Here is a 104,726-nt window from a genome sequence, read left to right as displayed (position 1 = left end):
ATACCTCTGACTGCTGCAGGCCAGTCCCTGCCCTTTCTGTCCCCGGGCTGGGTAATCCTTCTGTGTAAATGAGGGTCAAGCATAGGATTTTTGGGCTATTTGCCTTGTTCCTTGTGCTGCCTGGGAGGAGCTCCTGGAAAGAGGGCAAGAGCTGCTCTCTCTTCGCTGGAGGGAGCGCAGAGGGTCTCTGGACACCATTTCTGCTGTAAGGAGAGGAGGGCCTGTCATCCACAGCCCCTGGTGCTGTGACTAACCCGGGTGACAGCCCTGCTCTCGGGCTTGCTCCAGCACTCTCCTCCTCTTGGAGTACAGGCAGTGACCATGTCGGCACGCTGGTTGTCCAGCATTAGCTTGGGCATTCGGAGGAATTCTGCCCAGGGAGGTGGTGGAGTCACCGTCCCTCGAGGTGTTTAAGGAAGGGCTCCACGTGGCGCTCGGTGCCACGGTCTGTTCGGCACGGTGGTGTCCGGTCGCAGGTTGGACTCGATGATCTTAGAGGTGTTTTCCAACCCAATGGATTCTGTAATTCCGAGATGACGGCAGCACGGAGCCCCGGCCAGGCGGCACCGGCGTTGCCATGGCAGCTGCGGCGGCGGCGCGCGGGGCGGGCCGGGCCTGCGCTCTCCCGCAAGGCGGGCGGCTCAGGGGCGGGGCGAGCGTGACGCGCGGAGCGGGCCCCTCAGCGACTGGGCGGGGCGGGCGTGACGCGCGGAGCGGACAGCGCAGCGATTGGGCGCCGCTGGCGCGCGCGCGGCGTGCTTGGCGGGAGGCGGCGGCGGCGGCGGCAGCTAGAGAGGCAGCACAAGATGGCGGTGGAGCCGCCGCGGGAGGCCGTGTGGCCCGAGGGCGCGGGGGCCGAGGCGGGCTTCGTGCGCGCCGTGCTCTCGCTGCCCGAGAAGCCCGACACCACCGTGCGCTTCTTCGAGCGCGGCGACTACTACACGGTGCACGGCGCGGACGCGCGGCTGGCCGCCCGCGATCTCTTCCGCACCCGCGCCGTCATCCGCCAGCTGGCGGGGGCACCGGGTGGGTGGCGGCGTGCGCGGGGGGGACCGGGACAGCGGCCCGGCTGTGGCGGGCCCCGGGTGGCCGGGGGGGAGCGAAGGAAGAAGATGGTGGTGGTGGTGGCAGCTGCCTCACATGGGTTGGCAGTGCAGGGCCCTGGAAGCCCCCGGGATGCCCTGGCAGCCCCCGGTGCCCCAAGGCCGAGGCCTGCGGGTGTCACAGGGGTCGGCCTCAGGATGGCATTCCGTGGGTGGCTTGGGCTCAGGCTGGCGCCGGTCAGGGCGAGCGGGCGGGCCGTGCTGCGGGTCCCTCCCGGGGCGGATGGATGCGGGAAGGGAGATGCTCAGAGGTGTCCGTGTTCCGGTGTCCGCTCTGGTTCAGTGAGGCCGGGAATCACTGAATGAAGTTCTTTACTTTCAGATGTTTCTGTGTGTTTTCTAAGATTTTCTTTTCGATCCCCCCCACGTGCTGCTTTTCTTTTACCTCTTGGTATAAGGCAGTGGAGCTTGTAGATGGAGGATGTAAGAGCTTCTTCAAGATAAATTATCTTGTGGGAAGGTACAAACCTTAGTATTAGCGTTAATCACGAGGAACGCAGTTTTGCTGAATTACTGGTTCAGATAAATCTCTTGAAATAAATATTTTTTTGTTTGAGCAACAGCATTAAAAAGAGCATGACATTCTTACAGGCTTTTTCCTTTCTATTTGGACTGATGAGCTTATTTGTAAAAAAAAAAATAAAAAATTTAAAAACCCCAGCTCTCCCTGAAGCTTGATGTGTCTTCCAGACTAGAAACATGCATCAGTATTATTGTTGTATTCAATTTAGAAGTTATTTTGTAGGTCTAATCACGTGACTACTAGCTCCAATTTTAAATCCTCTAAAGCCTTACTTACCATATACAACTAAAAGCATGAAACTTCAAAGTACACATGAACTTCAGCTGCTCCCCACCCCCTGCTAGTGTATTACCTTTTCTCAACTGAAATAATAAGAAAAGTTGTGTTTTGATGGACAGTTCTGTACTGGGGAAGAGAGCATAATTATGTAGAATTAAGATTTTTACGTGCTTCAAAAAATCTTACTAGATGTTTGAGGAAAAAATCCTATTTAAAATAAAGCCATGCATTCTTATGGGTATGGAACATCTTATGGCTGTTTAACATCTTTCGTGTAAAAGGAGGAAGAGCCTCACATGTGATTAGGGCATCCTGCTAAGAGAGTGATATGATACTCGCTGTTGCTTGTGCTTGCTTGGTGTCTCATCTAACTCCAATGTGTCTTACACCAGTCTGAGTTAGTTCCACTTCCCAACCTGACAGAAAGCTTAGTGTACTCACCTGAAATCCCAATTTGCTCAGTAGTGCAATTGCCTTATTCTGTGAGTAGGCTGCTGTTGGAGTTGGGGAGGTAGGAGGGGTGTTCCTCCTCTGGGCAGCTACATGGAATTAAATTTATTCAGCTGCGTCATCTGCTTGCACATACAGGAGCAGAAGCAAGGAATTTGTCAATTAGGCACTTTCTCAGTAAGGTTTTAATGTAAACTGTTATTTTATTTTAATGATAGGCTGTTTTTACTGGATAAATTATGATAAAAGGGAAATGTCTTGGCACACATGTTGTGTGAGTGTGAATAGGTTCACACTCTTTCCTGTCAACAGAAGCTGCTTATCCAGGAAAGAAAAAATGTTGTCCAGAAGGAGAACCTGTAGCAGAATTCTAATGCTCGTTAGATCAAAATGTGTGAAATATTAATTAGTAAACTAAGTCAAGAATATTGTGAGAGGGGAAGGGTGAGAGGAACATATCCCTTTGTATATATTACCATACTGATTAAGTGAAATTAGGAATTGGACATTGTTTTTATTTGGTGGGGGAGTATGCTTTCTTCATTAACATTAACCAGTTGAATGTTGTGGGTTTGTGTTTCGTGGATTCTACGTGTTTCCTTCTTAGATATTAACACAGTGTCTTCTGAAGGCTTGGGGATTTTGATTGCAGAAAATAAGAAAATAAGCTTTATGAACAAATTCAGGTATCTGATAATTTTCTTTATTTTTTTTTTCCTTTCATAGGAACTCAGAAGCTTGAGAGTGTTGTGCTTAGTAAAATGAACTTTGAATCTTTTGTGAGGGACCTCCTTCTGGTTCGTCATTACAGAGTTGAAGTTTACAAGAACAAAGCAGGGAGCAAATCTGTTAAAGAAAATGACTGGTATTTAGCTTACAAGGTAAAATTTTCAACCTTTCTTTATAGTTGTGAGATGAAAGAAAATAATCCTATAATTTTTTCCTGCTTAGAGATTTGGGATTTTAAGGGATTGATGATGAAAAATCACACCTGATTGTTATATGTTGGTTATATAGCTGTTATACATATCACTGTATTTTCTACTGCTCTAAGGCTGAAAGAGCTTGCTCTGTGTCTTTGCCATAGGTAGGGAAGTAAAGGAAACCTGAAGTGCATTCCTCAATGTAGGTGATGTGTAAAATTCAAATGGCTAAAAAAATAGAATAGCTGTCTGTTTTATATGAATGGACTGTTCAATACTTAAGTTTTTATCAGTTGTTTTTTAAAGAAAGAATGTGTGTGTACACTCCTTTTAAAAAGTATTTTTCTTTTTCTAAATAGGGTTCTCCAGGAAATCTTTCCCAGTTTGAGGAAGTTCTCTTTGCCAACAATGATATGTCCACAGCCATCGGGGTTGTGGGGGTTAAGCTGTCTGCTGCTGATGGACAGAGAGTAGTAGGAGTGGGCTGTGTCGACACTACCCTGAGAAAATTGAGTGTTTGTGAGTTCCCAGATAATGATCAGTTCTCCAACCTTGAAGCTCTACTGGTTCAACTGGGCCCGAAGGAGTGTGTGCTGCCAGGAGGAGAGACTGCAGGAGAGATGGGAAAACTGAGACAAGTAAGGAAACCACTGTGGCTGACAGACAAAGCCTCTGAAAAGCTCAGTTCTGTTTTTTCAGCCAAGCTCTGATTTGTGGAAAAACAAAGGACCAATATCTTAATTCGAAGAAGTTTTGATTTATGCATATAAAATGTATTATTTATTGATTTATTTGCCCTTTAATCAACAAAAGTTCTGAAATCTTGTCTGTCATTCCTTTCTCTGCAGCCTAGAAGTAAAGAAATACCACTTCAGGGTTTGCTTCTATGTGGTCAACATCTGCCCCTTTAATACTGAAATTAATTGATAACTGTGTATGTTTGTGAACAACAGGTCATTCAGAGAGGAGGAATCCTGATTACAGACAGGAAGAAGGCAGATTTCACAACAAAAGATATTGTTCAGGATCTCAATCGCTTGTTGAAATCCAAAAAAGAAGAGCAGCTGAATAGTGCAGCACTGCCAGAGATGGAAAAGCAGGTGAGCAATGTTCAGTGTGCCTCTCTTTCTAAAAAGTGGACTGGTGTGTGCACCTGATGTGAGCTGATCCTCCTGTACATTCTTGCTGAAATGTTCAGCAGTTCTGCTCAGCTTGGGTCTGTGTCATAGCTGGGTCCTGGAAGAAATGGAGGAAACCGTTCACTTACCTCTTTAAAGCAGAAGCTCTGGTAAGCAAATAGATTGCAGAAGAGGTGCCTTCTGTTCATAATCTATCTAGCCTAAGGACTGAAATACAATACTCTTGTTATTTTGCATGACAGGAAAATTGGTATTTGAAAACAGAGTAATGTTTATGATAATATTTTTGTGTTGTCTTACGGCTTAAGTATATGATTTAGTGCCTGCATGTTTATTCTTAACTGCAAACAACAGGCAATTTGTTGAGATGAACAAGTTTTAAAATGCCCTTCACTGTTGATGCTCACTGCAGGTGTAAGGTTCAGAATTATCCTCCCTTAATGTGTCATTTCATAACAGATCAGAGTTGTTTGAAGTGTGTGGCAGCTGAACAAGTCAGTCATGCTACTGCCTCTCTTTTGTGCTGGCACTCAGCAATGCCGTGCAGTGAGTCAGATCAGATGCTTGTTCTGGCTGAAAACTAACCCTGAAACCATGTCCTCAGATGATCTAGCATATCTCATTTATCTGCAGTATAACTTGTTTGTGTTCCTGAGCTGGAAACATCATGATAACAGCTTCGGAAAGTTGGCAAGGTGTGCAACTTGACATGTTATTTATCAGATTATGCAGATGTCTCGTGTGTTGTTCTTGCACCTGCCTAGAAAGATGCTGCAGTGCCATAGAATGTCCCTATGGAAATGAAGTCTTGTCAAACAGGATCAGTCCTTCATAGCCCTGCCAGAATTGACGTGGCTCAAAGTCTTCCCCAGCTGTAATTTCTAAGAGCATTTATCAAATCCTCTTGGATTCAGGAATGTTTCTAAATAGAATGTGATGTGTTTTTTTAAAAAAAAACTTCAGGTTGCTGTTTCGTCTTTGTCGGCCGTTATCAAGTTTTTGGAGTTGCTGTCAGACGAGTCTAATTTTGGACAATTTGAACTGAATACTTTTGATCTTAGTCAATATATGGTTCTAGACAATGCAGCTGTTCAAGCCCTCAACCTTTTTCAGGTAAGAACCACATACTTGAGTTAGAAATTGGTTTATGATGTACTTAATTATTTAGCTGCTTGATAATGAGCCTGACTGTCCAGTTGCAATTCCCTAGATCCTGATTAATGGCAACTTCTGCATTTTAGCTTTGTTCTCAGCTACTCCCCTGCTATGTGGGTTTTAAACATTTAGATACTCTAACTGCCTTTTTAATTTTTGTTTCTTGTTAGTTTATTTTAAATGAGGAAGGGGAGAGAAGATCATCAAAGAGGTAGGAAGTGGCCACAGTAGTGTTGTTATTGGGAAAAGAGTACAAACCTGAGTTAGATGGTGTTAGTGGAACATGTAACACATGGCAGGAGCAATGCCAGTGGTGTCAGCAAGGGAGGGCTGGCAGTGAACAGGGCCATACTTGAGAACATTATGAAAGCACCATGTCATGCTAGCTGTCATGTTTTGATGCCGTTTTTACCCTTTTTACACACATTTTCTACAAATCCAGACAGGTTGATAGACTCCTTCATACGTCCCACCAAGTGTGTTTTTCTGCTTGCTTAATGATTTTTGATTGGTCCTAATATGCTATAAATAATTGCATTTCAGATTTATAGGAAGAAATCACAGATTATCGCCCCTGTTTACTCTGGAGGAATTTCTGCAGGAAAACAGAGCATATATTCAGCATCTGAGCTGGTTAGCCCTGAAGAAAGATGTTTTGAATTTTTAAATTTTTTTTTTTAAATTTCCTGCCACTGAGCATCTCTCTAGGGAATGAAGCAAAAATTACATTTCTTCTCAAGCTTTAATGGAGGGTGTTCTAGGAAGTTCTGTTTTATTTACATTCCTTTACAGGTCCTTGCAGGTGTTACGTGTTTTGTGATAGGAAATACACTGCTTTATCTTCAGGGGCTGTTGTGAGCTTGGAACAAAGGTTTTCTATGTAGCAGGAAACTGCCTGCGTGGTAGGATGTGTGTGTGGAGGTTTTTTGGACAGCAGTAAAGCAAAGTGAAACTATTTTGTAATTTGAGTTGCTCTGTGAGGTGTGTAGGTAAAGTTCTTACAGTGCAACAGATGCAGTTGGTTATATGGAATGTACTGTGCCTTAAACATTGGCTGTGCTGAAGTAGTGATACTTTCTTACATGAAGAAGTTTTAGGGTGTCATACTGTTCTGAGCACTGAAAATAGGCCCGTACCCTTTAGATATTAGATATTCCAGGGGCTGAATGTGGCAGTATTCCTTCTCACAGCATTCATTTCCTGTTGTTGTGATTCTAGTTCTACTTACAGGAGCATCCAGACCTGCTTCTGGTTGAATGCTTGCCTGCTGTTTTAATTGCAGCTTTTCTTGTGCAGAGAGGGTTGAAATTTTAATTTCAAAGTCAAGAGTTGAAACAAACTTGTTTGTTCAGTATTAGCTAAAGTTATTGCTTCACAGCTGTTTGTGTGAAAACTAAACCAAACCGCAATAAAAATGCCCAAAAAGCTGTCTGGAGTCCAGCCTATATTAAACCTGAATTATAGGTAATAAACTATAATTTGAACAGAGCTAAGTTTAGAGGTGTTTATAGCACGGCAGAGACGATCTGGGGAAGCTTGAGAGAATTCAAGTAACTCTTCTACCCCATTGCCTGATTCTGTTGTGTCATTCCCCTCCAGCAGCCCCCAGAGTTCTCAAACTAAACCCCTTGAGCTCAAGTCCTGTTTCTTGCTGCTTTTCTTTGTGGACAGGACCCCTATTTATTGACCTTAAGAAGAGCAAACTAGCAAATTGTGTAGATGTATTTCCACTTCTGCTACTCCAAGTGCAAACTGCCCCATGATTAGGTGCACTTTTAACTTTGCTGTTCAGTCAGAATTGGTTCCAAAATAGACAGACCTATTCTTTGCTTGCCATGTTCCAGGACAAGAGTGTAAGTACTTTAATGCTGCACTGTTTCATTTACCATGTTTGGTGGGTGCCAAGTTTAGTGGAAAAAATGTATATTCTTTTCCTAAATATCTGTGTGTCATTCAGTGGGTTCCAGTAAACTTCACTAACTAATTTTTTTTCTCCTTTTGATCCTATATATGTTTATTTTTTTTTATTCTTTACAGAGTTCTGTGGAAAATGCAAATACTGCACAGTCTCTAGCTGGTTTACTGAATAAATGCAGAACCCCTCAAGGACAAAGACTAGTTAATCAGTGGATCAAACAACCACTTATGGACAAGACCAGAATTGAAGAAAGGTAACAATATGATGTGTTTAATAGACATAAATACATCAGTAACTATTTTTTATCAGGCTCATTCTTTTTAAGCACAGGATGCTACAACTGAGAAACAGTACTTGTTGGAGTCTTTTGTGTGCTACCCTGTAATGCATTACAGTTAGAGCAGAATATATTTTTCCTTGAGGTGCAAATTGACAGGTTACTGCTAAATGCTTTTTACAATTATTCATTGTAAAGAGGAGGTACAATATGTTTAGATGATTTGAATGATGCCGTGCTACAGGCTTAGGCAGTGCAGCAGCCACTTACTGACTGTTGTTCATATGCAGGTGCTCAGTCTGTTTAATAATATTTTGATATCACTTCAAGTTTACCAGTTAAAAAAAAAGAACACCAAAGAATTAAGCAGTAATGACATCTTACTGTTTCTAGAAGAAAGCTACTTTGGGTTACAGTAGGTCACTCTAATCATGCCTAGATATTGTGGGGGCTTTTTCTTTATTGCTCTTTGATCCTGCCCTCCATCACTGTGTGGCTGCCCTGCCAGTAGATAACAGTATCAGTTGATAAGAAGCCTTACAGACTCTGGTAAGTCTCTGCTGGGAATGCACAGATAATTCTCTGTCCTTCAGAAAGGAAAACTGCAAAGGCCGTGTTCCTCCTGTGTTTGGTTGTCTTGAGTATGTTCACCGTGCAAATATAAGTTACGCGTTTTTTAAACCACTCCTAAATATAGCTGTAGTCTTATGATGTAAAACAAAATTCCTTGCAACTCTAGCAGTCAGCAAGTTAATGCATTATAAAATGTGTGTTAAAGTGTATCTTGACAAAGCAGAAGAGGCTGGAAAATTGAATTTAACTTTGATAGATTCTCTAAGGCTCATATTTCAGATAAGGTATTGCAGGTATGTCTGTCTATGCTGTTGGGGATAGATCCCTACTACCAAAAAAAGCAATCTTGGCTTGGACATGCTGATATTTAAATAAAGTTATGCAAAGAGCACTTGTTTTGGTTTAAGTCCAGCTGGCAGCTGAGCACAGAGCTGCCTGTTCACCTCCCTGGTAGAATGGGGAGGAGAAACAAAATCCAAAACAGAGCACTGTACCAACTACTGAGAAAAAATAAACTCTACCCCAGCCAAAAACCAGGATGATAGTTTTCTCTCCAGATTTCTAGAGACTGAATTATTCTGCTTCTCTTCAACAAGTTTTTCTACTTTTCCTAATCATTTGCAGAATAGTGTGTAGTAACTTGATCACTTAGAAATGTTGTTAATGTGACACTGAAATACTTGTTCCCAGGTTTATTGAATGCTGTATCTTACTCTTGCATGTCTTACAAAAGCTTTCATTGCTAGCTCTTGACTGAGTACCTGAGATCATTTGTGTCTTATCAGTTTTGGATCCTAAGATTTGAGCCAAATCCAATTTTGTGATTGTGTTGTTTTTAAAATTTTGAAAGTTAGAACTCCGATCTTGTAATTTTCTTATGTCAAAGTAAACATTAGAAATTTTACCTTTTGTGTGACACGTTTGCTTATTACTGCACATCAGAAATCTTCCAAGTTTAGAAGAGACAGTGTTTTCTTTATAAAACTGGGATTGAGTTGTAGGCAGAAAATTTAACTTGATCTGTTTTGTAGTTACCATCACCTCTGTGTCTTGGGTTGTGATTCTGTGTGGCTAATGTTGGCGGCATGTAGGAAAAGGTATATTTAAAGGAGGTGGGGAGTAATTAAATGGAGTTAAGCTCTTAATGAAGCTTGTAAAGGTCAGTATATCCAAGTGTTATGAATTTGAAAGAAGTCCACTGATAACCTCCTGTATCTTGCCCAGCTGCAGAGTCCTTGGGGCTGTAATTTGTTAAAAGTACTTTGCTTTAACCTCTACTAATGGGCACTGAAATACCATAGAGACACCTTTTCACTTTATTCTGCTGTATTGTCTAAATGCATCTTACTTTCAAGTACTTGGATGAATTCAATTCTCTGAGATAAAAGCAATGTAATTTACTTGTAAGCTTCGTCCTGACAAACTTCATGTTTTTCAAAGGATGTAGGACTGTTCTTTTTTTAATCCCAAGGAACAAGTATGGTAAGAGAAGCTGTTAGTGGGGCTGGTGAGATGTACTGACAGATTCAAATGTCTTTTGAAAGATAGGCATTGCCAAGTTATTTTCTGTTTATAAAGTTTAAAAAGTTATAAAGTTGTTTTTTAATATTGTATCTGTTTTAGGATCTGAAAACCACAGTTTAGAACATAGGGTGGCTTGAGAAGGAAATGCCTGGACTGTTTTTCCTTTATGACTCCTTTGTTGTTGAGGGGAGCTACTGATTGTTTCTTAGCTTGAAGTGTGCCATGTTGAAGGACCCCATTTAACACTAACTAGTGCAAAACTCCTCAAACCAAGCAGAACTGCCCAAGCTGGACTGATGTCCAGTGGCTGTTTTGAAGGAAGCCTCTTGCTTTGCTTATACAGGAGGTATTTGACTTAACTGTTGTCCCAGTAGCATAAAATTGGTGTCTGAAAGTTTTACCTTTTTTTTCACAAGTTAGACATTTGTAGTCCTCTGCTAAGACCTGCAGGTGGTGCAAGTCATCTTTTGGAGATAAAGGAATCTTCTATTAGTCTTTACTACTACTACTACTACTACTACTAATCTACTACTTCTTTCAGTAGTTTGTAATCTGCTGTGTGTTGCTAACCTGTATGTATGGATAAGTGGAACACAGAGTTGCATCTGCAGTCCGTATTAACTATTGATACAGTAACAGCACAAATTAAAGTACATGGTACACATGTTTTAGATGAAATGATGTTTACTGTCAGGAGCAGCTCCTGATGAGAACTGAGAAAGCAGAGGCTCCTGACAGCTGCCTGTCTTGTAAGACTTGGGGTTCTGCCAGTATCCAGCTGGTTTTCCTTGATTAAAAAAATAATTATCAGTCATAACTATGCACAATACAGTCCTACTTCTCCTATGTGGTATGTTCAGAAGGCAAGTATATGAGGTTCTTGCTCCTTGTCTCATAGTCAGCATATTTAAAATGAAAATGTAGTCACAGAGCCACCATGTGCAAATACAAATATTAATTGCATAACCAAATTGACTGCAATACAGCAGGCAGCTTCAGTATGTCATGTTTATTCTTCAGGTGCTGGAAAGTCTGAGAAATGTGGCACAGTGTAAAATAGTGTTTGTTCTGTTACGTCCTGAGAAGAGAGTTCATGCTGAATATATTTAATTTTTTTTTCTGTATTTGGGATCAACTATCTGACATTTATACACACCATAAATAAAAGATTCCAGCTCACCTTTTTAGTCTTTTATGTATACTGTGGTTGAACCTCTTATGTGCCTGTGTCCCATGGTGGAAGAGATGCAGGGGTCTCAGAGGAGTTAAAAGCTGTACTCAAACATAATTTGCTCTGATCCAAGCCTGTTTTGAGCTTTCCTCCTGTGTTTCTAAATATCATGCTGCATGGAGGCCACACTGTAGAAACAGATCCTGTCTCCGGCAGAGTCAGGGAGTAATAGATTTGGGAAGCTTGAGGTGAATAAATTGCTAGAAGGATAAAACTTCCAAGCTTGTAGGATGTTTTCATACATTGTGATTATTAAAGTAGCAGTTTGTTTAAAAAATGAAGACTCAGCCCTAACTTGTTGCCTTGAGACAAGAAGAAACATAATCGAAGGCCTTGGCTCTCTTGGAGGACCTTGGGTGAGGCATGAGGATAGCTGAACTCTGGAATGTGTGCTCAGAGAGTTGGAGGGATCTCTGGTTTTGACTGAAGTTAGCCTTGTTTTGAGCAAGGGCTGTAACCAGAGGCCTGCAGTTCCAATGTCAGTTGTTCTGCAGTAAGTTTTCACTACTTTTGTGTTCTTTTCTGACCTGCAGCTGTCCCTGCAAAGCGTTGCAGATAGGCTTTGTTGCTTTTGTCATTCTGGTTAGCAGCTCTGCAAAGACCTTCGGTGCTTTTCTGAGTACAGGTCAGGACCTCTCCACAGCCACAGTCTGATTCCAGGCAGCTGAATTAGTGGTGTGTGGTGGCCTGTGTCCTCATTAAGGGAGGGGAAGATGTGATCAGCTTGGAGATTTGTCTAAATGACCTCTTTAAAATGCATTTTAGGCACTGGAAGTGCTCCTAATGCCTGTAGGGAAGCTTCTGAAACAGAGATAGAATCTGAACAGATTTGAAGACAGAAATGTGATTTCTTATTGTCATGGAGATCATGATGCAAAAAATATTTTCCATGAAAGAAGTTGTCATTCCAGTGACATGAAAATGGTGTTGGCTTCCAGTAAGCCTCTAGAAATGTTAGAATAATGTCACCTTTGTCATTCTAACAGTTACCATCACTAAGTTCCCTAAAGAAATGTTTGGAGCTTGAAGCTCTCAAAGCTTCTTCTTTAACCATCTTCTCTTATGTTTACTGTTTTCAAACTACTAATTTACCTCTGTTTTCATTTGGGTTTGTAAAACTGAGGTTGACATTGAGTGCTGTCTAGAGACATTAAACAAGAGCTCTACTAGTCAAGCATACATCACACAGGCCGTGTCTCTAGGAAAGAATTGCCATCAGAATCCCAAGCACTCAAAATGTATTCAAAGGCTTAGATTATTGTCTTGCAGAAAAAAGAGAGTCCTTTCCATGACACCTTTAGGTGTGAGAAAGACATTGTTGATGTTTGTACTCTGCATGTTACCCAGATCGTTTGTCTTCTGGGTCAGGGATCAGCAATCAGTGTTGCAGATCTGTAAATCATAGGTGATTGATTTACAGATTTACAGAATCTGTAAATCATAGGCGGCATTGAGTGGTGCAGCCCTGGAACAGGTAGTCATAGTATCTCCTAGTTGATACTTCCAGCTCACCCACTTCTTCCTGACAACTCCTCACTTGGTACAAAATAAATAGAAGGATTAAACTTTTAGTCATTTCTTTTGTGTCTGAATTTTGAGGCTCAGTAGAAATGAAAATTAAACTAAAATTTGATTCAAATGTCAGATTGATTTTCAGACTTGTAAGACACAATGAAACTGCTATTTACTTAGGGAAATGTGAATCTGTAGCTGCCATACTGTTCTTCAGCTCTCATCCTGCCAAAATGAGGTGGATGGCACTTACTGCTGTAGTTAAATTTTGCTTAGAATCTGTGTTTAAGTATTCAGGACTGTATGGAAACTTACTGTGCAGAGGTGCAAAGCTCTCAGGTTTGTAACAATGGTCATGGTAATCTCTGTTTTGATCCCTGGATACAGAAATACAGTGTATTCTCTGTGAAAGAACAGCGACCACATTATTGTTTCTGCTTAGTTTTAATTTATGTCCAAAAACTTTAGAAAGGTGGCATGTTAGGACACTGCAATGGAAGCTCTTGGCAAGAAAATTTTGTCTTGACTTGTAATTTAATTTAATTTATCATGTATGAGGATTGTAGGAGTCTTTAATGTTTTGTTGACATACAGTTTTGAGTTTCTTCTGTATAGAATGAATGCAAATGAAGAAATATTTGTTTTTCAATGGCTAAGAAATAGAACTTGTTCAGTATGCTCTTAGTTTGCACAAGATTAAAGAAATGTGCAGGTTAGCAATTTAAAAGGGTATTAATGTTGATGGAGTAGTGTAATAAGTGTAGCCTCTTAATTTTAATAATGTATGGAAAGTTGTAAGGAATAAGGCACAAAAAAGTAATAATGAAAATACCTTTCCTCAGATGACTCTAGTCTTTGAAGACCATGCAGTAATACAGTTTTATCACTGGATCCCAAAATGCCATATTTAATTAAAAAGCAAGACTGGCAGAAAACCTCCATGGTTTAAGGCATTAAGCTGGGAAACAGCCTCTGCTGCTTTCTATCTTGGGTTTCTCTGGAAGGTTTTGGGTGGAGCAGTTTCACTATGTGGGGTTAATGAAGGTGCCCACAACTGTGTAGTATTTGGTGAGTTCTTGCTCCATCCTCTTCATTGTTCTTTGTTACCATATAAAAAGTGAAGGTTTATTAGGAACTCTTAAAAGAATCCCTAAAAGAATTCTTAAGAGATGGGTAGTTGTTGTTTTGTCTTGAAGCCTAAATACTATGTTATTTTTGTCTTTATTCAAATTAGGATCTCTTTGCCTTCATGTTCTTGGCGCTTGCTCACACTGTTCTGTATGTAGGGTTTCTTTGGTTTTCAGGATTTATTGTGAAAGTTTTTAATTTGTTTTTGACTCTTGTGCACCATGTAGCAGCCTGTGGCCCTGAGTTGTTTCATGGATGGCTCGCACTGTCTGTAACCACTTTAAATCAAAAGGTTCAGTCATGCTGCCCTGACTGTGGACTGCCACCTGCTCCCTTGTGGTTGGCACTGCTGTTCCTGTAGATGCCTCGTTCATCTTTTGATGGGGAGTGTATCATGGTTAGACAATCAAGGGTGTCATGTTGGATAGCAAATAATCCAGAAAAACTCAGCAGTTGCCAAAAGGGGCACTCCATACCTCCTACTTCCTTTTTTTTTTTTCTTTCTTATATCTAACAGTCAGTTTGATTTGGCTTGTTCACCTGATGAAAACTAGTCCATGAAAAAGTGAGCAAAGTTGTCATCAAATATTAATCCTTTTGCTCCTCTGTAGCTGGTCCATGGGCTGCTATTACCACAAATACCCTAAGTGCAGGTCAACAAATACCAGAAGCCAGGATTTGTTCAGATGTAATAATCTGATTTGAGTTTGCTTTCTTTTGGTACTTTGACTGTTTTAGAGATGATGCCAGTTGATTTATGTTATGAATTAGATTGCCAGACTTGCTACAGGAGGATAGAATGGATATCTGCCTATCCTTGGATTGGAATAGTCGATCTGTGAAATGGAGCTGTGCACTACCATTGCTCAATAAACCTGCTGCTTTCCTGACAGATTTGCTGTGAAGATGCTATTTGAGTATTTTTAGCTCCTACAGAAAACAGACGATGAAAATTTTATGAAAAAGGCTATATGCATGGAAATAAACATTGGGAAGACAAAAAAATATGTCTCTGATAAAGATTTTGGGAAGTACGTCTTGATTTATGAGCTATCCTCATATGACTTTTGTCTGTGCAGTTCCTTGAGGGTAAGAGATTGCTTAGTCCAGCAAGATTACAATGGGGTTTGAGATGGGAAAGGATTTGCTGTGTCAAATATTCAAAATTTAGCTTTGCTGGTAGATACTCTGTTTTTTTTTTCTTCTATAAACATGCACGTTTAAGAGTTATTTATCATTCTGTGAAGTAGTGTGTTACTATAAGGTGAGACTTTCCCCTTTTATGCCAGTTCCTCTACTGTGGAGCTGTTTAATTCATTAAGGGTAATAATTTTGTTACTCCTTAACTGTGAAAGAGGAGGACAGGGGAATCAAATCTGAACAGTGCTGTTACATAAAAGTCTGAGTGGCAGTTCTTGGTAATAATTAAAAAGTACTTTGTTCTTACTTGGGAAATACAGCTTTTGGGAAAAGGAAGTAATGGTTTATTTTCCTTATCTGTCACTTGGATAGTGACTGTTACTGTATGTAATACACCCAGGCTGAGGAATCGGAAATAAAAGACACCTGGTTCTGGTTTGAACTGTGACTGGGGTGATTGTGTAGGTGTAGTTTGGATGAACAGGTGTATGAAAGTTTCTTTAGAATCTAGACAGGAGCAATACACCTTGTTTTAAATGTTCTGATGTTTTCAGGATCTGAGTTTTGTAGACTGGTATGCCATGAGAATGTGGAGTAGTCCCCGCTGTGAGGTGAGCCCTCACCAGGAGGTGGTGAGAGGGAGGTGTCTCTGTGTCCCTGCTGCAGGGCACAGGTGGCCTTGGGTCTTCCCTGGAGAGAAACAGTGGGAGCCCTGGCAAGCTCTGCTCCCCTCCTTCCTGCAGAAATGCTCCTGCAGACCCCCTCTGTACCCTGTGGGACACAGCTCACATCCTGCAGCTCTTCGGAAGGAGGGTGTTCCATGAGGAGTGCTGCCAGCCTTGCCTTGGAAATGAAGGAAACATGATTCCTTTTCTTCTCTTTTCATTGTAGGGAGTTTGTGTGCCTGCCTCACAGTCCTGCACTTCCTCTAGTGTTAGTTCTGGCTAGAGGAGGCCAAGCAGAGCTCTGCTGGTGTGGAGCTGTTTTATTTGCATGTTCTGCAGCATGATGCCAGGCACTCCCTTCCCTCAGGAGCTAAAAACACTGCTGTTGCAGCAGTGTGCTTCAGCAGCAAAGTCTAAATTGCATCAAGCGGTACTTTGTTGACAAGAATTAAGACCAAATATTTTATTTTTCTGCTGTTTTCTTCTTTACTTTGCTTGATCTGCTGAGGTTGGAAAGTTCATAAGCCCTTGTGCAAAAATAGTATCTTGGGAGGAAAAAAACCCCAATGGAATTTTGACTACTTTTCCTGGTAATCCTGTTTCATTTTTTATTCTGATCTTAGCTTACCTCATAGTCAATACAGACAGCTTTCAAATCTTTGCTTGATTTTTATGAAAAATAGTTACTTTGTGCCTGGTACTCCTGATAGAATCCTAGGGCTTTAATTTGCACTCTGACCTTTGACATAATATTCCAATAATGTATTCATAAATTCATGTAAGGGGGTAAAGAATCCATTGCTTTCCTGATCCATATTAATATTACGTTACATAAATATAACTGATATAGAGGAGTGTGTTTGTTTGGAAGACTGCATTTATTTGAATTACAAAATATATCTTTTAATGGACTGTCATGAAGTTAGAAATATCCATTATTGTTATCATGGTAAGATGGTTTAGGGACTAATTAAGAAAGCTAGAAAAGGCATCAGACTGATATTTGAATGTGGCTTTCTCTTATATTGCTTAATATTACAGGTTTAACAGCAGGCAGCCTGATCTGTCCAGCTGCTTTAGTAGCACATTCTGTACCCAGAGCTCTGTAAATTGTGTGCAGTTTGATTTCTGTGGCTCTCCTAGGGTCTAAAGCTGCTCTTCAAACCTTGGACTCCGTATTACAAGGGATTATACTTCAACAGGGCTGTGAAAAATAGGATATTCATGGTCTCTTCAAGTTACATTTAAGATTAAAATAGAATAGCAGCATGTTCCAAAGAGCTGCACTGTTATAATGGAGTGAAAGCCAGTTGTTAGTGCTAAATACATTCTGAGGGGTTCAGATATGTGCCTGCAGATCCCTTGGATTAGTTCATTTAAAACTGGAGGGAGAGAGTGTGGCAGGTAGAAGAGCAGTGGGTAGCAGCCCTATCTCACACTTGCGGTGGCAGTGCTGCTTTCTGCCAGCTTGGCAGCGTTGGTGGCACTGAGGGCATAATTTCCTAACCAGTTTAGGCCAACATCAGGACATCTGGGCTTGCCCACAGCTGTCAGGGCCACCCCAGGGTTAGGCAGCTCAGGGGAGCCAGTGGTGAAGAGCAAACACAGCCACAGCAAATGAAGATGTGTGCTTAAGGAGGGGGCTGCAACTGGGAGCATCACCCTCAGTGTCAGGCTGAGGTACCCACAGCTGCCTTTCCCAGGCTGCCAGGTTTTCTTCTTTCACTCTTGGTGGCTTGTCTGTGTAAAGAGCAGGACAGCTTTTCAACTGTACCACTGAGCCAGGGCATGTTTGGTCTCTCTTGACTTTTTTGTTTTGGCAGAGGGAAAGTTCTGAAACTCTGTTTGAGCCTAGAACTGTGAATGATTACAAAATCTTTTAAGAAGCTAGGGAGATCATCAGAGTCCAAGGAATGCTGTACTCTTACTGGCGTGACAGCATTGTCTTTGTAAGAACACAGACATTGCAGGTGAACTGTGAAATGCATCTCCCTGGGGTTTTGTTCCTGGTTTGCTGTTTCTGTTGATCTACTGTATTGTACAAGATCTTCTCATTTGTTAAAAGCCTGTAATTTCACATCTCTCACATAAAACAGTAATGCACTTCAAATTCTGAATTGAGGAAGAATATACACTGTTGTACTTTCTCACTGTTGTCTTCAAAGTTTTCTTTTATAAGTAGCTGTATTTTAGTTTAGCTTTTTGGGGGTGTTTAGGTGGTGGCAGTGGTTTCCAGGGAGGGAAGCTGTGAAGTAATTTGATAATACAGAAGCATTCATAGCATTCTAACTGAGGAAACAAAACCAACTTTGTGCTCACATGGCAAGAGGAAACAATGACAAGGCTGCAATGTTTGGGCAGGGGCAGGTGGGAAAGAGATCTTGAGCCATTTAGTGTGGAGGGAAATCCCTATGGAGGTGCAGGCTGCTCTTGTTTTGACAGACAGTAGGAAGAAGTCTTGACTACCTGGGCACAAGCCTCTCACCTGAGTGTCTTGGAATTGCCTAAGTTGTCTGCTTCTGGATTATGGGCTCTTGTGTGTCCATACCAATTTGGGTGAGCTGGAGAAGAGCTTGCTCAGGTGAACAGCTTGTGATAGTCAGACACAAGATTTTGGACCCTGAATGCTATTTATTGTATAGCCAAATTTCATTAAAATTTCATTAAATTTCATTAAAACAGCAGTAATATTTTGACCCCTTGTTTGGGATATTCTGTCTCATATGTAAGAAGTGCTGGAGAGGTATGTGTGCAGTTCATCCAGAAAGCAACATTCTGGTCAAATCAAAAAACCTGGATTCAAATCTAGTGTCTTCAGAGTACTGGGAGAGCCAGTGCCTGTGAGAAGCCCCTTCCAAGGCTATTCCTGTGGCTTGGGTAACGTTGCCATCAGCTGGAGACTTGCTGCCAGAAACCAGAGGAACTTCTGTGCAAAGGCTCCAGCATGAGCTGAGTGGGGATTGAGATCAGTGATCCTGAGCCTATGATGTATGACTAAAATAAAATGGCTTTTGATGGTATTAGTCTCTCTAAAGCTGCTGGTTCTTTATTCCTAAGGGTTTGTGTTACATTTATTTCTAATTGTTTGCAAAGACCGCCCCAGTTTCATAAAAAAGTCTTGTGCATAACTGAGCACTTCCAAAAGCATGTGTGGGTTGCCTAGCTATTTTGCATTGTTACTTCTTTGTTCTTGTCTGAGAAATTTTGGATGTTATTTTTATTAATGTATGCAACAGCTCTGATTGTCTGAGGCAAAATGACCTGGGCTGGTCAGTGTGATTTTTATGCTGCTGTGTGCTGAATTACTGAAGTAATTCTCAGTATTAGGATTCAGATTTCTGGTCTAGGTTCCCATGTGCCAATATGTGTCTGTCTGCCTTAATACTTCAAAGGCTGTAAAGCATACAGAACTTCTTTGGCATGAAAAGAGCTTTGTAAATTTAAGGTCTCTACTGCTTACCTGAGGCAGTGAACTGGATTATGGCTGATTTTTGGGAGAGAGATGATTGTCTAGGGAACGACTTGATCACCAGGAGAAGTTCATAAAGGGAACTTAGGTCAGTGCCTTGCTTATTACTGGTGGGGAAAAAAAACCAAAACCTCAGTATTTATCAACTACAGAAACTTGCTGTAGTCTGGGCTTCCTCCAGGGTGCTAAAATACTGTGTGCCTTGTATGAAAAAGAAAACCCAATTAGAACAGCTAAGGTGGTGGGTATCATTTTACATGTCTAGGTTAACTAGATCCAGGGAGGATTTGCTTTGGCTACTTTGGATTAAGAAGAGATCTGAGTTTGAAAGAAACCCGAGGGAAACAAAATAATGGTACATGAGTTGTTTTTCCACTTTCCTTTGTATAAAGAAAACATGAAATTAAACTGATACAGCTGTGCATATTCTGAAACTTGTGGTGAGATGAAAGTCTCAGTGTATTTTAAAGCAGTCCTTAATATGCTGCTTTTATAAGTGGTATTTATTGATTAAAATTCTGCATAATCCAAGTAGAACACTGGGACTGGAAAGTTGGTCTTAATCTGCAGGCAAATAAATCCTTTAGCAGGTAGAGAATACAAATGTGTGCTCTTCAGAAGACTCAGCTGTTAGATAGTCAGGGGAGTTACAGATTTTAAAGTCTTAAAGTAAGTCAGCTTCTCCTGTAACAGAGTGCATTCTTGATTTATTTCAGTGTTAACACTTTTTTCTTTGTGTTATGTGGAATTTTTAGTTAGTACAGTTTTTTTCTGAAAACACCTATGAGTAATTTGGATTTAAAGTCACTACCCTAAAGTAATAACTAAATATATATTACTCATTAAGTATGTACTAGTGATTACATATGGATCCCAGTTTCATGAAATGATAAAAGAACCCCTCAGAGTCCTTTTTCTGAGAACAGGTGCTTGAGGGAAGTGTTTTCTTTCCTGCATGCACAGAGAGGTGCAGAGCTGTCCAGGGTTTTGTGGGATGTTGGTGGAGGAGGGATTAAAATTTTAGGTGCTTTATAACTAATCTTATTGCACACTGGCTTTTTAGAAAGTTGTTTTGGTTTTGGGGTGGGTTTTTTTTGTGGTTTTTTTGGTTTATGTTTTTGTTTTGTGGGTTTTTGTTTGTTTATTTTTTTCTTTTGTTGTTGTTTTTGTGCTGGCTGATCCTGTGTAGGCATTATAAAAACTCCATTTCTTCTAACTGTGGTATTTGATTTCAGTCTGTTAATTTAGTTATTATTTCTGCACACTGAATTATTTTCTTTCTTCATAAAATCTATATACAAATCTGGCATGGGTAATGTTTTCCTGTTCACTTAAACTTTGATTATTTGTGTAAAGACCTAGAAGTATAATTAAACCCTCCTGACAACATCTGTGTTGAGGCACCTTAAAATGGTGATGAAAAATGCTGCATAGGTGTAGCAAGGGAAGAAGCAATCTTTTCTGATGTCAAATATGATATAAAACATCAGTGGAATGGAAACAGTGTGTTGAGGCTTGGGAAAGTGACATATATTAGATTGAAAACAGATTTTTGTTGTCTTTTTCTGTGTGTGTGCGTGGTACGTTGCCCTTTTGTCAGTAGTTCAAGAGATGTCTCATATTAACAGTAAAACTGGTCAAAAGATGGAATGTTTTGAGTTGGATTCTAGAATATCCAACAGAAACTTGGAGGTGAGTGGGTTTTTTCTTCTCTCTGTCTCCCAAGGCACACTGAGGCTAGTGATGCTTGTTAGTGCACAGAATTCAAAGCTGGTAAACAGCCGTGGTTATGCATAGCAGGAATAAAAGGTGGTTAATGTTTACAAATTCAAGAAAAGTGCTTGTGTTGATTTTCTGTTGCATTAGCTGCAGTCTTGTTTGCTGCTTTTGCGGTTTTATTTGCAAATTTAAATAACTGTCTTGAAACAGAGATTTCCTTTATGTTCTAGTGTGGTTTCACTACTTACTGTTTCTGTTATCCTGACTGTGCTGCCTCAGATCTGTGGTGGAAAGTTTTGCCCTGTTTTCCTTTCCTTTTGGCTGCGTGGCAGAAATGAGTTTTCTAGTGTTGTCAGCTGTTGTTCGGTTACACTTTCTTGGATTTTAAAAAATTGTTTATTTTTGTATTTTCTTTTTTTCTTATATTAAAAATAGCTTGTCATTTGATTTCATTATTGCTTGTGAGCATTATTCATGGCTTACGGTTGCATTACCTTTCTGTTCAGCAACCTTGTATGTATTCTTACCAACAGGAAATCGTTATGCAAAATGTGGCATGAACACAAACCTGTCAGATGTATTTTTGTGGCTGGCAAATGTAGGGGGGACGATAGAACAGTACCAGGGAGGTCATGAAATGTTAGTCTAATTATCATGGTTTTGGCAGAGGAAAATTGTTCATGCTGATTTGAGAACTCTTTGAACTTGTCATTGTGGACAAAAGAGGAGGGGAAAAAAATAAATTAGAGCTTTCAAAACGCCTTTGACAGGTCTTATCCAAGAGGCTGTTGAGCAAGCTGAGGGAGTCGTGGGATGAAAGTGAAGGGTTTGTGCAAAAGGCACAAGCAGGAAAAAAGTAAATCTAGATGCTGGTAAAGATAAGCTGAAGACTATAGAAGCAGTGCTTGAGATGTTCTTGAATGACTTAGAGCAGCTGTGCAAAATTTATTAAGTTTTCAGTAGTGATTCTGTGCTTATATCCATATGCTGGGATTACTGCTTTTCTGAGGACCTCTTGGAAGAGAATTTAAGTTCTCTGACTTTAAAAATAAGCCATGAGAGGGCAAGATAGGATCTGATGTTGATGGTGAGCTTGAGTTTTGCACATTCTTGTGTGTGTAAAATTGGTCATCAAAATAAGAAAAAAAGTCGTTTTTATACTTGAAATTTCAAAGTTGAAATCATGGAGTAGTCAGTAGTTTAAGGATGTTGGATAAACCCAGAAAACTCTTGTTTCTTGCTGCAGACAGGGATAGGATTTTTCTGGATTAAAATTAACTTTGGTAATGGATAAACATTCCAAACGTATCTTGCTTTCTTCCTGGTGATTTTTTTAAGTGAAGGAAGGTTGTTTTAAACAGGAAATTCCTGCAATTTTCCTCGTAATAAAACTTGAAGGTATTTGCAACTATTTCCTTCTTATGGGTTGATGGTGTAGTGGTATTTTGATAATGGAGAAATAATAAATAAGTTTACAAATCTTGCATAATGCCTGGGAAGTGAGAGGACTTAACATCAGGGTAGTATAACCTCTTGTGTGTTTGCCATGACTACAACTGCTAAAGGCCAAGGAAGGTAACAGTAGGAATACATGGGTATGCTAAATGGAGAAACTTACGGAAAATCCTGTTTAGTTTTTGCCAAAGGAATTGTTTCCAGATTACAGGACTAAAAATGACTGAGCTGCTTGGTTCCTGTGAGGAGGTTCATGTTGGCAAGTTGGTTCCTTCTCTAATCCCTTAGGGGGGAAGGAGGACATCTGGTTAGTGGACTTGTATTGAGGCTGTTAAGCAGTTGTTTCAGGTGTCTTTAGTTCGGTTCAGTTCTCATTGCTTTTTTTCCCTTAATATTTAAACAATATCTGGTCTTGAAAAGCTGTATTTGGTCACAGGTTGCCACTGGCGCTTCTGAGAGAAGTTTGTGATGCGAGTCCTAAGTGAGGTCTGCTCGGTAACTTGAAGGGATTTGTAACAAACATGGCAATGTATCTGCTGTGACAAGATCATGTAATTCTTGTTATTCCTCCGAACAATTTGACAGAAGTCTGAAAGCTAGAAATCGTGCTCAGAAACAGCAACAAGGATCAGAATGGAAAATTGCTTGGCCTTTGTGATGTTTCTCATACAAGTCTTGTTCTGTGTTCTTGCAGTAGATATCTTCAGTATATCCCTGTCTGCTTCTGACAAACTCTGTGTACATGCTGAAATTTCAGTGTTTCTTTTGGAAGTAAAGCAGCCTTATGTGTCAGTAATGTCAGTCTCTAAATTTATGTATTAAAGCTGTAGTTAACTGGATAAACATAGAGGTAGGATCCTTCTCTCATCTTTTTTCATTGCTTTTTGTTATAATACAGAAGATTCATTGGAGCGTGGGGGTAGAATACTTTTTGAAACAGAAAGACATTCCTTTGGAATTTTTTTTGTATACAGAAATGTGCCACTACCTGTCCAGGGCTCTCTACCTCTTGTGTTCTTTAGCCAAAGCCTTTGTTTCTGGGCTGTCTTTGCTAATTACTTTGAGACAGTGGACTGTGTTAACCCCTGTGTACTGTTGCCAGTGTCTGGCACTCTGCAGAGCACTGCAGTGTGTAATGTGGAGATTACTGCTGTCAGAATGACAAAAAATTGTCATTTCCAATGCAGTTTGCAAATGCAGATGTTACTGTAATTGAAACAAATGCATTTTTCTGCCAGTAAGCAAACCAGCAGGAATAATGTGGTGGTGAAAGCTGTCCTTTCTTTGCTTGCATGTCTCTAGATAAAATTAACTTCTCTGCTCAAGCAAAGATATTGATAGATATTATTAACCAGAAATCTGTACAGTATGTAATATGTTGAGGTCTCTGAAGGAGGCAGAGCTCTTCCTTGGTATTCTGAAAGTGTGATCAAAGAACACTGACCTCCCCGGTGTTCCAAAATTAACAATATCCAACTTCTTTTTTTAACTGCAAATGGAAAATGTGTAGAGATGGCGATATTAACTGATGCAAAAATCCCAAAGAAATATATGAAAATTTGCTTGCATTCTAGTGGAGAAATACAGTTTAATGCTCCATCACTTCTTACTGAGGTGCATTTCACTATTAAAAAATCCCCATACCTAAAATTAAAAAAAAAAACAAAAAAACCAGAAAAAAATCCCAGCAAAATACCAAACAAAAATGTCAGAGAGCAACAGCAAGGGAAGGCAAGCTGAGAGTCTGTGACAAGGCTGGCAGACAGTACCCTCTTTGATAAGAACACAGTCCCACAATGCCTGCAATGAGACAAGCAGTAGTTTGGAGAAAGTTGGCATGGATTTACAGAGGGAAAATTATGGCTGGCTAACCCAATACCTTTCTGCAATAAATAACTAGATGGCTGGATAAGGAAAGAGCAGGAAATGTTGCTTATTGTGACTTGTTACATCTCACAAATTGGGGACTGGATCAGTACAGTGTGGTGGACTGAAAACTCAGGCAGTTGCCAGGCTCAGGGGCATGAAGTGCCCATGGAGGTCAGTCACTGGGGCTGTGTTCCAGGCGTTGACACTGGGATCATCCTTGGGAATACCCAGAATGTGCCTGGACGCCATCCTGGGCAGTTGGCTTTAGCTGTGACCCTGCTTTGAGCAGAGGTTGGAGCAGTCAGTGCACAGAGGTGCCTGCCAATAGTGGGGTTTTTATTCCTACTTAATACCTCTTCTTCCATAGACTACTGGAAGACTTTTTTGATAGAGAATCTCAAAGTCAATTCTCAGTCAGCTTTGCCAACAGGATAGATGTTGGTATTTGCATTTGGAGCAATTGCACTCCAGTGCTGTTCATTAGAAACCCTGACTGTTCAAAGTGACAGAGGCTTGACATAGGTGAAATCTCCTTGCTTTCACAACTCATGTGTTGTCCTGTTTTCTTTTGGGTTTTTTCCACCAGGGAAGCTGTCCAGTGGATACAGCCATAGAGAAAGTACAGATAGAAACTATCAGATAACTGGCGACATAAAAGAATTACAGATCATGCTAATTATGGCTGATTTTCTTACGTAGATTGAATTTGGTTGAAGCTTTCGTGATGGATCCAGAACTGCGTCAGTGCCTTCAAGAAGATCTGTTACGTCGCTTTCCAGACCTCAACCGGCTGGCAAAGAAATTTCAGAGACAAGCAGCAAACTTACAAGACTGTTACCGAATGTACCAGGCTATCAATCAACTGCCTAATGTTGTAGAAGCACTAGAAAAACATGAAGGTAATGCTACCCCCATCTATTCTCAATGTTTTGTAGCATACTGATGATGCAAAGAAATAGAGTGTAGATTTCCAAAGATTACTTTTTTCCCCTGTGTGCTTTTGTTGCCGGAATAAAGCTTAAACACATTTGAATCTTAAACGAGCTGAAATTCTGAAATGCCAATCAGGTACATAAAAATATTCATAGACAAATCTTTGCAGGAGAATGCGTTCCAATTAGTGTATAGCTGGGGTGCTTAAACTGTTGGGTGATGGTGTGGGAATCTTTGACACGGACTTGTCTCTAGGAATTCCTGACCAACTGTGTGAGTATTGTCATCTTACAAACAAGATACCATTCATACAGTAGTGTTGTCATCCACTTTGGGTTGTAATTAAACACAAAATCCCCCCAGTTTAAGTATTAGTGGTATAACTTAAGTGGTTTTTTAAAAAAATCATAATGCTCCTGTATTTGATGCAAGTAACATGGCAGGATTTCTTCCAGTTCTCATTAGTGGGAAGCACAATGCTGTGACTATCAAGTCTAGAAAGTACAAAAGCTGCTATTTTTTTTCCCTTTTCTGTGTGTTACCACAAAAATGCAGAATAAGATCAGCATAACAAGGGGGTGATTCAATTTAGTAATAGCAGTTCTAACCTACCAGAGAGCTCATTTTTGTAGAAGCCCATTAATTTGTTAGAAATTCCCTTTGTGTAAAGCAAGCACCAAAACCTTAAAAACAAATGTTGTTTGAAATGGTATGGTTGCAAAAATATCTTTCCTCTATTTGAGTAGAACATAAAGCTACCCAGTGTCTTATACTTTTCTGTATTATAGTTTTACAACTTCAAATAATGAAACTTCTACAATATTAATCTTAAAATAAATCAATTTTTGCTTACTGGCTGTGTTATTTCCAAGAGCACTTAAGATCTGAAACTCTGAAGGAACTGACAGATGTAACTTTTTCATTTGTTTTTGTTCTTAAAGAGCCGTGCCACTTTTTTAGCTGCCTCAGTCATGTCCATTTGGCTTTTCCAAACAGACTCTTCTTGTTTTAGCCTTGACATGGAGCTCTTGGATTCCCATCCTATACTGAGGTGTTAGTTCAGAATGCTGGCTTCCTGTCTTTACTTATTTTTATATTAGTTGCCATTTGGATCAACAGAGTTCCTCTGTCATAACGTTGGGGTGGGAAAGCAATTCCATTTTTAGAGTTTTGAGGAGCAAGCTGTGTAAGGCAAACTGCTAAGCTCACCATATGGAAAAGTTAATAGACTGCAAAAGGTTCTTCTTGTTCTGCACATGAATCAGTTGGACTTAGTAGGGCAATCACCAGCAGTATATTAAAGATAGTTTAAAATAGATGTCGTGTTATTTTTATTTTTCTTTGTACTTGTACCACCTGTTCCAAGTATATGAATGGCCTGGTAATTTTCAATGTACATGAGTAATTCAGACTGGATGTGGTGATTCTTCTGTTTCTGACTGTACAGAATGTTTTAACTCATCAAGGGATGGAAAATCAGAAAGATTTTTGACAATTCTGAGTATGTGCCAGTTTTAGAACTCCCTTGCCTATGGATGGCTATGGGGATTTAGAGCAACTCTGGACATACAGAACAACCACAAAGTTATCAGCTGTGACTGCCTTTCCCTCAGCATGAAGCATTGTTTTGCTGAAATACTTTTTTTTATGGATGGTGAAACCTGTGAAGGGGGGTGATGAGTGAAGATGACTTTTTTCTGGTTTAGCCATAAGAAGTCTGCATAAGATGGGAAAGGACTCTGAGTCATCAAATAATTTTGCTCTAGCTGGCAAAAGGGAGCAGTTGTTCATTGCTCAGATTACTGGGGCATGAAATTTGGGTCTTTACAAGATTTCTGTTTTCAAGAAGCTGCTCAAGCGTCTTCTTTCCTATCTCAAACAAACAGTCTTTAAGTCTGTAAATATGCAGGATACAGGAGTTGTGTGCTGGGTTTCAGTTGTATTTTTACCATAGTGTATACAGTGACTTTTTGTTTCAGCCCTGTTCTTTCCCAGACTGTTGCACTGGTGTGTTACAGCAGTGTTGTTATCAAACTTGGCTGTTTCCCATCCTTTGTCATATCCAACTGATTATTCCCTTACTCATAGTGGAAACACATTTATCCATCAATGTGTCATCTTACTCAGTGTTACATTTTACTTCATTTCTATTAGCCCAGTTTTCAAGGTGTTGATCTATTTCTGATTTATCTTATTCCAATATAATCTAGTGATATCTTCTATACTGTGTATTTTAGTGACATTTATAAGCAGCCTACTTTTGTGCATTAATTTGAATTCACACATCTTAATAAGATAAATACTTCTGTGAGCCCTGGAGGAACTGACGTCCTTTCAGCTTGGTCATCTTTTGCAAGTGAGTCCTCTTTATCTGCACTCTGGTCATGGCATAAACCATAGATCTTGCACCTTGGCATCTCCTGTAACACCATGCTGAAAGCTTTTAGAACAGCCCAAATTAGGTCTGCAGAGTCCCCTTTGTCTTAGGCATTTGGTATTTCAGACAGATGTTACACTATATGGATATTATCTGGCCGTAGTAAACCTATACTATATTTTATCCCAATTTCCATTGTTCTTTTCCTTTTATCCCGCTTTCCATTGCACTATCAAAATGACTGGTGCACTTAGTCATCGGGATTTGTGTGTTTTCCTGGATAGAGTAGTGTCATTTTGCTGCCAAATGAACTGTGTGTTTCAAGTCTGAAGATTAGTGTTTTATTTTAATTGTCAGACAACATTTTAAAACCATATTAATAGTCAAGTCTTTAACTTGTGTAATAAACACTTGTCTGTGCTTCAGTAAGTAAATTATGGTTTAAATTAAAAACTGCACCTGGGCTCAGATAGGCTTTGTGATCAATATGCATTTCTGCTTTTGATGGTGCATAGCTCTGTTAGTCTTTTTCTCAGTGGTTAGTTTCCATCCTAATAATGTTGAGTAGGTGCAAAAGAGGAATTTTTTTGCTATGCATCTTTCCTAGGAGTTTATGAATACAGGTGCAAGACATGTTGGAGTTCGATTTAGAATTTTTCAGTGGTGTTTCTTGCTCATATTCTCATAACTCCAGGTGTTTTAAGAAAAGCGTATGCATGTAACTTTTGTAAATCCTCATTATTCGCTGACTCCACTGTTTTACTTCCTTCAAGTTCTGGATACAGAGTTTAAAGTTTGATTAAAAGTGCAGATATATTTTGCAGTGTATCAGTGCAGTGTATTTGACCTGTATGTAAATACATTTGTATTTTATTTACTTGATAAATCAATAGATTCTAACTTTTGGATGTGACATCTTCCTCCGGTGTCTGAGATGTACCCTTCAAGCTTAAATAATGGAATGGCATCATGGTACTTCCCAACTTACTCCTTTCAAAAAAAGAAATTAAAATTGCCACTTTAAGTCCAAGCACAATCATTTTTCATTGATTCAAGAATTCTGAGGATCATTTCATTGTGTATTCTGTTAGCCAGAGCACTGGGAACTGCTAAGCCCATTTGGAAGAATGGGCATGAAACTTCTCTTCAGTCTCTTCCTTCTTCACTGACTGCTTTTATTTTACAGGTTGATTTAGATGTGTCTTACAGGAGGGAAAAAACACAAGATACTAAGTGAGCAAGCAAGAAATTTGGAATTGAAAGCAATCTTTATTTCATATCTCTTGGTTTTGAAGATTTTTAGTCAGCAGAAGACTCCATTTTTGCAAGTTCAGTAATTACTCAAAATATGTAATTTTTTTCTCTATCTATTAGTCAGTTTAGAGCTTTCACTTTAAAGGCATTGGGGGATTGGGGAAGCAAAAAGGCACAGTAGAAAAAGAAATCAAACCAAACATTTTCTTTCTACTTCAACTGAGAAAGGAGAGATTCACTTGGGTAATCGTGTCCTTACTGTATAACTTCTATAAATTTCTGTGGCAATTGTTCTATAAATTTCTATGGCAGTTTTTTTTAGGAAAGGCTAGGACTTTTTTTCTTAGTCTGGTTAGAAACTGAGAGGTTCTGGAATAGCCAGAGCTTAATTCTGTGTTTCTCTGTTCACGTTCAAAGCCTTGCCTAAACATTAGAGGCGAGCAACATAATTCTATACATAATTCAGTGAGCATAAGGTCATAGTATTGCATTCATTTTGAGGCATTTTTTGTAAATCATATAGTCAATAATGCTAATCTTTCTGTGATTAAATCATAACTTGAAGTGGCTGCAAAGATGTAAACATGAAATTTACTGACAGAATGTTTCCACAGCTGGCTGCTGGATGTAGGTGCTTATTTGTAGCTTATGTGTACCTGAAGAAAATACTTCTTTCACAAATTCGACAATGTGAACTGCTGTTGGTGTTCAATGCTTTTGGTGTTCCATGGACTTCCAGCCAATATGTGTTCTATGCAGTTTGACTTGCTGCTACAGAGTATCTCTGTTAATTTTGATGCCTTCCTATCTAGTGGAAAGAAGTGACTGAAAAGATCTGGTCATTTTTTGTGGAAAACAAAAGCAGACAGCATACACTTCAGTTGCTATGTCCATATTTTAATTACCAAATATTCCTGGTATTAAGTAATGTTTTATTTAGAAGAATTAAAAACTATGAGTGTGGATGATAAGACCTACGTTTTTTGCAGAAGGAATGTCAACTTATGTGCAAGAATTGGTAATATTCAGACAGCAGGTTTGCTTTTTTACTGTTGTTTGTACTTTTACTCATAGTAGAAGGGAATTAATGCCCCCAGTTATGAACAAAGATGACAGAACAGGTACAAGCTCAGTCAGAATGTAGATGGGATAATGCCAATTTTAGAAAAAGGTACGTGTGTTTCAGTGAAACAGTCATAGCCTATCTTTGTAAAAATTAACCAGCTAAGCAGTTGTGTTGTTTGTCTTGGATTAGTGAATTCTGGTAAATCTGTGGGGGTTTGTGAATGACAATTTTTCTTGTTTGTTCCTAACAGGAGCTCACCAGATGTTGTTGTTGGCTGTATTTATAACACCTCTTACTGATACCTGCTCTGACTTCTCAAAGTTTCTGGAGATGATAGAAACAACATTGGACTTGGAAAAGGTATGAAATGTTGTGTGGGCGGGGTTTACTCAGCAATTAAAGTTTCTTATTGAGCTTTGCAATCTGCTCTATATGCACTAAATTCAATTGATCATCTATATTAAATAGCTAGTGATAATTTAGCTGTTATTAGTGTATCAGGGTACTCAACAGCATATTCACCCACTATCTGAAATTATGTAGCCAATGAAGAAATGCTTTGGGTGCATTGATGCTGTGGACCTGAAACTATTTTTTAAAGATCGCATCAGTATTAAAAGTGGAGAAGTAATTTTGTCATTTCTCTACTTCTTTGTATTTTTAAAGTTACAGTGATATGTCTCAAATCTAGATTGTAGGCATGTTATGTTTACTACCTGGGGAGTCTTTTAGGATTTTCTTTCTTTTTTTTGATTAACCAGGGATTAGGCTTATCCTGAGTGAAGGTCTCAGCTGACTGTAGAAATAAGAGAACTACCTAACATGTGCCAGACATGCTAGTAAGGGCCATTTGTTGAACTTGTGAAAACTGCAATGGCTTTAAAATTTTGAACATGTGTACTTTTCTCCAAAGGCAGGAGCGCTGTGTTGTCTTTCTTTGTATTGTGTTGTGCATCCATCAACTGCATTTTACTGTTTATGGAAAGACTTGTTTGATTGACATGTTGCTGTAATTTGTGATATATGGTAATGAAGAAATTTATAGCTTTATACCGGTTACAGACCATCTGTTGATGTAGTTTGTATGCCCTGGGACTCTGTTTTCTTTAAAACTAACAGCTGTTTAAGCCTTCACCCTTCATAGTCCAGCTCTTCAAATTTTTTTTCAGGTTCTACTTTAAAAATGTTTTGTTGTCTTTCTAAACAGAATAACAAGTCAGTTATTTTTAGTCAAATCCCATAGAATCTGGCATGTTGGGTTTGGTTTTTCTCCACCCCTCCTTGAAGGTACTGGAAAATGTCTGTAGATAAGCCAGCACTGGTTTTACCAGAAGAATAAATCTTGTCCCTATGAATATTAGAATTTGAACTTTGACTTGAAATTCCTCTTGGATTCTGAGTGAGTTCAAATAAAATACGCAGTTCTATTCTGAGTGCAATTGAAGGATAGGTTGTCATAGCAACTAAATTATGTCAATAATCCATTCTAATATAAAAAGAAACATCTAAGTTCAAAAAGCGTGGGATATGGTTATTCATTTACCTAGCTGTAATAAAAGTTGAGAAACTGTCACTTCCATTCCTATTTATCACAGAATCATAAGGGGCCTTTGAAAAACCATCTACTCCAACCTCCTCCTCAAGTCAGGGCAACTTCAAAGTTTGGTGGTGCTTTTGGTACATAGCCACCTGGCAGTGGAAGCATGGGGAAGAGGGAGAAAAAAGATGAAATACAACATGCTTCATCCTTGCCTCTGAGAATGTTAAGCTTAGAGAAGGAACTGTATCTGCTCTTCAACTCAAGAGCTGGGTTGAAATTGGTAGGATTTTTGGTGATACGATGTGGATTTCTTTCTAAATCTCTAGAGTCTTTTTTGGGGAAGAAATTACTTCAGTTTCCAAAGGCTTCTTATTTTGAAACACCCCATGCTTTTACACTCTGTCTTGATTAGCTGCCTAAGTCCAGGGTAGCAGACAGATTATGTACATGACAAATTTCATTCCTTCTGACTTCCTTTTTTGCCCTGCCTACTGCTAGTTTATTTGTTTGCAAATAAATGTGCAGACAACTCCATTTCAGCAGAAAGGAGTCTGTTAAATTGGTATATTTTGCTTGTATGAAGTATATTATCTGAGAAAACAAGTATTTGGGATATATTTGTTTTGCAGTTGAACCAGACCCCAACTATCACAAACAACAGAGCATGACATCATAATATATATACATATATATATATATATAAAAAATTGAGTGAATTAAGTAAAATCATTTCGCTGTGTATGATCAGGGAGATGATTATTTTTTTTCTAATTGCCTATGTTTATAAAAATTTTTTCTTGCTATTTTTCTCCAGGTGGAAAATCATGAATTTCTTGTCAAGGCTTCTTTTGATCCTAATTTAACAGAATTAAGAGAGAAGATGAATGAGCTGGAAGAAAAAATGCAGTCCTTACTAAAGACTGCAGCGAAAGAACTAGGTGGGGTTTGGAACTGCCTTTGCTTTGTGTCTCCTTTGTAAAATGTTTTGCAATCAGGTGATGAAAACTGGTAAAAAGGAGGGTTTTTTTAATATTTTTTAAATTCAGTTTTTATAATAATACAAAAGATGTTTGTGTTATTATATTATTGAGTTGGGGTGACTTTGGTTATCACAGTACAAGCTGTTGAAAACAGGGATTTTTGGTTTATAATTTAGCCTTTTTTTTTTTTTAAACAGCATTCCAAAATATTTCAGAAATTATCATATATATTGCAGAATCCATTTTGTAGAACCATAGCTCATCAAACTCGTGGCTAAGTCTACTGTTCTACGTTCTTTGAGGACCTGCACTGAGACTTTTTTCTTCCCCCTCAGTGCATTATCCTGAGTGTCCATTCAGTTTTCTTTTGATGTTCCTTGCAAAAAGTAATTCACAAATTAGCAATCTGAGACATTTAAAACAGACGAGACATTTAAGGAGTTGATTATCCTATGCAGAAAATTCCATGTGCAGCTGATGAATCGGGCTTTGAAAGAGAACTTTAAGAAAAAGCCACCAAATTTTAATGTAATTATATCAAAGGAAATTGGCAATGCTGTACTTATTTTGGGTTATACCTTCAAGAGGTCACTTTTTTTTTTGTCTTGATATTTTTTTTTAGTGTAAAGATGATACCTGGATGAGAAGGAAAGCCAAGATTGTGTAGGGATGGAATGAGAAATCTCGTAGCAGAACTATGTGTTAGTAGAAGGATCACAAGAATGCAGGTGCTGTGCTAACAGCAGCAATGCAGTGTCCTTGCATTTTTCACCTTGCTGGATAATTCATAGCAATACTATAATTGTGAGCCTGACTTGAATATGCAGTTTGAGAGCATTTTAAATTAAGAGCAGAGAATGAATCCATATATTTGTGTTTGGTCTGGGTATTTCTCATACGCGTACAGAACCAAAGCAAGTCTACTCAATTAGGTCATGTAAGGGAGGCTAAATCTTGGGAGCTGAGGGTTAGTGAGCAGGATTTGTGATAACACAGCTGGTTTCTTTTTCCTTCTTTTTATCTGAAAGGTTTGGAAGCTGGCAAAAGTATCAAACTTGAGACAAATTCACAGTTTGGACATCATTTTAGAGTAACTTGTAAGGAGGAAAAAGCTCTCCGTAACAATTCGAAATATGGAATCATTGATACACAGAAGAACGGTGTGAAATTTACTAACAGGTATGAGATGATATTGGTCAGTTTTTTTAAGCCTGTTCTGAAAGTAATAGAATTATTCCTCTATAATTATGCTGATAAACTGGATTCCCTACAAATTGTCACCTTTTTGATTGGCTCACAGATTGAAATACTGAGCAGGACTGGCATAGAGTTTATGTTAAAAGCTGCATTCCCCATTTATGTTGCCAACTGTTATCTATTTGGCCCTTTGACTTGGGCTAATTTCTCTGTCTTAGCTGTAGCAAGTATCATAATTGCTTTTACTGTGAGTGTTTGTACAGACACAAGCGGCAGTTGGTACGAAACTATTTATGTTTATCACCAAATGTGACATGCAGAATTTTGTTGGTGATTACATTTTTTCCCCCTCTTTGTTCCAAATCCTCTCTAATTTCTGTTAGTCCTGTGTATTGAACTTCAGTTCTGTGGCTCTTTTGATTGAGCTGTTAAAAAATTTAAATCTTCAGGCTAATTGCATTGAGGCTGTTTCAGTGTGTACTTGTCTGGACAGCAGTTTTGACACAGATCAGCTGAAAAGTCTGTATTTTTTTGTTGAATTGTAGCTCTTTTAAAGCATTTTAGCAGGAGCAAGGGCTGCATCAGTTATCAGATGTTTCTCTGTTCTTCAGTGTTTTTACACTGAGTAAATGAAGTAGAAAGTTGCATGAGCAGAATTGAGTAATAACTTAGGTTGAAGGTTACTTCTCATCCCTCACTTGAAGCAGATGCACCTTGGAAATCAGATTTATCTCAAGCTTAGGTGGGATAGCCCAAGGCTTTTCCCAAGTGCCCATACTCTTAAGTATCTTTCAGAGCCTCTTGGGGCACAAGTTCCAGTGCTGAATTACTATTTACGAAGACTTTTCTAATCAGATCTAATGACAATTATCCTGGCAGAAACTTGTGATCTCCAGATCTCTTTCTTTTGCTCTGCACCTCCAAGGAGAGTCTGTTGCCTCTAGGCTGACCTCAGATTCTCTCAGCCTGGGCAGGCATCTCTCTCAGCCTTGTCCTTGCGTGCTGTGTGCTCCAGCTCTGTGCCTTTGTGGTGACCATCTGCTCCAGGTTCAGTGTTGGGAAGACAGAACCCAAAACCAGAGATGTTGTCTCAGGAGTGCTGAATAGAGGGGCAGAATGATTTCCTTCAACATGCTGGGTCCACTCTAGTGCAGCCAACATGGGCTTGGCCTTCTCTGCCTCAGGGGCACACTTCTAGCTTGTGTTCAGCTTCTTGTCCACTGGGTGTGATGGTGTAGTGACTGCTTTCTGTTAATCTCTCACTTTCATAGTTATAAGTCCTTATCTTTGTAAAGGAGGGCAAACATATTGGTTCACACCAGCCAATATGTTGGTGTATTTCGCACCAATTTACTTAATTGAACAAAGTGTAAACCTTAATTGCGTTTTGTTTTAACATATACTCAGGGGATATTTTTTAAAAACATCCCTGAAATGTAAAACAGCTTTTTCTGGTTCTAAATATGTTGTGAATCTAAATGTATGATGAAGTTAGGCTTTTCTGTAACTGAGAAGATGTACTTAGAACCTGTACTGTGTCATCTGTTACTTTCCCTTAGTGAAGCAGCCCATGCATCACTAATAAAAAAGACTTCTCTGTGCTTCGTTAAGTTATAGTTGCTTCTGTAGGTGGTACGAGAAGCACAAGACTGACTTCTGCCTATAGTGTGGGCACACTACTTGGGTGTGTTTCTTATTCAGTCTTGCAGACTTGTCCTTTGTTTAGGAGACAAGCTTGAGAAGAATAAAAACTTGTTTAAACTCTTTATTTCAGCGTACCTTAGTTTGAAGACCAGAACCTGTTCATAGTGACAGTAATTAACTTGGGTTTTTACTAAATGAAAGAAGTCAATGCCTTCAGATCTGATAAGCCTGTTGTAGGACTCTGGGCTAATTACACAGTTGCTTAGCAGCAAAATGTAGCAAAATAGCCAGAAATTTGCTTAAAATTCAGTTTTAAGAGCTAGTTCTTATCACATAGCAGCTCTATAACAAACATGGAAGTTTTTAAGAATCATGTGTTGATGCTAGAATTTTTGGTTTGGCCCTTATGGGTGATCTTAAACTTGGAATGAATCTTGAGGCTGTCTTGGTGTGGATGAATTGTAGGTCAGTTGTTTTCTTGTCTTTGTCCTGAACCTTGATGGTAATACAGGTGGGGACACTTGTTGTTGACTCAGATGAGGAGGCCAAAAGTTTGGCCTTGTTGGTGAAGGCAGAACATCACAGCTTCTAAATACTCTTGTTTTGTTCACAGCAAACTGAGCACCATCAATGATGAATATATAAGGAACAGGGAAGAGTATGAAGAGGCTCAGGATGCAATTGTTAAGGAGATCATTAACATTGCTTCAGGTGAATATGCCACTGTTGATGTGTGTCACAGTCTGGAGTGCTGGGCAGACTTACTGTTTCTTTGAGGGTCTTTTACAGAGACAATCTGTAATATTGTCCTAAGAATTAGTGTAGAAAAGTGAAGTGTGGCTTTCAGACAGCTGTTGAAAGTTTGAAAAATGAATTGTCTTCTGTCGCCAGACCCTTTCCTGGCATTGCTGCAGATGTGCAGTGATGAGATGTGTGCAAATGCTAATCCCACAATAGGAACAAACATAAGACAATAAAGGCCACATCTATCCTCCACCTACCTCCCTGACTCTGGGCATCTTCACCCAAACAGCAGAAGAGGTAAAGGACAGCAGACAACCAAAGGAGTGGGACCTGAGGTCTAAGAACATTGGTATGCAATATAAGATCAAGTTAGTCATTGCTTTTATATGGCAATAAAAATTCTTGGTTTCCTAAATTATTTCCATGTATTTTGCTCCAAGAATGCCTTCTTCCAGGGCATTCTTTACTATCCTTCACTAAAAGCAGAAGAGACACTGGGGAATTCAGGCCATAGACTCTAGTCCCTCATCCCTTTCACTGAAGAAAACCAAACACCAAAAGTCAAAAGGCTGGTACTGAGGATGCTGAGCCATCTAGCCTGGTGTCACAGGCACTATATCTGACAGACCTCTCCCACCCAGCATTCACACAAACATAGATGGCAGCTGTGTCTGAACTGTCTGTGCTGTGTCTCTGGTGTCTTTGCTTGCATGAGCATCAGAATGCAGTGTGTTATTCAGGAAGGAAACTTACTGGATTTCCAGATGAGGGAAGATATTCAACATGGAGATATTCAATAACCTCCTCTTTTTCTTGGTCTCAAGAAGTATCCTTGGTATGCAAGGCATGACAACTTTAGGATTGCATCCTAGACTCTCCCAGGAGGTGCCTTTCATCTTGAAGGAAATGGTTACCGCAGATGAGTTAACTTGATGGACTCAGTATAGGCTTCAAGGTACCTTCTCAGCAAGAGCAGAATGGCTAATGGCATTGAATTTGTATCTCCTCAATGCAAACCAGGTTATGCTGAGCCCATCCAGACAATGAATGATGTGATAGCTCAGCTGGATGCCATTGTCAGCTTTGCCCACGTGTCGAACGCAGCCCCGGTGCCCTACGTCCGGCCCGTCATTCTGGAGAAGGGACAGGGCAGGATCGTGCTGAAAGGTGCCAGGCATCCCTGCATCGAAGTGCAGGATGAAGTGGCCTTCATCCCCAATGACATTACATTTGAGAAGGGCAAGCAGATGTTCCACATTATTACTGGTAAATATTTCTGTTCTCTTTTTCGTTTGTTATTTAAAAATGCCTCGAGTATTTCCAATAATGATGTATTTTTAAAAAGGAAAACCAACAACAAGCAAAACAGATCAGCAACCTAATAAAATTCTGTCCAAACAATTACATCAGGCTACTGAGCAGCTACTGAGTTACACATTTTTCTGCGTGGGAAATAAGATTTAGCTCTGGAAAAGAATGGAGGGTCTTTCTAAACTATTATTTATTGCTATTATTTGTTATATTTTTTTAAAAAGTGTCCACAATGTTCATGTGAAATGTTACCTTCAACTGTGGATATTCTACATGTTTCTGTACATACAGGCATATTTCTCATCATCCAAACTTAATAATAGTGGACTTGGTTATTGTGGTTTTAGTTGTAGTGCACTGTTTGGAGAAGGTGATCACTAATTTCAGATAATCAAATAATTTTCAAAATAATCAAAGAGTCATTTGTGAAGAAAAGAGAGGCTGCTCGGACAGTAGAAGAAAATAAATTAGTCCTTCCTTAAAGTAAGGCCTCAGTGAATGTAACTCCACAAGCCAGGCAACCTCGGGAGCTGGAAATCTTGGCTCTTCTAAAGTGATCTGGAAAATTCTACTAGGCATCACTTGTACTGTAGCCACATTTTTGTAGGCAAGATTTTAAGCAGCCTCTTTGTTAGTGTTTTCTTTGTGAAGTATTAAAGTTGATTTTAAATGCAAAACATGTTTCAATGACTGTACCATTTTTTACCCTTTTCTCTGGTGTAATTAAGATAATTTTACTACACACGACAACATTTTTAGTGTTTATAGATTTAATTGAATCTTAATTTCCATCCAGATGTCCTTGACATACGTTCTGAGTAGCAAAGATCTGAAATTAGGGAATGATTAATGAGCACTTCTAACATAAAAAGAAAAACTGAAAATCTGAATCAATGCATGGTAACATACTTCTTTTTCTGGTTAGCAGAAGCGTAAGATTGGTTTTCATGATCAGTTTTCTGGATAATACTTTTTATTTCATTTGTACTTCAGTTACAATTAACTACTTAATATCTGGGTTTACTGATTCTGAGTCACACATTAGCTTGTACCTGGTCTGTTACTAAACTGTTACATTTTTGCAGAGAAATTTTAATAGTTGTTTGAGGTGAAACCAAATTATTACAGTTCTTAAACAGAAATAAATACTGATGATTTTTAATTTAAAGCTTATTAGTGTTAGGTATGAACACATGTTTTAGATGACTGCTTATACTTTTGAAAAGTTACAAAACTTACAAAGGCCCCTAATGTTCTCTAATCACCTTTCCTTTGAAAAAGGAGCATTCAGTAAGACAAACAAGCAAGCCTTGTTAGCCCTGGAGCCACTTGTTGCACCCGTTAGACAAGTTTGCTGCTCTTTTCTGGCAAGAGAGTAGTAAGTTTAAACCCTCTTTGTTTCAATTTAGAGCCTGTTCTCCTTTAAAAGAATGGTTGAATTGTGAAAGGATGATGCTTTTTAAAGTAACTTTGTAAAATTTCTTCTTTAGGCCCTAACATGGGGGGAAAATCCACATACATCCGACAGACAGGGGTGATTGTTCTTATGGCCCAAATTGGATGTTTTGTGCCGTGTGAGTCCGCAGAAATAACCATTGTGGATTGTATCCTGGCTCGGGTGGGAGCAGGAGACAGCCAGCTGAAAGGAGTGTCTACTTTCATGGCTGAAATGCTGGAGACTGCTTCAATCCTCAGGCAAGTCTTGTGCTTTTGTTTGATTGTGCTGGTTGGGGTTGATGAGAAAGGAGAAGCTCTGAGAGAGATGCATTTAAGATTTTTCTTTTGTGGGGAGTCTTAGTGGAGAATCTCAAGTTCTTTTTAGCTGGTACATGAGTTCTTGAAGTAGCCTTCTGTTTATTCCAGTTGTCAATACAGAGTTGCTTCCAGGAAGCTGAAGTCTAAATGGGATAAAGAACCTAATTTGGAATTATCTGTGCGATGCTGTGTCTGCACTGTATTTGTAAATAAGAAGGGTCTTTTGCCTCTTCCGTGCTCTGCATCCATGGCATAACTTGTGATACTCCAGTATCCAGAGTTCATGCTGCTACCAAACAATTAACAAATGTTCTTGCATTTTTAGGACAGCAACTGAAAACTCCCTGATAATCATTGATGAGCTGGGAAGAGGAACCTCTACCTACGATGGCTTTGGCTTAGCATGGGCTATCTCAGAATACATTGCCAGCAAAATCTGTGGGTTTGCCATGTTTGCTACACACTTCCATGAGCTCACAGCTCTTGCTGAGCAAGTGCCAACAGTAAATAACCTCCATGTCACTGCTCTGACTAGTGATGACACACTGACGATGCTTTATCGTGTCAAGGAAGGTAAGGCCGTGTCTCAACTTCATTTTGCCCTGAGAGAGAAAAGAAAAATCTTAATGGAAGAAAACCCTCACCCAGAATTCGTGTCATACTCCAGGCTTGGTGTTTATTATATATATATATGCTGTTATCTGTCCATAGTGTGTGTGACAGGAGCTCTGTCCATGTCTGAGCACAGTAGGTCATGATACTGATGATTGTTTCTTAAGCTTTCTAGGTAATTTCTGCCACTCAAGTTGATGCTTTTGAGTTGCTCCCTTTTTCTTTTTTAAAAACAGAGAGAAGGGTTCCAGAAGGTTATTTTCTGTTTTCCTAAAACAGACATTTTAATCTGCTGATAGAAGAGATTTTTATTTCTTAAATTGTTCTTTTAAAAGAAATGAATGCACCTTTTATGTGCTAACAGTTTTTAATGTCTATTTCATTGTAATAAGACTTAGTCTTATGTTGCCTAATTTATACAGTAGTTTGATGAAGGAAAAATCATTTGGGTAATTTTTTGCAAATGGCATCGTAATGAAACAACAAGTAGCCTGTTTTGTTAGTATAAGATCAGTTAGATGTATTTAATTAAAATCTTTTAGTAGATCCAGTTATTTCTTTCAGTATTAAACAATTTTTAATTAGGCACAAATTTCATCTATTCCTCCTCCTTCTCTATATCCCTCATCATTTGTTTTTGCTCCCTTCAGCAAGAGCCTGTATTTATTGCTAAATAAAGCAGAGCTGTAACTGTGGCTTGCAAGGTGTGCCCATTTATGGCATTCTAATTTAGTTGTGAACTCTACAGAGATTTTTAATTGTTCTCAGTAGAGCATTGGCAACCTTTGGGCTGAGATTTTGATTTAAAATGTGGGCAGAATACTCCTTCTTACTCTGTGTACCTCTTAATTTTTCTCTTCTGAGTTCCACAGCGGAGGAATGAGTTAGATAACACTCAAATGGGTAGCAAAGGGTTACTGTAGAACAGTCTGGCTCTCCTGGATCTGATAACCTTGCTGGTTTTACTGCTATGACATTACTAATTGACTATTTCTTACTCATTTCTTCTGGTTTTAAATCCGTGAAATCACTTCATTTCTTGCCCTTAGATTACATGTATGACCACTTCTAATTTTGTGTTGCCCTCTGCTATAATCTTGGAGTCAGGTTTTGGGTACTTTCCCGTAAAGCCTGGGAGACTGCTGTGAGCAAGGGGAATCACAGGAGCAGAAGTCCTGCTCTCCTCTGGCTTTGCTGAGAGTCTGCTCAAAGCTGGGTGGATTAGCTCTGTCTGCCACAGCCCTGTACCTTTAAACTCTTTGTCCTTGTCTTTTGGGATCTTTATTCCTTAGAAATGGGTTCTGTGGGTGCACTTTCCCAGGGAATGCCCAGTTTTTGCTTGAATATTACCCTGAATTGTGGTGGCCCTGGTTCCCAGCCGGTCCCAGTGGAGAGGTGGTGTCTGTGGTTCTTTCCTAGTTTGCTGTTTCCTATCTTCTCCAGCACATGTTGAGCTCCTTCTGCAAAGTGAAGCTTCATAGACCTCTGAATGCATTGCTCAAATTGGTGCTTAGAAGGTGATTTAGTGTAGCATTGGACCTGAAGAGAAATAGTCATAAACTGCTGGAAGTGTACATGGAAACCAAGGGGTTTGGTGCAGCAAGAAATGGTGATGTACAGGATCTGCAAACAAGCCATCTTTAGGTGCTTTGTTTTGAGCATGTTGTTTGAGGAGGGAATCAATATACACTATATTAAAACCTCCTACTTTCTACATCCTTTGGAACAGCAGTTTGTACAATAAAACCCCCTAAAATTCCTTAGACAGTTGTGTGAGTTCTCTTTCTTCAACCCGCTCCTTTTGTTTTTAAAATCTGTATTAATTCAGCCGTTCTGGCCGTGATAAAAACTGTAGAAGCCCAGTTTTGTATTTTCCTTCAATTAATTTTGCCATTTTTAGTCATACACATCTTTTCCTTGTACATGCAATGTCTTTTTGTTCCATCCATTTTCTTGGAAGTGTTACTGAGCATGGAGACACAGTATTTTTTATGTATTTGCTTAAACCTCTGTCAGAGGAAATACAACACCATGAAATCTTCATCTTTAAATATCTGGTCTCCAGTCAGATATCCATCTTTCACCTAAGTTTTTGCATTTAGTGTTGTGCTCTTTCCCTTTTGGAATGATATTGGAGTTATATTGCTCCATCAAGGATGTGTGTATAGGCAGCTCAGATACAGCTGTGTTTTGAAACAAGTAACAGGTTTGATGTCATTTGAAATGTATAAATAAATGTGAAAAGCATGACATGGAGCTTTTATACAGTGTTTTCAACCATGACTTTGTGGTTCAAAAGTGACAAAGTCACCAGAAGAGAAGACACATGAAGTGCTGTTCTTCAGGCCTCTGCTCAGGATTCTCTGAGCTGAGAACTGAGTTAGCTCCAGGTCTGGGGAGGTGTGTCTTTTTTATACAAAATCAAGAAGACTAATTTCTGCTTAAATGTGTTAATTTCCTTTAAGAAATCAGAGAGATTACAGGGTTAATTAAACAGAAAAAGTCTAAATGATAAGTCTTCCTTCACCTATTCTTTGGTTACCCAGTATTTAATAGATGATTAGTTTAAAAAAATGAACTGTCATTTTGCAAGTGTAATTAATTTATTCTTAACTCCTTGCTGGAGACCAGAATTAAAAGGATGTAGTAATATCTGTGGGAAGACAAATGGAGTTATGATAATGTAAACAAATAAGAGCTGATAGATTTTATCTTTTGATACTGAAGTGAAAATTGTTTTATATAACTGTGTATAATTTACGTATTCCAAGTAATTATGAGGACTTTTCTCAAACACGTTATAAACACTGTATTAATTGAAGTAAGTGTGAAGTTACAGTTGAAAGATTTTGTATTAATTAATAAGATGACTCCTGGAGACTGTGTAATTATGTGGTACAGATGCAAAGGAGGAGAGGGATGATTGAGAAAACAACATTTTTAATATTTATGTATAAATACACATATATGTATTTATATAGGTATAGAGTAAATGTCAGAGATACCTATTAAAAACATGTAAATTATTATATTCTGCAGACTGTGCCGAAACACTTTAATAAAAATCGTTGTTCAATTTCATTCAAGTACTAGGGGGAAATTCTCTCTGCCTGAAGAGTTTTCCATTTCTCCTTGAAGCACTCTGGAGCTCTGCAATTACTGCTCTAATAGAGCTTAATTAAATAAGAGCATGTTCTTTATTCTGTGTTAGCGTTTTTAGTAGAAAAGGTGAATCAGAAAGTGTTGAGGAGAACCAAATAATGTCACGCACAGAGAACTTGTACAAGCATGTCCATATAAACTCTATGTAGCCATATTATATTCTGAGAATTCTTAACTGTTGGGTTTTTTTCTCTCCATCCAGGTGTTTGTGACCAGAGTTTTGGAATACATGTAGCAGAGTTGGCAGCTTTCCCAAAACATGTGATTGAAAGTGCAAGAGAGAAGGCATTGGAGCTGGAGGAGTTTCAAAATATTGGCAAGTCCAAGGAATCTGAAGGAGAACCACCAGCCAAGAAATCATACAGAGAAAGAGAGGTTTGCTATCAGAAATAATTCTTAAAATTTGAATAGCTGAAACAAAATCCTGTAAGGATTCAGATTCCCCCAAATCTCGAGGATAATTGCCTGTAATGTATTTTTCCATAACAAAATGGCTTGGCTGTGATGTTCATTAGGAGCTGAAGAGATGTTCAGGGGTAGTGGGTTTGATTTAGATGAATTTCAAGTTAATGTAGGCAAGAATTTTGTCTGAAAACATAGATTTAAGATACAGCTTTTGTTACCATTGTGTAGAATATTCTTGGCTCTGCAGTTGGGTCACACCTGGTTTTGCTCCCCCTTACTTGAGCATTCATTGGTGCCGAGTTCTTAGAGCCCAGTGTGATCACATCTGTTCAGACCAGAGAAAAGCTGAATGCTCAGCCTTCTCCTTTGTGCCCTTCTGTGTCCCATCAGAGCTGTCACATCTCAGAAGCTGATCATATCGAAGAACACGGCAGTCAGTGCCTGGAATGTCTGATTAACAGGTGCCATAAAGCAAAGTTTCTTTAAAGAAACTTCGTTAGCAGGTAGTGTAAAGGAAAACAAAGGCTGCAGGAAGCTTTTACAGAGTATCCTGTGTCATCTTGTTTGTTCCTGGATCGAGTCCTGACAGTGGCATCTGTGGCAGCCTCCTGGGAAATCCACGTGCTGCTGCTTTGTGGCTTGCATTGGTTGTCAGTGTCTGGGTCTTCCTTGCTGTGTGCCTACAAGCCTGCTTCCAGAGCTTAGTTCTGTGTCCCAGCAGTCAGCCTGAACCTCCACAGCCTTGTACCACATTTATCTCCTTCTGGCAACCTCCCTACTACTCCAGTGTATGGAAGCCTTGAAGTGTTAGTCCACATCCAAAACACTTCCTACATTTAAAAAGCCTTTCATCTGGACAGAGGCTGTTACCTGTTACTTTATTTTCAGTTTCAGAGGTCAACTGCATTTGTTGTTCCTGGCTCAGTAAGTGGATCTGATGCTTTAAATGAACAATCTCTGGTTTGTTCTTTCTACTACCAGAAGGCTTTCCCTCCAGTTAACCTCAGTTGCTCCACTATTACCTTTCCTCTGTCAGGCATCATGGTGAAGGAATTTTTAGTTGGACCTGGCTGTGTGGTCCTCAGTTGGTGTAAATGGAATTGACATAGCAAACATTTGTGACAAATACGGTATCATGTTTTATTCTTGAGTGTTTCAGTAATACATAATATTCCATAAACCCTCTATGCAATAGAATGGCAGAGCTTTAGATGTCTCGTCCAGAGAATTTGTCTGCCTTGCTTAACATCATGTGTAGAGGGAAAAGGGTGCTATTACTTTTTGGAAACTATTGCACTGAAAACTACTGCATCAGTCTCAAGTGATAAGAGGAAAACTAAGTAAACTTTTCAGTAGAATTCTACAATGCAGAGGACTAGACAAACTTCTGCATTCTGGACTAATTGTTTCCAATACAGGGATTCTGAATACTGTTCGTTGCAATGTTTGTTCTTGCTATTCAAGTCAGATTGTTTAGAAGTTCCACTTTGCCTGTTTGTGTAAAAGCATATGCATAAAGCTTAATTATCATCTGTTCTCCTTGGTGACGGCCACTCTGCAGTTGCTTGGTTACAATTTGTCCTTCCCTTTGGCATATTGAAACATTGCTTTTGATTGACAGTCCCTTCTAAAAGTAACTAGTTTGGGTAAATATGACCATTCTGGTGCTATTATTGCTGGCAGTCCTCACCTCATGTGGCTGCACACTGGAATTAAATGTGGAACACTTACAGAAGATCACAATGTTAAATACGCTATTTTTGCTGATCAGCTGGTGCTTTTTGCTCATGCATTGAAAAAGAACTTCTGGTACCAGCATAAGTGGTTTGTTCTGGTGTTCAGCACTTGATAGAAAGCAGAAACATAACCATGAATTTTGCCTGCACTGAGTTTCTGCTGATGAGCAATACTTTGTAGGGAATTAGGAAAATTCCTGCTTGCAATCTAAACACCTTTTCTGGGTTTTTTCCTTCTCTTCTCTCCATTTCAGGAAGGTGAAAAGATAATTCAGGATTTTCTTTGTCAAGTGAAAGCATTGCCCCTGACAGATATGTCAGAGGAAGACATCAAAGTCAAGTTGAAACAGCTGAGAAATGATGTGCTGGCAAAGAAGAACAGTTTCGTGAATGAAATAATTTCCCGAACGAAAGTTACATCATGAAATGTGCAAGAACAGGATACAGCTCTTGAAGCATGTTTTGTATTGAAAGAACTATAATTTTCTTGTCTTGTAGCTTTTATACTTTATGATACTTGTACTGATTTATGTAGGCATTTTTTCTTGGATTGTAATTATTTTTTAAAAAATTCTGAGCACATTATGTGCCAGATTCCTGCTTTAGTTGGGATCATTTTGTCCTTTTAGAAGTTTGCAATAAAATGGTTTTTCATATTGAGAGTTGTTGACTGCACAAACAAAATGTGTAATACTTTACCAGAATTGTGCTAGAAAGTCTAACAGTGGAGGTGTCAAACAACTGCCAGAGCCTTGGAAAGCAGCAATGCGTACACAAAATCTTTGTCCTAGACCATTCTGATGAAATTACATTAATTCACTGAAGATTTACTAATGCTGTGTTAGTGCTCCATTAGAAAAAATCCATCTATGTGTGCCCAGCTGGCCAAGAAGGCCAATGGCACGTGGCCTGTATGAGCAGGAGTGTGGCCAGCAGGACTGGGGCAGTGACTGTCCCCCTGTACTGGGCGGTGGTGAGGCCACACCTCGGGTGCTGTGTCCAGCTCTGGGCCCCTCACCACAGGAAACACTGAGGGGCTGGAGAGACTCCAGAGAAGGGCAGTGGAGCTGGGGAAAGGTCTGGAGCACAAGCCTGATGGGGAGCAGCTGGGGGAGCTGGGGGGCTCAGCCTGGACCAAAGGAGGCTCAGGTATCACTCTACAACTCCCTGGAAGGAGGTGTAGCCAGGAAAGGGGCAGCCTCTTCTCCCAAATAACAAGTGATAGGACAAGAAGAAACAGCCTCTAATTGCACCAGTGGAGTTTTAGATTGGGTAATTGGGAAAAATTTCTTCACCAAAAGGGTTGTCAAACCATGGAACAGGCCACCTGGAGAAGTGTCAGAATCACCACCCTGGAGGAATTGACAGTACACCCTCGGCAGTGCTGGGTTAAGGGTTGGACTCCATAATCTTTGGTCTCTTCCTATCAGTTGTTTCTCTGTGGTTTGTCAGAATTTTTTTGCGTGTGTACCTGCACAGGGCTCAGGAGGGGGTGAGGTGGGTGGGTATGAGGGATTTTTTTTTGTTTGCTAATGTGAATGGAAATGCTTGAGTCAAATATACTACAGGCCTGCTCTTCCTGCCTGAGCTGTGCTTTTGTAATGTAAGCAGAGGCTGGGGTGAAGTTATTTAAGCTGGACATAATTAGTGAAGGCTGTCTACAAAGTAAGAATACATTGATTTTTATCTGATGTTCTTCTCTCATTGAGACAGTTTGAAAGCATGCTGGTACAATTTTATTTTCTCCTTGAAATTTAGGATTTTAAATTGTAACTGAAGAATACTACCTATATTTAAAACTGTCAGCATTGAAAGACTAATGGGAAAAGGTGTTTGTCGCAGGTGCTGATAGAAATAAAATCATGCTGAAGATGTTAGGCAAACTCTTGCTGTGTTCAGAGACTGCATCAGTGGGTGTGTGCTGGGGACAACAGAGCTGCTATGAAAGCTGTGCTATCACCCTGTGTCAGGGATTAATGTGTTGTAGTGGTCAAATAGTCCAAAAGAGGTGTGATGTTCAGTTTGCCATTGGATAATGCTTGTACATAGACCAGGACTAGGACTAGGACATGCTAGATCTGCTCAACAGAAACACTAAAGGCTTGTTAGAGATTGGGGTACTGCATAACACCTTTCTGGCCTTGAAATTAAAATGCATTCTGGTTACAAAGACAAAAACAGATTTGCATGTGCAAACAGCACAGTTGATGCATGGTCTGGAAAAGCGTGTTAATTAAAAGAATCTGTTGTAAAGTAACAGTGTATGTTTTTGCAATTTTGATTGTTTTAACCACCAAAGTATCCAAAAATGTTGGATCAAACTGCTTTAAGTGTTGCAGTTCCTGTGAGGGACTGGAATGGCAGGTACTGACAGCCTCTTCCTGTGTGTGCTGAGATCCCTGTGGTCCGAGCAAAGATGCTGCTGGCTCAATGTCATGTCCATGTAACCAAGAGAACAGGCATAAGACCATCAGAGATCATCTGTTCCAGGAATTTCTCTATTTTCCATTTGACCCTGCATGCACTTTAGGTGTCTGTTTAGCCGAGGAGTTCCTCACTGGGCTGCCACCAGCAAGAGGGGCCACTTCTCTGCTTCCCTCAATGCCCTTTATGTTCTTTGTGTCTACTCTTTCCTTCCTGGATGCAGTATGTCAGTCGTGTGTGTCTGTGGTGTGCTGAGGACAGGCTGCTTTTATTTTTGTATTGCAGGTGGAGGCTGATAGAGGTGTTCTCTGTGGCCAGATTTGCCTGTCTGAGGGTTAAAGGTGCTTGTGTGTTACCCAGGAGTGATGGATCAGCTTTGGGCAGCACCTTCTGTGTGCTTCAGAAAGGGTCTTGTGTATCTGCAGCAAAGAAGATTCAGTTTTTCTTATGCACTTCAACACTAGGAAGAAGGGTGCAAGTTAACAAGATTTTAAAACTAATCTTTTGAACTGTTTTTCTCTTTTACACTACACTTCCCCCTCCCTCTGCTGCTGGATATAGGCAAGAGAAGACCAGGCAAGGTTAAGTCTCCATATGTCAGTGCTGCTTGCAAAGTGGGTTACAGGTAGTGTGATTTCATGTGAGCAGGCGGGGTGGCTATTTTTGCTAGTTCAAATTTAACTTTTTGTTTAGAAATGTACCTATGGGGCAGGAGCAATTCCACAACTTGTCTGCTTATTACAGAGCTGTGCCAGGGATTCAAAGATTATCAAAGTTTCAAAAGGAACTAACAAGGCTGTTGAGGAGGGGTGAGGCCATGTACTGTTAGCCTTGAATAAAGATGTAAGGTTTTCTTTGGTCACTCACCTCAGAAAGCTTGGCACTGAATGCTTTCTTTTTGGTGTCTGCTGTTACTGTTCATCTAGAAGGCTCTTTATGAAGAAAACTGCATTAGATGGGGTAAAACAAAAGAGGGGACATAAGCAAACACTGAAGGAATTAATTTTCCTTTGATGATTTCACTGCCCTTTTAGTGATCAGGAGCACCTGGTAGCCAGCCTGATGGGAGAGTGGGTTTATCTCTTGGGTTGTGGTCGAAGGCTCCATTTAGGGTTGGGTGACTCCAGGGATCAAGCTCACAAATCCAGGGAATGCTGCCTGCCAGATGTGGACTAGTTTCTGCATGTTCCAGCTTGCAGCTGGAGCCTGTTCACCTCAAATAATGCAGTCACCAAGTGGCTCTGTGTCTCTTTCCTCTGCTGGAGCTGAAAATGGAATCAGAAATGGCAGGAATGGGACTGAGGTGAGTTCTTGCCCACTGCACTGACACTGCTTTGAGGAGACCCTCAATCCTTGGAGAGCTTCAGATCCCTGCTGGTGACAACTGTGGCCTGGCTTTGCAGGGCACAACAATTTGCATTGGCTCTCAGTGCACGTTCTGGGCTGAGAACTACCCTGGAAGTGACTGGAGTGCTCGTGGTCTAACTTTTCCAGATACAGGGAAGCCTGGGGAGAGCTCATTGCTGAGGTCTGGGATTGTGTGAGCAATTTCATCCGGTTTGGTGTGAGATTACGATGATGGTTCAAACTGGTTTTCATGGCATTAATTTAATGCGTTTTTGAACACCCAGCCACTACACAGGCTGAGCAATTTCTCTGGTTACAAAGCAGAGAGACAATTGGTCTTGCTATTCTACAGCGGTGCAGATTTATTTGAAAAATCACCGAAGAGCAGTTGCTGCTCTGCATCTGAAGTAGTGTGAGGTCATGCATTGAATTCTTTGCTTCTTGCTGACCTGGGAAGAAGGATAAGAAGCAGCCTCAGGAGCCTGAAGCCTTAAAATACAGGGGAGAGATGCTGTCATCTTCCTGAGATGGCTGCAACCCTTGCAGGTATAACTTGGCTCTTGATGCTGTTTGCTGGAAAAGCCTTGTTAGCAGTTGTCTCTCAGATATTCCTGTTCCTCTCCCAGCCCTGCAGCTGCCTTTCCCAGACTGTTGCCTTTCCTCTCTCTGTTCCTGTACTGTTCCAGTACCCAGAGGAGCACCTTGCAGCACTTCTTTTATGCATGTGTGTCTTTTTATTTGCACAGAGTGGGACAGGGGTGGATACATCCCTGCACGTGCTGCTTTGACAGTCAAATTGCTAGGGATGAACCTCTGCTGTTAAAGAGGGAAGTGGCAATTTCTGATCATTTTTAGTGGCAGCTTGGAATTACCCTCCAGGCTCGGTGTCACCTGAGCCAGCAGCAGTGCCTGTGGCTGAGGGTAACAATCGTGTAAAGCAGATGACCGGTCGTGTTTGCTCCTCCAGCTGCAGTGAGTAGTGCTTTCCTAGAGGTGAGAAAATGTGTTTGGTTTTTTCCCTTGGTGGGCAAAAGGTGCCTTGGCACCTGGTTTGAGCTGCTGGATTTCTGTGGCAGTTTCCTTAAGGACGTAGTAATCGTTCTGTCTTCGTGGGGACAGTTGGAAAGCTGAAGAGAGCTGTGCTAAACAATGAAAGCCGAGGGAAAAGCTGAGAATAAATAGCCTGTGCTTAAGAGAACATTTCCCCTGCTGATCCACCCCGTCCTGCCACGCACTGGAAAGTCATTGCTTGTCAGGGCAATGTGCTCACACAGGGGTTGGCTTCAATATGTTCTTTCTTTCTCTAAAAATTAGGCAACTGTTCCCTTGTGAGTTGCTGTGGACTCTGGCAGACGCCAGATGTGCACAGGGAGGGCTGCTGCACATCACTGGCAGTCTGGTCCCATCTCCAACCTGCTGCTGGACCGTGCTGTGGGGGAGGCAGGAAGTGGGGCAGCTCTCCTCAAGTGTGTCTGTGCCCACCTGATGATGCTGCTTTATACCCTGAGCAACATGAATTTTTTCACACTGAGCTTTTGAAATATCTTCTGTGCTGCCCCTTTCTTTTTGCACACAAAACTTCAGGAAAGCGTTCACCATTCTGGACTTCAGACCAAAGATTGTTGCTTTTTTCAGCATGCCAGCTGGCTTCCCTTGTGTGGCTGTTCCCAGATGCCTCTGACAGCGGGCAGTCCAAGCTTTTAAACCTCTCTGCATGCACCTGACCCCATCCAGAGCTGCCTGGGGACCTGCTCTCCCTGTGCAGGTGCAGCCAGAGTGGCACTGCAGGGAGATAGACAGAGCCAGCAAACTGTGCCATGTGCTGCATCTCCTCCCCAGGGCCTGTGGCTCGACAAAAAACACTCCACAGAGGATCAGAAATGTAGCTGTCAGAATGTGGTCCCAAGCCTTGCAAGAAAAGACAGCGTGTGTTACCATGGTGCAAGCCTTGCGGGTTTTAGGTGATTGGGGAAATGTCGTTCAGAATCAATTCCCTTCTGCCTGGATATTTGCAGTAATTCTTTCTCGTGTCTTTCTGCTGGAGATTGTTACTGACCTGACTGTCCCTTTCTTGGTTTTCAGAGCCTCAACATAATGGCAAATAGTTTCCTTATTAGCTTTCATGTGCTAAAGAAGAAGGTAAAAATAAAAACCAAGCTTCATATCAATGTTCAACACCCAAATTACCAGGAAGATGATTCTGATGTTCATTTTAGTGCTGATGCTCTGGCTTGCAGTCTTTTTTTGCCATGACCTGGGAGGGCAGCGTAGGAGTTTTGGTTTCTGTACCTACTGGCTCTTTTCACCTTGGGCAGTAATAGATTTTTCAAGCTCATGCTCCCTTTCTCCTTGCAGGAAGTCATCTTTCATATCTCCCTTCTGGCATTTATCATTCAATTCAGGGGCACTGGGATGCGCTGTAGCAATCCTCTCACACCTTGGTGGCAGTCAATGACATTAAAAGGTAAAACAAAGAAGCTTGCTTACTTTGTGCCTGCTGTATAAAAGGATGGGTGTTATAGAGCCCAGGGCTGGTGATGTAGGGGCAGGAAATCAGGGGGTGCACAGAGCTCTGTGAGAGGCTCCCCCTCTCCGTGGATGTACATCCCCAGAGAAACTCAAGTAGCCCCCAGGGTTTGAAAGCTGCACTTCTCCATGCTGGCACAGAAACCTGAGATGACAAGAGTGACTGCACCAGCTGGGAGCAGCCACCTGGGGTAACTCTGATAGTGCAGAGTCTCCTTTGGTCCAGTTTGGGGGCACCTTGGTTGCTGCAGGAGCCCTGGCCCCCAGCCCAGGCTGGCCTTTCTCTGGAGGTACCCTGGAAAGTGCTACTTCAGCACCCATCTGGCCACTGCTGGTTTGCTCTAGTTATTGTCTTTAACTTAAAGAAAGTCACCTGAGACAAAAATCCCACCTGTTTGGGGTTGCCCCAGAAAATGAGCAGCACTTACTAAGCAGGCAGTGGAGACCACCAGCACTATGAAACACTTGAATGGCTGGGTGGCTTGCTTAAAATATTTGATGTTCTGAGGGTGAAACTCCTGTGGGACCCCAGCTTGGACCTGCCCTTACAGTGCACAGTGACACAGCCCTGGAGCAGAGCTAACCTGGCTCTAGCAGACCTGAGTCACCATTTCCCCTTCAGCAGTGTTTTAGTAGCTCCTTTTCTTCTTATTTTATTTTATTTTATTTTATTTTATTTTTATTTTATTTTATTTTATTTTATTTTATTTTATTTTATTTTATTTTATTTTATTTTATTCTATTTTATTCTATTTTATTTTATTTTTAAATTTTTTTTGGCTCTGGGAAGGAAATCAGTTTCTGAAGGGGAAACCTTGCCGAAGCCCCTCTTTCTGTGCTGCTGTGGCTGGGTTTCAAGGATGATGTAGTATGATACAACACTGGTTATGAGAAAACTGCAGTGCTGTTTATCTTTCTGCTGTAGAGAGACACAGGATTAACTCTGTAATCTCTCTTGTAAGAGATGTGCTCATTCAGTGTGAATCAGAGGAGCTGCATAAAGTAAATGTGGTTTTTTTTTACCCTGAGATTAGACTGGCTGTTGATTTGGCCCATGAATCCTCGCTAATGCTGTTGCACTCTCTGTAGCTCTCAATGGTTTAATTCCTCTCTGGAGTGTAGTTTGTAGATAAAAGTGTAATTTTCTTACTGGAAAACTTTGAAACCTGATGAGTATCTTACCCATTAGTATTACAAAGTTCTGTTTTACTGGTTTTTTTGAGAATGAGAGCTGATCTCCATCAGTGACTAGATGCTTATTTATCCTGTGCACATGAGAGGAAATCAAACCATCCAAGGCTTTGCTGCACTTCCCACGCATCCTGAGGCATGCATTTAGGATTTTTCTTTTCTTATTACCCTTATCAAAGGATATCATGCAAGGCGTCAGGCTGCTTGAAGGGGTTTAATGTGAAGAAGGAGTTTTTTTGGGGAATATGGTAACCAGTGTAGTAATCTAACATTTGCAGATAATGCCTGAAAACTTGCTCTTTGGCCCTTCCAGGAGGACACAGTAGGGCAGGAGGGATGCCTGGTATGAAATCTGAGCTGCTGGGCCTGCTTTGGGCCAGTCCCTTTATGAGGCCTGCCCAAGTAGGATCTTTATCCAAATGGGGGAAATTTAATCTAGAAAATAGATTGTAATGCATCTGGTCTATAGAGAGTAGGCAGCCAATTAGGAATTTCACAGAGAGCTCAAAGAAATCTCCATAACCATCAGTCAGGAGGGTTTTGGAAAATCTTCCCATGGCTGTAGTGGTCAAGTGCCTTGTACAGCTTTAGGATGGTGTAGGACCCCTTTGGCTGCTGAAGGAAGGGTGCTCGCCTCTGCTGCAGTTTAGTGTATCCTCAAACACAGTCCTGCTTTGCACTGTAGCCAGCACAGTGCAAATGTTCAATGTAAATTCCTCTGGTTTTAGTGCTGTGGAATTGGGTAGACAAACAGGGAGCAGAGGAGGAGCCCATCCATGAGGAGCATGTGCTTAAACTGAAGTGGAACAAAGGGAGAACAGCAGGGTTTTCACTTCATGTACCACAGGCTGCTTGATTTTGCTGTTATTTTAGTGACAAAATTTGTACCAATTTGAATAGAGCAGGACAAGGTCACCATGAATCCTTGTGTGTGATGTTTCAATTCTCACTTCCTTGGGTAGTGAAAACAAGCCCTGAGCCATTTGAAACTGAGCAGGGTCATGAACCTGAGGGCTGAAGTGAGGAGCAGGTGGGAGAGGCTGCAATTTTTGGGTGCCCTTCACATGCTGCTCTAAAAAAGCCACACAGACAAACAAACCAACAAAAGCTGTTTGCACTCAGAAAATAGTCCTATTTCTTCTAAAAAAAAAATGTGTACACCAGCAAAGTCTCTCAATTCCAGCTGAGGAGGAAAGTGGCTGCAAAGGTTGATGCTCCTGAATGTGTGCAGGCAGAGCAGCTCCAGGACATGGATGGCAGAAAGCTTGATGCCATCAGGTTGTCTTGTGCCTGCTGAAAATTCACCTTTCTAGAAATGCTTTTTCCCACTGTTCTGCACCCTCTGTCAGGTCATGTTAAAAACATCCATGAGAGTGGACAAGCCGTGATGAGTAGGATGTGAGTCTCCATGTCAGAGTGTGAGCTGTGCAAAAACCCTGGCTGGGCTCTGCTTGTAGCAGTTTCAGAGAGACCAGCTAGAAACCAGCCTAAGAGAAAGAAGTTCTCAGCTTCAATGTACCCTGAAAGTCAGCAGTTCCTGTCTTAAAACGGACTGAGTGGCCAGAAATGATTGCTGCAAAAACTGCATAGAAAGGATGTTGGTCTTTATCCAGTTCAGAGTAGAAAAGCACATGGACAGACATCCTCACTGATGTCCTGGAAGGAGACAGGCTCTTTGTTTCCCCCTGAAGCAGGACCCTAAGTAAAACCACTTGGGTGTCACCCTCACCTCCCTACTCAGCCCCACTCTGGGGAGAACATAATTTATTCTAACCCATATTTTTAGTGGCTTGCAACTCTATAGCCTGTCCAGATAGACATGTCCATTGATAATATACTGGGATTTGAATGACTAAATTTGTTCAGCAGCTGGGGAGGAAAATCCATGTGGGGACCTGTCATTTCTCTCTCCCTGGATTGCCTCCACAGGCTGTGGCATTTAATTAGAGCAGAGGAAACCTTTGCAGTTTGAACTGAACATCACACCAGTCAGAAGGCAAATACTGCCTACTCAGAGCTCTCCTCATGGTCTCAACATTCACCTTGCAGGTGCTTTAATACCATCCACAACAAATTTCCCGCCTGCACAAGAAAGCACTGATCCAGGCAGGAACAAGCTCTCTGGAAGATGATGCTCCCAGACTCCCAGAGCTGCCAGCATGGTGTATTAAACACTAATGGGGTACTAGGAAAATACTGGAGGCTGTAGGACTGATGCTAATAACACCCAGCTGCAGTTTCTGGAGTTTTAAAATATTTTAGAGCAAAGATGACTGACAGTGCTGAATGATGCAGTGAGTACATCCCCTCCTGACTGTATGGGGTGCTGCTGGCACTGACTTGAACGCATCAAAATCGTCTCTTGCCCTGAGAATCCTTCCCCTCAGCCCTGGGCGTCTGTGGGTACCAGCAGTGTCTTGGAATGATTTTCTTCATGAGGCTTGTTTCTCCCCTGGCAGGTTGTGCAGATCCTCCATGTCAGCACCACATTTTCCTCAGAAATGTGGGAGATGAGGGAATGGTGCCGCTGCAGAGCCAAAGAGCTGATGGGCAGAGAGGAAATGTGCCAGATAAGCAGGATGAGAGGAAATGGTTAGATTGGATATTAGGAAATGTTTTTTCATGGAAAAGATTGTCAGCTGTTGGAACAGGCTTCCCAGGGAAGTGGCGGAGTCACCATCCCTGGAAGTATTTAAAAGTGATATAGGTGTGGCACTCAGAGACGTGGTTTAGTTGTGGGCTTGGCAGTGCTGGGTTAATGATTGGACTCAGTGATCTTACAGGTCTTTCCCAACCTTAATGATTCTGTAATTCTCTTGTTCTCTGAAAGACCTCCTGTGAGCAGCAGCGTCACCCTGAACGCCAGGCTCCTGCCAAACCCACCAGCCTTCTTCTCCTTCTGTTGGGCAAAGACAATTTCTTTAAAACCCTTTAATAAAATTATATCCTTAAAAAACTGGCTTTTGAATCTCCTCTGCTGGAGTTGTTATGTATTTATCTGCTTGAAGGGCATCCAGGAGCACTTCTTTGGGCACCGGTGCCAAACCATTTCTGCTTGCAAATGGGATGGATGCTGGCTGTGCTCTGGATACTGCCCCAGGCTGACAAGGGAGCTGAGTGTCACTGTGTCTGCCTGGGGCCCTGGGGCACTGCAGCTGATGCAGGTGCCCAAGAGCCACCTTGCCAGGGAGACCTGGGCCCTACAGTGGCGCCCTGCTCAGAGCTTGATCCTGAGGTGTCCTGCAGCTCTGACCAAAGTGAGAGGCAGGAAGGTGAGAAATGGCTAAAACACCCCAGCTGATGTGCTGAGCCCCCCACAGTGTCCCCATCCCTCTCAGTTGTGCAGGAATAACCCTGGGAGAAGGTTCTGCTGAGATGGATGCTGGACAGCCCCCAAATGCAGCCCAGATTCCCCCAAAGCCACCCAGGTCTCCCCACATTTGGCTTTAGGGCTTTGGGCACCCCGAGCAGGGCAGTGCACAGGGAGTTATCCCTGCCTGCACTGGCTGCTGCCTCTGCCTGGGTTAAGTTGTATTTTCTGCTGTGGAGGTGCTCAGAGGGTGTATGAGCCTTCTCTGATGGTATGTGCTGGCTGCACCCACCTTCCCCACCTCTGTGGAAAGGCAAGCAAGAGCACCTGTGACACGAGGCAGGATTTTGCGCTGGTTATGTTTCCATTTGCTTTGGAAAATAAAATTACGTGCTCTAGCGAGAAAGTGCTGTGATATTTCTGGGGACTTTCCAGCAGAGCCTCTCTGTGGCTCCAGGTTTCTCTGTAGTCTCTGCTCTTTGTTGGAAACTAATCAAAAAGAGTGAAAAATCCCTCACAAATAGTTTTCACGTGCACTTTTGATGCAATTTTTTTACAGCATTGCAGTGTAGATCAAAATGCATTTAGGCTGGGATGTGATACCATAAAAAAACTTGTAAAAAGTTAGCTCGTTGACTTTTCAGTGCCTAGGTACAAAGCAAAAATAAAGTAATTTTTAGGACAGTTTTAAAAATTGCTGAGAGATGCAGCTGTCTTTTCACTGGCAGTTTCAAAACCTAGAGCTATGCTTTTTTTAGACTGCTTTGATAAATGTTTTGTTACAATCCCACTGAGCTGAGCTGCTTTCCGATTCCTGCTTCCTAATTCTGATACCTGCACGATGGGAGGATTTGTCCCCACCAGCTTTTTAAGAGGCAAACATCTGCTTTCAGCTCTTTCAATTGCCTTTTATAATAATAATCTCACTGGCCTGGCGTTCACTTTTACCAACTTTGTGTGCCCAAGGGAACTGGTCTGGTGAAAAATCCAGAAACTGCTGAATGCTCTGTGTTTCTGTTGGAGTGCTCAAGATTTCTAGGGTCAGGACTCTGATCATCTTCAGGAGAAAAATGTGCTGCCTATAACATTGGTCTGGGGCTCAAGGATTTGCTATTAATTCCTGCACAGTTCTCCCATGTTGTGGTGGACAAGTCCTTAACTCTCTGGTGTCTTTTTATATACAGACTCACAGAATCATTCAGGTTGGAAAAGACTCACGAGACAATTAAATAATGTATATGAAATGAGGATGCCAAAAATGTCTCATTCAGAGGCTTGTGGAGAAGCTTACAGCTGGTCACGAGATGCTTGGAAATCACCAGCGACAGAAGGGAGCCAAGATGGAGTATCTGATTCATCCACAGGCTTCTCATTATTGAAAATGCTCTGAGGGGCTAGAAAAAAGGTAATTGCACTTCAGATGGAAACAATGACTAAAAAATTATCCTTGATGGTTCATTTTTTTTCTCAAAAGGTCTGTGGATACAGCCTGTAACTGCCTATAGCCATTTTTAATATGAGGTAATTTCTGCTTTAATGATCTCGCAGATCTTAAGATATGCTAACATTTACCATCAACTATTAGATCTGCATGGGAATATTTCACTTCTTCAGTACTAGCACAGATGATTCTCATGAGAGGTTGCTTAATTATACCTACATTTTGAAGACGAGAGATAAAAATAAATATTGGTACAAATCAACATGATTATATGGGTATGAATAATCTTGTCCATATTGGCTTTCTCCTTTCCCATTGCTGATGGTTTTTACCCAATTTTCAGAGATTTCAGGGATGAGTGTTTCTCTCCCTGCACAATTCAGATGAATTGGTTTGATTTTGCATTGCAAATGCAATTGATGTAATGAGACTTGGGCTGGTGCAGCTCTGGCCAGGAGTGCAGGAGGAGAATTCTGACTCTTTCTGACCAGACAGGAGTGAGCTGGGGAGAGAGAGCCTGAAGCACATGGATAAAGCAAAGGTACCCCTTCATCTTATCCCAGAGGAGTCCTTCTGGTTTGGTCCCTCCTTTGATTTCATCTTTTGTTTTTCCATGTCGTTAAGCTGCAGTAGTATGTCAGGCTGAATCACTGAATATCACAGGTTAGCAGAAATCCTTTATTTGAAAGACACTCTCAAGTTCCCACATTTCCAACTAAAAGAGCAAAGACTTGGGGTCACTTGTCCCATATAAATTCCCCAGGAAGGGGTAAGGATGGCCACTGGTCCACAGCTCAGCGAGGATGGAGGATTTATCTCTTTTGGGGGACAGAAGATCTGAGGAACAGCACAGAACTCGTCTGTCAGTATCCACGTGCCTCCAGTGCACAGGCCTGCCCTTGGTGTAATGCATGGCAGGAGACCAAGCCGTTCTGAAAGCAGAGAGGTGCCATCAGATGGCTTCTCTTAGCACAGCAAACCCAGGCACACCAGTTATGGCTGCACTGGATCCTCCCCACCAAGGGTTTTGTTACTCCTTTCTCTGGTTCAGCAGGAGCGTGAGAAGGTCAGAATAGATTCCTTGGCCAAGTGAGCCAAACATGCAGTATTTTGCCAACTGATTGACATTTAGGTGGTGATGGACATATGGACAGAAAACTTTTCCCAACAGGCATCCACCTGCAGCTGTTGGGGTGAGGGCAGGGGGCTCCTTCTCCTAATTCTGCCAATATGCCCAAAGGGAAGGTGTCCCCAGTTGTTTGCCACTGCTCCAGGGCTGGATCATTCAGGACCATCTCCCTTGGTGTCAACATGATGTGTGTGTTAAAGGCAATCAGAAGTTTTCATGCAGAATATCTGTGACACTCAAACATCAATAAATTCCAAAATAAAGGGTTTGATCATAGCATTATAAACTTCCCACATGAACCATTTTGAATGACTGGAAGGTGACAATCTAAATATAAATGTAATTTCTTTTTTAAAGCTGACTTCAGGCACATATATACAGCTTCGGTTGACTTTCAAGAGGAGTCTGTGGGAACATCTGACAGCAAAATTAAGTTATATGTTTCTTGTGGGAGTTAGTTTCCTCCAAAAACAGCAAACGCCTTGATTCCCTGGCACTCAGATTTTCAACCTGTAATCCTAGAAGGATATGAACTGTTTTTAATTACCCCCAGTGACAAAATTTTGAAGGAATCACTCGGGGCGTGAAGGGGAACAAGGACATTCAGTGCAAATGCGAGGGTGTGATTCATTTTTAGAGCTGGTGTGGTGATCAGCTCAGCCATGGAGGTTTTGGCACCAATTTCAGCAGGTCACAGGGTCACACACAGCTCTTGTATTAGTTTGGAAGAATAAAGCAGTGGGAAGGAAACAGAGAACTTGGAAGCAGGCAGAGGAATAAATGGGGCAAGAGACCAATTAAAGTGGATAAAAGCAAAGAGAAAGACAGTGGGCATGGTGAGGGCTTTAATGACTTGTACAGCACATTTCAAGGGTATTTCAGGTGAAACCTTTTTTGGAACACTCATTGAAATAGCGTCATTTCCCCCAAAATAACTGGTTACATGACTAGGGTGAGGTGGATTTTAACCTTTACATAATCTTCCTGTATAAATGCAACAGTTGCATAAAATGTACTCTTTGGATGGGGTGTAGGCAGAATCACAGAATCAGTTAGGTTGGTAAAGGCCTCTGAGATCACCCATCCAACCTTTGACCAAACACCACCACATCAGCTTGGCCACGGCACTGAGTGCCACATCCAGTTGTTTCTTGGACACAACTGGATGGTGACTCCACCACTTCCCTGGCCAGCCCATTCCAGTGCCTGACAGCCCCTTCCATGAAGAAATTCTTCCCACTGTCCAAGATGAACCTCCCCTGGCTGTGTCCTCTACTCCTGTTACTGGTTGCCTGGGAGAAGAGACCAACCCACACCTGGCCACAACCTCCTTTCAGGGAGTATTAGAGAGTGATAAGATCACCCCTGAGCTTCCTCTTCTCCAGGCTAAACACCCCCAGCTCCCTCAGTCAGTCACTCCTCATGGGATTTACCCTCTAGACCCTTCACCAGCTTCATTCTCTGGATTCACTCCTGCCCCTTGAAGGTGTCAGTGTGTTTCTGGGTGTGTGATCAGGTGCCCACTGGAGATGGAAGGACAATGAAACCCAGTCCCAGGGAAAACCAGCAGCAGTCATTTCAACCCGATGAAATTTGCAGCTCGGTGTCTGGCACCACTAAAAACCCCAATACACATGAAACCCCCGAATCTCAGGGCACAAGGTCTAATGAATCACCTCTAATTGCCCCATCCCTTAAACACCAGTCCCATGCAGGGCTCTGTCGGGCACATTCGCTTCTCTCAAAATTAAGGCCGTGTCTTCTATCATGTCTCAGTGAGCTGGGAACAGGGTGGGAGTGTCATAAATGCACATGTGCCCCCTGTGGGGGATGCTGGAAAGGAGGGAAGCCAGAGTGGCACAGCAGTGACATGCCAGCAGGCAGCCTGGACACCGAGCCCGTACTGGTGTGAGCATGGGATGAAAACCCAGCGACACGTTTGGGAACTCGAGTCAGCCCCATCATCCCAGTAATGTAAATATCAATGCAGCCCTTATGTGAGGGCTGGATCCTGCTGTAATAAATTGGATTAAGGGCTATTTTTACATTTCTGCCTCTGGAGGGGCTTTGGGGAGCCTTGAGGCAGATGTGTGTCATGGCTGGGTACTGGCAGCCCTGTACCCACTCCTAGAGGGGTCACCAAGCATCTGAGTGAGCCAACCCAGGCTTACTGGGGGCAGCATGGATGAGCTTCCCACCAGCAGCAGAAACAAGGGAAATCATCTCCCATTGAACTTGCTGGCTTCTTCCACCTCCTGATATGCACCAAGGATGCTTTCACAGCAGCCCTCTGCCTACACCAGGACAAGCCCCTTGAGAGACCTCAGGAGCAGCTGTGGGAGCTGCTGGTGCTGCTCATCCAGGTGAGGTTTCTCTTCCACTCATTTGCTGTGTTGCCTTCTTGGAGAGCAGAGCTCAGTGAATTTTTTTTTTTTCCCATTAGGAAATGAGCTGAGGAAGATGGTGGCTCCTCAGGGATATATCTGTAAATCAGGAAGGCACTCAAGCAGTAACATCAAAAAATAATGATGTAAAAAGGGTAATTGTTAAAAACAAAATAAGGTATTTTCTGTAATTATGAATATTTACCAGATTAGTAGGATTTTCCCACCACACCCTATGATGGAGAACTTTTTGGCTGGAATTGTGAAGAATTTGAAACAGTCTGAAAATCCTAACTTCTTTGAAGCATCTGAGACCCTGAATAAATCCCAGGGGAATTAGACTCCCACCAAAGCAGTTCTGGGGACACCCAACATCAATGAAATGAGTGCTAAGTGGCCAAAAATTTCCCTCTTCCCTTCACTGCTGGGCCCAGCATAACTTTTGGTGGCCACAATTCTTCCACCCTTATCCTTTCTGCCGGTAAAATAAGCTGTGTGTGTGTGTTTTGGCAGGGCTGTCACAGCAGCCCTCGCAGGTTTTGTGTCTAGCTGGACACTGCAGCAGCAGGTGCCATCCACAGTATATGCCCAGCACCAGCTCTTGCTGGAACTTGTTTTATTTAGCTGAGGAGATGGGGAGAACAATAGGGCTTTGCCTGTGTTTATAAACCAGAAAGGTTTGCCCTCTGGGTCCATGTTATCTGGCAAGATTAGCAAGCCTCCACGTTTGGTGCAGTGACATTTCTCTCTTCGCTGTGTGATTGATCTTTAAAGTGCCTTTCTAGTCAATATCAAAATTCCCAAGATTTATCTTAATACTTTGGACAGATGGCTTCTATTGATTTGAATGGAAGTTGTGGAGAGGGGATATATATATTGGGAGTTCCTGGTAACTGTTTACAGAGCAAACAGTTTCCATCTGCTCTCTATTTTATTGTGAAAGCAAAGGATCACACAGCTGCAGAATTTAACAGATGACCACTGGGTACATTGGAAGCACGTCCCACCAGTTGTTATCCCACCTGCCTCTGCTTGGCCACACAGTTTACCCAGCATCTGGGGAGCTGTGGGATCTCCACATATGGCTCTGAGGTCTCCACACGTTTCCAAGGGGGTCTCTCACCCAGGAGGTGCTTCTGCCTCGCCTCCCACTCTCCATGCTCAGAAGAAAAGACAAGAGTACTCGCATACACGTCCCAGGCAACATTTTTTCTCCTGTTTATTTCAAAAGCCTTTGTAGTAGCTTAATTGTAACATTCCAAACGTCACCTGGAATATGACATCCTCCCAGATATAGAGAATCCATACTCGATCATGTTTCACGGCATTAAAAAACACACAGGAATGTTCCCTGGACACCAGCAGTGGGTTCTTCTGCAGTCTCCTTAAGCACCAGCTCTACACATCCTCTGCCAATGCCTCTGCACCGCTCTGCAAAGCAGCTGCACCTCAGCTGTCTCTGCCTCCTGGATCCATAGCCACGTTTCTGTGAATGAAGGGGTGCCAAGCCCAAAATACCCATTTTTGTTTGCAAACTGCATATAACAAACCAGTAGAAATGTGATCCGTGTTTGATTGGCTTTGTATATGGCTTTTAGTCCTCTTCATTCAGAGATCTTACAGTGGAAAAATCCTGAGCTGACATCAACAATGGGACTGATTTGTTAAGAGCCCTCACAATTATGGTATAAATTGGAGGCTAAGTTCCTGTCAACCCAAGATTAAAGCATTTTTAAAACTGCCACTTGTTTAAATAGATTTCAATCTTGAAATTTATTCCAGTTTAATGTTTTGCAAGGAAGCATTATCTGAAAGAGAGTAAAAATCTATGTTTTCCAATCAACAATTTGTCAACAATCAACAATCAAATCAACAACTAACAGAGGAACTTATGTTTCTTCATTTCACCTATTAACTTGGTAAACACAGCCAAAATTGTGATGGAAAAATACATGCATCTCCTTTTGACTTCTGCAGGCATTTAAGTCATTCCATCTATTTAATTAGGCTATTTACTACCTGCAATTCAACCAAGTTCAGATTCAAGACACAGGAACATTTGCTTCTTAGACCCCACCATCTCTTTTGGCCTATTTAGGTAATCTCTGTGTGGTTCGACTTTGGGAGTATGTTGAGTGATGTCAGGCACTGGGCCCTGCTGCAGCAGGATGGCAAAATATCCTTTTTCTCTGACCAACACTCAGCTGAAATTTCTCTTAGTTGTTAAAAATGTCCTTGGCTAATACCCATAAGCACCAGTGACAGTAAGTTGCTTGTGTAACACTGGCCAACATCGGATTTCAGTACCAGGCACGTGAAATGTCCCTAACAGTGTAGAAACAGATGCAGAGATTTGTTCAAAAAGTGCCATTTTGGTGCTGCAGCTGTCTGCAGGGCAATGTCCAGCACCCCAAACATCCAGCTGATGCTCTGCTGAACCCAAACTTTTCCCCCTGCCGTGAAAACATCTAGCTGCTGCCAACAGAGGCAGCTCTGCTCACAGCTTTTGCATGTGAGATCCTTACCACCTCATTCGTGATTATTTTGCTTATCTGAAATGCTGATAATGAGTGTTTGGGTTTTCTGTTTGGGGTTTTTTGCTCCTTTTTTTGAAAAACCATGACCACTTGAAGGTCAGCTGCCAAATGGACTGAATGATCAGTGCAGGAAAATTGAAAACCATAACATCTTGTGTGTAGGCTGTGAATAATGGGCAACACCCTTTTGATCATTAAAATAGAAAATGATCTCTCTGTTTTCCACTGTTTTTAGCCCATTAAGAAGGCAGGGATAAGAGCACATTGTTGATGATTTGCACCACTCTCCTGGCAGTACAATTCCTGGCTCCAGACCAGGGGCTGGCAGTAGGATGGATCCCACCCTGGCAGGGGCTTGGCTGGAGGAGGCAGCTGTGGTTTGCCATGACATTCAACTGCTCTCCAAAAACCACAGAGTCCCCAAGGCAGGGCCATTCTGTCCATTTTCTGCTGGGGACTGGACCAGTATTCATGGTCCACAGGCAGGCTTAAATGTGGGGATGGAGGCAAGTCCATCCCTGAGCACTGTGCAGACCAAGGCATGTCCTCAGATACATTTTGCTTTCTTAAAGAAAATAGAAGCCTTGCATGCCCTGGTGCTGGCAGAAACCAAGGCTTTTCCCCAAAAGACGCAGGTGCATTGAGCATTGGAAAAGAATGATAATTTTGTGACACATGCCTGAGCATTGGGGTCCAATTGTTTATTTTAGCACCTTACTTTCTGTTCAGAACACCACTTTCTTTTGTTGACTCACTGTACTGGTAAGACAATTTTTCTTGTTTTTACCGATAAAGATCTCTTAGCAAATATAGCCAGACTCGGTAATTGATTCATCTTACAATATTTATATATGCTGTCATCATATGGAAAGTCTAAACAAATCTATCAATTTTATGAGAAGGATCACAGTGGGATTGCTGCTTTGCCAGTGCAGAGGCACTGCAGAGAGCAGACTGAGTTGACAGCTGCACCTGTGTCCCAAACACTCCAGTTCCAGGAAGGACTGAGGGCTCAGAGGTGGCCAGAAACAGCCTAGCACAGGCTACAGCACTTTGCTGTGCTTCTCAAGGGAGGCTCAGTGCTATATCCATTATCTTTTTTTTTTACTTTTTTAGTACTGCCAAACATCTCCTGAGGCTCAGCAAAGGGAACTGCCTGGATCTACCCAGCCAAGCTGCTTTAACCACCCCAGTGCCAACTCCCAGCCACCAAACCAACCTCCAGAATAACATGGTTGTGTATCAAGAGTCCATCCTTGGCCCTGTAGTGGCCTTTTTGATAAAAGTGGTTAGCAGCCAGTTGAGCCCTGTGATTTATGTTCCTTTGCTTGAATTGAAATTGCATTAGCATGCCCTTGGTTTGCAATGGCCAAACAGGTACAAATATTCAGGTTTTGAAGGTTTATACATGCAATTCCATTTGCAGCAATCAGGCAGGCTCGGTTTCAGTCCCTCTAAAAGCTCCATTCATAGGAGCATAGGGCATTTTTCAAATGGGACTTACATACTTCTGGCTTTCAAAATTTGAAACAGATAAAATGGGAAAATGAAATAGGCAGGCCTTTTCACACAAAAACTGAATCATTAGTATCCTTCACAGAATTCATGTCAAGCAATTCTGTTGGTAGGAAAAATATTCAGTTTTCTAATTTCAACCTTGGTGTATTTTACAATCAGATTTTAGATTTTACAAAACAATTTTAAAAAAGAAAAATGTTCAGAAAGAGACTAATTTTGGTGTGTCTGGGAACATTTGCTGGTGTTAATATTTCAGCTATTTGCAACCAATGCAAAAGGGAAAGTGATACCAACCAGAAAACAGCAGAAAACTGGTCATTCCTTCTAGAATTCAATGCAGAAATGAGGAAAAAAAAACCAAACAGGGGATTTATCTCCAGAATTAAAATTTTGAGGTTTGTAGTAGGAGACAACAATGCCAGCTCAGCTAAAGAGATCTATTGACCTGTGCCCTTTCAAAAAGAAACAAAAGAAACTTTTCAACAGGTTATCTTGAAACTCGAGTAATTTAAATTGGCTGGAAATTTAGAACGAATATTTTTACTGAGAGTATCCAACAAAGTAGTATTCTAGTGACCTAAAAATGGGTTTGTATATGTAGAATTATAGCATTTTTATTTTTGTAAATAAACAATGTTTACACACACAAACCCCCCCCCCCACAAACAACCCCCCAATCATTTTTTCAGATGTGCTTTCAGATACTGAGGTTTTACAATAAAACTGGAACTGAATTCTTGCACTGCCTGTGCAGCCCATGGATGTTACTAGGAGCAAAAATTTCCTAGACTTAATTTTACTTGCATGTAATAGGAAATTATATCTGTTGAGAAAACCTTGTGTTTGATTTGCACACTGTCAGAAATACTGGAATTTTTTTCACGTTGTTTATGTATGTTATTATAAAAGCATTAATTTTGCATTGGCTCCCTGGCTTTAAAAAGTATTCCTAGAGTCTGCAAAGTAAAAAAGGAATATGGGGACACCTTTGTATTCCTTAGGTTTGAGAAAGCATCACCTGCTGAAGGTCTGATCCTGAAAACACTTGGGAATCTGTACCTCTGATACACCCAAAATATGGATCATCGCTGTAAGGGACCAGCATGGCTGCTCTCCAGTAAAAGCTGGGCAATTGACTTCCTAGAATCAGTGCTGAATGATGATGGTGTGGTCCCTTCTCCCCTGTGTCTCACAAAACACCTCTCTCCATGTTCCAGAGGAGGCAGCAGAGCCCACGAGGGAGCTCCTTGGGGGGGGTGACAGTGTCACAACGTTGTGTGACGAGGAATAAATGCAGGAGCAAATGCAAAGTAAGTCTTTGGTTTTCTGCTGGATTTGCTGGAGAACACTTCTAAGCCTCTCCTTTTCCCCATGCTTTTCATTTCTCAATAACAGCACACTTGCTGTAGTTTTTTCCCCCCATGCTAAATTGCCAGACTTTTTTGGGTAATTTGCAGTAAACTGTATCTGTATTTACTCCCTCTTTTTTTTCCAGGGAAGGGTGAAGCACAACACATTTGAAGGCTGCACATCTGCAGCCCCACTTCAAAGCTACACTCTGGATCCTTAGAGTTGAAAGCTTGGATTTGACCTTAGACCTCTTCTTGCCAATGCAAAATGTAGGGCAATTGCATTTTCTTTTTGAGGGGTTTAAAGAGATATTGTAATTAAAGGGTGGATGTTACCCATTTAGAAAACAGAGAGAGAAAGAAAAAAAGATATGGGTCTTCATTGGTAGCTGCACTCAGGCTGTGGCCATGTAAACTAAAGCAGTCTTTCCTCAGTGCATTGCTACAAAATGCATACTTTCCCTTATTTTCCACAATGTAGTGCTTCTCTTTCCCTAGCATTCATGAAAGCAGAATTTGAGCTCAAACATGGACGTATTCACAAAAAAAAAAAAAAAATAAAGGAAAAAAAAATAAATTGCATATTGGTTGTACAATGTGCAATGCACCCTTCATTACTTGTTTTGTGTGAGTCAAGTAGTAATTTTTCCTAATTGAATTTATTATGTAACACAGCATTTACTGTATTATTTAAATGTAACACTGCAGATGTGTGTTGGTTTGGAAAGGCACATTAGTAATCCAATTAGAGCAGCAGCCATACCCACAGATTTGCTAGGCTAGCAATCAGCAAAGTATGGCTTTGTTGAGATTAGCTCTGAACATTCACTGAAATGATTTGCCACTGAGTATTTTTCAAGTTAAAGGCTAGAAAAATACTAAAATGTGAGAATGGTCTCATTGCTACAGCTGATTTCCATATAGTCATAAATTCATCCCACGCAGGCAATCAGGTTTATACTGAGCCCACATGCTTGGCTATATGACCTCCACTGCTGCTAAAGTCTTTCAGCAGCAAGGCATGACTGAAATATGGGTAAATGGTCATGGTGTACTCAAATTTTCACCCACAGAAAGCTGGGGAGGAGAAAAGACTGGAGGCCAGGGCTGAAGCTGTGCTGGGACAGCAGCACCACATCAATGGGGGCACATCTGGGTAACCTGAGCATGGCACAGGGCAGCCCCAGAGACATCTAGTGGGATTCCTGCCTTCCACCAGTAATTCTGGTTGCAATCAGAGCTGGTAATTGCCTAAAGAACCTTTGTATGCATTGCTGTGCAATGCTGCTTCAGCAGGGAGGCAAAGCGCAGCCTTGTCCCTCAGACACTGCTGTCTGTGGCTGAGCTCACTGAGACTGCTCTGAACATCTACATGGTCTGAAGGATGTCCTTCACACTGCAAGGAAATAAAGAGCCACTTGAATTTTTTCAAAGTGAGAACTGCATTTGCAAATGGGAAGAAAACAATGAGAACCAGATGACATCTTGCTGTGACTCCAAACTTTGTCCAAGACACACATGGGGAAAACAGACCCCCAGAGTTCAATGTAGTGACTTGCCAAATGCTACAGATTTCACAAGAAATTAATCTTTGTGAATGACCTCCAGGGCTAAGAAAAGATGTCACTTGAACTTGATCATTGTTGCTCATAAATTCTCACCTAAGTTTTCATTTTCATCTGCAAGGTATTAGTGCAGGTGCCAGGTGAATGTGGTATCTCCTTTGTCCAAGCAGCTCACACCCGTGCCACTGCTGTTCTCACCAGGGGCCAGCTCACAGAGAAGTCCTAATTCCTGCAGCTTTCTGCTGCTCCTGATTGCTCTTCCCTGGGCTCAGGCAGCAAAAGACCTATCTGGGAGACAGGGTCTGAGCTCAGGTCTGTGCTGCCTGTAGGCTCAGCAGGCAGCTGGGATGTCTTGGTCTGTGTGAGCAAAGAGTTACAGCTGCTGCTCTACAGGGTGGTGCAGAGGGGGTTGTACCAGGGAAGATGAACTTTTAAAACCTAAGTCAACCGTATTCTTTCAAGGCTATCCATAATTAATTCTGAAAAAACAAAAAACATTTGAAGGATGTAATACAACTCCCAAGCTACCTGCAAAGAAAGTGCAATCTAGTGCAGTGTGCTTTCACTTTCCCACTCTGTTCCTCCCATTTCCGTCTGATTTCTTGTGCTTCAGTCTGTGTCCAGGTATTGCTGGTATCTGCTCTGTCTGTGAAAATGAAACACCAGGAGGAACTGCACTTGGTGCAACTGGTGCATGTTTAGGGGTTAATTCACAAATGGAGCAGGCTGCCCTGGGGAATTTGAGTTGGACCACGCACAATAAAAGTTTGAAGAGGAGTTGGCCTCTTCAAAAAAAAAAAAAAAAAAAAAAAAGCTAAAGGAAGAGCACAAGGGACTAGGAACGACTCATCTCAAACCTCCTATGTCCTCTTGGCTAGTGTTGTCATGCACAGGGGTGATGGGTGCCCAGGTAGGGCTGGCAGTCTGAAAAGTAGAGACTTGGGGCTTTGTTTCCATGCATCCTTGAAAAATACTTCTGCTACTGAATATGAAGGAACTGTAAGGCCACCCTTCAGCAGATGCTTCCCAGTGAGACCCAGGTCACTGTGCTCTGACTCTCTCATAAACTGAACTTTGCTGAGCCAGATGTGTTTGGGGTTTTTACAGGACTTAGATATGGCCTGGCGCTCCCTGTGGTTGACTTATGTCAACTTCTGGGGATATGTGACCTGCACAGGTAAATAACTGGGCATGCACTTTCTATGCCTCTGAGGCTAAGGAGAAGCACAGTGGAGATTATCAAGGTCCTTGGGTGTAAGTAAACATTAGATCTAAGTGAACAGAGCAGCAATCTGATGCCCAAATCCTTTGAGATGCCCAGCTCTAAGAGTTGGTCCAACTTCCTTTGGAGTTAATAGGAACTGCAAAGGGTCCTGCAAAGGCACCCCTGTGACTGATGGCACCAGAGAGACTTGGAAACATTTCAATCATGTTACAGCAGACTGTGTGTCTGCCTTTGACTGGACTCAGAAAAAGTACAGAGGAGGTATGTACAATTTCATATTACTTCACTGTAGTTGCCAGGCTGGAATAAGTAGTTTGAAAACAATTCACAGATTTACAGCTTAAACAGGATCCTAATCATAGCTGTAATATTTATCCTTTAAAAGAACTCACTGAAAATAAAAAGCCTCCTTAATTTGCAAATTTGTTACCATAAAAAATAAGAGTTCTTGAGCTCACAGAATGTTGATACATTTGAGCAAATTTTTATGAGCGAAATAATAAACAGGTAATTCTTGCTGTGGTTTGGGGCCCTAGCTGTTCAAACTCCTAAGCCCTCTGGGACAGAGCCTGTCTGCCCTGATTTATGTAATAGTTCTAATGAGTAATAGTCCTCATGATGACAAATGCACCAAGATACAACCCTAAGAGGTCGGGCTGCAAAAAAAAAAGCAGGGTACTATTCACTCTTTTGATAAACAAACACATAAATCATCATTGTAAGAGATTTACCTGGGGGGGTAATCCCAAGGGGCAATAACAAATTGTTTCATTCTTTTGGCTCTCTGCCTGTGCTGTTTCCCTTGCATCTCTGGAAGGCACCTGCCTGAACTGGGTCCTCCAGCAGTCAGAGTCTTCTCCAGACCATGACCTGTCCCTGTACATCCTGCCTAAATTTATCTTTCAGTGGGCTTCAAAAGGAGCCCCAAACACCTCCTCCTGCCTCCTTAAAGAGGATGACTGCACAGTCAGGCACTCTGACAGATGGACCTTGAGGAGTCTCTCTACCACCAAGAAAACTCCTGCCTCTTGAATGCAGCCCCGACCATATCACAGAATTTTAAGTGTGAGTCTGTGCCAGCTGGAAACACGTTACAATCATCACTGCTTGTTTCTGGCCAAACACATCTTGATAAAAGCTGTGACATTTACAGTGTGATACAGACCCATGTGTGATGGCTTATCTCCAGCTCTGATTCCTTTTGGTTAGGAAAAAGATACATTCAACACCATAATTCAGCTGGCAGGCTCCAGGTGCAAAACCTCCCATTTAAAGTTGGTTTTCCAAGGGTAAATTCCAAAACATTTTACACTTCTACAAATTTAAAAGAAAGCAAAAATGATGGCTACTCCAACCCCATGCAAAACAAAGTAAGTAAATAGAGTAAAATATCTATATAAAATTTCATGGAAATATTTTCTAACATTTCTAATATTCCTAATTTGTGTTCATCAGCTTGTTCAATTTATTCAGTGACCAACCTACTACTCATGTATCACCCTGAAACCAGAGCCTTCTGATTGTTTAGAATATTGTTCATTTTTCTTTTTTCTTTTTCTTTTTTAAAAGGAGAAAGGGTGAGATGTCGCCCTGGAAACTGAAGCCTTCCAATACTGTTTTCATAGTTTTAGTTACATTCACATGAAAGTAACATAAACCTAAGTTGTTTATCACATCCCTTCTAAGAAACATCTTTTGATGGACGTTTCTCATGACCAGTGTGATTGGGAAGGTGGTAACTTAATTATCCAATCTCTGGTCATTGTCGAGAATCTATAAATACTGGAGCCAGAGAATAAAGGGACAGTTTTTTGTTCTGACACTGAGAGATGTTTGTGTGAATCATTTTGTGTCCTCTAGCGACACTCATGGTCTTGCCTACAATTTTCCAGTAAGTTTTCAAGAGAAGGCTTCTCAGAATATAAGCTTAAGGGTTTGTTTCTTGTTTGGAATCAGCAGAAGACGTTTTATTATCTTCACAGTGTAGTTGAGAGAATTTAGAGAAATGATCCAGATCTGTGCGTGAATTTTTGAATGAGGTTTGCAGCAAATCCTCTGCATCCACTTGTCATGCTAAACTACACACTCTAGACCAGATTTGCTTTTGGCTCTTCAGTGGTTTGGGCTAGCACAGGTTAAATATGGCTTAAGATGGTAGCAGCAACAGCCAAAGGCCAATTTATGACTTGGTATCAACATTTTGGGGGAAGCCAGCTTCTGGGAGAAGTCCAAAGCAATGCCCTTCTGTACAACCTGCACAGTAAAAATTGTGGGAAACAAATCCATGGTTGGAGCCCTCAAAGAACTGCAAGGAAATTATTTGCATGAATCTCTGCAACAACACTGCAGAAGTAAGAGATGCAAATTTAGGACAACAGAGAGCCTACATTCATTTTAGTGACTTATTTCAATGAGAAAGTAATGAAGTAAGCATTTTTGTGGTGATGCAAACATTTGACACCAGAGGTGCATACCGGCTTCTCTTGCATTAAACAAAGCCAGTTCTGAAGATGACAATTGCCTGTTTTCTGTTATTCAGTAGGTAGGAAAAGTTTTGTACACTTCAATGTGGTCCTTGATAATCCCCTGACTTTTAAGAGTTAGGTGGCAGGTGGTCTTTCAGACAAGCCTGGCTGAACTCCACCATTTGTAGGAGAGGAGTTCAGCCCATTCCATCCTCTGCCACTGAAGTCACTGGGATTACTGAAGTGAAGCACAGTCACCCTAAAGCTGGTGTGACGACAGTCACCTACGTGCATGTCATATAGAGGCCTGCTATGAGGAATTGCTGAAGAGCACTGAGTACAAGGCTCAGGACCACACCCAGACCTCAGCCTCAGACCTGTGAGATACTGGTTAGCCAAAACTTACCAAGTTTGAATCCAGAGCCCAGCTTGCCCGCTTCATGCCTTTTAACACAGAGTTTGGGTTCAGGCTCCGTTCTGAAGAAGAACATGTTGGTTTTGACACCATCCTTACCATACACACCATCCTTCTGTAATTGCACCAGATTCTGCATCAAAGACATCCAAGTATCATTTAAAACCCCCTTAGGGGAAAATTGTAACATAATGGTAAAGATCTCACTGCATATTAGAGAAAACTTATAAAACCCCCAGGAAGTAAAATGCTGAACACCCAATCAATACCAAGGCTGTCTCTGACATGTAAAACCTTCCAGTAGCTTACGTGGTAATTCCACCCTAACCACCATTTTATTTTTATTTAAGAAACAAAAGGAATTCCAAAAACTCTACCTAGAATCACTTGTTTCTGCCAAGCGGTTGTTCATGATGGCCAGAGCCCCCACCCCCGCAGAGAAACCGTTCTGTCTCGTATTGATACAGACATTCCTCGGGTAGCCATTGGCTGTCTCGGACAACTGCTTCTGCAAAATGGCCAGGGAGACTTTACTGGAGGCTGTGAGCTCCCTCATGGAGATCATCTCTCCAGAGAGCCTCCTGCCCTCGGTGTCACTGTCGTACTGTCCGTCAGTGTCCACGGCGACGTTGTGGCGGCGCAGGCGGGCTCCTGGGGTGATGGCGTTGCGACGGCTGAGGCGGGTACTGGATTTATGGCACTTTGGGCAACATCTGCATTCGAATTTTTTCAACACCCAGTTCAAAATTTGTTTGATTACAATTGAGATGACGTTAAAAAGGGAGTATATGCAACATACCCCCATTAATATAAACATGAAGTTCCCGAATCTGTATAATCCCTGATGTTGGTACACAGCCTTTTGGCTGCTTACCAAATCTCCAAAGCCAATGGTGCTGAAGGTGACAAAGCAATAATACAAGGAGTCAATGTAGTTCCACCCTTCCACTGCCGTGTACATGGCGGAGGCGCAGCAGGAAAGGGCAATAGCAAAAATTCCCAGGATCAGCATCACGTGGTAAACAGACGGCTTCCAGCCCACAAGGCTGCCCACCCCAGACACCGCTGGCCCCCTTCGGAAGTTGGGAGGTAGGAGACCACTTCTTCGCAGCTGTCTCTCGTAGCACGCCTTCATGATAAATGCCAGGAGGGAGATGATGCGCTCCAAGAAGAGGTTGAAGAAGAGGATAGTCCCGGCACACCCAAAAAGGCCATAAATGATGAGGAATACTTTTCCAGCCACGGTTGCTGGTGTGGTCATTCCAAAACCTACGGTGTGGAGATAAATGGGCAACGTTAGTAACACAGGTTTTTGTGAGTAAGCTCAGGATATATGTACCTTAACAAGGCTCCCATCTCGCTGGACAAAGAGAGTGCTATCTCTAAGTCAGCTTAGGCCAACACGAAACCAAATTTCATAAAGAGGGAAGAAGGCAACAAAAGTTCAATGGAATGACTAAACCTCAAAAGTGAGCAAAAAATCCTTGCAACATGAGAGGATTATTATCTGTATTGACAGAGCAACACCACTCAAAATGCAGGTGGAAGACTCACTGAGCCCAAATCCTTTTCGAGGTGGGATGAGGTGAAGAGGCCATTTCCCTGCTCCCATAAGTGTCAGCAATCATGATCTGATGCAAAATTTAAGTTCTCTGTTCACAAACTGTAACCCAGTGTAACATTTTTGTTATAGGGGTCTGATTATACCATTCCCAGCGAGAAGATGGAAGTTTTCAGTTTGTATAGCAGGAAAAAAAATCCACCTCCCAAATACTGAATGTTGTTTTAAAAATAACAGCACTTTTAAGTCTTTTCCAAATCCCAGCTGTGACCAGCCCACCTGGTATCATCACAGAGGGAAGGAAAAGCCATCACGCTGCAGAGCTGCCTGGCAGACTGGGGGCATTGGGAACTTGCAGATGGATCATTACAGAAGGGAGAAACACTGCTGCATAGATGAATAGAAAAATCAGAGTATACAAACGCTGGGAAGATCCAGCAACAATATTAATTCAACTCTTCTTTATATGAATTACTTATTGTAATATTCCTTATTATTATAACATTATTCACACAGAAAGTTTTATAAGTAAGCAGTAATGCCTTGTAGCTAACAGATGGTTAAATAACAGCAAAATTGAACTTAAATTAGCATGAAAATAAATACAGTAAGTTTACTCCATGTGATTTGCTGATACCAGTTATCATATGAAAAGCACATATATTTCACATCCTATTCCAAGAAGATTCTTCTGAAACTCAGTTCTGAAGGTATTTGCTTTGTTCTGCTATTCTTCCCTGTAGAAACACTTGGTGACTCAGGCAAAAAACATATTGACAGGATTGACATGACTGTTTATGTCCCATGAATAAATAACCACATCTAATCTAAATTAAAGTTTTGTGGAAAATCCACATTCTGAAATTTCATTTCTGTATTGTTCCATCAAAATACTGAGCAAGCAACTTATTCAAGGAGGTAAATATCGACACCAGACTATATAAACAGAAATTTGAGAAAAAAAAGCATAGAGGATAATGAACTCATTACAGGGCATAATGAAATAATTAAATCCAGTTTAATTACCATGACACACCTTTATAAACAGCAATAGGATAATATTGCCTATATATAATGAGTTGAGATTGCTGCTTGAAATGTACTGATCTATTTTTGCAATGGCTGAATTTTTCTGGGTACTTTATTTGTGCTCCCTTCTTACTTTGTTGATAAAGAATTTCCCATTGCTTGATAGAAGAATGTAAATGCTCATGACAAGTAAACTCAGATGTATCTTTTCAGTGACATGAAGATGCATGAGAAGAGGTGGTCCTACTTTCACAACAGACTTGGCAGGCTCAGAAACAGCTGGGTGCCAGCAAGTCAGCTTATTCCTCATAACCTGAGTAACCTGCTCTACTGAGAGGTGTCCCTGCCCAGGTGAGTAGATGACCTTTCAAGTCTCTTCCAACTCAAACCATTCAATGATTTTATGATCATAAGCATCATTATAAAGAGTGTTTTCTGTAAAAGTCAGTGAAAAACTTGCACAGTATTACCAGAAAATATTACCTAAGAGATCATTGCATTTTGCTTTCTGGACCCACCATCTGTCCATTCTGCAGTGTTAACAAGACCACCTTTGAGCAGACCTCACGGAGCCTGCCACAGGCTCTGGGAAGCTCTCAGTTCCATCTTCTCTGTGGGGTGGACCTGTTCTCTGGGTTGGGCTGGATGCTAGCAGGAGTCTTCCCATTCATCATGATGAATATCCAAAAGTGCCTGGTCCTCAGAAGGAGCCTGTTGTGGTTGCCAGCTAGGGATACACAGCCAACTTGTTATGGAGAAGGCATCTGTTCGCCTGTGCCTTGTCAGCAAAACACTTAAAACATGTGCTTCACAGCAAGCATGTGAACATCACCATCAAAATAACTCGCTTTTTTGTCACACATACGGCTAGACACATTTATTAATTAGTTAAAAAAGAAAGAGATAGCGACAGTTTGGATCAAGCTGTAAATGCGCTGAAGCCTTTTAGTATTTTCTGGTGATCATTCAAGAGAGGTGGTGAAGTTTTATGTTTTTGATGCTGTTTGTTTGATCAAGATTTTTCTGAAGCAAAATGCTACCAAAATTCAGTATGTAGCTAGGCAAGGTGAAAGGGCCCATCACAGCAATGAGAATGCTAAGAAATACATAAAACAGGCGGCAAATGGATCCAGGCCATTTAGGTTGGAAAAGACCTTTAAGACCATTGAGTCCAACTGTTACCCCAGCACTGCCAAGCCACTGAAACACATCCTGTGCAGGGTTTTCCTCTGCCAGCTGTGTTTGTCCCTTGGTGTCACCCCAACCACGAGGAGTTGGTCCTGGTACGTTCTGTACCTCACCTCTGAGCTCAGCCCCCGCCCAAGGCTGAGAACACCGTGATGCCTGGATGAAGCAAACTCATCTAGAACTGCCTATGCTTCCAACACAGTACAAGGGAAAAGCACATCAGGGCTTTGTGTTTTTCATGGCCCCGAGATATATTTTACAGGTGCCTTGGGGTTGACTTTGTGTGGCTCAGATGCAATACCCGAACCTCCCTCACGCAAATTCTGCCCCACCACTTCAGATACAAGCTCTATGGCAGCATTAATTTCAGCTGGTTGATATTTCTCCTCCCCAAAGAGAATTAGTAGAGATGAGCTGATAAAAACTGTCTTCAGCAGCCTCTCATGGTTACGTGCTGGCATTTAGTGAGACCTTCATCCTGACTTGCATAAAAGGTTTGTGGTTACAATTCTGCTCATCTGGAGTTTTAAATTACTTAAGCTAGGGATGGATTCGAGAGGTAGAACAGATGGACAAACTTGTGACATATGCTTCCTGTTGCTCTTGCTTTCTTTTCTTTTACCCACTTTCTTATGAGTAAGAGGTGGTTGATGCCAGAAGACAGAAAGGAATAGCAGCTTTAGTACTTGTGAGCTCTTCTCTCAGTCAAATCACTTTGGCAATTACCTTCTCTTACTATATTTTGAGATTAAAGGGGATGACAGTTTTGCAGAAAATATGTATTTACCCAGAGATGCAATAATCTTGGTCACCTCAAAAACTGAACACAAGAAAGTCACAAAATATCACACAAGAAATGTGTCCCTGCCTCTTTCAGCCACCTTACTTCAGCCTCTTCTTACGCAGGTGTCCTGCCACAGGACTTCACTCACACAGCAGGTCAGCACACTGGAGCAATCATTTGAAATCCCAGAGTGAAACAGCACTTGGATCATCAAAGAAGCATCACCTCTATACAACTATGTAACCATCATGTATTTAAGAAAATCAAAATAAGCTAAAATGGTTGAAAGTAACTTTTTAAACAAATGGTTCCTTGGAGATAAATGACAGAAACAACTATAATCAGAATGCTGCTTCCAGAGGGAAAGAAGTTCTTGCATCATAAAGGCTAAGAGATGGGGGTTACAAAGAAACAGAGAGAAACAAAGAGCTACCAATTTTCATGTTTTCCTCCTTCCTGTCTTTTCTGCACTTGCTTTACTTTATAGCTCTCCAATAGGCGTGGTTGGTCTTCACTGACTAACACATAAACCATACATCCTAGTCTGAATCCCATGCTTGGGTTCTGGTGCTTCCTTCCACCCTTTCCCACCTGTTAGCATTTCATCATTATTTCCCCTGAGAGCCATACCTGTGTATTTTACAACTGCCTCCCATTTATTCCCTAGCTTCTTACCACCTAACATCCAGAAACAGTTGCCTTGGATACAGGGTCACAGCTCGGAGCTGACAAAACTGCTGCATCCAGAGCTTTTACCCAAGGAGTGGGAATTCTACGAGTCAGTTCTTCCAACCAGCTCTGCATTTTCAGACTACAAATTAAAGACTTACTTTAACATCTTTCTCAACCTGCTTTAGTAAAATACCCCCCTTCAGGCTCATACAGTAAATTTTTTTAGAGCTTTTCTATTGCAAAGCCTTTAATATAAAAGTTGCTGTAAAATCCCATTTGATCTTAGATTACTCTCTGCAAACACCTCCTGAACAGCAGCGGTCTGTCCAGCACTGTGTGAATTAAGACCCCTTAAGTTGGACCCATCCTATTTCTGAATAAATGAGATACAACTGCAGTTTTAGGGCTGGCCTAACCTGTATCATACACCAGCTTGCAGTCTTTGGTGACCCATGTACTGGGGCAGATATTCCACAGAGAAAATGCTGAGTGACCATGCAAATAAGGACTGATTGCCACAATCTATCCATTCATCCAAGAGCACCATCATAAATGAAATGAAAGTAGTTAAAAACCACCCATGTCTCTGCTGGTACTCTTTGTTTCATTTCCACCTGTGAAACATTAATCAGGCGTTTGAGACAACTGCTACTCAAAAGGAGCCACGCTGGCAGAACAGAGCCAGATGATTAATTGAACTTTAAGGAGTTTCAAAGAGCTGCAGGTGATTATTACAGGCTTTCTACAGGACCAGTTTTATTCTATTTACACACAACAGTGATCAGGTTATTGGTTATCCAAAGTGCTGTGATGCCTGACATCAGTGAACACCAGAATCAACCACCCTTGGCATTTCTCTGCCGGCCATGCTTTAAACCACAGGCTAAAAGGTCATGGTCATTCATTCCTCTTTAATGTATGTTGGTTTTAAAAAGAGTTAATAGAATTGTAAGCTTAAAATAAGACAAGCTTCCCTTAGGGAAAAAAAAAAAATTCAATTTGTACCAATTACATTAAATAATCAAAAGGTGAATTAAGAAATAGTCCAGAGGTGCTGGTGGCTGTGATGCTGGGATTGAACAGAGTACTCACGTGCTATGGAGAGGAAATTTTGTAAGGGAGGTGGTGATGGAGGACATCTTTTGCTGTAAAGAGGACTAGGCAGCCAACTGAGGGATAAGAAGCTGCAGGAAAACCTGTCTCATGAAATTCCCTGAAGATGGGAAAGTGAAGAACGACCCCAGACACAGAGTACTTGCATGCAGAGGTGCTGCCGTGTGGGGCTGATACCTGACAACGTCAGGGGGGTGAGAAGGGGACCCCACAACCTAAGAAGAGGTTGTCATGTGTGACACATCCACAGCAATGTATTTAGGGTGACAGATATGCTGGACTGAGAGGAGTAAGGGGGAGGTTTCATCTCAGAAACCTCAACTGTTACAACCTTGATGGCACTAGGGGTGACCCCAAAGAAACCTCAGGGAAGGAGAGAGGAATAACCTCCTCAAAACCTGGCTGCTCATGAATGTTTAACTTCTCCTCCTCGCAGCAGGTTTCCCAAGTGTGTTTTTCTAAGCTGACACCTTCTTGTTGAGCTTTCCAAAAAAGATCTTCAGAATCTAGTGGGTACTCAGCAGGCACATTTATTAGCTCAAGTGGCCTAACTTTTGTATATCTGAGTGATACATGGCTCTTAAAAAGATAAACACTGGAGCTTCAGCTCCACCAGCAGCAGCAGTATTCTTGCTCTTTTCACTCAGAACAAGTAGGCAAGCTTTTTTTCTCAGCTGTACTGCATGTTGCCCTTTCTGTGTACAGCCTGCAAAGGAAGTGCACACCAAAGACCAACTAAACAAGTCCACCCTTGCTCACTACCACATGCCATTATCCTAAAGACAAACCCCAATAAATACAGAAGGAGGTCTGCTGAAATTGCTTTGGCACAGAACCAAGCCAAGGAAGAAGCAGAAGTGTCTCTAAATCAGTTTTATGGTTCCCTGGCTGGGGCCAGCTGCTCTTTATACACCTTGTACAAGCAAATGGGGACTGACTTGTGCCAAGCCATCAGTGTTGCCAGCTGAGCAGCAGCTCTGGCCCAAGGTCTTGCTAAGCAGGCCCCTCTGAAGAGGGAATACGTGGGGAGAGTCACAGGCTTGAGGCTCAAAATCTTTGGCAAGCTTATGTTCAGTTTTCTGGCTAATCCTACTGCAAGAGAAGATGGTTTCAAATGAGGGAGAGGGAGCCTCTCCTAAAAGGAGATGGTGGAGAATAAAGCTCAGAGAAGGATGAAAATCAGGAATAGGAATTCAAACTACACAGAGTAAAAAAGTCAGGACCTACAAACTAGAACTATTTTTGCTGAATTGACTGTAAAGAGGTGGACATGTCCTGTGGTGTGAGAATCTCCCTTCTCTATTAACATATTGTTCATAAACTTTCTTTCCATATTTAAGGTTTTATTGTTCTTATAAATAATACAGTCTTCTTGTCTGCTAAACTCTTGGGGCCAGTCTATGGTTTACAGTCATAAAAATCAAGACTGAAATTATTTTCTTCATTTTATGCTGCCTTTCTTGGACAAATCTTCAGCAAGATGCTACTAAATGCCCTCCTGTTTTGTCAGTTATTCTGCCCCTTGGCACAGCTGAAACACTCTGATGGCTTGTTAAAACAGAAAGAATATGGGTTAGTGCTGCCTAAATTAGTCCTAAACCACCTCACAAGGGAGGACTTCCATAAAAAGGAGATGAGAGCAGGATGTTCTTTCTTTTGGTGGCAGCCTGTCTCCTTGTACATTGATCTGAACTAGCCCAGAGCTGCTTCCTGTGACTGCCTCCACACCTGATGATTGCAGGGTTCTGCCTTGTCACCCTGAAAATTAAACCTTCTGATCTTGTTTTCATAATTTAGCTGCTTTCTCAGGAAAGCAACTGTAAACATAGATATTTATGCGTTCCTTCTAAGAAACATCTTTTGATGGACATCTCTCATGAGCAGTGTGCTTGGGAAGGTGGTAACTTAATTATCCAATCCCTGGTCATTGTCAAGAATCTATAAATACTGGAGTTAAGAAATAAAGCCATGGGTTTTTGTTTTAACACTGAAGGTAGTAGTGTGAATCATTTAGTGTCCTCTAGCCACACTGCCTCTGGCTTGTTTTCTTTTCTTCTCCTAACAGCTGGGGAAAACCATTTTGCTATAATCTTCTCTGAAATGGTGGTGGTGTTAATAATGGAAAAATATATCCCACACGCTCCACAGCTGTTTGACAAAGTTGTATTACCATGGAAAAAACCTCCTCTTTGCACTACAGGCTTAGGGTCTCCACAGTCTCACATTAACAGCTGTCAGGGGGGTATCAAACCCCTGCTCATAATCCAGGTTGTGTGCAGAAGCATCTGCCTTGGCTTACTGCACTGCCCAATATCACCTAAAACACAGGGCTTTCTGAAACACCATCAGACAGAGGAAACACCCCTGCATTTGAGTAACTGTTCGAAAAAATACACAGAAAACAAGAGCATGATAACCAAGAAATATATGAAGTGTGTCACAGTAACCATGGATATACATGATGGTGGAGCTCATGGACCCCAAAAATCGCCAGTTCCTTCTTGCTCCTAAGATGTGTCCAATATCTAAAGTCATACACTGGCACCTCCTCTGACCTTCCTACAGCCTTCATGCAGCTGATGATTCTAGGTGAACATTGTTTCCAAAGCAGATTTCTGTTGCAATCATAATTTTTTATCCTTTAAAGCTTTTTCTGTTTTATTTCCCTATGTTTTTATGAGAATGTTTTTTTGTGTAGATAATAGTGTATCTAAGCAACATCCTAACAGAAAAAAGCTTATGCCCTGTCATTTCAAACATTAGCATTCACACATGCTTTTGATGTTTATTGAAACTTCCAGTTGTATTTCAGATATCTGTGTACATCCAAGGTTGAGCCATTTTTTTTCTGATTTCCAAGTGAAAAATGGCATCCAAATTTTGTTATATTCTTGAGCTATTGTTGGCTTCTTCAGAATACTTGCACATGTACTGTCACTTCAGTGCCAGTACATTTCACAGTATCTCTCCTCTCAGGCTAAGAAACAGCATAATCTAAATTTCACAAGTGATCTTGGGTCTATGTCATATTGCCCTGCATAAGAAGTCTGATAAAAGAAGATGTCACTTGTGGGCTTTCTGAGCCCTACAGATGGGGAAGGCTGTTCAATGGGTATACTGTTGGCTTCTCTTTTGACTGGATTAAACAACAGACTTGTGGCATATTTTTCTTCTGCCACTGGTGTTTGTGTAGGTAGGTGTTCAGAGAACATCTGTTTCTTGAGAGTTGCCTCAGCTATTCTGCTTTACAAAGTTTGCCTGTAAAGATGTATCCAAGGGATAAAAAGGCCCTAGATGTGAAAACATCCTTTCCACTATTAGGCCTATTTATATTTTTTTTATTTCAAATATTTGTACAAACTTCTACAGTTAAAACTTAATGAAAAAAAACCCTGATAAACCTACCTGGGGTTCTTAATGGTTTAAATATACCTTCATGGAGCCCTTATTTTAAGAAGTTTCAGCTGAAAGCAAAGAAGCAAATTCTCAAGTACCTTTTTGCTCAGGCAGCTCTTCCAATTCATTCATGAAGGCAAAAAGACCTGATTTTAAGTTACTGTAACAGAAATAGAGGGTGGCAGGACTGCTGACTAACCAGTTATTTCCCATTTTCTACTTCTTCATTTAACCCTTCCTTAGTATGCATTTCCCTTGACTATTTTTAAATTTAATGATGCTGAACAACTCCACCACATTACCAAGACAGTTTTGAGCTTTTGATTTTATCTGAGATTTCCCTGGTCCTCGCAGCTCTGCCAGAAGCAGGTTTTGTAAATGAATAAATCAAAACATCAAACAGCTTGTTTCTGCCTTTCTCATCAAAATCACAACTTGCATTTAAGACCTTTACACTGCTGTCACTCCCTCCTATCCTTTGGGCTTAAAGCAGACCTGACTGTATGCACACTGAGCATGAGTGACACTGTGTTTTTTGTTTGACCTCAGGAGAGAAATATATTGCTTGCACAATGCTCAGGCTGAGCAACAAGATGACAGAATATATAATGATGAATAACCAAAGGCATTTTATCTGGCTTTAACTAAAATTTACTGAATTAGTTTCTCACTCAGCTCTCACACAGGCAAATTTCTTCTAGCTGCAGTTTCTGTCATGATTAAATTTGCCTGTGTAAGACTTGAGAAAGATTGGGAAACATTTGGCCAATAATTTCTAAAGGGGAAGAAGCTGCAGTGGGACAAGCTCAGAAAGGGTAAAATCCAGTGAGGACTTGCTGCAGGGCTACAGCTGTTATCAAGGTATTACTGCTCCTTTTGTGCACTTACTGTGGATTTTGAAACACGAGCAATAGCAGTGCCTCACCCACAAGAAGTAATCCCATATGTTAACACCAAACCATTCAATTTCTTATCTTATTCCACTCCAAAGCTTTAATTACTTGTAAAGGCTGCTAATGCTTTGCCTTGTTTAACACAATTAGATTTAATTTTCATTCTACTTATTTGATTCAAGAAAGATTGCACTGAAACCCTCCCATGTCTAGGTGTACCAGCCAGTGCCATCAACCCAATGAGACCCACTGAGCTGAGGGGGATGTATTTTACACAGTAATAAAAAGTGCATTTGTTTTATAAACCTGGTGTGCCAATAAAGTACTTAAGGTAGGATTTCCTAAAGCTCTGCAGACTGGTCTGTTATTGACTTCAGCAGAAGCAGGCTATTGAGGAGGTATTTTATTTGTCTGGATTGCCATGCAATTGCCCCTTGGATTATAATTCTCTTTGTTACTAGAATGTTTCTATTCACAAAAGGCTTTTATTATCATCACTTCAAACATTTATTGTGCTCAGGAGGACTTTCACATTTCAAATGTTCACCAGCATGAACCCTAATTTTTGTCCTCAAATGTCTTTTCCCAAAATGCCCTTGGTGCTGGCACACTACAAAAACTATCTCTTTTGATATAGGTAAGCAAGGCTTATTCAGATCATGGCCAAAGGTTATGTTTTCAATAATATCAAGCTGTTTCAGTCTAAAAATTGCATATGAAATCTTCCAAGCTGTTTTTCTATTGCTCTAACCCTGATACTACTATGGCAAGAGGCAAAATTCTCTTTGACTTAACAGCTTCCAAGATAATGTATTCCTGCATTCATTAAAATAAAGAAATGACATTGTGTTTTCCAGCACACCACCAGCAGTAGGTAATGTTACATGTAGTTAATTGCCAACAGAACAACCCTGTAATTGTTTTCCTCTCCTCTCCACAATGAAGAGCAATTAAAGTTTGCATAAAAACAAGACCGTGTGCTGGCAAAGATGACCCCGTGGTACAAGTGAGAAAAAATGATGGCGTGCACACGATCTGTGTTAAACTGAAGACAATCAGAGAAGGAAGAAAAACTCAGAAAGAAACGAGGGTCAATAGCAGGATTAACACTATGGAAGGGGGATGAGTGTGATGAGGAACAGAGAGAAACTGTAAAGCTTTACTTCTGACCTCTTTGGTAGTTCTTAACATGAAAGACTGCAAAGACATCAAACAAATATTTGAGAGTTAATCAAGCAAACAAATCTCCAGTGGAGAAGGACACACTAATCGGAGGAAGGCAGAATAAGCTGGAGAAGTTCAGGCTGGGAAAGATGAGCAGCAGCAGTAGGTAAGCCCTATGAGAAGGAAAGGGGGCATATTCCCAGGAGATCAAAGTGGGGGGAAGACTCCAGGGACTGGCAGGGCTCAATGGGAGCACAGGCCATAGAGTTTCAAGCAGGACTTGGCTTTATGAGCCTGCAGCAAACAGGGCAGCTGATAAACTCGGTAATTATGGTTCCTCACAGCTATCACAGGCACGATAACTGGTTTTCAGGGAGGTTGCTTGGTAATAGAGAGGGACTGGCTGGAGCCACATGTGGATGGACAGCTGTCAAAGGGGTGCTTTGGCACACCGGTGTCTGGTTTGCAATGACATCTACAAGCTCTTGTAAATGCATAGGGAGCTAAAATAGAGGTATTTCCAGGACTATCACTGAAGACCAAATGGAATGTTCTGCTGAGCAGGAAACACATGCTCAGTAAGCAGACACTGATCCTTCAATGACCCGAGCTAGAGGTGCCCTGAAGGCTGCAAAAATGGAGAACCCATGATTGCAAACTCCAGCTGATCTGTGTTTTGAACCTGAACCGGCACCTCGTAAGTCAGTATAAAATCTCCCCTAACTGCTGAGATGCTGGACCATATCTCATGTAATGCTGGGCAAAACTTGGTTTTTGGATGACTGCTCTACGAAGCTGTGGTGTTTGACATTTAATTTGGAGACCCCACACTTCAGTGCTCCAGCTGAGCACCTCAAATTCCACAGCCAGGGCAAAAAGAAGTTCAATTTGTTTGTCCCCGACATCTCCATCAGTTACTGATGCTAATGTTTTGAAACATTTAGCTAGGGTTTAATATTAAAGAAACATCTGAAATGCTTAGATTAACTAATCTGAACTGCTCTGTAGAGATCATTCAGTTTAGACGACCAAACCACAGTGAAAGCTTAATTTTCTGGCTGTCATAACCCTCCAGTGGCAGGCAAACCCTAAGAAGCACTGAGATTACAATAATATTTTTCACAACTTTTTTTTTTTAGTTTTAGAAAGGGTTTTATTTCAAGTATTTGGGTTCCTACCTCCTGCCTTCTAGAATAAAATCCCAACAAATTTAGGATCAAAATGACTTAATCGTGACCCTTCAGTGGGGACTCCTCAAACCACCTGCGTAATTATGTGGATGTATTCCAAGTAAAGCTTTGCGTTGTTGGTCTCAACTACAAGAAAACAAGCTGTGATTTAGATTACTTTTCTGCTCTGAGCTCCCAACCTATGCCCACACACTTAAGGAAATTCCCAGAAGTGGCACCCAAAGAAGTTAATATTCCCATGCAGCAATGGCAAGCAGAAAACATGGCTATGGTGACAATTCTTCACCTGAGGAAAATCAGTGTAGGATCACAACTCTCCACAGAAATATGCTGACCATTGACCTGCTGCCCTCTGAGCCTCTTGCTCTCTGTTCTTTATTGAGATTACAGGAGTGAGAAAGTAACTCAGTCAGAAGTCAGAAATCCACCGGCACATTGATCAAAACATGACACGCACCAAAGGGATCAGATCTGCCTGAAACACACTCTCATTCTGCCTGCAGACTGTGTATCAGATGGCAAAGACAAATAACCTGACACTGCAGCTTAATAACACTGCTGGCTCTTCCAGCTGCTTTCTCATTCGGTTTTGTTTGATTATTTCTTAACTTTAAGAAGGTCAGCTCTGGAGGCAACTCCCCCCTAATCTGAAACCTCTGCAAAAGCTGCCTGTACAAGCCCCAGAGACCTGCAGAGCCCCGAGGAGGTAACCCTGCTTCTTATCAGGTGCACATTCTGGTTTGGCTGTTGCCTTTTGGTTGGGCTGGCCCTACAGACAGTGAGGCTGCATTCAGGGACAGCAGAGAGACAGAACCTCCTGTGGCTGCAGCTCCAGTTCTGAAATACAGCAGTGAAGAAAATGGGACAAATATATTTACCCCTTAAACCTTCAGACCATCTTGATTATTTGTGGGATTTCTTGCCAAATTATCCCCTGTAGTGCCTGCTCTCACAGGCTCACCCCCTGGCTCCTGGCAGTGCAGTCTAACACCTGACCTGTGCTTGCTGAGCTGTCCAAATGTGCTTTGCACATCACTTCCATTAAATTAACACCTGCAGAACATCTGGACTGACAGATATTCTCACAGGACTATGATCCTGAGCCAGAGGATATTTTAGAAGTGAGTTGTTATGGTGCTTAAGTTGTGGAGCACAAGCAGAAATGCCAGACTGTCTATGCCAGTCCCTGCAGAGGACCCAGAGAGAAGGTCTAACCCAGGTGACATCCTAAGCAAGGACAGGAGAACAGCTGCCAAACCAGTGAGATGGCAGAAAACACAGAATGCTGTGTCTCTTAAGAGCAGAGCATGCCCCATCCTTTTGGATGGAGTTGTCAGTCCACAGGAATATTGAGTCATTTAACAGGATACCTCAGGGATAAGGCAAGTATGAACAGTCCTGCTCACTCCCACACACTGTGCCCCCAACACCTGTAACCTCTGCACAGCTGTACAGAGAGAAGATCCATGCACCTTTTCTTCCCAGGGGCACTTCTCAAGCATACATAACCTAGACATGTTCCATCCCAAAATCATCTGCCCACAGTAAAGGTGCTACAAAAAAATATTATATAAAAAAATCACTTTTATGTATCAAAGTACTTCACTTGACCTCTTTTTTTAATGTTTGGTATGAATTTCTATAAATCAATTCTATCTCTTGATTTTTGGAACATGTACTTACACACAAGAAGCTTAGAATCCAATTTTAATGTGTCTATGTTTCAAAATGTTTTACTATACAGACACCTATGGTTTATTCTAACACTTAAGAGAAGAAAAAAATCTGGGTGCAAAGTCCAGACTCATGGACTGAGTCAGAAATCCAGATCTTCTGGCATTCCAGAGTTGCCTGGTATGCTAGGCAGAATAAGTCTCTGCTACCAGAATATGGGGAAAGGTAGGACTGATTATGCCTGCATCTGTAACATTTTACCAGGAAGAAACCTGGTCTGAGTTACAGTTTTGCTTTCAGTCTTTAACAAAGTACAATAGGTGGTTTGCATTTGGGGGAGGGGGGCAGGGAGGGAAAAACCCAACTGAAAACCAAAGTGTACACTCAGACCAAACAATCAAGAATAAATTCTACCTAGCTGCTCCTTAAAGAAATAACAATAATAATTATAATAGTAATAATAATAATAATAGCCTAGAAACCTAGTACCTTTTGGAGTGCAAAATAATGACTGAATAGATGGCGTAGCCTGACAGCAAGCAATCAGAAATTAGACCGAAGGATCTTCTTACATAGCTCTGAAAATCCAGATGTGTCTAAGGAAAACAGACTCAACATTTCATTATTCAAGCACAAACAATGCAGTAATAAAAACTGAATGCCCAGAGTGCTATCAAGAGGGTGTTTTATGGACTATAAGCCACCCACTTTGTGGGCTATTCAGGAAAATGCTTTAAAATTAGAATTTCAACTCTCGCTTCTTAAAGACCCCATTAACATGTTTCTCACACAGACTGTTTTATTGTGTCTCTGAGGAATTAGGAAAGCGCAGAACTGCAGCCAAGGAGGCACCTGAAGGAGGGGAGCTGCTTGACTCTGCAAGAAGCCAGCTCAAGGAGTGTGGACAGAACAGGTCTCTCCCAGCCTGGCCATTCCTAACGCTTGTGGCTCAGAGAAGGATGAAGAACTGGAGTCTTTCTCAGCTCAGCTTACACAAGCTCCAGGAGAACTTGCAGCCCTGTCCCTGGATGACTGTATTTCAATGCCTACATGTGAAAGATTTAGTAGTTTTATTAAAAGGGTCGAGAACAGAGCGAGGGCTTGAAAAGACATAGCAAGATTCCAGTGAGTTGGAGTCCTCTACAGATGAGAAGCTGAGTAACCTGTGGGTGATTCACCCTTGAGAGACATTGAGTATACTTGCTGCTTGTTAGGCAGTGAGTAAGGAAGCTTTCCACCACCTCGCTGGGGTAGTGGTGTGTTTAGCTGGAGTAACGAAGTTGCTTTGACACACGTAACTGATGAAGCTGTTGAGGAAGGCAAGCTGTTTTGACTCTGCATGTCTGGTAGTTCTTGGCAAGGTTGGGTAAAAACAGCATTCTTGTCAATTAAGCATGACACAAAAGTAAATCAAATTGCTCAGAGCCAGGATAACGTGGTGTGTGAGCTGCTGGTGGAATCAAGGTAGTCCAGGTGGGTAGGTGCACACACGAGCTGGCTGGAAGGGTCAAAAATGGACCTTGAAAGAATGGCTTTGGAACTGCTCACCCAGGTGATGTCTTGCTGCCCTGCCATTTGGTTTCTCCCGTGCTGGGACCACGAGCCAGACAGCTTTGTGCACCTTTGACTAAGAGCACAGCGTCGTATTTTAGTGGGACAACTAGTGAATTCATTGGGTTTTTTTGCTTTTGCTGAAAGGAACTGCCAAAAATAACTGAATACAACTGTGTGGTGGAAGAAATCCTGCTGCAGCTGAGCTCACCACGGGCTTTGCCTCTACGAGCTGTAGCAGCTTGAAGAGGCACATGAAGAGAAGCGCTGAGGTGGGGGCAGCAGCTCCTCTTCATGTGCAGGAGCTGTACATGTAGCTGGTGAAAGCCATGCCCGATGGAGCGCAGCAGCCTCGGGATGCTGGTACTCCTGCCAGGCTGTGCAGATGGGCACCCGCAGCACAGCAGCTCTGCCACGGCCTTCACTGTGCCCACAGGCACATCTCAGCCTCACTTCCAGCCACCTTCTGCTGCATCTCCTCACTCAGAGCAAAGCTTTGCTCTACGGCTCTCTGAACTCACACCAAGTGCTGTAAGAAATCCAGGAGTAAGCACTGGCAGGTAGCATTCCAAGAGAAAGTACGACTTGGGGAACACTTGTCAGAATCCAGGCTTTGCTGCACATCAAAAAAAAAACAGTCTTCAGCCTCCACCTCGCATGTGAGATGTGACATTACTTACTCTAAGGAGAGAGCACTGCCCTCGGTTGGTGCTACAGGAACATGAGACACACAACTCTTGGTTCTGCCATTTACACCTGTCAAGACCAGGCAGAACTCCCTGCTGAGTCCTTCAGTCCCTCTGCCCAGCTATGGCAGACTACAGAAGGGGCAATGTGGTGGAGATGGAAGCAAATGCAAAGTAAGAGGAAACATTTTACATTTCAATAACCTCAGAGAAGCCAGAGTTGGCAGGGAAGCAGTGTGTTTACACATCACCCGAAGATTTCTGTTTCCCACGGCAGGTGTAATGAAAGAATGGGTTTGTTAAAACATTGGCTTTTTTTGTTAATTCATTCTGATCAGTCAAAAAGATCTCTTTTAAAGAAACGTTCCTGTGATGAAGAAATCTTAATGCTTCATTAAAATAGTGTTTTTATGACCGGGCTACCAAATGTAATTGCAAAGCAGAAGTTAACTGGATTTTTCAATGCAAAAAGTAACAATACCTGACAACACTGCCGTACTCACATCATGACTCCATTATACAGATTAGTCATTATTGATAAAACATTTTCCATACCTAATGAATGTAAATGCAACAATGAGCTGCGAGTTTCTTCTTTTACAACAAAGGGAAAACACGATGCTTATGCTCAGAAGACACCCGGCTTCCAACAAAACTTAGAAACTGGCAGAGTTAAGACCGCTAAGATCTCGTGCTCAGGGACAGAGTTTCTCAGGCAATAGTCCAAGAGTAGTAGATAGCCACAGAGTTAAAAGGAAAAATCCTCCCACCAAAACTCATCATTTGCTTTACAAAGTGCCGCTCTTCCTAAACACCTATGGGACACGAAAAACTGCAGCGATACACTGAGAACATTGTATCGTGCTAACAGCTGGAAGACAGGACATCGTGTGCCTCTCGTCTTTAAACACATACACATCCTTAACTTTGCCAGCGCTTAAAGCCGGTACCAAGTTGAGCGGCCAGGCTCGGCGAAAGCCTGCCTCTCGCTCAGCATCCCCATCAGCCCTCTACTGCCGGCCCCCGCGCCGCCTCTCCCGGTGCATTCGAGCCGTTCGCCCGGCGGGCGCATCCCGGGGCAGGCAGCGCTAGGTGGGCAGCGGCCAGCCCCGCTCGCTCCTGCGGGCCGGCAGAACGAAGAAGCCCAGCCGCCGGCAGCAGAAGTTTGCTGGGGAGGGACGAGGCTCCCGCAGCCACGACGGCCGGCGCTCCTGCGAACGCGCGGGAGCCGGAGCGCTGCGGGGCGGGAGCTGCGCCGGTCCCCGGCTCCGAGCAGTGGGGTGGGGGCGATGGGACCGCGACCCTGGGGACGGGAGGTCAGCGGGGACAGAGGGACCCGGACGCGCCGCGAAGCCCCGGTTGCCACAGCAACGCGGCGGCGCCTCTCTCCCCAAACTTTGGTCGCTATAACGACGGGGCCGGGGCAGCGGCATCCCCCGGACGGGCGGGTCTGCTCCGCGGGGCCGTCGGGCCGGCGCTCACCTATGGTGGAGACGACGGTGCCCACGAAGTAGAAGGCGCCGGGGAAGTCCCAGCGGGGCCGCAGGGCGTCGACGCGGATGCCCGCGGCCATGGCCGCCTCGTAGCTCCGCAGGAAGGCGCGCAGCTCCGGCAGGCTGATGTTGAAGATGCGGCTGAAGTTGTGGAGGGTCCGGTTCCAGCGGAGCTGCGCCGCCGCCTCCGACGGGCTCTCGAGGACCGAGAAGACGGTGGCGCCGGCGCTCAGGTACGCCGCGATGAGGGCGGCCAGCAGCAGGAACCGCCCGTTGTCCTCGTTGAGGGGCGCCAGGCGCCGCCGGCGGCAGGCGCCCCCCCCCCCCCGCGGGGGCATCATCCGGTGCGCGGCGCGGCGGGCGCGGCGGGCGGCGGGCGGGCCCCCGCGGGGGGCGCGGGCATGGGGCGGCGCTGCGCGGAGCCCGGCGCGGCGGCGGCTTCGCTGCAGGGGCCGCGGCCCTGAGTCACCCCCCGGCGGGCCCGCCCGCCCGGCTGGCGGCGGCGCCCCGGGGCCGTTGGCCTCGCCCGCCCGCCCTCGGCCCGGCGCCCCGAGCCCCCGGGGCCGCGGGCTGCTGCGGCGCGGGCTCGGCGGCGCGCACCGCCCGGCTCGCTCTGGCCATGCGGGGCGGCGGCGGCGGCGGCCCCGCCGCGGGGGAGACGCCGCGGGGAGGCGGAGGCGGAGGCTCCGCGCGGCGCCCGGTCGACGGCGGGCGGAGGGCGGGGGCGTGCGGCGCGTCCCCCGGGGAGCCGCATCCCCGGCGGGGAGGCTCCCGCAGCCCCGCTGCCGCCTCCCGCCCGGCCCGGGCCGCGGGACCCGCCGCTGCCGCGCCCCCGGGGACCACCGCGCCCGGCCCGGGGGAGGGATGGGGCGGGACGGAGCCTCCCTGCCCTGCCCGGCCTGGCCCGGCCCGGCCCTGCCCTGCCCTGCCCTGCCCGCCGCTCCCAGCGCCGCACCGGCCGGGCGGGGGGAACGCGGAGAACGCGCTGCTCCCTCGCCACGTGTGGGATGCGCCTTGGCCCCTGCCGGGGTGCTTCGGCTTCCGAGCCTTTCCTCTACGCCCGGTGCCAGCAGGGTGTTTCTGAGGGAGTTGGTGGTGGTCGGTGGAGCGCTAATTACTTAATTTCAGCCATTTCTGGATGCATGAATGGTTGTTTCTGATCTGATTCCACAGAGGTAGACCCAAGAAAATGATACATTTTGGGTTCGGTGCCAAATGCCCATTTAATCTTAGCCAGTGCCTGAAAGGTGATTTTTCTTCCCCCCCCTAAGATGTTGGATTCTGTCTTCGCTGTTTTCCTTGGAACAAACACTGTAGCCTTATCTGTTATGCTGCAGTAAGAACTGCAGTCCTTTCCTGGGAGACTTGAAGTAAATAATTACATTCGTATTTTTAAAATAAAATGAGAATTCTCACGGATAAAGTATTGCAGAGAGGATGGGAGTGATGCCAGTCCTGCAAACATATGTGTAGGGGTTGATAACACGTGTAGGAAAGATCTGGGCTTGGAGGAGGAAATGCTCCCCACAATTTACAGTTGCCAGTGTCAGTCTCACTGGGATGGGAGCTTGTGCCCTGGTTTATGGGTTTTTTTAGCCTAGCTTCTATTTTTTTCTTTTTTTTTTCTTTTTTCTTTTTTTTTTTTGTCTACAGGAAAATATTTCCTGCCTCTTCGTAGCTACATGATGTCTTTTAGCAAAGGGCTATTTGCCATCACTAGAACTTCTCCATAGCTTCACACATTTATTTCTTATTTTGGATCTGAGAAATTTTGCTTTGCCATGAGAATTCACATCATTGGCAGTTATCTCTTGGCCACATACATAGCAGAAGAACTTCCTTTCTAACAGACTGTTCATACTTGTTAGGTGAAGAAAATGGCTTGGGTTTACACCTATGCTTCCTAGGAACAGGCCACATATAAAATGCAATTAATTAGTTTACAAAGTACTCTAATCAAAGTATCATGTTTTGATAGCCACTAACATGTCTAAACTTTGGGGTTTTGCTGTTATTGCTTTTGTGCCAAAGCATTTTGTTCAGCAGAGGTGAAAGGAAAGTGTCAAGAAGTATCAAAGAAGATTTCTAATCTCCTGTTGTGCTCAAAGAGACCAGTACCACATGCAACCCTTAAGAAAAAAAGTGTCTCCTATTTCAAAGTGTCCCATTATAAATTTATAATGTGTCCCATTATAAATACTAAAACTGAATAAAAATAATAAAAAAAATGAAACAAATAAATCACAAACCCAATAGCTGTGGAAAACAATAGCAGATCTCAAGGACACAAGAAGCAGAAAAACATTGGGAAAGTATATCAGCCCAAATCAAAAGACCATTGAAATCAGTGGAAAGCCTCCCATAGATGGTCAAGGGCTTAACAGATCAGAAATGGGCCATTTAGTGCCAATGACTATAGTTAGAAATAATTTCCACTGTGGTAATCCAGGGATGATTACATGCAATCCATTGTGTCAGTTGATGTAAAACTGAGCTAATCTACCTGAGTTTGCAGGAATTTTGTTGCTGCAGATGGGTATCATGGTTTAGATTCCTGGTGCTGTTGTGTTTGCAGAGGAAGTAAGACTGGGGATTTTTGTTGTTTGGTTGGTTGTTTTTGTTGCTGTTTTTTTACTTTCCTATCAGGAACATTAAAAAATGAGGGTTCGGTTCTCTGGAGTCTTCAGCAATTTCACCGACTGTGAGAGGCCCCTCATGTTCTTGGTGGGTTAGCAAAGTTTGTGTAAGTCATGCCTCACCATGCCACGCATTTTCCTGTCTTGGGGGATGGCTGGCTCCTAGATGGGGAGTGAAAAGTTGGCCATTTCCTTGCTTTCCAAGCAGTAGAAGCTGGCTGGCTCTGGAGCCTGCCGTGGCCTCTCTGGAGATGTCCTGCCTGGGAAAGGATTATGCTGGTGGGATGCTGATTAGCTGGAGGAATCACATCATGGATATGAAAGCCTACCAGTAACTTTCCATGAAAAAAAAAAGCTCAGCTGAAGCAGCAAGGGACGTGGTTTAGCTGCTTCAGCATGGACAAGATTGTATTTCCAGCATCACCGAATCATGGTTTCTAAGAATTCGAGCTGTTGACAGATTTTCAAAATGTTTTGACAACTCATTTCACTAAGATTTTTTTACATGGAGTCTTGAAAATTTGTCATAGTTTTGCAGAAATACTTCAGGTTTTTTTGGTTATAAAGCTAGGGGGAAAAAGTTGGGGTTTTTTTCATTAAAGTCCCACTGAAAATGTTTGGTCCTTTCCAAAGTCACTGGAAAAAACTCCATTAGCTAGATAAAAAATCCTCCAAAGCTGTGGCTTAAAGGAAGGTGATGGTTTTGGTTGCTCTGATCCAGATATGAGAGTTTGAGGAAACATCCTCAAGCTGCTGCTGCCCCCTGCTTGGGTAACACTCTTAAAGGCTGTTATATGGTTAAATGAAGGATGCTTTTCTAAATTTTCTTGAATAATTGAATGAAATCTTGAGGGATTTGGTGAAAACATCACTGTCTTTAAAACCGTTTTTCTAGAACTTTTTTAAAAGCTGATGGTCAACTGTAAATCAGGCTTGATGCTAAAATTAGATCCCTGAGCTGTGGGAGTACTGTAGGCATAGCACCAGCCATTTGGTTTGTCAGGAGGTCAGTGTTTGTGAAAGCAATTATTTCAATAACGAAAATGTGGTGTTTGTATTACTAGAGTGTCTGTTTAAAGTGAAGCTCGTGCAAAGAAATGAGATGGGCTCATTAAATGTTTAATTAAACCATTGTCTGCAAATAGGTCGTACTGCTAATCATTGCATCTCTTTATTAAAGAATAAAGTTTAAAATGGTATTTTAAACATGAAAAAGACCAGTTACTGTTATTCCTTTTAAGGGAACGGTTGGGTTTTTGTTGTTTTTGTTTTCCTGTGGGTAAAATCTTCTGAATTCTCAACCATGGTTTGACTGTGTGACTCACAAGCAAATTGGCAAGACCACTTTTTTCTACTTCCGGGATACCAAGACCTCCATATTTGTGCTCTTGGTTCCAGTACAAGCTTCACTCATACACATCCCCACTGACTTTGTAGCAAATATTTGCCAAGAAAAAATATCAAGTACATAATTCAGGCCCTTTTTACCACTACATTGGCATGGAAATGTCTCAAGCAGTTATTTGGAAGCGTCTCAAGCAATGTGAAGGTAAACATGCCATACAGTCCCTGACCTGAAATGCACGGCTTGTTTGCAGTAGCTGGACATATTTTCTACCTTGACAGTAATCAAAGGCAAATAGATTTGTAACTGCTCCTGCAGCTGGACTTAATGTGCAGGTGGTTTTGTGTTGCTCTCCATACAGCCCAATATGGGCTGTATAAATTAGTTTTTGTCTGTAACATGTACCAAGGAAATTATTTTTCAGTGAGTGGCCTTATGGAGCTTGACAAGCTGCACAGGCAGTGAGATGGTGCTGTTCTTCACTTGTACCTCCTACTGGATTTCAGGGGACAGTCCCTTTATTATTACTTTGTAATGAAAAGAAATGGATGAGGTAATTGGTGGTCTATGCAATCAGTGCCTTGGTAGCATTGTGAGCAAGGGTTTCAGTCACAATGCATAACAGAAAGGAATATGCCCAATTTTTGAGTTAGAAATCTGGATACTTCAGGATAGAGGTCTCTTCGCAGTACCTGACTTCGTGTGATGACAGATTGAGGCAGTGAAAAGTACACTAACTACAAAGTATTTGGGGATGAGTGTGTGTTTCCATGGAACCTCAGATGTTACCAGTGTCTCCTCATCCTCCCCAGGATCCTCTTTTTAGGTTTTGAAGCAGAAAACCAGTCCCGTGACCCAAATCACCTTTTGTGTTCTCATGTCTTCTCTCTGTATCAGGGTGAACTTTTGGGGAGGGGAGAGAGAAAACAGGCAGGCTTACTTGAAGCCATGAGTTGCCTGGTGCAGACAATTTGGTTGAAAACTGAGACATCTTGTGTGTTGATTTTGGAGTCTTGGCATGAAACTGTTTCCAGGTAGCTGGGCTCTGTAAGCCCCCCAGTGCTCTGCCAGTAGCACTCTGGCTTTCATGGGAGCAGAGCTGAAGAAGCTGTTGAGATGAACTTGAGAATCCTCTGGGAACCATTTCTTGTGCTCCCAAACTCAAAATCAAGTCAGGGTGGGATGTAGGAGTCAGCCAGTGCAGGTTTTGGGTTGCTAGGTCAAACTGCTAGGGGATACTGAGCTGTAGGGAAACACTATTGTTAACCAAAAACATGGTTTGACAAGGAGAATATTTCCACAGGTTTGAGAGAAACAGGAAGCAATCGCTGTTTAAATCAGAGATTCCTTCATTCTTCCTGCTAATTTATGAATACGCAATGGCCTTTTGTTTCTGTTTTTCCTGAGGCTCAGTGATCTAACTACCACTTTCTCACTTTCACTGCTCTCACTGAGAGAGAGAATGATCTAATTAGTGCTGCCAATTACATTCAATTTAAATCTGATGAATAGCCGATTTCAGAAGGCCTGATTCTGCCTAGTGCTCCGAGCATCCTGAGCACGTTAATGTGTTCTCACTTGCCTGTGCTGCTGATGGAAGCCACAGGCACCCTGCTCTTCTGAGGGTAGTTCTGTGTTCACATGACTTACTTTCCTCATAATTTTTGGTATGAAATCTCACATTTTGTGGGAAAACCTTCCACTCTGATGGCTTATGCTCTTCCTGCATTAGTTTTGCTAATTTGTTTTCTATTATTGCTTTGCGCTGGGAAATTTCAGTCAGTGGCTTAGCATGCAAGGGATTTTTAATACATTTTAATAATGGAAAGCTACTATTCTACTACTCAGGAAGATGCAGTAATATTTCTGAGGCCCTGCAAAGGATAATTTCTGAATTCAACTCACTGTTGAATTCTTGTAGACTATTAGGCAACAAACCAGTTACCAGATTTTTTTTTAATCTCACCCATTTTTTTTGAACCTCAGCCTAACCAGTACCTGGTCTTTCAGGAGAGGTCAGCATCCTTCAGCTCTCCAAGTGAACAGCTCAGTTTTTGAAAGGACTGAAAGGCCAGTTGGGTAGTTCTGTAGCCTGCCATTTCTCTTGACTCAAGAGATTTCTCAAGAATTTGGAGGGAAGGAGAAGAGTTCTTTGTAAATCTCTCTGTTAAGGTTAGAGACGTGGTCCCTGTATTCTGCAGTTGAACTTCATGGTGCAGAGGGGAGGGATGGACAGACAGATGCATGGATGGATGGGTGCAGAAACCTGCAGAATGGGATTGGTGCAGCTTCTGAGAAATCTGCATCCTCCAAGTCCATGCTTTCCTGTGTACCGATGAGCTGCAGGGAGCTTGCCAGGAAGGGAAGTAATTTTAGAGTGTGATTTGGAAAATGATTCAGTTTAAAAATTGCTATTTTTGAAGGGCTACTTTCAGCTGGGATCCAGTCTCCAGCCTGTTCCCAGAAGCACTTGCCTTGCTGCAGCAGTGCGTGGTGAAAAGTGGAGGAGGAATGTCTGTCTGGGAGCCGGCAGCCCTGAATCTCGTGATGCCTCTGAGGAAACAATTCATGGGCATGGGGCCTCCTTACATTTCTCATCCCTTCCTGCATTTGACAGGTGAGTGTTTAACCAGCTAGGCTGGTGAACATGGCAAAGGTCTCTCTGCCCACCTTCCCTCCACGCTCAAAGGAAAACACAGAAATGTGGGTCTGGAAATGGGGCTGCTGGGCACATGAAGTTTCAAGACAGGAAAGCCAACTTTGTCATGTTGACATAAAAGCCAAGGACAGCATGAGGAATTTATGAATCAAAGTTGTGAAATTTTCATGCCATTTGAAGGCATACTGCATGTATTTGACAGAACTTGTGGCTGCAGCTCATGCGAATCTCTCCAGCCGGTGGCACCGAAATGAAACCAGCTAAGCTGACACTCACTCCATCAGGCTGAGGCTTTACAGGAGCTCAGGACAAGGCAGTATTTGATCACAGCACTGAAGAAAACATTGGCAAACCTTTTGAGCTGTTAGATTTTCACCTGTTGGGGTGAGAAGTTTCAGAGAGCAATTGTGTGCTGATTACACCTGTCAGTTACCACCAAACAGGTTAAAATGTCCTTTCTGCCCCTGATCTGTCCCTCTTGTTTCTCTCAGGTAGGTGCTGGCTGATGTTACTCTAAGGTCATTTACCCTGGTAAGCTTTTCATAAACAGGTTCCAGTTGTGACTAAGCAACTTCACACAACCTGGTTTGTTCTCGAGGATGTGTGGAGTGGAAGTGTATGGCTGAAGACTTTGCTTTGGTTCCTCTGCAGGTATCAGGCACAGGCAAGGAAAGCAACATATCATCTTTAGAACGAATTCTGAGCTCATGCTAAGGGGGCAGAAGGTGAAGAGAACATCATGGTGAGGAGGGCTCCCTTTTACAGCTGTCCATTCTTGCTTCAAGTGCAGTAAGCAAATGGGGAAATGTATCAAGCTTTAAAAAAAAAGTAAAATTCCAATTTTCTATGCAGAGGGTTTTAAAGGACCTTTTCAGAATAAGATTTTCTGTTATTTATGGCCACATAAGCAATGTTTCATATGTAATACCAAAACATTATTTGTGCATCTTATGAAAGAAGGACAATTGCTGTGCCCCTGAGCATGCAAAAATGTGCCAGGGAAAACATTCAGGACCAGAGGAATTTTCATCTCTGGTCTTCTTAGCCTGGAAATGAACTTCAGCCTCCCATTTTCCTATTTTTAGAGATGGCTGCTGCCCATATTCACCTGGTCACTAGAGGAAAATGAAATGAAGCTGTTTGGCAGCATTTTGCAGTCATTTCATGAAGGAGCACTCAAAGTGATGCAAAGTGATTAAACTTGTTACAGTGGCTTTAATGCATTGTAGGTGTAGTGTGGCCAGTGCTCTCACTTTGGTTTTAGAGCACTGGGGTATTGATTTAGCATTTAACAAGCACTTTCCTAGTGCAAATGCATCAGTGGAAACATAAAAATAAAAATGCACAATGAAGAACATATGATATTGAAACCAAACTACATGGTGTGCTTCAGGTCAGAAATTGCTTAGGTGAGGTGAACACAAAGGAACAGTGGGATGGACAGGTGGTGAGGGTGGACACTTCAGAAGTGGAGTAAATAGTGGTAACTCTGGGGCACTCTGTGCCTGAGAGATCACCTCTGTAGCTCTGCATCTGGGAGAAGTGCAGGAGGTAGGGATGGAGAATAGAAAGGCACACAGTCTTTAGAAGCTTTCTGGAAGCTCAGGCTGAGAGTCCTCTCCAAAGATTTCCTTTAGGCTGCACAGCCCCTTTGCTGGCCCTTCAGGTGTGTTGACTTGGAGTTAAGCATGGTTTAGTGCAGAGGTTGGAAAGTTTTCAAGCAGCACTTGCCAAAGTGTATTTTAATTTTCTTAGTCAGAAGTTCAGTGGGCTAACAGAGGTTTGAGAGGTACGGGATTTGTCCCCTATGGAAACGAGCTGCTTCTGGGCGGCCGAGTGCTGTGTCCTGCTGGACTGCAGGGGCTGCTGGCTTCCCTGGGACTCTTGGCTGTATCTCAGGATGGAGCATTTCCCATTTCACAGTGACTCTGTGTCAGGTCCAGCCCATGTGCCATGCACAGCTCCTGACTCCTGGCCTGACATCCAGACCATCTGAGTCAGGCTTAGAAAACATGGATTTCTCACCAGTTATAAACTGATATGTTGCATCACCTTGATCTAATAATTTCTCTTCCAGTTGCCTCACTTACCCTTCTGACCTTGGTCCTGTTTCTCTCCCTAGGTTTGAGAAATATTCCTGAACAGAATGGCTTTTGTTTTGATGTGTTATCATGGCTCCATTGGAGATGTGAAGAAATCATGGCAAGCTTCCCACCATCCATGAAGGAAATAAAAGAGAATCCTGCTGGGGAGAGAACCATGGTACTGGGCAGGCCTTGGTGTGCTGATAATGATATAAGGGGGAAATTCAGTGAAAAAAATGTGTTCTAGCAAGCAGGCTTCATTTCTGTCCAAATGCCAGTGTGGCATATTATTTTCTAATGAAGTGAAATATATTCACGCTCTCTGAAGTTGACTGTGTTGATTTAATTTGTGTTTTATGATCAAGATTCTAGATTTCATATCTTTTATGTTCTATAAGTAGTGAGCAGGGATTTAGCTGCATAAGACACATTAATATCAATACAATGTAACACCCCAGGCGCTTCTTTAAAGACTATTATATACATAACAACATGGAATTTCACCTCTATATTTCTCTCATTCTCTGTAGGGAAAAACAGTGATAGCTAATCTGAAGGCAAGCACACATTTTATTATTGCTCTCAAAGCAGTAAGCATTTTTAGCACTCTGAATTTTTCCTGCTGACAAACAACAGGCAGTGTATAACACAGAAATCAAATAGCTCCTTTTTCGTGGGCTGGGCTGGGGAAAGCAGCAGAACAATCTCAGGCAAGAAGTCACAGGTTATTATTTATTTTACATGATTTCAGTATGCTGCTTTCCGAGTTTTTTTGCTTTAGAGAGCTGGTATGCACTAAGTGAGGGAGATCTTTCTCCAGTATGAAGTATTATTAGAAAAGGAATGTTCACTTTTCTAGAGGAAATTTCCTGTGTCTGCATCCTTCCTTATGAGTAAAAACAATCCAAATACTGTTGGGAATGGAACTAGGGAGGAAAAATGACATGTTTTCCATGGAAAATATGTTAATTTTATTTCTGCTTTGTCCTTACAAAGCATGTTTCTGACTTTCATCCCAACCACTAAATTTATCTCTCTGTACTAAAAGACAATTGTCATATTTTAGGTAGTTGTTCATCTAGAAGAATTGAACAATCTGGGGATGATCCTAGATGACTTTGAGTATTTTCCAGCAGAAGGAAGGACCTCTCTGCATAGCCCGAGGACTTGTGGTGGGTCTTGGACACACTGAGATGTCCTGTTTGAGTGAGAACTCTTGCAGGAACAAGGTCTGTGCTGTGGGATGAACCAGCTGGCTGGACTTTGCAGGGTGTACCTGTGGGATCACACCTGTATCATGCTTACCCTCAAGTAAGGAAACATTACATTTGTCAGGGTTTAGTCTTCCTAAAAAGCCTAAAGTTTGGCTTTCCCGATTTAACTCATGATTCAGATAAAAAATTTCTAATTATTCTGATGGCACTTCACAAGGTTTGAACTCGTGGTGGCCCAGTCACAACTTTCCCTGGTTTGGGATTGCAGAACATTCCTTTTGCTCCGGACTGAGTGAGTACATTTGTCAAGTATGGAGTGTCTCTGGAGCTGAGCAGTTCTGGTCCTGAAAGAAGACTGTGCACTACACTAGTCAGTGGTACTGTTGTGTATTAATCCTATGAAGCAAATTCTCCCATCTCTGATCAGGTGCTGAAGTTTAAAGGGGTTGTTGCAATACAAGAGAATATAAATCATCACCTTAACTGCAGCCTGTGGTAACCTGTGTCATGAGATTCGGCCTAACAACAAAATAAATCAGCTGGAAATGGTGGAGGAGACGAGTGCCTGGATTTTATCAATTGAGTGTTGAATAATTATGAGCTCCCATTGTATATGCCCAGCTCTCTCTCACACACACACACACATACTGGAAGGGTATAGCTGATAGAGATGTAGCCCAGAAGTTCATTATTTAACAGTTGTAGGAGTTATGAATCCCAGGGACTGCCTGACTTTAGGATTCTTCTTCTAGGCTACATCATATTTAAGTAACACTGGATTTCTTGGGACTGGCGAATACATGAATCAGAGGGATGAAGGTCAGGGTAAGAAAATATATGTTTAAGCAAAAGAATAATATTGGACCAAAAGCAAATGAGTAGGTGTCGTGGTTTTAAACCAGTAACTAAAAAAAGATGACTTTTTTTTTTTTTTTTTGCTGTGAGATACGGATTAGAACAAGAGCAAAACAGGCTTAAAACTTAAAAGGAATAAAGAAAGTTTATTAACAAACTATAATAATAAGAACACCAGAATAAACTTCCAGAAAACCCTTTTTATCCCTTACTACCCACCATTCCCTTGTTCACATGAGAACTGAGACAAAAAAAACTTGGAACTTTGGTGGTTAAAACAGTCCTAATTTCTTCTACAGTCTTTTCATCAGTCTTTGTAGAGAAACAGAAGTCTCTTTCTGTTAATTTATGGAGTGTCTCACAAGAAAACTATTTCTGCTATAGTTTTCTATTGCCCTGATGTCAGCTGCCCAGAGATGCTGTTATCACAGCTCACTCCTCCCATTTCACCTCACTCTGAGGTGTGTATGGACCATAAGTCTAGGGATGTCATTTTAAGGATGAGTTATTCAAAGGCAAAAGTCTTCTTCATCTGTCTCTGTGAGCTTCACTAGAAAACAGTTTTCTCATTGCCCCCCAAGGCTTCAAATTTTCTCTTCACTGTTTTCAGCACTTCACTGTATCACAATCACTCTACTTTTTACCCAAAATTTACACTTTGAACACTCTATTCCTCCCTATATACTGTCATAAATTAAAGGAGTTTTTTCAAGACTTTATTGTCCATTTCCATAGCCTCAACAGAAAGGTATTTCAGCTCATAAAGCATCTCCTTATTCTCTACCTTTTCTGAAACTTCTTTTTCTTTACTGTCTCTGATAGTTTATAAAGTCTCTTTACATGTTGATCGCTCTCTTTTCCTCTCTCTGGATAAAAGGATTAATCTGCAAGTCTCATCTGGGCAATGAAGTTTAAAATCTTGCCCAGGCTTTTGTAGATGGCCCTGTGATCTCTGCCAGAGCAGGAGCTGGAGCTGTCTGCGATAGAAGATTCCTCATGGCTGCTCTGGAAAGTGTAGTCGCCGCTTTAGCCCGCCGCAGGTTCAGAGCCCCTTTCTTTCTTCACTCGGCAGTTTCTGGTGAATTCAGTCACAGCAAAACCTGCAGCCGAGCCAGGGACCGGCCTGGCCCGGCCAGAGCCCGGGGCAAGCCCCGCAGGCCCCATCTCCCGGCCAGGAGCCGCTGGGCCCAGCCCAGCCCCAGCCGGGCCGCATGGCCTGGGCAGGGAACGGGAGCCAGCCGGAGCTCTGTTACCTTTCACAGCCAGGAAACAAAGAGAGACAAGAGTGCTCTGGCTTTACATCTTAAGGTAGGGTTCACAAGTTGATCTCACTTTTCAATGGTTAAAATTGCTGTCAATTCCGAGTAACGACCGATAATTGGTCAGGAGAAAAGACTCCCATCAGTCCCCAGCAACTTCAACTTCCTTAGCTCCCAAAACCACCTTAAAGGTAAAGTCACCCCATGACAGTAGGTATTGCCTATGAATGTCCTGAGAGAATATTTGAGAATGTTCCTAGCTATTTAAAAGAATCAAATTTCTAATCAGTCTTCCAATAGGAAGAATGAGGGCAAGAAGCTGGACTGCCTGTAAGGTGGAGTCTGAAGTGTGTTATATAAAGTGATTTCTGCACTGCCAGGAAACTGAATTTAATGGCTAAAGTGCTCCAAAATATCATCAGGTATTTTAACTGGATAACATACACACCTCAGTCACACACAGTATTTCTTTGCCATCACCACTAAAAGAGGTGTTACATTTCCACGCCCTTTTTATAGCAATATTGACTTTTGGAACTCAAGTAACGTTTGTAAGCTGGCTGAGGAATGCATTTAGGAAGAAGCACTAGGGATGATTTTGCTAGAACATCCTTATCAGTGGGGAAAAAAAAAAAAAAGAAAAAAGTTACATCTGTTATAATTTACCAACATGGAAGCTTCTCAAGGTCTCTGCTGTTCAGAACCCAGCAGGAATTTTCCAACTGAGGAGGAGAAAGAGAAATGTTTACTAAAAGACAGATTGCAAACATCAAGCTGCCTGTTCTACAATTGATCTTTTACACTGCGAATATCCAGAAGATCTATACTTACGGTTAGGCTGTTATTTGGAAAGGCAGTAAAAGACATTCTGCTGAGAGCTGCTTCATATTAAGCCTACAACTTGGGGAGCTTTTAAAATACAGCAATTGCCTTGGATGTTCATTTCAAGGCAGACCCTGCTTTGTACATTTAAAGTAATGATTTGTCTTTCAGATCCACTGGAAGTATGTTGTTTTGTTTTTTTTTCTTGCTTGATGAAGAAGCATAAAAATATCACAAAGGAGGAAAAAAAGGATATTAGATAGGTTTTTGTTAAATGCCACACTCTAGCCCCTTCCTAAACAAATAGAGTAAAAAAAAAATTTAAAAAATAGGCACCTCTGTGCTTAGAGCTCTGGAAGGTAGGTGCAAATGTTCTTGAGTAGGGAAGCTGTCAAATTCAGTCTATGGTGCAAGCTCAGCAAAACACAATGAGAGAGACCAGAAATGGGGGAATGATGTTGGCTGAACAATCATATTGTCATTTTTAGGAGAGGCACATTTGTCATATTGACCTTTAGTTTCTTATCACTGCAGATTGATCTCCTCTTTTGTGCTCTTTCCCCAGCCTCTTTAATCAGTATTTTCTTGATGAGAAGACAACTCAGAAGAATTAGAAGATTAATTTTTACTAGGAAGAAACTTGAATCTTTATCAACTGCCTCCTCAATTGCTGCTACTAGGAGATTGAGACATGGAAAAGAGATTTATTGTTTACTGCCATGCTTCCTGCCTGGTAACTTGAAACTATATCCATATCCCCATGGCTCCTATCTGGTACTTATGCACAAACTTGTCTTCTGTGCAGCAGCAAAGCTTTGCTAGGAGCTGCATTTGCCTCTTCCACTGCCTCTGTAAGTCTCAAATCCTCTGCAATAAAGCACCTTTCAGCATCATTTCCCAGCAGAGGTGAGGGAGCTATAAGCTAGCTCCTTGACTCTGATATTAAATTCCCTGGTATTAATGGATTATGGCCTTCAGCGTTGTCAATATTATTGAGAACAATATTGTGACACTGGAAACTCAATCAAATCTCACCTTTTACATTAATTGTTACACAGTTTTTACCTTAGCACTGTGAAAGGAGGCAATTATCCTGGATCCATGAAAACATCTCAAATGTAAAAGACAGCAAGTAAGGATTGTTGCCCCTTCACCCTCGAAGAAAGCAGATAACTGCAAAAAATAAATAAAGACACTGGTGAAAGAGAAAGGGATATAAATGGGGCCATAGGTCATAAGAAATTCTGCCTGCTTGCATCTACAGTGCTCTAACAGTTCAGCAGTTTCTCAAAGGCAAGTGGGTTGCTTTCACAGCATTTTTTGATGCATCTTTTGGGAGACCTGGGGCTAAGGATTGTCCAGGTGTCATTTGTAATTCTACTTCCTGCCCATTTCCACACATGTAGTGAAAACTCCTGTACCCTCTTCTTTTTGAGCATAGCTGGCTAAAGGCAAGGATCCCCAGGGAAATATATGGGAAAATTGTGTTCCTGCTTTATGATGACAGTTAAGTCTGACATTAAAAACTAATAAAGAAAATTCTAACTGAGCCCAAAATGGTACTGGCTTTTTGGACTAAAATTTCAGGGTTGAATAACTGGAATTTCGGTATCATCCCATATATGTTTGTGAAGCAGTACTGCCCCAAATAGCTAGTGATGCAGTGCTTTCTCAATCCTGCTGAATAGATCTATTTTAAGTCAATTCCCAGTAAAAGAGTTTGAAAACCTCCTCTTGCTGTTGGCATTGTTTATTTGCAACAGTAAAAATCTGCCAAATTTCAGGCTTCATCCCGAAAACACCAGGAGCTCAGTCCCTTATCCAGCAAAGCCTTTCATCACAAGCTTAATTCCAAAACACATGA

General features: G+C 42.0%; 2 protein-coding genes and 1 long non-coding RNA gene across 4 annotated transcripts; 2 read left to right on the top strand and 1 right to left on the bottom strand.

Annotated features, from left to right (window-relative positions):
• Nucleotides 1-778: 778 nt before the first annotated feature.
• On the top strand, nt 779-45,452 carry MSH2 (mutS homolog 2). 2 transcript variants are annotated; one of them, XM_005523266.3, is made up of 16 exons: nt 779-1,026; nt 3,082-3,236; nt 3,638-3,916; nt 4,232-4,378; nt 5,381-5,530; nt 7,610-7,743; nt 24,752-24,951; nt 29,933-30,042; nt 32,037-32,160; nt 33,231-33,381; nt 35,657-35,754; nt 36,808-37,053; nt 38,589-38,793; nt 39,179-39,426; nt 42,830-43,002; nt 45,023-45,452. In XM_005523266.3, exons 1-16 carry the CDS (start codon nt 807-809, stop codon nt 45,191-45,193), a joined length of 2,811 nt encoding a protein of 936 aa, XP_005523323.1. In that variant the 5' UTR covers nt 779-806; the 3' UTR covers nt 45,194-45,452. The 2 variants fall into 2 exon arrangements, with proteins under 2 accessions (XP_005523323.1, XP_087909417.1); XM_088053291.1 differs by lacking the exons at nt 779-1,026; nt 3,082-3,236; nt 3,638-3,916; nt 4,232-4,378; nt 5,381-5,530 and adding an exon at nt 6,130-6,205.
• Nucleotides 45,453-61,743: 16,291 nt separating this feature from the next.
• On the bottom strand, nt 61,744-90,329 carry KCNK12 (potassium two pore domain channel subfamily K member 12). The gene is made up of 2 exons (XM_005523265.2): nt 89,978-90,329; nt 61,744-72,863 (listed from the first exon to the last, which is right to left on the bottom strand). The coding sequence occupies exons 1-2, from the start codon at nt 90,327-90,329 to the stop codon at nt 71,968-71,970; spliced, it is 1,248 nt and encodes a 415-aa protein (XP_005523322.2). The 3' UTR covers nt 61,744-71,967.
• Nucleotides 90,330-96,464: 6,135 nt separating this feature from the next.
• Nucleotides 96,465-98,922, top strand: LOC148184583 (uncharacterized). The gene is made up of 3 exons (XR_015772112.1): nt 96,465-96,586; nt 97,280-97,370; nt 98,751-98,922. It is a non-coding gene; the product is annotated as an uncharacterized LOC148184583 (long non-coding RNA).
• Nucleotides 98,923-104,726: the final 5,804 nt, after the last annotated feature.

The sequence above is a fragment of the Pseudopodoces humilis genome, chromosome 3 (genome assembly GCF_049639895.1).
Source record: "Pseudopodoces humilis isolate 2021_Gansu_Grassland_sample_001 chromosome 3, ASM4963989v1, whole genome shotgun sequence".
In the NCBI taxonomy this organism is placed as follows: Eukaryota; Metazoa; Chordata; class Aves; order Passeriformes; family Paridae; genus Pseudopodoces; species Pseudopodoces humilis.
Note: the sequence above shows the minus strand (reverse complement) of the source record. Positions and strands in the feature narration are given on the sequence as shown.

Bases quoted from the DNA above. Each gene is read 5' to 3' on its own strand.
- MSH2 (XM_005523266.3), top strand. From the start codon at position 807: ATGGCGGTGGAGCCGCCGCGGGAGGCCGTGTGGCCCGAGGGCGCGGGG. The intron at 3,237-3,637 runs GTAAAATTTTCA...TTTTCTAAATAG, and splicing joins ACTGGTATTTAGCTTACAAG to GGTTCTCCAGGAAATCTTTC. The intron at 39,427-42,829 runs GTAAGGCCGTGT...CTCTCCATCCAG, and splicing joins GCTTTATCGTGTCAAGGAAG to GTGTTTGTGACCAGAGTTTT.
- KCNK12 (XM_005523265.2), bottom strand. From the start codon at position 90,329: ATGATGCCCCCGCGGGGGGGGGGGGGCGCCTGCCGCCGGCGGCGCCTG. The intron at 72,864-89,977 runs GTGAGCGCCGGC...TCCACACCGTAG, and splicing joins CACCGTCGTCTCCACCATAG to GTTTTGGAATGACCACACCA.